Below are 144,179 nucleotides of genomic sequence, written 5' to 3'. Positions count from 1 at the left end.
CATTTGACACAGCATTAAGTCACTACTTGGGACACCCTCATCCCACATTGTAGGGCCTGGTTCTGTCTGCTTTTATCCAACTTTCTGCTGATGTGTGCCCTGAGTGGTAGTGCTGATAGTTCAAGTACTTAAGTCCCTGCCACCCATGTGGGCGACCTGAATTGAGTTTTGGGCTCCTCGCTTTGACCTCAATCAGACCTGGCTGTTAAAGCCATTTGGTAGTGAACCAGTGGGTGGAAGATTCTCTCTCTCTCTCTCTCTCTCTCTCTCTCTCTCTCTCTCTCTCATACAAATAAATTAAGCAAATAACACTTTCCAGAAACATAACATTTTCTCAGCCCCTTTTCTTTATGACCCTTAAGTATCTGATGTTGATGATAACCCTTCTCTTTGGGGATCCTCCTGGGGATTGGTTCCTCTTGCTTCCCAATCTCTTTACTTCAGCCTCCTTCCTACAACCTTCACAAATCAATCTCACCACATCTACCTCAGCCTTCTTGATTGAAATACTCTACTGGACTTGAAGCTCTCCCATTCCTATCTACATTGAGTATTATTAGATTAATTATCTCTGTTCAAAAATCTTCAAAGCTTCTTGGTGCTTATCTTAGTAAAAGCCTAGACTCCTTATCCTGGCATTCAAGGTCCTTCTTAATCTGTACCCTAATCTCTCCAGACATACTTCCCAAATTACTTGTCATCAGTCCCACTTAACTAACACCATAAGTGCCTTACACTTCCCTCTCTAACTTTTGTGTCATGTCAGTTGTCCTGCCCAGAATGCTTCCTCTTCGCTTCAATCTGTCCTCATATGGCTGTTGATATTCTGGTTAGATTACTGTTTCTTCATTAAGGCCCAGCCACTCACTGAATTATTTTTATTTTATTTTGATAGTTTCAAAATAGTTTTGTAAAATGTCCTCAAGTGTCCAAACTTCAAAGGGCACAAAAGTATACACAAAAAAATATTGTCTCCCTCCCAACCCTGTTCTTCAACCAGCTAGGTGTCCCCCTGGAAGTAGTCAATATTATCAGTTGCTTGTGTTTCTTTCCAGAGATATTGCATTAGAAACAAATAGAAGTTACCACCCTTTAATGTGATTCATATCTTGTACCAAACAAATATACATCCCTTTATCTTCTCTACAGAGATTTAACATCTTATGTACTTACATATTATGCTCCTACTTATGCAAACTGTGTGCCTTGGCTTCTTCATAGAATGTCTCTCACACCAATATCCCTTGGTTGTGCAATCTTTTTCAAATGCGAGATAGACTATTCAATGGTAAGACTGAATCTCCGCCACCTTTCTCCTCAATTAAGAAGGATAAAAAAGTAAGCAGCAGTCTTTTAAAAACACTTCCTCCCCATACACAGCCATTAAAGGGAAATTAAGGCATGACTAATCACATATGCAGATGTGCATTGTTTTACTGTGATAGTTTAATATGTTCCAGATTGGAGCACACATTACCATATTTCCTTTGGTTCTGATACAAATGCTGATACAAAGATTAACAAATCTACTGATTTGTAATGCATGATTGTTTCATTTTAGAAATCTCCAATTTCTGCAACATTCAAGTTCACTGAGGGTATGTTTGTACTGAAACTTTTTTTTCATAATTGCGTCCATCTCCATTTCACATTGGACATATTAAAAATGACATGACAGCCCACCCACCTTGTTACTGCTTCTTAACTACCTGACAGTTTCCTATGGTTTCTAACATATATACCAAACGGTGAAATGATAAAGTTTCAAAATGATTTTTAATATAAAGAATGAATACCTAAGAGTCAAGAGGTAGAAACAAGTAAGTTTCATTCATAGTTAAACATTGTTCCTAGCAAAACTTACTTAAGGATTACACAGTACATAATAAAATAGATGTTTGGAACCAAACATGATCAATAGAAACAAGGTAACTTAGAATGCTTCAAAATCCATTAGTTAAAAGAGACTTTAACTATCCCACTGGCTTGTTTTGGTGAATCATGCTAACTTTACTTCACACTATACAAAACAGAACTTTCCTGTATACTGCATATCTGTACTTTGAATTAGGATACTTCTATCTTATTAATCTTGTATTTAAATGAATGCCCAACATTTAAATATTAATGACAAAGATCAAATTTTTATTAGGAAAAAGTATCTTGAACCAATAAATTAAGTTCTACTTAAAAATTAATTTAGATCAATTGTATCTATACAACCATTTATAATTTTAGAAACTTAAAAATATTGTTTCTTCCAACCCTGAAAAATACTAGAATTTTAGACTTAAAATTTTAGTGGCTCATTAAATCGAATCATAATAAAGCTCCAGTTTATTATTTTACTTAATGATTATCTTCCCCAACTAAAATACATAACAATTTTGTATGAATTTACTCTTAGTTTTATGAGCCCTTCACCCAAAATAATCTCATAAATATAAAATTCATAAATTATTTGGGTATGAGAAAGGTTATGTGGTTTCTTTTTATTCTAATCATAAAGATTGGATTTATTTTTTATTCTTAATTTTGATATATTTTGTTTCTGATTTTATTTCAGACTTTGAAGATATACTGTTGCAAATGGTTTGAATATTTACCAACAAAGAAACTAAGTAATACATAATAGTTAAACATATTGCTCAAAAGAGACCCTGTGAAGGTAGGTTGGAAGCACTTAGCTTTGATAGGCATGATGTATAGCTAGGGAAGTAAGTGTACCCAAATAATTATGCAGTCTTTGAAAGAGGGGCTTATTTATAAGTAGAACAGCCAATGAGAGCAGGGCAGTACTTGTCAAATTTACAGGAAGTAATTAAGGAAGCAGAGATTCTCATCTTTTACTGGCTGTTTCTGGATTCCATACAGATTATGAAGAGCGACAAGAAAAATGACAAGGCAGCCTAAACAGTCCATCAAATTTTCAACTAAGAAAATTGTTTTTCTTCATAGGTAAACTTTCTAACAAAAATACTTATTGACTTATAATTTTTATCTTACACTCAATTGATAGTAAGTTTGAAAAAGTCTGATTTCAACATTTTAACAAAAATGTAGAGATGTTTATCCCCCAAAGGATTTGTTCCCTGTTTCACCAGGGTTCTATAATCCTCTCCATTCAATCCCTTTGGTTGGCTGCCATCTGGCATTTTGCCTTTGATTTTATGAATAAAGTCCCCAATTGTTTCTGCAGCTGTTATCAGTGCAGGCTGACCTGTTTCGAATGGGGATAACAGAGGAAAATATCTCCACAACATTCACAGCATTTCATTCCTGTGGCTCTCTTCCCAGACCTCAACCCAGATGTTGACATTACTAGACCTTGGTTCAAGGAAGACACAAAAGTGAACTATTTTCAGTAATCATTATTTATAAATATGTTTATGAATTAATGAATATGAGATTTATTAATTCTATACATATTAATGCACACATACATGATCTCATTAATGGTGCTAATAGTGACTCTAATTATATAATTTCTACCTCCAACTAGTTGTTTGTCATGTCTATAATGATGTCTGTAGCTTCCATCCTGACTTCATGCAAAACAGTCTTCAAACTGTAGTCCAAGGAGCCAGGGGGAAATAGTTTGTGAGGGTGATGGGCTCCTGAGAGTTAAATCCATTCCCCTCCTTTCACCTAGGGCAGTTCCTTTTTTTATGTTTATAGATTTGTTTTTATGTATTTGAAAGGCAGAGGGGTAGACAGAACAAGAGATAGAGATCTTCCATCTGCTGGTTCACTGTTTAGTTGCCTACAACAGCCAGGGTTGGGCTTCCATGCTGGAACTCCATCTGGGTCTCCTATGTGGGTAACAGGGGACTAAGAGTTTGCCCCATCATCTGCTGCCTCCGAGGATACATTAGCAGGAACCTGAATCCCCAGTGCAGTAGTGAGGACTTGTGGGTGCAGGACTTGTGGGGGGCTTAACCTGCTGTACCAAAATGCCAGCCCCAGAGCAGTTCTTCTTAATTACCTTCATGTATTAGATTTCCAAGTAAGATTCCATTTGAAGAAGGGATTTCATCACTAATTTAGGGGATAATTGAACCAACTTACTATTAAGGGGGCCGAGGGCCAGTACAAATTAAAAAGATATTTCTATAGCTAGAGGTGTCTTTATAAAAGCAAATGTCCCCCTAAAAATATCTTTTTTAACTAAAGCTCCCTAAAATTTCCACTGCTGCCGGCGCCGTGGCGTAACAGGCTAATCCTCCACCTTGCGGCGCTGGCACACCAGGTTCAAGTCCCGGTTGCAGCGCCGGATTCTATCCTGGTTGCCCCTCTTCCAGGCCAGCTCTCTGCTATGGCCTGGGAGTGCAGTGGAGGATGGCCCAGGTCTTTGGGCCCTGCACCCGCATGGGAGACCAGGAGAAGCACCTGGCTCCTGGCTTCGGATCAGCGAGATGCACCGGCCGCAGCGGCCATTGGAGGGTGAACCAACGGCAAAAAGATAGACCTTTCTCTCTGTCTCTCTCTCTCTCACTATCCACTCTGCCTGTCAAAAAAAAAAAAAAATTTCCACTGCTAGTGCCTTTCTTAAGACATTGAGAAGTGTAGGGAAGCTATAATGTGTTAGACCAGCAAACGCATAAACCATCCATTTGCATCGTGTAAGACAGTTATTCTTCTAGCTCTTGAGACTACCTACCTAGTAGAAAACCTAGAATGCTTTGGTGACTGTGAATAGAATAAAAAAATGTTTCTGAGGTCATTTACTCCCAAGAATTGTCAGCTACACTGGAGCTGAGGAGTGAGGTAAAGGTGTCAAAAAGAGAAAGAATGTCACTCTGAGCAGTAGAGAACAGTGATAAGAAACCTAGGCTGAGACTTGTGTGCCAGGAAGAGGACTGTGGCCTATTAAAGGGAAGGGGGGAGGACACTCCTCATCTCCCCTCCCCTTGGTTAAAAGAGATCTTACTTCAGAATCAACAGTTTTTTTTTCTTTCCTAATATGAGTAATTCATTCTTCTTGTCATGTCATCTCTTAAGTGTTTTTAACTGAATTTTACTCTAAAAGTTTATTGTCGTCAATACCTGTAATAAGTTCTTAACACATATTCATCCTGAATCTTCTGTCCTAAAACATCGCCATTATTTCCCAAATTCAGGTAGCAAGGTTCTCAAATCTCTACACAGAATTTTCAGACCCATGAAAGGTCCTCATAAGGTTCATGGAAAGTGTTTTCTATGAAAACCAGTGGGTGGATTTCAATTTTATTTCACCAAAATAAACTACCTTTACATTTCTTCTTTTTTTCTTTCTTTTTCTTTTTTTGTTTTTTAGCTTTCTTAACTCACCTTGTCTTTTTGCAAAGAAAGTTACTGATAAATCTGATAAATGATCACCTGGGTGCTAGGGTTAAGTGTAACAACATTATATCCCTAATTATATTCTTCCCAGAGCAAGATGTGGGTAGAATATTTAACTTCTTCCTCAAGTTGTTTAAATGGAGGGAGAAAAGCCTGCTGGGGCTAGTTTTTACATTATATTAGAGTGGAAGTAGGATTGAGTTATAGTCATGACTCACTACGTGCAAATTGTTATTCCACATCTCCAGGCCTGCACTGGACGAGATTCCCTGAAAGCATTCTTCTGTACACACAGGAATTCTGTGCTTCTGAATTGAGGGTGATCCCTAGTCAATTTCAAAGCCAAGTTTGTGGGCAGCTTAGTTTTACAAAGAAGAATAAAACAACAAGACTGTGTATTTTATAAGTGCAGCTTCAGTGAAGGCCAACTTCAGAGAAGAGGAGTACAGAAGAGATGACAGAGACCTTTCATGAAACAAAACCAGAACTCTACCTGGTACTGTCTTACCAATTGTCCCTGAATTTATATCTGAAAATTTTAGACGCGTATAGCAGGAATGCTGCACTTCAGCTCTGTCCCGTTGACCAAGTGCTTTCACGTGCATTTTCTCTTTTCTGCAGGTGGAGATCCCTGCACGCTCAAACCCACGGATACATACATCCAGGATGCCACTGAAGAATAGCGCTCCGGGTCCCCAACACTCCGCGCGCACAGCCTCGCCAGCGCCCGGCTAGTGCGTGAGTTTGCCTGCACGGTGTCTACCGCACGCAGCACGGTGAAGGCACGGAACAGCTGTACCTGCCTACAGGTAAGAGAGTTCCCTTCTGTCTTCCGCGTTCCGAGGAAGCCATAGCGAAATCCAAGGACCTTTCTGAAGTTCTGAGCGCTTCCTAGGATGCAGAAATAGTTGCCTCGCTGAATTATCCGTTCCTTTGATGATCAAATAAAATCAAGTCCGGCTCTCCGTTGTTTGATGTGTGGCTCCGTCCAGTTTCTCGTGGGCTGCGCAGGCCGGCGGCGCCCGCGATGACTCACTCAGTCCTGGCCTCCCAGTCTCGGCTCCAGAGAAGGTAGCGATGCTCCACGCAGCCCTTCCTCAGCGCTCCGTATTCCTTTTTTTTTTTTTAAGCTCTAGTTATTCAAATGTCTTTCTTCTTCCTTTCATTAAGCAGCCAGGATTTATTTTCTTTTCTGTCTGTATCAACGTTGCACACATTTAGTGCTGAATAACCAGTCAAGGTTTTGTGTTCTTATTTATTTTTATTTCTGATGAGGCAAGTGCAAATGAAAACGTAAGAGAAAATAATCAAACAGCTCCCTGAGGGCTCACGGCCTTTGTTTTTATTCGAGTTTTCTTTTGCAGATCGTTCTTTAAACTCTCTCTTATCAACTGGGTAATTAAGTTGATAGCTCTGAATTCAGCACCAGCCAAAGCAAAAGCCACTCAGGCCCGAAGGTTTCCTCCTTCTGGTGTTCACTGCACACTGGAGGAGGCTGGAGAGAGAGAGAGAGAGATAGAGAGAGAGAGAGAGAGAGAGAGAGAGAGAGATTGAAGAATGTTCCAGCAAAGTCAGTGACTAGACAAACCCAATCAGTCTGGCTACCATTGAGGAGTGGCCAGTGCTTCCCCAGGCAATTCTCTTTCGCCAGAGAGGAGCAGCAGAATGAGTTCCCAGGGAGCAAAAGACCCAAGCTCAGGGCTGATAGAGCGAGAAAATCTCCCCTCTCCATCAGGGACAGAACCTGCTTTTTGTGTCCAATGTAGCTTAGAGTCGCTGAAGATTCGCAGGGCCAGGAATCCTTTGAAGACACCAGAAAGACTGAGCTATTGAGTCCGTGGCTGTAGAATGAGGGACCTCAGCAGGCAGCGACACAGCGCACCCTCTACATAGCCCCAGGGATGAGGATGAAGAAAGGAGATGGGTAGAGGGGGTGTGATCTGCTACTGAGTGCATCAGCTACATCCTGGCAAGACTGGGGGTAGGCAAGGCACCATGATTTAAACTGCACAAAGAAAAGAAACCTCTAGGTGACAAGGAGAAACAACTTCCAACCAGGTGGCTGGTACTGTGCCTTACTCGTTTATTAAAAAAAATCACCTCCTCCCAGTGCCCAGCCCAAAGTGAATCTTCACCTCAACCTGACACCCTGAAGAATGAGAGGGCGTGAGTGTGTTTAACCGGCTACGCCCAATGCCTATGGTGATACTTTCACCTCCTCTAACGCCAGGGAAGGAAATCACCGGTAGAGGCGGGCCCTGGGTGCATTTTAACGAGGCTTCCCTAGGCTCTGGGCGAGAAGAAATCCTGGAAAAGGGGGCTCCGTTGGAAGGTGGCATAAACACCACCTTCCTAAAATTGTGTTTCACAAACGCCAAACATAAGCCTGAGACTACTGTAAAAGTAAGGGAGGTCTTCCCATTTAAAATGGCTGTTGGAAACGGCCCTCGTAGGAGATGCACCGGCTGGGACCTTCCAGGTTCTATCCCCGTCCTGCTTCGCATCCTGCGTCCTCACGCAAAGGGAAGGCCCACGGAGAGCAACCGCTTCCCTGGGTCGCTCCGGGCGGAGCCAGCGGACCCCCTCCGTCCTCTCCCGGGCCCCAGGCCCCGGCACCACACCCCTTCGCTTCAGCTACTGACAGAGGCCGTGTGCAGCTGCCATAATGTGCATAAAAGCGTGTCTCCCAGGCTTTGCGCTCTTCTGTTCTCGAAATACTTTTGGCAGATCCTCCGTGTCTCCTGGGAGTTTGAACACGCATTTTTCTTGATTTCAGACGGGAGTCTGAAGTGTTAACTGTGTGTTTCCCGCCCCCCAGCCCGCGGATTTTCTTTCCAGCGGCCGCCGCGGGGATGTCAGCCTTTTTTTTTGATCTTCCTCCAGCAGAACTGCGGGAGGAGCGCGCAGGAGTCTAACTGCCTCCGGGAGGGCCCTGCACCGGCTGCCCCGGGGCCCAGGCCTTCGGCCAGGAGGCGCCAGTTCCTCCCTGGGTGCGCCAACCTCGGCCGGCAGTCGAGGAAAGCGCTTGGGGCATTTGGTCCCCGCGGTCGGCGGAGAGGAGGGGCCGCGGCGGACTCGGGCGCGGGGGGAGGAACTGGAAAACGAGAACCGCCCCCCCCCACCGCCACCACCGAGTAGCAGAGCGGAGGACCCCGGAGTTGGCGCACTTGGGCGGCAGCAGGTTGGGCGGTCTCACGCCCCACCCCCGCCGCCGGCGCTGGTGGATGCTGGAGCTGGTTACGGGTGTTAAACTGGTACGCGGGTGGGGCAATTCATTAGGCAAGAAATGGATTAGTTGTTTATTATCTATAAACATTCCAACCGCAGCAACCTGTCATAAAACCGCGGAAGGGCCTATAAACTCGAGCAGCAGCGAAGCCTCCATGTGGGCAGCGGGGCTTAGCGACTGTGCCCGGGCGATCCGGGGTCCGTTAGAGCCGCCGAGGGGCGCGCGGCCAGCACACCAGTCGCCGGATCGCGCTTCCTACGCTGGGAATCGCGACCGCTCCGAGGCGGGCGCGGGAGGGAAAAGGTTGCTGGTGACAAGAGAAAGGATTGGAGGGCCGCGGTGGGATCCTTAGAGAGGCGGACGCCGGCAATAAAAGCTGTTGATTAAATAAGGAGAGCAATTTGGACCTTGCTTGCTTCGTGAAATACTTAGTCAGCAACCATGAAAGCGGCCTCGTAATATTTTATGGAGAGGGAAAAAAAAGACGTTTAAATCCTTCTGGTGGCAGAAATTCACTTTTGAATATGTCTTTTTACAATTCTTGTTTGGAATAAAATGCTTTCGAAGAGGAGTTAATTTCCAGCAACTGGCAATTTTTTTAAGTATAAATTTTTTAGCCAAATAGTTACTTGTTTCTTTGAGTACTGCTTAAAACAAGCTTTAAAATCTCATTGCATATTTGACATTTTACTATACAACAAACAGTATGCTGGTTTCCAAACAACCAATTCAAATATATTGTTTTCCATTTGATTTGGGACCTGTTATGCAGAAATCAAGCTATTTAATTTCTTAATACAGTTTAGCAAATATACTGGTTTGAAATTAACAGTTTTGGAAGATATGATCTACACACACATCACGGCTTTCCCATTTCTCCGATTTTAAAATGTCTTTATAACAGTTCAGAAACCGGGCACAAATCGTAACTGAAGAGCTTGATACATTATAAAAAATAAGACATCATACAGCTTCCTAGATGAAGTATTATCAGTAATCTAGGAGCTCCTCTCCTGCAGATTTAAAAAAAAAATTCATTTGTTAAGTTTTATTTGCGGAGGGATGTTGATATTTAAGTAATTGCTCAGGTGTTTGGATTTCTGTTCAGTACCGCTATGGTGCGTTTTCTCCCTAGGTAGTATTTTCTTAAATTGTAAATACAATGCTTTGAGCGTCTTGAAGAGGTAACAAATCAGCCTGCACGCCATGTTTTTCCCCTCCAGCAACAGCCACCCCTCGCCCCTGGCCCTGCTTGTTCCTTACTGGGAGACATAACAAACAAACGATTACATGTTAGAAAACACATCTGAAAACAGAAAGGTCACGTTACTACCGAGTCCTGGGCAACATTAATCTGGTGTTTTGAAAATAGTTGACAGTTGAAGGTTAAGGTTTTTCTCTGAGAGAGGGAGAGAGCGCATTTGAATGAGAATCAAAGGGAAAGAGTCTACTCTGGGGCTTTCTCACGTGAGAAATTAATGATTTGGGGCTGCCAACCTTCTATCTCACATTTAAACACACCGCACAACTGGGACTAACAGAATCTGAAATGGCTCCCGTTCACATCGACTGTGGGTCTGTGTGTGTCTGTGTGTGTGCGCGCTCGCATGCGCTCGTGTGTAACAGCGCGAACAGTAAGAAATACCCACGATAGCATCAAGCCCCGAACCCCCTGAGGGCGAGGCTGCCGGACAAAAGCCAGTCCCTTTCCTAACAGCTTAGGAGAAGGTGAAAGTTGATTGCCTGGCTACTTGCCTCGCTGCCACAGTTCTCTGAGCCGGCGCCCTAGTCTCTCCCCGCGCTGCGGTGGGCGCGCAAGTCCTCTCGCGGACTGGGTTAGGTGCAGGTATCCCACCGCCTAGCGGCTGGGAGTCTGAAACCCACGCATCCGCCTGTGCCGGCCTAAGACTCAGCTCATCTGACTTGGTGAGGCGGCATGAGAAACAGAATCTGAAATACATTCCTGGGACCGAGATCGAAAATGATTCTATTGAAAGCCGATAAACTGCAAAGGCAGCAAATAGTGAATCCTTTACAGGGATCCTCAGATCCTGGTATCTCCAAGCCTGAATGAATTTTCAGGCGTGATCCATGGGGAGAGCCAGATAGTGAGAGCGGGAATCGAGGTTCGCCAGGGTTCTGTGTGGCCTTGGCGTGTAGCTGTAGCCTGGACGGGCCCAGGTTTCTCCACGCACAGCGCGCTTGTGTTCTCCGGCTGCACAGCTCCCGAGGCCAGCAGAAGATGCGCTGGATTTCTGGAGCCTTCCCTCCCACCCCCCTTGGCGTTCCTGTTAAAGCTGTAAGCGAGTATCTGGAAGTGTGTGGGAGACTGTGGGGTAGATATTTTGGGCTGGGAAATTTCTCGCTGCGTTTGCTTCGGTTTATCTGCCCACGGTGGAAATGCTCAGGGCGAGCCGAGCCGGCGATTTCTGCGCCTATGCGTCTCCATTGGATTCGATTTCAAACACTGCGGTTAACTGGAAGCACAGCCACTTGTAGCCAAACCCCAAGCCCCTAGGGGCGCTTGCGTGAGTCTGGCGCGGTTCTCCGTGGCCTTGTGCGCAGCAGAGCCGCGAAGCCATGGCCTTGGCCCAGTCCCCGAGAGCAGAGGGTGGGGACGATACGTCCCAGAGTTCAATGTGGATTGCGCTGACAGTGAGAGGTTGGAAGGGGCGGGCTGTCTGGGCAAGGAATCCCTGATCATTTATTGCAAGACTCACCCGGAGTCCCGCAGCCCGAGCGCCAGCTAAGCGGCCAAACTGCCATCCCTAGGAAAGAGCCAGACTGGTTCCATCAGGTTACGAATGTGTGTGTGTGTGTGTACATACATACATACATACATACATACATTTAAGTGATCAGACTTCGAAGCGCTTCTCTCGCCATTCACAAATCTTGGCAGCCTGCCTCACGGAGCTCACGAGGGCATCACCAACTCTGCAAAGCAAACGCCTCCTCCCTCCGGGCAGACCTCCGGTGGGGGCCACTGCTGCCACTTGACTTCCTCCCGCGGGCCCTCAGAGGTGGTCGCTGGGAGCTGACTTGACTCTCCCAGATGCCTTCCGAGTTCATCTCTCAATCCAGCAGTTCAACAATTAAGGCACCGCTATCTCTATACAGAAACGCACGACTGAGAAAAATTCTACACAAACTGGCAGACAGCCAAGCCTTGGAAAGGTTTTCCCTGGAGACTAGGGGAAAAGGCTATCCCCAGTTATAATCCACCATATTGCTTCCCACGTTGTCATCGCGTACACTTCCCCCAGTGCGAATTCCTGGCCCACTTGGTTTCACAGCGCGCAGATGAGGCCATGGAACCGAGCGAGGCGGAACGCGCGGTCCCTCTCCCGCAGGCGTCTGGTCCTTTCCTCACCCCGCTTACGCCTCCACCCCATTCCGGAGCTGCTGAAGCAGAAATGCAGGAAAAGTCACCAAATCCTGGGCACCAGGTCGGGCAGTGGGAAGATGGTGAGGTAAAGGGTGAGACAGTAAGGCCTTAAGTGCTTCTTAAAGATAAGGCATTTTGGAGGAGTTTAGCCTGGCTTCCCTACTGCAGCCGCTGGCCTCCTTTTACAGCCCCTCAACCCCACCCAGGCCCACCGCTTACTCACCTGGTGGAAGAGCCCATGGATCAGGTGCTCTCAACTCCCCGCAGGCACTGCCTTCCAAAGTCACGGGACCTGCTTAGCTCTGGTAAAAGCCACAGGAGATGCTAAAGAGAAAATACAGCAATGGTCTGAGGAGACTAAGGAGTTGTTATTCTCTTTGGGACCTGGCACTGTGCTTCAGACTCCAAGAGGGATCAGGTAGGGTTCGTGCTAGTCACGCACCCTAACACTGTTAAAGTGAAATGAAAAGAAGGAACCAAGTGTTTCCAAAAGAACGCACAAAGCATTTAAGGTAACCACATCCAAAATACTCCCATAATTTTTATTAGGGCATTTACAACTAAGAAATTGCATTTCCATATCATAAAATTTAGTTCTTTCAGCCATTTATTCAATTTTTCTAAATTGATGACATTCGGTTATAAAATTTTACTTCGGAGGCAAATAGCATGTTTGTTCTCAACACACATAATTTTTTTTTGAAGCAAAATGTTAACGACCTGGCAGCATACACAAAACAGTTAAAAAAAGTTATATTTTAAAAATTATGACACATTCATCTTTGTGACATAATTCACCCCAATTAAACAGGAATGAACTTCTAACTCTTGCTTAGAAAACGTTTTCTTCTTAATTCCGAGATATGAATTAGAAAGTAATAGGTGTATATTTATCAGAAATTATCAAACATCAAGATAAAAATACTGTGTAATATTCCTCATAAACATAACATACATACATTTTATATCTGATCTGACTATACAAAACTGCCATTTATAAATACTGAACTTTTTGGAAATAAAATTCACTTAAACTATTTGTATTTTATAGCAAAATGGAAAAGTATAAGATCACTTACTTTGATATAATTTTCTTTTAAATGTCCTCCAAAAAGAGATAGCTCTTGTTTAAACAATAGATTATACTGATTTAAAATCTGAAGGTATTAGCTATTTAAAAGTCTTTTTGCAACTTCAGAGGTTATAATTGTTGAGTTACCCCTCTCTCGCTCTCTCTTCCATAGTTTGCATTTGTGAATATTTGAGTGGCTTCCACTATTTTTCCCTCCTAAGTCATGCATATTAGGCAAGAAAAATTAATTTGGGAACTCTTGTTTATTTTTAAAATGACCTAAGATATTGTGAGGTGAGGAAGTCAAATGTGGTTAATTTTTTTTAGTCACAGTGATTCAGCAAATAAATATGTCATTTGATATTGTTGGTGTTAAAAGGTAAAAACCTGTTAGCCTAAGAAAATCAACTATCTTTCTTCTTTTGATTTAAAAAAATGTGCATTGATCTCCTTGAGCAGGCTTTCTGTATGACGTATGTTCTTAATAGCTTTTATAGTATGATAAGGCTTCAAAAAACATGGGAAATTTGCGTTATCTTTTCCTTACATTTTTCTTGAAACTTTGAAAGTCACCTCAGAAATATTAACATTGAAAATACAGAGTTAGCTTCATTCCAATTAAATAGAGCTTCTGACTCATACAAAGAGTGAAGACATCTCCCCCACAGGTTTACACCCCAGTGTTTCCATCCCCAGTGCAGAAGCAGTAATCTGTTTATTCCATCAAAATGGCCATGAGCCTTATAATACTGAAGAAATGCTTTAATCGCTTACCCGAAAGTCTTGTCACTGTAACAGGAACTGAAATTATGACTGCTCCATGTTGCCTATTACAGTACAGAGTTCTGTACTGTATTGCCTTGTGAAGGCTGAAATAACAATGTCTGTCTAGGGCCTCCTGGGACCCTTATGAAGTTGAGATATATAGCTCATTTCAATAAATGCTGTAGATCTTGACTGGGTGATAGAATTGAGGAAAACAAAATATTTCATATATCTGAAAACATAATTAAAATGTTATCCTGAACTTTGATGTTTGGGTGTGTGTTATTTTGTATATGCATTTAACGTTATACTCAATCATGAGGATATACAACAAATGGTTACTTAAGCCTCTTAATTTCAGACATGAAAAAATTATAAAAAGCAAATGCCTCACAACTCTCATTTTCAAACTCTTTGAAGGTTGACTATTTTAATGAGTAATAAAACTTCCTCAGCCACAAAATCTTTTGGCTTCTTCATAGACGGGATTTTAAATTTTTCTGTTTTGTAGAACATGCATAGAAGATTGCATTTCCCGGCCGGCGCCATGGCTCAACAGGCTAATCCTCCGCCTTGCGGCACCGGCACACAGCGTACTAGTCCCGGTCGGGGCGCCAGATTCTATCCCGGTTGCCCCTCTTCCAGGCCAGCTCTCTGCTATGGCCCCAGAAGGCAGTGGAGGATGGCCCAAGTCTTTGGGCCCTGCACCTGCATGGGAGACCAGGAGAAGCAACTGGCTCCTGGCTTCAGATCAGCACGATGCGCCGGCTGCAGTGGCCATTGGAGGGTGAACCAACGGCAAAAAGGAATACCTTTCTCTCTGTCTCTCTCTCTCTCACTATCCACTCTGCCTGTCAAAAAAAAAAAAAAAAAAAAAAAAAAAAGATTGCATTTCCCATTGACTATGTCACCATATAAGAAATTTTATTTGGATTTAGTGTTTATTTATTTGTATGTATATTTGTTGAAAGCTATGCGCTCTGGGTCAAGTTTTAATTCTACACAACGTAAATGAGTTGTCTATAATGAATAGATGAAGCTTTAGCTAATAAAAGATTTACATCAAGGATATATTATTGTGTTAGAATATTGTCAATCTAAGATCAGCTTGATTTGAAAACAAAATGAATAAATTTTTTTAATGAACTATTGATTTCATAATGTAAAATTATTCTGAAAAAGCAATTTGAGGTGGATTACTGGTAAATTTTTTTCCAGCCTAAGTTTAAAGGTGCTAAAACATCATAATGTATTTTGTTCTTTAAAATATCATTTTCAAATGAAAATTTCAAAAACAAAAAAAGTTAGAGGAATACTCAATTTAAAACTTATGACCATTATTCTGCTTCATTATTGCCAACCTTTGTGACAGAAAACCCATTTTTAAAAGTTGTTAATACCTGGGGCCAGTGCTGTGGCATAGCAGGTAAAGCCATCGCCTACACTGCCAGCATCCCATTTGGGTGCTGATCCAAGTCCCAACTGCTCCACTTCTGATCCAGCGCTCTGCTATGGCCTGGGAAAGCAGTGGAAGATGGCCCAAGTCCTTGGGCCCCTGCACCCACATGGGAGACCTGGAAGAAGCCCTGGCTCCTGGCTTCGGATCAGCACAGCTCCGGTCGTTGCGGCCATCTTGGGAGTGAACCAGCGGATGGAAGACATCTCTCTCTCTCTCTCTCTGCCTCTCCTCTCTCTGTGTAACTCTGACTTTCAAATAAATAAATCTTTTAAAAAGTTATTAATACCTGGAGCAAGTGTTGTGTATCAGGTAAGGCCTCCTTCTGCAACATTTGCATCCCATACAGTTCGAGTCCCAGCTGCTCTATTTCCCATTCAGCTCCCTACTAGTGTGCCTGGGAAAGCAGTAGAGGATGGCCCAGGTGTTTGGAACCCTACACACATGTGGGAAACCTAGAAAAAGGCCCTGGCTCCTGGCTCTTGGATTCAATCTGGCACAGACCCAGCTGTTTCAGCAATTTGGGGAGTGAACCAGTGGTTGGAAGAACTCTCTGTCTCTTCCTCACTCTCTGTGTTTCAAATACATAAAATAAAATACATTTTTTAAAAAAGAATAAAAGTTATTAACATCTTAGGCTCATTGAAGAAGAAACATGGATGACATTTTGAAAAAAGGAAAAAAGACAAACACTTCCTACATAAGTATACATAAACTTTTTAAAAAGTGGATTGAAAGAATGTCATAATTTGGGGCAGCTAGCCAAGGCAAGAATAAAACTAGGAAAGGGGATGGGTTGTTGGCCAGCTGGTTAAGTAAGTGGATTAGATAGCAGTGTACTATATCCAAGTATTTGGGTTTGATACCCACCTCTACTCCTGACTCCAGCTTCCTGCTAATGCAGACTCTGAGGCAGCAGGTCCCTGCCACCCCATGTGAGAGATGTGGACTGAGTTTCTGACTTCAGACTTTTACCTGGCCCAGTACCATAACTACAGATACTAGGGTGAGTAAACCAGTGGATGAGAATTCTCTCTCCTTTTCTCCACTCCCCCTAAGTAAACAAACAAAATAGAATAGATAAAAATTAAAAAAGCTGGGGCCAGCGCTGTGGTATAGCAGATAAAGCCACAGCCTTCAGTGCCAGCATCCTGTATGGGCACCGGTTCAAGTCTTGTCTGCCCCACTTCTGATCCAACTCTCTGCTATGGCCTGGGAAATCAGTATAAGATGGCCCAAGTCCTTGGGCCCCTGCACCCATGTGGGAGACCTGGAAGAAGCTCCTGGCTCCTGGCTTCAGATCGGTGCAGCTCTGGCCATTGCAACCATTTGGGTAGTGAATCAGCAGATAGAAGATCTCTCTCTCTCTCTCTCTTCTCTGCCTCTTTGTAACTCTCCCCATTCAAATAAATAAGTAAATCTTTTGAAAAAATAAAAGCTAGTAATTTTTTAAAGATTCATTCATTTTTTGAAAGAGTTACAGAGAGAAGGGGGGAGAGAGAGAGAGAGATCTTCCATCAATTGGTTCACTGCCCAGTTGGATACAACAGCCAGGGCTGAGCCAGGTCAAAGCCAGGAGTCAGGAGCCAGAAGCTTCATCTGGGTCTCCCATGTGGGTGGCAGGGACGGGACCCATCTTCTACTGCTTTCCAGCCCATTATCAGCAAGATAGATCACAAGTGGAGCAGCCAGGATACAAACTGGTAGTCAAATGGGATGCTAGTGTCTCAGGCTGTAGCTTAACCAGCTTCACCACAGTGCTGGCCTCTGGGACTGGTTTTTAACAAAGGAGAAAGGACACTTTCTATGGAAGCTGTAATTTTATTTTGGGCAGTTGTGATGAGAGAGTCTCACTATCTAAGTAAAACTATTTGTATTATCTATCTACATGGAGCAACAATGACGTCTTTTTAATGAGCTGTGGATACATTTCTAACATGAGAGTAGACACCCCACCACTTACTTTGGAAGTAATTCAGAACTTTCCTTTGTCCCTTGTTTGATAAATGGTTTATACAGGTTGTAGAAAAACTTGTAGAGTTGTTTAATTGTAGTTTGAGGTTTTCCTGTGCTTATTTAGCATAAGAAATTAAGATCTTTCCAGATGAATGTTCTTTAATTCTAAAAGTGAGATGTTAGAGACAAATATTTCTGTATGTGAACATGCAATCTCTGGTGTCTGTTCTTTTTCTAAGGACATAATTTGTAGAACATTAACATTTCAATATATATATAGCTTAACCCTTTTTCCTTACACCATCATTTTGGCTATGGGGATTCTCAATACATTTGAAATCTAAGGTTTTGATAAATTGTGAGTATGCAAAGGAAAGAAAGATTATTTTATACATAAACTGGAAATGTTGATTAAGTTGCCTGGTGGATGTTAGTACTTTAGAATGATCAGAGTTCTATGGTAACTATTGTTCTGGGGAAAATGAAAATATTTATGTAAAATTCAATTTGTATTCAAGTACCAATCTATATCAATCTATATCTGCTCTGTTCTGCTCAGAATCCTACACACAGTTAAATAAATAACTTTGCTAAGTAATAAGTGGGATATATTTCTATAACACTTATACGCAGACTTTAATTTAATCAACCAGAGGGGGTGGTGTGATGACTTATGAAAAATCAATTCTTAATGTGATTTTAATTGTAAGAAGGGTTCACCTGTAGTTGGTCTGAACAAAAGAAAGGACAATTCCAGGATGTCCAAGTATATGAAGTGCGCCCAAACTGAAGATAGCAGCCATGTGATCCATTCCTACTGAGGGCAAAACCAGGAAAAGCATCAAGATTAGAGAGACCCAGGGACTATATGAGAGAAAAAAAAGCAAAAGAAAAAAAATAAGATTGTAAGTGATGGAATGGATAAGAATATGAGTTCATGGAATCTCCTTCTGTTGACATTTTTGCATTTGCTTTTGGGGATAATTTTTATTTGATCTTGAGCTTTTTTTTTTTTTTTTGACAGGCAGAGTGGACAGTGAGAAAGAGAGAGACAGAGAGAAAGGTCTTCCTTTTCCGTTGGTTCATCCCCCAATGGCCACTGCCGCCGGCGCACCGCGCTGATCCGAAGCCAGGAGCCAGGTGCCTTTCCTGGTCTCCCATGCGGGTGCAGGGCCCAAGGACTTTTGGCTTGCTTCACCCTAGAGTGCAACCTTATAGTTATGTTAATAGCAAGTTCAGGGCTACAGGATCATTATAATGTTGTTGATGCTGGTAAAATGTCATCAGAAGCTATGAATATGACTCAAAGGAAGAACAACTCATGAAGGAAACACTACAAAAATATCCCATTTTACAAATCACTCAATTATCACAGATAAAAAATGGCAGTTACTGTTACTAGCTATGGAACACTTTTGTTTTTTTAAAGATTTATTTATTTATTTGAAAGTCAGAGTTACATACACACAGAGAAGGAGAGGAAGAGAGAGAGAGAAGTCTTCTACCTGCTGCTTCACTCTCCAGATGGCTGCAACGGCCAGAGCTGCGCCCATCCAAAGTCAGAGAGAAAGTTACACAGAGAGAGGAGAGACAGAGAAGTCTTCCATCTGCTGGTTCACTCTCCAATTGGCCGTAAAGGCTGGAGTGGCTGGCGGAGGATTAGCCTAGTGAGCCGTGGCGCTGGTCAAACATTTTTCTTATCCACAGAAGAAAGCTAGATCGACATACATTTGATTTGGCATATTTAAAGTGATACATTTTCTTCATGAGTAGATATTTCAGTTAACTTTCTGCAGAATATAAGTAACCCAAAATTCATAGTGAAATACAGCAACATAATGAGTAAATGCAGTGTGAATGTGTTAACTGTAAAAGGGATCTATGAAGAATCGCCAAAATAATTTAATTATATTAAACATTATATAATAAAGTATTTAAATAGGTCTGTGACCAAGAATATCAAAATATTATATTAAATGTCATTTTACTTTTAAAAATGATTTGTTTATTTGAAAGAGTTGCAGAGAAAAAGAGAGGGAAAGACAGAAAGAGAAATATCTTCCATCCATTATTTTCTTGGCCCAGGCCGAAGCTAGGAGCCTGGAATTCCATCCAAGTCTTCCACATGTGGTTGGGGCCCAAGCACTTGAGGCATCCTCTGTTGCTTCCCCAGGCACATGAGCAGGGAGCTGGATTGGAAGTGGAGCAGCTGAGACTCAAGTTGGCACCCATATAGGATGTTAGCAGTGTCTTAAACCTGCTGCATCACAATGCTATGCCACAACGCTGGCCAGTTTATCTTTTTTTTTTTTTTTTTTTAAGACAGAGAAAGAATTTGTCCTTTTGATCTGTCTCTATTTTAAAAATTCTTTATTTTTATTTGTCTAAAAGTTTTCAAAAGTGACAAATTACTTTTTAAAATGGATTCAGGAACACACCTTGCTCTGATTCCATGATCATCAATCAACTTACCACAGCTTGGCAAAGAGAGAGAAGGTACTGATTGCATTTGGTAAGCAATCAATAACATTTCCTTCAGTTCTGGATTTAAAGTCAGGGTCATGAGAAATACACATGTATGGGGCAGACATTAAGGCACAGCAGGTTGAGCCTCCACTTGGGAGCCCTAGGCTACTCTATGTTTCACCCAGCAGCAGATAATGGCCCACGTACTTGGGTCCCTGCACCCATGTTGGAAGCCTACATGAGTTCCCCAGCTTTGGCCTGGGCATTTGGGGAGTGAACCAATGTCTGAAAGATCTGTGTGTCTCTTTCTCTTTCGTTCCACTTTTCAAATAAATATCTTTAAAAAACATATATACATGAGGTGCGTTGACAAAACCCAATTTCTGAGCCTGGGAACCAAAACCAGAATCAATACAAATTCATCATGGTGATAACAGCACCCTGTGAGGGCTTTGGGCTTCACTAAATCTAATACAAGTTTGATCTCAATCAAGAGATTTTACTTTTCTGGTTTAATGTTGACTGTGGCCACAATCTTTTCTCAGATGGAACTATGGGAAATAGTATTCATTTATCAGTTGCAAGATTAAAGAAAGGATAAAATTATATATAATAATATATAGTAAAAATCTCCAAAGGGAAATGAGTGTTTCTAAATTCCTTTGTAAACATGATTATCTACGTTAGATTTTGCAGTCCTATTTTTTTGGGGGGAAATATGTAACGCAGTACATAAACTGCAGTAACACTAAAATTCACACTTTGAAGATAGTTTATTGTATTTGTAAAATTCTCAAAAATTATATACCCTATCTGACACCTTTAGAGCTGGAAATACTTGCTTTAGAAGAAACTTACTTGATGGCAATATGATGGGTGACAATTGTGCTGGTATATACACATAACTACTTTATTTTGCTCCTGTTAATGTCTGCCAATAAGAACAGCAGCCTTAGTAAACATTTCTATGCTGCTTTTCTTGATGTTTTTCAGACTACCTACTGCAGGTAACTTAAGCATATATTCACTGGAAGTCTGGCCGTGAAGAGGGTCTTCTCAGGGAAAACAGCCATGCAGCTTAGAAGACACAACTACACTGAAATTGTTCAGCATGAAGGCATTCTGTTCATTTTGTGTGGATAAAAATTGTTAGTCACATGATTTGAAGTTTCTACAAAAGTAGTCTTAGGGTATCTATCATACACTCAAAACCTGCCCTGTGATAATTTAAGAAATCCCTTTTGCCTGAACTGCTTTGGAAAGATTTTAAAATAAGATGCCAAAAATAAAATAAATAAAATAAGATGCTAAACATTGGTATTGGTAATTTTTACAAATCCAAATAATGATATGTATAATTTTATGATAAGTTGGAATTGATACTATATTTGGTATTAGTTGGTACTCAGTAAGTAACTGGCATAAAAACTACATTTGTTTAACTCTCAGTTAATTACAGGTATCAAATACAATAAGTTCGTACAGCCAAATACCAATACTGAAGCAAAAATATACAAGAATAAGGCTTTTTACCACCTAATAACCAGGTACTTTCAGTAATTTGTTTTTAGCTAACTTTGAATAGGTTTTAAATTTGATTACAAAATTATGCCATGCTTTTATCTAAAGTTTTCAAAAGTAAAAAACTACTCTCTAAAAATACTTCATTTTAGTTCTTTAAAAAAAGAAAGAAGTAACCTGAGATCCTAAATTCCTTGTTTATTTTAATTTTTCAAACAAATTAGAGGAGGGAGGATCATTAGTAAAGATTTGTCTTCAAATAGTTTCCTTTGGAAAAGGTTAACAACTTCAATATTTTAAAAGTGATTAACTCCTTATAAAGAAACTGAAAACACTATCTTAGGGATGTGTCCCCAAACATTTATATTTCTGATTTGGATTTTTAAACTGTCAATGCTGAGACAATGCCACTAACGTGTACCTGGCTCTAGTCCTCCCAGTTAATTTTTTCCCTGGAGAGTGGATTTGGGCGACAGCGTGGCGTCCGGGCTTCCCAGGTTGTTGCACTGACAAACTGCAGTGGTGGTCAAGTCAAGGAGCCTGACAAAATCTCATTAATCATTTTAAATTAAATCCAACCTTCCTGGCCAACCATGCCAAGAAGAAAGCTTTTTCTTTTTTTCTTTCTAACAAATGAAAATTTCCTCACTAAAGGTTTGAGATCTTGTTGGTCTTTAATTCAGTTAGACAAAAATAAAATAAAACAATCTATTTTTCTAAGCTTGAAAACAAAACATCTGTCCAGATATAATTTAAGAGATCAACCAAGTGTCTTTTTAAAAATAGAACATATTTTGAATAAAAATACAAGGAAACATTCTGAGGGGAAATTACAAGGGAAATTAGGAACATTATTTACCTTTATTTTCTGAACAGTTTGATGCATTTATTTTGTTCTAAATTATATTATCCTTAATATTTTAAAGAGGAAATTAGACAAAATCACTGCACCATTTTGGTATGCCCTATTCCAGTTTCTTCTGTTTGTAGGTTTTTGCATTATTTTATATAGCAATATGCATGCATGTACAGTTGTCTTTTTAGTAGTTATCATGAGTATTTTCCTGTATGAATAAACAACATGGCTTCATGATAATACATCCTGAGGATATACTTTGGTCTTTTTGACTAGTGCCTACCACAGGGTCTGGGACATGTTACACACTCAGGTATTTGTTAGTTATTTGTTAAGACTGTCTTATGTTTTGGGCATTCCAAGTATTTCTATCCGCTTGTTCTTTAAAAACAGTGTGACTGAGGGTGTGCACAGCTGTCTTTCCCGTACTTTGGATTATTTCCTTAGACCGACTTCCTTGCAGAGGGCATTATAGTATGAATGCTTGAAAAGAAAATGCAGGCAGTTGTGTTATTAATAATGAAATTTAACAGAAAGTTCATTTTAGACCCAGGAAAACAGAAGCCAATTAGAATAGATTATTTTAAATATTAAGACTTTCATATAAGCTTTATCCTCACTGAGCACCATATTCATAATATTTTCAAAACTTTCAAAGATCAAATAAGAGAAGCAACAAGATCAATACTCTTGAAGCAGCAACATACATTCAGATATTTAAATGTAAAAGTCCCCAAAAGAAAAATGTACATGTAGGGTTTTTTTTTTTTTTTTTTTTTTTTTTTTTTTTTTTTTTTTTTTTTACAGGCAGAGTTAGACAGTGAGAGAGAGAAAGGTCTTCCTTTTTCTGTTGGTTCACTCCCCAAGTGGCCGCTACGGCTGGCGCGTTGCGGCCGGTGCTCTGCGCCAATCCGAAGCCAGGAGCCAGGTGCTTCCTCCTGGTCTCCCATATGGGTGCAGGGCCGAAGCACTTGGGCCATCCTCCACTGCACGCCTGGGCCACAGCAGAGAGCTGGACTGGAAGAGGAGCAACTGGGACAGAATCTGGCACCCCAACTGGGACTAGAACCTGGGGTGCCGGTGCCGCAGGCAGAGGATTAGTCTAGTGAGCCATGGCGCCGGCCAATGTAGGTTTAATATATAAGTTGAACTAGTATTAATATTTTTAAAAGGTTAATATATTCTGATTTGTAAGTTATGTACACCTGAAAATTCTGAATGTATTTAAAAAAGTACAGTTTCTCTTATGTGTCTAACAAGCATGAGACTATGATTCCTGTATGTTCTTTTTAAAAATGGAAATTGTAAATCCATTTTTCTATATGCTTTTATAGAATCTGAGCCAGAGCCAAAGTAACTCAATTGGATTTAACAAGAATCTGTTCTAGGCACTGTCTGGAAAAGGTACTGAATGAGATATAAGATGAACAACATTCCCACCTATAAGAATTAAGAAAGTTGTCCTGGAGGGGAAAGGCTGTCAGAAACTTCTGAAGGGCAGATAGCATTTCAATCAGCAAATATGGAGGAGGGATTAACAGTTTTGCAGAAGAGAAAAAAGAAAAATTAGTGTTGCTTTTAACAGAACACTCAAGTAAAATCCTGTTAGCTTTTAAGCATTTTTTTCCCATTCTTCTCCCTTTCTCTCCTCTCCTCCCCATCCCCTTGCTTCTTTGTTCTCTTCCTCCCTTTCTTTCGTGTTTTCTTTACTCTCCCTCTCTTTTGTATTACAACCTGTATGATAGAGAATATTTCTGGTACCTGTGACTAGTAAGGATTCACCAACAGTACCTACTTGGTATGTTATATTCTGGGCTCCAAACAGCACAGCTTTTATTGAGGAAGGAAGGTGTGGACAGGTCCAAGCTGCAGTGGACATAAGCACTCTTGTGGGTTTCAGCAGAGCTCAGATTACAACTTGAGTAAGGGAGTATTTGTCTAGTGACAATATAAAAGCCATTAACAGATTTGTGATTTTTTGGCCTCCAAGAACTCAGCCCCTTCCCTGCATATAAATTTTTAAAAAAAGTCTTATAGCATGAAAGAAATAATAAAGAAAAAAGACTCAGCTCCAAGTGTAAAAGATAGATTCAAAAAGGTTAAGTACAAAAGGGTCTTCAAAGAGTTTGTGTAAAATGTGTATTATAAAAAAAAAAAAACTCACAAAAACAAAAAAATGGAAAAAATATCCATGTATTTCAAACTTTTTTGCACTAAGACACTTATCTTTTAATTCCATTTTTCCATTAACTTTTTGAAGTCCTTTCATAGATGGTTAAAAAAAAAAAACTACTTGGGCTACAACAGAAGTAAACTTCAGCATCCTTTTGGATACTTTCCTTTCTCAGCTCTTTGGATTCTGGTCTTTGTAAAGTTTTCTTTTTTCTTTTTCCCTCTCCCAAACCCTGAAATGCTGTTTCCAAGTTTCTCTTTACTCCACGTATTTCCTAGGAGTTACCTTTCCCTATGCTTTACCTAGCATACTTTAAATACAAAGGGTCCAAAGCTATATATCTAGCTCTCATTCTTCAAAATTCTATTCTTTAGTTGAAGTGTATGAATGTTCTATTTTTTTAAAAAAGATTTTATTTATTTATTTGAGAGGTAGAGTTACAGACAGTGAGGGGGAGAGATAGAGAGAAAAGTCTTCCATCCACTGGTTCATCCCTAAATGGCTGCTATGGTTAGAGCTGGGCCATCTTGTACTGCCTTCCCAGGCAATAGCAGAGAGCTGGCTCAGAAGAGGAGCAGCCGGGACTAGATCTGGTGCCCATATGGGATGCTGGCGCTGCAGGCAGAGGATTAACCTACTGTACCACAGCGCAGGACCCTGAAAGTTCTATTATTAAAATTTTCAAGTTCAAATGGGAATGTGGTTTATTCAATTTCATACCACCAGTTGCTTTTCCTAGTAACTATCTTAGATAATAGGACAGCCAGACCCTAATATAAGGCATTGTTTTTAAAACAGCTAAATTCTATCAAATTCCGTGGTTTTAAACATTCTTCCTCTCTTAATCCTTTATATTTCCTTAATTCAGCCCTTAAAATAGAACCTGACAAGCTGAGAAAAAACTTCAACCATAATATATTTGAAGAAAAAGTTGAGCATGTAGAAAATTATGGTATGGGGCTGGCACTGTGGCATAGCATATTAAGCCACTGTCTGTAGAGTTGGCATTCTATATGGGCACCAGTTTGAGTCCTGGTTGCTCCACTTCAATCCAGCTCCCTGCGAATGCACCTGGAAAGCACTGGAGGATGGCCTAAGTGCTTGGACTCCTGCACCCACATGGGAAACCTGGAAGAAGCTTCTGGCTTCAGATTGGCCCAGATCCGGCTGTTGTGGCTATTTGCAGACTGAACCAGCAGATGGAAACTCTAACTCTGCCTTTCAAATAAATAAAAATAAATTTTAGAAAAATTGTGGTATAATAATTATCGATATATACAAAGTGCTACAGTATAGAGAAAAGCAGCAAGTAACACTAGTTGTATGCATAATAGAGACAGTCTTCAGAATTTTAATAAATTACATTTGAGATAAATCTTAGATGATGGGTAGAGGAATGTTAGAAATAGGGGAGAGAGGGCCAGTGCCATGGCTCACTTGGTTAATCCTCCACCTGCGGCACCGGCATCCCATATGGGTGCCGGGTTCTAGTCCTGGTTGCTCCTCTTCCATTCCAGCTCTCTGCTGTGGCCCAGGAGGGCAGTGGAAGATGACCCAAGTGTTTGGGCCCTGCACCCGCACTGGAGACCGGGAAGAAGCACCTGGCTCCTGGTGCTTCGGATCAGCGCAGCGCAGGCCGTAGCAGCCATCTGGGGAGTGAACCAATGGAAGGAAGACCTTTCTCTCTGTCTCTCTTTCTCACTATCTATAACTCTACCTGTCAAATAAATTAAAAAAAAAAAAGAAAGAAATAGGGGAGAGAAAAGGGTATCAGAAAAGAAAAAGCAAGCTTGGGAAACTCAGAGACAAGACAACTGGTGAAGATTGCTACTGATAAAGCTTTAAGGTTAACCTGAAGCCAACTGTGAAAGGTCTTACATGCCATCCTAAGGAGTCTATCTTTAATTTTGTAGGAAAAAGTGAAAAACTGGAAGCCTTTAGACAATAAGGTGTCATCAGATTTGTTTTTGGAAGATCAAACTATTAAATCTGAAAGATGTTACGGTTCTCAACTTTACAAGATTCGCTCCTTGAGGAGGGATTTGAAAGCTTGGGAACATAACTTGCATGTCACAATGACTGGGGATACTACTAGAATCCAACAGGTAAAATCTGGACATATTTATGACCTATACTGCATGGATCAGTTGCCCATAATGAAGAACATTCTTTGCCAAAGGCAGAAGGACCTCTACCTGCTGGCGCCGTGGCTCAGGTTAATCCTCCACCTGCGGCGCCGGCATCCCAAATGAGCACCAGTTCTAGTCCCAGCTGCTCCTCTTCTGATCCAGCGCTCTGCTATGGCCTGGGAAGGCAGTAGAAGATGGCCCAAGTCCTTGGGCCCCTGAATCCACATGGGAGATCCGGAAGAAGTTCCTGGCTCCTGGCTTCAGATCAGCGCAGCTCCGGCTGTTGAGGCTATCTGGGGAGTGAATCAGCGGTTGGAAGACCTTTCTCTCTGTCTCTTCCTCTCACTGTCTGTAACTCTACCTCTCAAATAAATAAATAAAATCTTTAAAAAAAAAAAAAAAAGGACCTCCACCAGACGAATGTTCATTATTAAGGTTTTTTTTTTTTTAAAAAGATTTATTTATTCATTTGAAAGGCAGAGTTAGACAGAGGCAGAGGCAGAGAAAGACAGAGAGAGATCTGCCATCTGTTGGTTCACTCCATAGATGGCTTCAACGGCCACAACAGTGTGAATCCAAGGCCAGGAGCCAGGAGCTTCTTCCAGGTCTCCCACATGGGTGCAGAGGCCCAAAGACTTGGCCTTCTTTTCTTTCCCAGGCCATAGCAGAGAGCTGGATTGGAAGTGGAGCACCCAGAACTCAAACAGGCACACATAGGGGATGCCAGCGCTGCAGGAAGCGGCTTTAGGGCTACACAACAGTGCCGGCCCCAATTATTAAGGTTTTTGATAGAACATGTTAAAATTTTAATCCTACAACAGATAAATGTGCAGAGTCTTGGCAAAATTCAAAAATCAGCTACTTGAAAGAGAGCAGCCAAAGGCAAGGTTGATCCTGGAGAGATAACACTTGGAAGCAGAGAATACTATTAGGTGAGTTTCCCCACTTATTTAGAGATAGGCTCTTAGCATGAGGGCTGGGTTGTTTGGATGGTGTACTTTTATTGTCTTGAAGAATCAAAGGACAGAATTTGGCAGCTTCTTAATAATGCCAAGGAAATCTTGGCAAAGAAAAGAACCAGAGTACCTTCAATTCTGTATGTGAATTCTGCCCCCAATTCTGGCTGATGTCTCAAGTATGTATGTATGCAATGAAGCCAGTTTAAAGAACTAAACTAAATTGAAATTGAGCTGCCACAAACCGCAGGGGAGCCAGAATGGGCAGCTGGGAGTTCAGCCAAATTAACTGACTGCTTTTTTTGAGGAAAAAAAATAATACAAACTTTGGAGAACCATCAGATTTCAGGGTTTCTGTAACATTTTATTCCCCATGCCCAGTACATAATCTAAATGACTTAATGTTTGAAAAAACAGAAAAATTTTACTCATCCTGAAAGAAGAAAAAAATTCACAGAAAATGGACACACCAAGCTGATCCAGAATACTAGAATGGGCAGACAAGCAGCTGAGCAGCTTTTATAACTGTATTCAAGGATGTAAGGGAAAATGTGCTTGTAATGATTGAAAAGAAAAAAAATTCGGTACAGAAATATAACTTGCAAAAACTAAAGGGATTCTCTAGAACTACAATAATTGAAAGCAAAAAAGTTCACTGAGTGGTATAAAACAAAGAATGATTACAGAAAAGTCAGCAAACTCAAATACAGATCAAGAGAAAAAAAACCCAGTCATAGAAAAAAAGGAGCAAAAGATAGGAAAAAAAAATCAATACAGCCTCAAGAATCTGTAAGGAAAACATAAAAAAAAAATCTAGTATGTAAATGGAGTTTCAGAAGAAAAGGAAAGAGAAAATGAGGCTAAAACAAAATGTTTGACTTGACTTGATGATCTGGAACTCATACAAGAGGAACAACAAATTGATAACTGACTTCTCATCAGAAACAAGACTGAGAGACACTGGGGTAACATCCTTAAAGCACCCAAAGGGGAAAAAGCCCTGTCAATCCAGAATTATATTCTCAGGGAAAATATTGTTCAAGAAGGAAAATAAGAAATATCCAGAAAAAATAAAACTATAGTAATTCATTAGTATCCATTAGGCCTGAAGTGCAATAAATGCTAACCAAAATTTTTCATCTTGAAAGGAATACTACAAGGAAACTTGAAGTTGAGGAAGGACTAAGAGTAACAAGAAATGTTAATCTGGTTAAATAGTAAAGATATTTTTCCTTATTGTGGATTTTACAACATATATGATATGCAATACACATGAAACCTGTAAGATAATGGATGGGAGGATGGGGAACTTTGGTCTGTGTAATTTTAAGGTTTTTATATTTTATGTAAACTGGTACAATATTAACTGTAAATATTTTTGTAGGGGTATAGTTTGCAGAGTGCATAGATTTTTTAAGACTGAGTGAAGTGGTTAGTAAATCCAAGATTATTTATGCACCGAGGCAAATTTTACCTCAAATAAAAAAATAAATGACCTTCAACTAATGATATGAAGTTTAAGTCTTTAGGATTGAAGTGTGCTGATGTCTGGAACTTATTTTTACCTGTATCAAGCCAGTAAGAGAGTTGACTGATAGAGGTACAGATAAATATGTGGTGAGTAAAGACAGCACAATTTTAATTGGGTAATGTAGGTATGTGTATAGGCATTCTCTGTAAAGTATTTCAGCTTTTCTGTATGTTTGACATTTTCTGCAAGAAAATGTTGGCAGAAAAATATTGTCAATCTACACTTACACCAAGTTCATATATACAATCAGGGTGGAAAAATAAATCAGGAAAAAGGAAATAAAATTGAGAAATGGAGGATGTGTGTGTGTGTGTGTGTGTGTGTGAGAGAGAGAGAGAGAGAGAGAGAGAGAGAGAGAGAGAGAGAGAATGAAAACAGAAGCAGAGAGAAATGGGTAGTAAGTATAGAAGGCCAGTCTTGTGGTCACAGGATTAAAGCCAGAATTTGCAATGCCAGTATCCCATATCCATGGTCTGGTTCAAGTCCTGACTACTCTACTTCCCATCCAGCTTTCCTGCTAATGCACCTGGGAAGGCAGTGGAGGATGGCCCAAGTATTTGGGCCCCTGCTACCCATGTGAGAGATGAGGATGGAGTTCCTGGCTTCTGGCTTCAGCTTGGCCCAGACCTGGTTGTTACGGCTATTTTTGGGGTGAGAACTAACAGATGGAAGATCTCTCTCTCAAATAAATAAATCTTAAAAATACACAAACAAACATGTATAGAAAAGATGTGATGAAGATAGCACTAGGTATCATTCACTGGAAAATGGGAACCTTACTAACATGTTTTCACTACTTTCCTTTTTTTTTAAGATTTATTTTCTTATTTGAAAGGCAGAGTTACAGATTGGCAGAGGCAGAGAGAGAGAGGTCTTCCATCCTCTGGTTTATTCCCATAATGGCTGTTAACGGCAGGAGCTGTGCTGATCTGAAGCCAGGAGCCAGGAGCTTCTTCCGGGTCTCCCATGCAGGTGCACGGGTCCAAGGATTTGAGCTACCATCTACTGCTTTCCCAGGCCATAGCAGAGAGCTGGATCAGAAGTGGAACATCCAGGACTCAAACTGGCGCCCACATGGGATGCTGGCACAGCAGGCGGTGGCTTTACCCACTATGCAACAGTGCTGGCCCCCACTTTTTGTTTTTTAAACTTAATAGTTTTAAAGTTAAAAATTAAAAATATTTTGTCACAGAATTCAGGGTTATACACATGAGAAAATAATTTAGATATTTGCTTCAGAATCTGAGAAGCTGTTTATTATCAATCTAAAAGTACTCTTGGTATTCAAGTTTGATTACCTATGCTTTGTCCTTGAAGAAAAATCTGTAGTATACTCTAGTTGTAAAATGACAACACTATTGGACTTAAGAGTTGGATCTGAAAAGAAGCCAGGATTCCATACCTCTAGTCAAGAGCTTCCACTTCACCAACTTACTGGTAAACCATCAGTTCCACCCATCATACATTGTGTATCATTCCAAAGCTTATGCTTTTTACTCGGCTAACTCTTAACTCACCACACAAAAACACTGTTCTATCACCCAATGCTGTGTATTTTAATTATTAAATAATTGTTAATTAAAATATACTTCATACATTTGTTTTCCATTAAGTAGTAGTTTTCTTCTGATTACTCATTCATGCACTAGTACCTAGCACAGTTCATAAGTGGAAATATCTTGATAAATATCTACTGAATGAATGAATGGAGTTTACTATCACTCACAATATTTCTTCATTAGTGGATTCTGAACAGAGGTTGGTATTAGAGAAATGGTCATTTTACTAATTAATTCATATATAAACAAGCAAAGATTTACCAAACTTCTGATAACATTTTATTCTGTTTTTCTAAAGTTAAATCATAAATTTTGACACTTTTTCTTATTTTAAATAGTTTAAAGGACTTAATAAAAATGGAAAAATCAGATGATAAATTTATATTATAAAAATAACTGCCAGTTTTGCAAATAATGTGGTAACAAATCAATATTCTGCTTTCAAAGTTCAGAGGAACAGAAAGTTAGTATTGGTTTTTATCTGAAGTCAAATCTAGCTTTTATGAAAGACAGAAATAATCTCAGATCAAACTCAAATAAATTTCAGAAGTCAGTTTGAGAGAAAAGGAAAAACTTTAGTCAAAATCTTTACAATAAAATAATTATGATTATAAATCTCTTTAGTTAAATATATACACATAACATTAATTTTAAAAAAGAAGGGAAATGAATAACGTTTTTCAGGCAAATCTAATACACAAAAACACCACCTTTCAGAATAATATATGTCAGTTCAACAATCTTTAACAGCTGTGTCAGACAATGGCTCTGCTTTGTGCAAAACATGATAAGCAAAATTAAAGAAAATTCAGCAAAATTATTTAGTTCCCCAAGAAAATTACTATAAAAGAAAATAGTGAAAAGAAAAAAAAATGTTGTACAATCAAGTTTGATTGTATAGAGTGGCTAGAATGACCAGCACTGATGTGATCCCCATATTGGCTAAATGAGTCATTGGTTAGCTTTAGTCTGAAGTAAAAAGTAGAAGTCCTAGCAATTGTGCTTTTATGCAGCCACATGGCCAATAAGGTAGATATTGTCATAAAGGTGCCCTACAAAATCCTCACTAATGTTTTGAGCAGCACGGCGGGTATTTCGAATAAATTCTCTTTTTGACATTTTATTCTTCACATGAGGGCTAGTGAGGTCAATGGAAAGTAGAATCAAAGAGTAGCAGAGTACATAGACAGCATCTGGAAAGAAAAAAAAACACTCTAAATTATTAACTAATTTTAAAAATTATTCCAAAGGCATAGGGCAAAAATATTCTTAATTCCAAGAGATCAAGATTACCATAGATAAATAAATGTGACCAATCATTCCAGTTTGCCTGGGCTTTTCCCAATTTAGCATTGAAAGTCCTGTGTCCTGGGAAACTGCTCAGTTCAGGACAACCTGCAACTATCAATACCTTAACTAATCACCAATTCAGTGAACATTTTAATTCGAAAGAACTTCACAATAGTTTAGGGGTTTATAGTTAAAAGTCATTCTAGATTTTAAAATGTGAGAATTGGCTTCATTTTCAAATTTGTTTCAAATTCAATATCCAAAAAGTAAATTTGTACAGTCAACATATTTGTCTCTCCATTCAAAAAGAAAAGAAACATATGTATTTACATTAAATGCTTTTTACGAAAACCTAGTTTAATTTGAAAGTATTTTTTTAAAAGATTTATTTATTTTACTTGAAAGAGTTACCAGAGAGAGGAGAGAGAAAGGGAGAAAGGAAAAAGGGAGAGAGGGAGAGAGGGAGAGAGAGAGAGAGAGAGAGAGAGGTCTTCCATCTGATGGTTCATTCCCCAACAGGCCTCAACGGCCAGAGCTGTGCCGCTCTGAAGCCAGGAGCCAGGAGCCTCCTCTGGGTCTCCCACGCAGGTGTAGGGGCCCAAAGACTTGGGCCATCTTCTACTGCTTTCCCAGGCCATAGAAAAGAGCTGGGCAGGAAGTGGAGCAGCCAGGTCTCGAACTGGTGCCCACATGGGATGCCAGTTCTTCAGGCCAGCGCGTTAACCCACTGTGCCACAGCGCCGGCCCCTGAAAGCATTTTTAATGACAAGAAAATGTGGTATCTTGGTACTAGAAAATAAAATATAAACACTCTAACATCATTAAATTAATATTGTCATATAACAGTTTAAAGGACTCTGAAATTTTACATATTAATTTCTTTTTCTTTATAAAGATTTATTTATCTGAAATTCAGAGTTACACAGAGAGAGAAGGAGAGGCAGAGAGAGAGAGAGACAGGACTTCCATCCACTGGTTCACTCTCCAATTGGCCGCAATGGCCACAGCTGCGCCATCTTGGGCTACCTTCCACTGCTTTCCCAGACCATAGCAGAGAGCTGGACCGGAAGTGGAGCAGCCAAGTCTTGAACCGGTGTCCATATGGGATGGCGGCACTGCAGGTGGCGACTTTACCCACTACGCCACAGCACTGGCCCCGAGAATACTGCAGTCTTAAGAAAGCTAAGTTAAGCATTACATCTTGTAAAAAATGTTCAACAAGCTTCATGATAGGTAAATATTTTGTAATATCTGCTTAATAAGATAAGCACAATAAAATTTTTCATATGAAGAATTGAGTATATTAAATAAAAACTATCTAGGAGACAGGCTATATCACACACATACATACTCAAGGGTACTTCTAAAATTTCATGGAAATAGAATTAAAAGAAAAGTATTTTGGTGTAAAATTTTGAAATCCATGCATAGCTTTAGTCATACTATTAACTTTTTGAACAACCCTTGTACAGTATGCATATACAAACAATGAAAACTAGTTATATTGGGGTCGGCGCTATGGTGCAGTGGGTTAACGCCCTGGCCTGAAGTGCCGGCATCCCATATGGGCGCCAGTTCGAGTCCCAGCTGCTCCTCTTCTGATCCAGCTCTCTTCTATGGCCTGGGAAAGCAGTGGAATATGGCCCAAGTCCTTGGGCCCCAGCACCTGTGTGGGAGACCCGGAGGAAGGTCCTGGCTCCTGGCTTCAAATCACCGCAGCTCTGACTGTTGAGGTCATCTGTAGAGTGAACCAGTGCATGGGAGACCTCTCTCTCTCTCTGCCTCTCCTTCTCTCTGTGTGTAACTCTTGACTTTCAAATAAATAAATAAATTAAAAAAAAAAGAAAACTAGTTATATAAAAAACATATTTTAGGGGCCAGTGTTGTGGCGTAGCAGGTAAAGCTGCTGCCTATGACACCAGCAGCCCACACTGGTTTGTATCCCGGCTGCTGTACTTTCAATTCAGTTCCCTGCTAATGGCCTAGGAAAAGCAGCCAAAGACGGCCCAAGTGTTTGAGTCTCTGCCAGCAATGCAGAAGACCTGGACGGAGCTCCTGCTTTCTGACTTTGACTAGGCCCAGTGCTGACCCTTGCCATCCGAGGAGTGAAGGAGTGCATGGAAGCTGGATCTCTCTGTGTCTCTCCATTTCTCTGTAACTCTGACTTTCAAATAAATAAATGGATTTTTTTAAAAACATATTTAGGGGCAGCCATTGGGGCAGGGGTTAAGATGTCCTTAGGACACCCACATTTCACATGAGAATGTCTAGGGTTGTGTCCCCACACAGCTTATAATCCTGGTTGTTTCAGGCTTTTAGGGAGTGAAATTAGTAGATGGAAGATCTGTCTCTACCTGCCTGTTTGTCTTTATGCCTTTCAAATAAATAAATAATAAAAAATTTTAAAAAGAAATAAAAGAGGGCTGGTGTTGTGGTGTAATGGGTAGAGCCACCACTTGCGACACTGGCATCCCACCTGGGCACTGGTTTGTGTCTTTGCTGCTACTTTTCTGATTTAGCTCCTTGATAATGGTCTGGGAAAGCAGCAGAACATGGCCCAAGTGCTTGGCCCCTGCCACTCATGTGGTAGACCCGGATGAAGCTTCTGGCTTCTGGCTTTGGCTTGGCCCAGCTCTAGTGATTATAGGCATTAGGGGAGTGAAACAGCGAATGGAAAGTCTATTTTTCTTTCCCTCTCTCTCTGTAACTCCAACTTTCAAAATAAATAGATAAAGAGAATCTAGATACAAACATATTCTAGTAGAAAATGGTGCTATCTATGCACTATGTGAATTATTAGAGCTTTTATAACATCCGAATTTTCAAGTTGACTAGTAAAAATATCCAATGCTCAAACATAAATAATCTTAAAGATTTTATGTAGCTAAGTCCAACTTTCTTTCTAACATAGTGAGTTTACTCATAGCAATGGCTATGACAAGCTAACATTTTAAAAATATTTCAAATACTTAAAATTAAAACATTTTTCCCTACATTTGAGAAAAATATCTTAAATATTACTGTTTTTACTTAGAGGTGGGTAGAGGATGAGGTGGACCAAGGATCATACTCTGTATATGTTCTTACCAGGACTAAGGCCAAGTTCTCGCATTAAATCAGGGTTACAAGCACAGAACCTATGTGAGAACTTTGTTATAAGAGTTTCAAGATACTCTCCACGCTCTTCAGGGGCATGGATATGACGAAAAAATTCTCTCAGTGCATTTGGCAAGAACTGATTTCTAAAATTATGCAGTGTTACAAGGTCGTCCAAGACATCTCTCCTGTAGAAATATAAAAAGATACAGCTTTAGTTAACTTTTCTCTGTTAAAAAAGGTAAAATCATAAATGGCCATTTTTTGGATAAAACACTATATTACTAATTACCATATAAACTAATCCTATAAAAGTATAGTTAATTACTTTTTTAACTTTTATTTAATAAATATAAATTTCCAAAGTACAGCTTTTGGATTACAGTGGCTTTCCCCCCCCATAACTTCCCTCCCACCCGCAACCCTCCCATCTCCTGCTCCGTCTCCCATTCCATTCACATCAAGATTCATTTTCAATAGTTAATTACTTTTTAAAAATCTTAATTATCATTACTTAAGAAGCTTAGCAATTTTAAAATTTTTCAAAAATAGGTTACAACAAAACAAAAAAAGATAAAAACAAGTAATTGTACTTATAAAAAAAAAGGAAAAAAGCACTTGCAGTTTTACAAGGGACAGTTTATTTTCAGGTATTTTCCTGGCTAAATCCAAATGACACTAAAATAATCATGAAAATAATGAGAATCTCTATCTAACACACCAATCCGCATCTCCAGAGGTAATAATTATTTATGTGAACTTTTAAAAGTATCTATATATACTACATACTGTTTTAAATTTGCTTTTTTCACATAGTATATTGTGAACAGCTTTCCATATTGTTTCTTTCTTTTTTTTTTTTTTTGACAGGCAGAGTGGACAGTGAGAGAGAGAGACAGAGAGAAAGGTCTTCCTTTGCCGTTGGTTCACCCTCCAATGGCCGCCGCGGCCGGCGTGCTGCGGCCAGCGCACCGCGCTGATCCGATGGCGGGAGCCAGGTGCTTCTCCTGGTCTCCCATGGGGGCAGGGCCCAAGCGCTTGGGCCATCCTCCACTGCACTCCCTGGCCACAGTAGAGAGCTGGCCTGGAAGAGGGGCAACCGGGACAGAATCTGGCGCCCCGACCGGGACTAGAACCCGGTGTGCTGGTGCCGCAAGGCAGAGGGTTAGCCTAGTGAGCCGTGGCGCCGGCCTCCATATTATTTCACACAGATGCACCTCATTCTTCTTAATGGCTTCATAGTATTGCATCTTATGGGTATAGCAAGTACATCGATATATATACATTTATATTACTTACAATCACATAAATATTTTTAAATGTAAGTTCGTGTCCGTATCATTTTAAAAATAGCATTCTACTCTATAATCACACTTTGATACAATAATCTTCAATTCTTATTGAATTCAATCACGATTAAATGATTATAATATTCATTGTCTACCAATTGCTTATGGTAGGACAAATTTGGCCTGCTGTCTTTTTTGAAATAGCCACACTAATTTGTTTACATTTAGTCTGTTTGCTTTCACAACACAGTGGTGGAGTTATGAGTAGCTGCAATGATTACAGAGCTGGCAAAGCCTAATAAAGAAAGATCTGGTTCTTTACAGAAAAAGGACAATTTCTGGGTAACCGGAATAAAGACAAAAACAGTTAATGATAACTTTATTATGTAAGAGATTTCTTCAATGGCCAGTTTGCTGGACTGTAAACTTCTCAAAGATAGAGATCATATCTTATTTATCTACATATCTCTCCTCTCTGGTAAAGTTTCTGGAAAAATATAATGAACATTTGCAGACTGTTGTTGAAAAATCCTGAGAAGTATCTATCAGAACAGCATATAGTCATCATCTCTATTTGTGTAACACACATTACCTATTGTCACATTTTTGAAATTCCTAAACTTGCATGTGACATTTCTGTATGGTATCTATCTGCAGATATATTCATATTTTATATCCCTAGGGTCTGTGGGACTTATAAGTACAATTTGTCTTACTAGGGCTGCCAAGTGTCTCAAAAATATTTTATTTTGGTTTGCTATTACAAAGATATTGGGTTACCATTTTGTATGCGCATGAGAACTTTTTTTTTTTTTTTAACTTTTACATTGGCATCTTCCTTTTCAGCAAGTTAAAGCTAACACACAAAGGTATAAGGGACAATAATCTTCTCTCTGCCTTTTAATCAATTTTGCAACTAAATGTTTGCTATGTAGTATAGCTTTTAAAGTAAAATTTCATTAATCAAAAGTATTACATAATTCATTATTGGTGAAAACTTAAAAAATCTTTTACCTTTCATCAAGATAGATTCTCAGCTTTTTCCAATTTAAAGTTCTTGTACAGAAGATAAACTTTGCTATTTCCTTTGGTGAATCATCTAGGATACCCTTTGACATAAAGTAGTTTACTCCCTAAGGCAGAAAGACAAGTCTACATAAATAAAATCAGTCTTTATTTATAAATTTTAACAATTAGGCAATAGCAGAGCAGCAGCTATAAATTCTTTCCAGCATTAATAGACTTTTTATAGCTTTATCATGCAAAATACAAGCTAGAACTTGAACTAAAAGTATTATTTGTAGTTGATAGTTTACATGCAATGAAAAATAGGAAATTCAAAGCCAAAACTCTTAAAGAAATCCTAATTTAATTTTCTGGCTCATGTCAGGTAAAACTAACTCTACAGAAATATGGCATAATTGGGATGGGAGGGAAGAAACTATAATATAGACTTTAAAATAAGCCTCATAACAAACTTTCCTCCTGCCTAATAAAAAATATGCTTTTTAAAGTTCAAATACATATTTAGCATGCTTTTAAATGAAATGGCTTCTTGGGGGAAAAATAACAAGTAACAGTTTTATTCTGGAAAGAAAATTATTTAACTTAAGGTAGGTCCAGTTCCAGGCCAGTTTATGGTTATATTACTTTGGCTTTAGCGATATTCTTTAAGAATCTAGTTACAATACAAATGAAGGCAAAACATAATAAGACAAAACAGTTTCAGTGTTTTTTTTTTTTTATAGGATTTTATCTTTGAATTTCCTTTTCTCTGCATGCAAAGATTTCCAGAGAAGCATTATTCACATTTGTACCTATTTAAATCAACAACAAAACATGAACAAAAAACCAAATGCTAAAACCAGTGTTTTCTCATGTCTAAGGAGGTCACATTCAAATAAATGTCTTAGGTGGATTTGAATGTGCAGTTATTGAAATAAAAGGCATGTGTGTTTATTTCAACCTGCAGCTATCCAGATACATGCATTTCCACAGACGCTTATGTCTGGATACTAGCACACTGTATGTAGTTAATTGGTAGAGAAAATGATATATTATATACACGCAACACAGTGTTTTCACACATAAATTCCTTCAGCATTTCTTCACTTTACAAACACTTACATAGTACTTAGAAATATTGTGCATATTAAGAATTTTAAAAGTTGGAAGAATTTCTATAAAAGGCTCTTAGAGATAAAAACTTTCTCATAAAATTTTTATATTAAAATATTTTAAAAGCAATTTGGTACCATGATGTAATGTTTTGGAAAGTTATAATTATGTGTAAATTATAATTCAAAGGTAAGGCTTTTTATGTAAAAGTACTTTTATGAGCCATCAGGATAGTACCCAATGTTGTTATAATTTCATGCAAATTTTAAAAGTATAAAAGTAATTCTAGGGCACAGGTTTTAAGAATGTACTTAAAAAGCAGAGTGTGTTAACATGAAACTTTCTTGTCAATTTTAAGTAATATCTTAGATCAAATTCTGGATACAAGGATTAGAACATATAATATAATCAAGACAGAAAGCTAAAAAAATTGGTTTGAAATGAGGCTCAATGAGGGAGAATCAGAAAAATATTAGTGCGTGTTCCATTCTTTCCTCCATTAGTTTGAATAATCGAGAGTTGACTGTATAATTAATATGCTTGGCAAAAGTGAAGTCAGGTTCAACTGTTTCTAAACTTCCTTAGTTTAAAAGAATAACAATATTCCAAAACAATTTCTAGTGTTTAATTTTAATTGAAACGATTTAAAGACAAAGGAATGTCAATTAAGTATTATTTAATAGTTTACTCATACTTAGATCAATAGTTGAGATATAAAATAGACCTTTAAAAATTATGTAAAATAAACAAACCCATTAATATGATCCATGTTGCTTAAATATAATTTGTTGCCTCTATAAAATGCAACCAGCATTTGCCTTATATAAGCATCATGAAATACACTGTTGGATATTTCCTTTTTATAGCACATTCATTTTGAGAATTTCATACCTAATTCAACCTGGGTTCTCCAAAATCAATGAAATATACAGAAAGATGCATATACATAAAGCGTTTTAATCTCATTCTACACTGCAAACACAGCTTGAAACAAGCCAACTTTGTTGGTTTATGAGGAAAGGAAGTCTTAGTATCAAACTTAAGATTACTTTGGAGAGGAAGATTACTTTAGAAGGACTATCAAAGTGAATGGTAAAGAGACAGCCAATAGAAGAAGGCATGGGGCTAGATTATAATTGTCTCAAATAATAAACTGGCAAGCATCTGAATTCCTATTTTTTAAATGTAATAATGATAATTAAAAATATTAAAGCATGAGATCTGTTGAATAAATGTACATTTATTTAAAATGTGGTATAAGTATTTTTTTAAACAGTTTTAGAAGAAGAATGGTACAGAGGAATCCTTAGATCTCATAGCTGTCACTAATCTGTCAGAACTAGAACTCTCAGTGGTGTATGTGTGTGTGTGTGCAAATATACATAGATGTATGTGTACATGCTTGTGCACCCAAAGACACACCCAAGGCTGTGAGGTGTTTCACTAGTAACATAAGTCATGTGCATTCATATTAGTCTATATTAATGTAGTTTCTGGAAAGAGGGTTTTAGCTTAGTTAAGTCTATATAATTTACTATAAAAGTAGCCAATTTTGGACATCCCATTTCATAAAGAATATTGAATTATCTGGATAAAGGAAATCAGGAGACGTTGAGATTGCTGAAGTGTGCAGAACTCATGGTGTATGAGTTGAGGAGTATATGAGTAATAGGCCAAAGGACATATATAGGAAAGATTTACTTTGTGTATAGTTCTCATGAAGATTTTAAGCTTTTTTTTTGGGATCTTGGATGCTTCTGAGTATGATGGAAGTTACAAAACTTCTTCCGAGAAAAATGTAGGCAGGCATTTTCAAAATGGAAATTGAATACCTGAAGTCAAAAGACTGGAGGTTAGGAATCCTTATTTCAGATGAGTGTAGGGATATAGTCACTGATGGTCAGTTATAGGCATTAGCATCACAGAAGAAAGGGCATGCTTGCATTGGCAAGTGAGTTGTTCAAAGGCCAAAAGTTTGTCATTTGCTTGATTTTTTTTTTTCTTTTCCATTTTGAAATAAGTTTAAGCTTCAAACATCACCATTTTGATTGATTAATCCATATGAGTTTCAATTCCCTTATGCAAACTCTACTTGGTTCGAATAAACTGTTGCAGTCATAGCATAGTTCTTTTTCCTCATGTGGTCAGAATTCCTAGACATTTTTGCCAAATAACTGAGATAAATCATAATGGCATCAGTCCTATAATTGGCTGGTTCTATAGCATACAGGTACATTTTTGCCAGCTGAAAGAAAACTATTGGCAAAGTGACTGAAAAATAGTTTTAAAGTGACTGAAGGGTAAATAAAATTTATATTGTGATACTAAATATTAGATCTAATGTCTTTGGAAAAAGTCAAACTGGTAAATAATGTTCATGCAAGAAATCTTAAATTTCTCAGCAATTTTACTGTTTTTAAAAAGCATTCATTTAGCTTACATTTAGTTATACAATGGGACTTTAAGAAGTTTGGGCAAAATAGAATTAAAAAGACACTTATTTGGGTATTTGTAATGTATGTAATGCATGTATTTTTTTTTTCATCCCTCCCATCACCCTCCATTTTTTTAAAGTTGTATTTATTTATTTGAAAGAGTTATATATAGAGAGATCTTCCACCCACTGGTTCATTTCCCAGATGGTCACAACAGCTGAGGCTGGGTCAGGCAGAAGCCAAGAGCCAGGAGCTTCTTCTGGGTTTCCCACATGGATGGCAGGGTTTGGGCCAAACACTTGGGCCATCTTCCATTGCTTTTCCCAGACCATTAGCAGGGAGCTGGATTGGAAGTAAGGCAGCCAGTACTTGATCCAGTACCCATATGGGATGTTGGCATCACAGGTGGTGACTGTCTGCTGAGACACAACGCTGGGCCCCCACTTAGTTCTTTCAATCTCTTTGATGACCTTAGCAAGGATAAATACTCCAATTTTTATATAAAAATATAACTGAACATGAAATTAACAAGTTATTTTGGCACAAGAAGTCTTGAAATCTATGTATCTGAGCAGTCTCCAAATGTTCATGTAAAATGTGTATAATGAGACAATTATGTATGCATTCCAAATTTTTTTGAACCAAAATATCTTTTAATTTCATTATTTCCTGGACTTTTTGGAGTACTCTAGCATTTAAAGTTCTCTAAATGATTAAACCAAACAAATACATTAAGGTGGTCTATATCTTCATTTAAAATATATTAAACATGCTCGTTCTCTCTCTCTCTCTCTTCCTCTCCATCTCCTAAACTCTGTCTCTCTCTCCTTCTCCATCTTTTCCTTCTTTGCCCCTTCCCTCCATTCTGTTGGGTTTTCCCCAATAAACTCTTATATATATGTGTATATATATATATATATATATACATATATATTAAACATACTAAAAAGGGCAGGTATCTGGTACATTGGTTAGGGCGCTGCTTTGGACCCTTTCATCCTATACTGGAGTGCCTAGGTTGAGTCTCAGCTCCATCTCCATTCCAGTTTCATGCTAATGGGCATCCTGGGAAGCAGTTAGCTGATGGCTCAAGTACTTGTCTCCTAGTCCCCTATGTGGGAGACCTGGATTGAGTTCCTAGATCCTGGCTTTGGCTTGTACCAGTTGTGGCAGTTGAGGGCATTTGAGAAGTGAACTAGCAGGTGGGAGAAGTCTAGTTGTCTTTCTGTCTCCTTGCCTTTCAAATGCAATGAAAAGAAAAAAAAAAAAAACAGAAACAAAACCAAACATGTATGTTAAACACCAGGTATAATACAAGGTATTCAGAGATAAAACATTGAGTAGAGTAAGGCCGAGTTTTGTCCTAAGAAAATTTAAGGTCTATCTGTGTATGTGCTGCCAAAGCAAGCACAAAGTCTATCTGTGGTGATGAGACAGGTATATAAATAACTAGAATACACATGTGACACATCACTAATATAAGGTAGTCAAGTTAAGGCTTAAATGAACGTCTGTACTTAATGAAAGGGAAAATCACCACAGGACAGGACATTTGGAAAGGTCTGAGGGAATGGTAGGGGTTTAGTTATCTTTGTGGGAAACACTAGGAAAGAATCTTTCAATTAATACTGCATTATATGAATAAAAGCAATATAAAAGAAAACCTCAGGCTATTTCCAGGAAAGGTGAAAATATCTTGGATTTGAGAATAAATCTAGAACTAGACTGTAGTAGAAACAGTACTGAATTTTAAGGCAAGACTTTTAAAGTATAGTTTGTATGCATATATAACTGGAAGCCTGTGAAGGCTTTTGAACATGATGTAACCATGGCCTGCATTGTGAATGACAGTATAGCAGCAGTCCCTCCTTAAATGTAGCTTTGTTTTCTGCAGTTTCAATCTATAGCAGTCAACTATGGCATGACCTTATTAAATGCTAAATTCCAGAAATGAACACCTCATAAGTTTAAAATTGTGTGCCATTCTGAGTAGCATGATGAAACCTCCCATTATGCTGTCGCTGATCTACATAGTTTATGATAGGGTCTATAAGTCACTTGGTAACCATCTCAGCTAACAGGTCAACTGTTGCAGTATCATAGTGCTTGTGTTCAAGTAATCCTTACATTACTTTAATATTGGTCCCAAAGTAATAGAGTGACCATGAAATTCAGATATGCCAAAGAGGAGCTGTGAAGTGCATCCTTTAAAGATGCTTTAAAGTGCACTACACTCCACATTAGAGTGCCTGACTGAGAGTCTAGGCTTAGCTTCCTATTTCAGCTTACTGCTAATGCATACCCTGGGAAGTAATGGGTGCTGGCTCAAGTACTTGGGTCCCTACAAACAATGTGGGAAATTCAGACTGAGTTGTTAACTCCTGGCTTTACCTTACTCCAGTCTTAGCTGGTGTGGGTATGGAGAATGAAATCAGCAGATGGAAGATCTCTTTCTCTTTCTGCTTTAAAAATAAATAACAATGAATAAATAAAAATAAAATAAATAAAAATGAAAAAAGAAACACGTTGTAAAGGTGAAATAAAAATATTTCCATGATAAAAAAGTGAGGGTTGAAGATCGATTGAGGATCTTGAGCAAGAAGAATCAGTAAGGGACTAGGTAGCAAAGAGAATGACAGGACAATATTCCAGAGGCCAAGAGTCTTTGAGACTTAAAAAGAAGACTACATTATCTAGTGTAGTTAAGAGTATGATATTCAGAGGAGGGATCAAACCATAGCTACGCCACTAGATGATATGAACGTAAATAATTTATTCAACCTTTAAGCCTCAAACTCTTAATCAGTAAAAACTGTAGTTAGATATTGTGAAGATAAAAAGAGTGGGTAGCAAAGGGAGCATGTCTAGTTTCCTTTTCCTTTTCAATGGCTCAAGGAGCCTGAAATAAGAAAAGAAGGCACTGGATTTGGTGACTGGCAGAAATTAAAGTTGTGACTTGAATTTCAAGAGTTCTCTTTTGGGGTTGGTGCTGTGTTGTAGTGGGTTAAACTTCCATCTGTGGTGCTGGCATTTCATATGAGTGCTGGTTCTAGTCCTGGCAACTCCTCTTCTAATCCAGCTCTCTGCTATAGCCTGGGAAAGCAGTGAAAGATGGCCCAAGGGCTTAAGCCCTTGTACCTACGTGGGAGACCCCTAAGAAGCTCCTGGCTCCTGCTTTTGGATCAGCTCAGCTCCAGTCATTGTGGCCATCTGGGGAGCAAACCAGCAGATGGAAGACTTTTCTCTGGCTCTGTCTATAACTCTACCTTTCAAATAAATAAATAATATCCTAAAAAATTTTATGAAAACAAACTGAAATATAAGTTCATTAAAAAAAAAGTTCTCTTTTGACAAGAACAATGGAGGCTCAAAATCAGACAGAAAGCGAAGGAATGAACTCATGGTAATGAAACTGAATAGATCCCAAACACTTGAAAAATTTATTAGTACAAAAGAGGGAAAAATAAATGGTAAAATTCAGGGGCAAAGAGAGAAAATGAAATTTTTCCAAGATAATTTTGAACTATGCATGTCAGAAGACAAGAAAAAGAGTTAATAGAAAGAGGAAAACACTGAAATGGAGGAGAAAGATTTCACTGTAGAAGTAGTAAAGCAGATAAAAAAGAAGCATGAAAGTACTACTGGATCAGAGACAGGTTTGTTAAGAAAGTGAAAAGTAGAAACCAATAAACATTTGGTTGTCTTCTTAGAGAAGACTCCATTTGGGGAGAGATGGAAAGGAGAGTGCTGATTTGGATCCTCAGGCAAAGTGATGAATTTTTATCAGCAATGGTACAGATATAACTGGTAGCCCACTAAGAATAAATTAAAGGAGTCAAAGTGGCAATGACAATACTAGCAGAGTTCATGTGCATTCACCCCATTTCATGTTAAAGTTCAGCAAAATCACATATATGTTCAGAACCAGTAAATACATATTTGGTAACAGAGAGGATTATAGAAAATTAAGCTTACAAAACCAAATGAAAAAGTATTGACGAAGAAGGTTGTGGCTCAGTGGGTTAAACTGCTGCCTGTAACACTGGCATCCCATTTGAGCACATGTTTGAGTCCTAGCTGCTCGACTTCAGATCCAGCTCCTCGCTAATGTGCCTGGAAAAGCAGCAAAAGATGGCCCAAATGCTTGGGTCCCTGAACCCATGTGGGAGACCTGGAAGGAGTTCCAAGCTTCTGGCTTTGGCTTGGGCTAGCCCTGGACATTACAGCCATTTGGGGGAGTGAACCAGTAAATACAAGATCTGTCTCCTTCTCTCCTTTGTAACTCTGACTTTCAAACAAAAAAAAATAAAGAGAAGGAGAGGCAGAGAGAGAAGTCTTCCATCCGCTGGTTCACTTCCCAGTTGGCCACAACTGTCGGAGCTATGCTGATTTGAAGCAAGGAGCCAGGAGCTTCCTCTGGGTCTCCCGTGCAGGTGCAGGGTCCTTGGGCCATCTTCCACTGCTTTCCCAGGCCATAAAAGAGAGCTGGATCAGAAGAAGAGCAGCCAGGACTTGAACCGGCGCCCATATGGGATGCCAGAACTGCAGGCGGCGGCTTTACCCACTGCGCCATGGTACCGGTCCCATAAAATAAATCTTAAAAAAGAAAAAAAAAAAAAAGCCGGCACTGTGGCTTAACAGGCTAATCCTCCGCCTTGTGGTGCTGGCACATCGGGTTCTAGTCCCGGTTGGGGCGCCGGATTCTATCCCGGTTGGCCCTCTTCCAGGCCAGCTCTCTGCTGTGGCCCGGGAAGGCAGTGGAGGATGGCCCAAGTCCTTGGGCCCTGCACCAGCATGGGAGACCAGGAGAAGCACCTGGCTCCTAGCTTCGGATCAGCGAGATGCGCTGGCCGCAGCGGCCATTGGAGGGTGAACCAACGGCAAAGGAAGACCTTTCTCTCTGTCTCTCTCTCTCTCACTATCCACTCTGCCTGTCAAAAAGAAAAAATAAATAAAAAGAAAAAAAGAAAGAACTGGTTATTGGCACAGACACCTGGCAGAAACACTACATAACAGCTCATCTCAGCTGATCTCATGGAAGAAATTTCATTTTTGTTTTAAAGATTAATGGTTGTAATGGCCAGGGCTGGGACTGGCTGAAGCCAGAAGCTAGAGCTTCTTCCAGGTCTCCCATGTGGGTACAGGGCCCCAAGCATTTTGGGCCATCTTCTACTTTCTCAGGCACATTAGCAGGGAACTGGATTGGAAGTGGTGCAGCGGGGAATCAAACTAGTGCCTATATGGAATGCTGGCAACACATGCCGTGGCTGAACCTGTTGTGCCATGACACCAGTACCCAAATTTCTTTTTCTAAAGAAACTTAAGGGAAAATTGATTTAGCTTTTTTTTTTTTTTCAAATTTGTTCTTATATACTATGTAAAGTCCAGTACTATAATATAAATCTATCTTTAGTGTATTATGTAATAGAAATCAAACCGGATACTATATTTATTATTGTTGCTGTTTTAAAATTAAGCTTTTATTTATTTAAAAGGCAGCAGGGGAGGGAGGAATTGATCTCCCATCTGCTGTTTCACTCCTCAAATGCCTGCAGAAGCTAGCACATAGGAACTGAATCCAAGTTCCCCTTGCAGGTGGTAGGGACTCAACTACTGGAGTCATCATCCACTATCCCAGGGCAAACACCAGGAGAAAGCTGGACTGGGGAGTAGAGCTGTGAGCAAACCCAGGCGTTCTAATAGGGGTGTGGGCACCCCATATGGTATCTCAACTGATACCTCAATTTTATTTTTTAAAGGACATTTGAGATTTTCAAAATTAACAATCCTTAAATTTTAGCAGTAAATATATATAAAACAAAGCAGTCCAATCTTAATTTCTTACTCTTCATTCAATATGGGAACTGATATTACTACCATGTATATATTTTAACTACAGTGGAATGAACCAATGAAATTTAATTTGAAAGGTAACATTTCACTTTAAAAGTAATGTAAAAATGAAGATACAATATGTTATGAAAACTTTACTTTTTAGATAATAAAAATAACTGCTACATCATAAGGCAGCCCTCTGCAGGCCAAATGGAAATATTCCCATTGTCTTATTTGAAAAATAGCAGCCGTGGTAAAGATGTGTGCTTTGATATTATTTCTTCTTTTCTACAGTGCTTTCAGACTGCTAAAGTAAATGGAAAAATCTATTAATTTTGTTCGGTCTAACAGTTCTCTCTCATTTAATCAGGACATGTACTCCATAGTTAAAGGAAAAAAAAAAACTCCACAGAATTTGAATAACTGAGCATAATATATCTAGGGTTACTTATTCTTAAATAAAAAACCAACGCCTTGTTTTTTAGTTGCAGGAAAATAAATGCATTATATTTACTAATGATAAAATATAAATCTATGTGTCTATGTTTTTATCTTGTTATTTTATTTCATTCTTCTAACTGCTGCAATGTTTTCTCATTTCTGGGCATATTCATGCCCCTCCTTTATGTTTAATGCTAACATTTATCACCTAATCCAGAAGTGATACACACTGCTTTTGAGAGAGATCAAAAAAGATAATCCCTGTAATTCCAGATTGCTATTCATAGGGGCTGCAGATGTAGAATGGCTCCAAAAAACCTGCCTTTTTGTAAAAAGAAATTTATGTCTCTATAAATTAGTAAACAGCAGATGCTGGCAGTAGCTTAGTTCTATCTGATATTCCCCATTTGCCTAGGAAAGATCTTTCTAGAGTAAGAAGAAACTGGGCCAGACAGATTATCACAGGTGGTCATATGATGATGGCTGCAAGAGAGACTTCATCTTCAAAATACAACCTTTGTTCAATGGATTTTCTTTCCCTCACCCTTCTGTAATTGGCAAAACCACATATCCCACAGCAGTCTCAAGTCCCCATTTCATTCTGTAGCTCAACGTGATATTTCAGTTTCAACCATCTGCTATTTTCTTCAGGTCTTATGTTTTGTGTATGGCTCCCATGTTTCTGCAGGTTAATATATTTGTATGCTTTTTTCTTTATTAATATGTCTATTGTTAGTTTATTTCACAGATGAAATTATAAAAAATTCAGAGGGAGAGACCTAAATACTTCCCTATACTTCTATTAATGATCAGTTAAGGTGTTTATACATATTATAACTGTTATTAATAATCTAGTTGCTGGATTCAAAGAATAAAGTAAGATCTGGTCTCAGGTTTTTAAAATTGATGTAGAAAGATTATTCTTTATAAGTAACTAGGTTTCCTCTTACTGACAAACCCATAACTAGGCTATCCAATGGAAGACTAGAGGAAAGAGGGTAATGAAAACTGGGAAATAAATGTAAAGACAATTTTGATTTCTGGTTCAACTGGAAATCTAAACTGCAGATTTCAGTCTACTTTCTTCCCTAGGAAAAACAGAGTAAAAAATTGTTCATTCTTATATGGAAGAAATCTGAACAGATAAGACAGTGTCAACATCCTGTAGCTAATGCTCTCTGATAGAGTTACTGAAATGAATCATAACAATATAACATTACATTTCATATGAAGCATGATGAAGAGTCACATTGTTTGGTTTAGAGTATTTGATATGGAAGCAAATCAGTTTATGGCTGTTGTTTCTATTGGCAAGGATTTCAGCTTCTCAGCAAAATTTATGGAGGACTTCCACAGATTAAAGTTCAAAATGCTGAGAAATTGTTAAGAACAGTTACATATACACCATAAACTATTTGCTGATAAAAGATATCAATAGGAAATCTTACACAAAGGAAGGACAGTTGAAGAAAAACTAAATGAAAATGGAAAACTCTATTCAATGGAGTCCAGGGAAAATGGAGGAGAGGTATGACAGATCTTTCTCCTTGTTTTTCAAGAATTAGTAAAGACACAAGACAAAATCACAATGGATCTCACTATTGAAAATTTTAAATAATAACAGCCTCTATTAATTAGTTCTAATAGCCTCAAACAGAAAAAAGAGCTGTATCAGGATAGGTTAAACTGCCACTTGGGAAGCCCACATTCAACGTCAGATATTCCTTTTTGAGTCCCAGCTACTCCACATGTATAATCCAGCTTCCTGCTAAAGTGCCTGGGAGGCAGCATATAATGACCCAAGTATTTGAGTTCCTGTCATCCATATAGTAGGCCTGTATGAAATTCCTGGTTCCTGACTTTAGCCTGGCCTCACCTTAGCTGTTGTGGGCATTTGGGGAGTGAACCAATGGATGGATGATCTCTCTCTGTCTTTCTCTCTCTTTCTTTTAAATAAATAAATAAACTTAAAAAAAAAAAAAGCGAAGCAAAAGGCTCACATCTCTGTATCTAGTATCTCCCAACAGATACACTGCGATAGGATGGATCAATAAGATGGTATGAAAATACTTCTTAAATGACAAATTACTACTTACAACTAAATATAGCATTAATTATTCTAATTATTATTGAAAAAGTTTCTGGTAGCTGTAGCAGGTTTCTTAGAAAATCCTTTTCTATTTCTAACCTGTTGTTAAAGAGCAGTGTCCTAATAAAAACATGGAAATAAAACTCCATTAGGTTAAGGTATGATTAATAACACTCAAAGTGATGAGAAAACAGATCTAAACATTGATGTTAGCTAATTTAGAATTCTTGCTTTACAAAAATCACACACAAATACTGTATTTGTCATATACATATAAACTATTTAAGTAACTAATAAATGAATGTTACAGTTTTATCACATTACTTAGATTCTAATAGGTACATTTATGAACAATTTTAATAGCTCTGAAATGATTTTAACATACATAACATTACAAAAAAGGCCTTAAAATAGACAAGAGAAGCAAGTTGGGATTTGCTGGCACATGTGTGTATTTATTTCTGTAATGAAAGATAGGTTTATCCTACTCCCATTTTAGCCAAGATACATATTCTAATTTAAATATGATTTTGGACTCCTAATTATTTTTAAGATGTATTAAAAAAAGATGAAACTAAGCATTACCATTGAAATATGGTGTTACTGTGTATGCAAAAGACTGCTTGGCACATGTTAGAAAACATACTTAGAGATAAAGGGTATCAACAAAGCTTGTAGATGTTGTGACTGGTATATATTTCATGAAGAACTATTACTCAGATGCCAAGTAATTATCTGTTGGAATCCGAAGTTCAAGGAGAAGAACCAAAGGGCCTAGAGTAGTCCCTGGCTCTGTGTATTTTAAGTCAGTATATAGCTACATTTCGATGAACATTTACAGGCATTAACATTGAACGTGTTTAATTTTCAAAAAAGTAGATACTATTATTGTTATTATATTATATATTATTGTTATTATATGCTATTATATGTCTAGATACTATTATTGTCCCAAAATTACAGATGGGAAAATTGAAGCATAGGGAGGCTAAATAATTTGCCTAAAGTCAGTCACATAACTGGTAATTGGCAGAGATACTTAATAAATATGTGGATGAATAGTTGAATCTATGTCTACAAAGCTTACAGCTGGCTTTTAAGACAAGTTGTAAATTTTTACAGATTATATAATTCAACTAGAAGGCAAAAGAGGAAAATAATGTAAAGTCACCCTCCTTCAAAAATCTGTAAACTGAACCAATATGAAGGTAGATAAAACCAGAATATACCTTGAAATGTCTCAAATTACACATTCCCAAAAGTTGAAGTCACCAACCCAAACCATCAAAAGCAGCGTATCACTCTGATGCCATTTTCAACTGCTAATGGCCAAAAGTGGTCACAAAAATGTTAACAATTGGATTATAATGATGCTTTTATTTTGAAAAAGCTTATAATATGAAAGAGTGAATGGTTATTTAATCTTATGGATAAATGTACATGATAGGTAGTTTCAAAATGTAGTGTTTCCTTCACATTCCCATATTTCAGTAGCTGCAATTAAGTTGATGGGTGCCTTACAACTGGTGGAATCCAAGAATTAAGGAAATATTGTTTCTCAAATTTCTGATAAAGCCCTCATATTTTGGAATGACTTCTATTGTCATTGGTAAAACTGCTAAATTCAGGGAAGACATGTAGAAGAGACATTAGAGCTGGGACCTTAAATCTATAAAGTGACACCAAGTTTCCTGGAAACTGTGGTCATATCAGACACAGGAAAAAAATTTGGAAGTATCAAGGTGGTCACATAGGACATAACAATTTAATAAAAGGAAAACAGATTTTCTTTGAAATGTACTAAAAATACTCAGTGCAACATTATAAAATCTCAAGGTACATTTATTTAATTGACAAAAAACTAAAATTCAAATAAAAATACCTTGTTCATTTTAGCATTTCAAATTTATAATTTGCAATTTAAAAATACTTAGGAAAACAAGATCAAAATGTATTAAGTGGTGTGACTGATGAATATGCTATGGAATACTGCCGGGTCTAAATCTCGTTTTCTCAATTAGATAATGATTAGAAAATGGTCTAGGAAATATATTTCATTCTGAAGTTCCCAAGAGTTTTACTCTGATTGTACAAACTCCTTCTGTGGACTGATTCAACATCTGGTGTCTGAATGAGTCCTGGAGACAAGGGAGGAGGTGGACTGCCATAATGGAAGACTGTTAGGGAAAGGTGCAAAGTAAAATTTACCTAACAGATACAGGATACAGTTGCCTTCTTAACCACATAATCACCTGATAGATCAGAATAAAAAGAGATATGATACACACATATCTATATACAAATCCACACATTCCATAGTGCCTTAGAAAAGTGAACGGTTTAGCATGACTTGTCTAGTAGGAACTAGTTGGTTGATAGTATTGATTTGTTTAGACAGAAGATGGTACAAATTTGCACTTTGACTCTAATGCTGATCAAGGGAAAGGGCTTTGCCAAAGAACTTGAACATTTTAGCCCCACTGGGCAAATAATTCTCATACAGAGAGAAGTTAGTTAAGCTGCATTCAATTATTCTCCACTGGCTCCTTCTACTCTGATTAAATTCTCATCAGCAAATCTGAAGATGAACTAATTGATTTGCTAATAAGGATTAACAATATTTATTTAAAATATTTTGCATTCAGGATTAAATATCAAGCTCCAATGCGTTTGAGTTGTAATAATGATAATAAGATGACATCAATATGGCTTTGATTGTAAACAAAAGAAACCCCAATTCAAAACAAGGAGATTAATTCACTTTAAAAAATTATCTTGTATAACGAGTTCCAAATTAATATAGCTCCAGGATGGTTAGTCTTATGAATGTTATTGCAGACCCAGTATTCCAGTATTTTCTTTCCAATCTACTATTCTCAATATGCTGCTAAACCTCTCAGAGCTGTAAAATGACAGCTGGTAATCCTGTACCTGGTTTATGGAGGGGTGAAGTGGGTATTCCAAGCAGCAGCCCCCAAAATGTGGAACTGACTGAGTGCAACAGAATAGTAAAGAGCACTGAGAACTCAATTATTCCTAATAGATTTAGTTTCTATCATAGCCAAAAAATAAGAATTTGAGTCTATCTTCTTTATGCTATCAGGCATTGTTCTAAGAATGTATCTGTCAACCTTGGTCACATTCTACTGCCCATACATAGAGACTGATCCACTTTCAGTAGAAAGATAAAGTTAAATTTTTAGACCTATAGAACTATGGATAAAACCTCAAAAGACAGTTTATTTTCCAAAATAAAAAGCATCTTAGTGGCCTGTCATCCTTCACTGGGAATGCTCGCATAGTGCAAGAGACACTAAGAGTTAACAGTGTGCAAAATGAGATACTAAAGATAATGATACGAGTTCTATTAGGTCCAAATTTTTTGGCATAGATAGGCCAATATCTACAGATATTTGAATTCAGTATTGTTTTCACTTTCACTGTCCTATTCTTATTTTTAAGAGAACATTTTTCTTAACAAATTAAATGGCAGTCAAAATACAGAACATGGAAAATTCTCTTCAGTCTGTGCAGACTGAATTCAACTCTCTGGCTTTTTTTTTTTTTTTTTTGTAACAAGTGCTAACAGACCAAAGAGAAGAAAACAAAGTAATTACATACCTACAGACTTTCAGAAGAGAGGCTGTATCAGAAATTTGCAAATGAAAAGCAGAGCATTCTAATCACTCTAACATACCTGTTTATAAACAGTAAGATTATAACCTACACTACTATATCTCTAAAATGTGGTATCTGTAATGGTCCTTTACGAAAAAAAGAGGTGGGAGGGGGACACACACAGTGTCAAATACATTTGAGTTATACTGTATACAACATCCTTTGTTAGAAATTGGCAACTTGCATCAATGAACTAACAAAAGTTTTTTTAATAAAAAATCTTATTTCTCTTATTTCTTTTTTTCAGATTTTACTTATTTGAAAGTCCAAGAGAGATCTTCCATCCACTGGTTCACTCCCCAAATGACCCCAATGGACAGGGCTGGGCCAGGCTAAAGCCAGAATCCAGGAGCTTTATCCAGGTCTCCCATGTGGGTGCAGAGGCCCAAGCACTTGGACCAATTTCTGTTGCTTTTCCCAGGTCATTAACAGGTAGCTGGATGGGAAGTGCAACAGCTGGGACTTGAACTGGCACTTATATGGGATGCTGGAGTCTCAGTGGTTTAACCCATTATGATAATACCGGCCCAAAATTAATAAAAGTTTTTCAAAAATTATATTATAAATGCTTTGAAAAATTATACTATAAATAAGCATATAAGATAATCAATACTGTTATGCTGTGTAGTACCAGTAATGAACATTTTGTTGCTGTATACTAAAGTAAAAAAATCAGTAAAAATCAATACTTGAGATACTATTAATAAAAAAAGTGAACATAAACTCCTGAGATGCTTTCTATAGTGCCTAATTGCTAGAAATTTCTTGTTTACACTAAAGCTGGTCCAAAATCATGCACTTTCATCTAATACATTGTGTGTAGGGGTGAGCATCTGGTGCTGGTTAAGATAACCCATGTGCCAAGACAGAGACCCAGGGTTTGATACCCAGCTCTAGTTCCTGACTCCAGTCTGCTAACGCAGGCCCAGGGAGGAAGTGATGGCTTAAGTAGTTGGGTCCCTGACATCCTTCTGGGAGACCTGTATTGAGTTCCCAGTTTGGCCTGGTTCAGTTCTAGCCATGATAGGCAACTGGAGAGTGAACCAGAGGATGGGAGTGCTCTTTTCTCTAACAATTTGTCATTATCTCTTTCTTCCTCCTATTTTCCCTCCTCCTCTCTCAAATAAACAAGCAGTTTGTATAGGTCAAATTCAAAATATTTTGCATAATCAATTTCTACCCAAGATCAATCTAGCAAAACATATTGGGGTGTTTCTGTATGAAAAGAAGAAAAATTATGCCTACATAGTTAAAAAAATCCCAATTGTTTTTTATCTGACCCCAATGAAGATACTAAAAAAATAACACCTGCTTAAAAGCACATTTATACAATCAAAAATAAGCCCATAATATATTGAAATTAAACCATGTTCACTACCAATTTTTGGAACTCTAAATTTAATTATTATATCAAGAAAATGGTTTAATTCAAAACAGAGATAAGGAATATAGCTTACTCATTGGTAAGTAAAATTACTTTATTGTATTATCGCTAGTAGCATAAAATTGACACAAACAAATTGTACATGCAGGGGAAATACAACTTAATGTAAACAGATGATTTTCAGCACATTCCTTTACTACACTGTAGTCACCTTCCACAAAATACACAAGCTCATGCACAAGGTCAAGACGTTACATACAGCTGAAATCACAATGTCATGCATATAACAATAGCGTGCTGGTAATCGTACCACAAACTGTGCAGATGTTCTCCCCCACCCCATAAGCCACTGCCAGCAGTTGCTGTGAAGTTTGGTTACCCATATCCGTGACATGAACGGTGTCCTTTGGAGAATCTTGTTCCCTGTGGCTGTAAGTATTCTTATTTTTATAATATTTTAATGATGTTTGCTATTAAAATGTTAAGTACAAAACTAGAAATTATGGGAAAGTACACTTTTTATAATACTGAGCAATTATATACATCTTAGGCATCTGTAACAAACACCACTTACATTTAAACATTTCACCAAAACTATTTTACTGCTTGAAGTTAAATGAACCCAAAATAATGTTTGATGTGCTCCAGTGAGTGGGGGGAAAAATCAACTTCTAAAAAAGTACTCCCTGATTTCTAGTACTCAAAAAACTTGGAAAGAGTCATTCTAATGACCTGGCTAAAGTATGACTCATACAGATAATTTTTATGGAAGACCATCTACTAGAACTCTTTCACTAACATGATTTCAATATAAGAATTGACTTGGTAAGCAAACCAAATTGATATTATTTACGTTAGTCAATAAAAGAAAGTATATAGTCATAAAAATTATTCCAAAACTGTTACATGTATTTCAGAGTCCTTTTTTTTTTTTTTTCGGGGAGGGGGGGAGCCTATTTATATTCTAAGTGCATTCTGGTAAAGACAAAATTCTATTTTGCTATTAGGTAATACTTGCCAAGCTACTGATATTTATGAAAGCATAGAATCAGAATTCTAGAACCACAAAACACTTTGTGTGGTTCAGCTCTATGCCTCTTGGCAGTGCTATCTGGCCCTTTCAGAATGGTGAAACAATACTCCTAGGATGCTCCAGAACATGTTTAAATAAGGCCAGTGAGCAAAGAAAAATACAGCCAACTCTCAATAACAATGGAAGGTAGGATGGATAAGTAAAATCTGAAGATCTAAAAATCTCACTTCTGTTAATAACTCCAATCCCCTCTCTTAACAAGCATTTGACTTAAGAATTGAATTTTCTTAGTGATATCAGGAAAAAGACTTGAATTATACTTCTTTTTCTCTGCCACTGTCTCCCAAACACTCTAGACGTTCAAGCAAGAAGTCTATAGTCTAATATATGTAGCTATAAAGATGAAACATTTTTATATCTAGTTTCTCTAATTTATGTATTTAAAACTATCTATATCATATTCTAGGATATAAGGACCTATATCTACATGTGTTTATTTCTTTGGATAAGAAAAGTGATTTTATAATTGGTTTTAAAAACTGGTACTTTAACAAGACTACTTACCATAACCAACATCTGCAGTTAACTAATTTTTCTGATTTTGTAAAGGCATTAAAAGTTTATGTATTAGGTTTTATAATACTTATTCTCATATTCGTAGGGATAATACCTTGTAAAGGGATAATACTTAACTGTTAAGAAGTGTGTATATCAGCAATATTTTGCAATGATATTTCATTTTTATTTATGTAAAATAAGTGAACAGAAATTTTAAAAATATATCATTGGTATTAATGCATTTTATAAAATCAACATTTCTGCTTAAGATGCAAATACTCTAATTGGAGAGACATTTCCTGAATTATAACAAAAGATAAGATAATTAAAAATAATTTAGCTACATGATATAAAAATTCCTTAATACATCTATAAAAAATAAAAAGGATTAGTTTCTAAAAATTAATTAAAATTATCCTGCCGTTGAAATTTTATCACAGAAAATAATACACTAAGAAAGAGTACCTTTGAGTGTTGTATGATTTGCACTTAGGTATCTAAGAATAATGCTAATAGATATTTAAACATTTCTGAAAATCTTAACTTTTCCAGGATATATTAAAATGAAAATAGAAAAAAGTCCATTTTGATCATTTTCCCATATTATGTTAAGAATCAAATAACACACAATTATTCAATTTTACAACAGAATTTAAAACTAGTTTCCATGTCCACATGGAATTTACATTGTTAAGGGCATTATTAAAAGATAATATTTTGATGTGTCAGAAGGTACAGTGATAGTCTTTGTGATAATCTCTGACAAATAAATATCACTGCTGAACAGAAACAATAAATAGTAAGAAAGTACTGCAGAAAAAATTTAATGAACATATTCTGGGTTTCCATCAAAATTTTATGTTCTCCACCCATGATGGTTTTGTATAAATCTCAATCAGGTCAGTAGACAACTGCATTTATGTCATGGAAGCTGCTATACAAATTGAGAAGGTGAAAAGATTAGACTATGCCATAGTAAGGTTGAGAAACATGGCTTCGTCATACTAGCAATAATTTAAAATATATTGGGCTTTTCAGCAATTGAAAAGGTATTTTCAATGGTTTGGCATTTTTACCTGTAAGTTTATTATGCTGGAACTCTGCAGTAAGATAGTAATAACATCTACATGATAAGAAAAATTTAAATTCTTCACTTACCTCATCTGGGTTGGCATTAAAGGTGAGACTACCTTCATCCAGCTGCATATATAGTTTTCTAAAAGAAAATCCTAGAGGTGGGTTCTTATTGTATATGGAACAGTGACCCCAAGTGGATTTGCACAACCTGTAAAAATGAAAAACAATGAGATAGGAAAACATTACTAGCTTTCATTTTCTAAATTCAATATTCATACACATGATAAAACAGTAATATGAAATGACGTAAAAGTGGATTTTATAGCTCTAAAGTTTAAAATTTTTATTCTGTACTTGTTTTTTGCACTGGAGTGTTATAGATGCCTTAAATCTAGCAATTTTGATAGCGTCTAATTAATGGTTACAAAGATTAAACATGATGACATATTTATTATGTGTTCCCATCAAAATTTTGCACTCTTCACTTATATAATGTAACTAATACCTGTCTCAATCAGGTCAGCAGAGGACTGCATATATATATCATGGATGCTGCCATATAAAGTTAGTAGCAATAGGAATAAAAACTAACAGTTACTAGATTATAGGTATCATTTTAACTATTTTAATTGCATTAATCTGCTTCATCTTCAGTAATTCTCTGATGTTGGTGCTACAGCTAAGAAACACAGAGACAACAAAGTTGCCTGATAGAGGCAGGATTTGAATACAATGAATGACTCTTACTCCAGAGCTAACAATTTTTATCAAGAAGCTAAATGGCATCTATTAAGTATTGTGAAATAAAACTAAATTGTGGAAAAAAAGATTTTCTGGGTGGGTGGGGTCAATGTTTTTCACAGTACATATATTAACAACACAAAATTAGAATAAATCTTTTAAAAAAAACAACAGAATCAGAAATTGTAATGCCATGACTACAATACATACATCAAAAGCTATGATATTAAGGAAAGCTATTTTTAAGATTCTACTTCACGGGCAGGCACACATCAGAGGATTCAGGTTTAATACCCCACTCTGGCTCCTGATTCCAGCTTCCTGCTAATGTAGACCTTGGGAGGCAACAATGATGGTCCAGTGATGGTCCAATGATATGTTCCTGCTACCCTGTGGGAGATCTAGATTCAGTTCCTGGCTCCCAGCCTCCATCCTAGCCACTGCTGGCATATGGGCAATGAACCAGTGGATAGGCACTCTCTCTGGTTTTACTCTGCCGGCCTTTAGCAAGAGCATGCACACACACAGAGCACAGGAAAAAAGAACAGTCTACCACATCAAAATGTGTGAGGAGAGGTAGCTGAAATATCTAATTTTAATGAGACTACCCTTTCAATAGTTAATTTATACATCTGAATTTTTTTATCAACCAAATGAATAATTGATTCTAAAGTGGAAACTGTAATGAATTTTCTAGGAAATTAGTATTTCAGAAGCCTTCAGTTACATCACTAAGCTATAGCTGTGAAAGCCATAATCTCCCAATATCAGTAAGTATTCAACACACTTAAAATTATTAAATAAAAATCCAGCCAGCATTTAACTTCAAGTATAAGCAATTTAACATTAAGAAAAAATCCTAAGTATCATAAAAATGGGCATAACTATGCAAACAATAAAGGAAGCATTTCTTTCAGAGATAATCTAGATTTAAGCCTCAAGTGAGAATACATTCTGAATGAGTACAGAGAAGTTTAGATATAAATATTTTTTCAAATATATTAAGACAAATTAAGCTGGTGGGGCCTATCAAAATGTAGAGAAAGATCACTGTCCACTCTGCTGTCAAAAAAAAAAAATGTAGAGAAAGAGACTATAAAGAAATCAGTCAGATTTAAAGTACTTTCATTTCTTCTTATGCTCCTATGATAAAAAAACTTATTTTATACACTAATTAATACCATTTCTTCTCACAGTATCTTCACTATAATAAGTAGCTGAAGAATAACAAAATGATACTAATAATTGTTATGTTTAGCCATTGAGAAGAGATCAATCTAATTTATACTATAATTCTGTGATATTACCCAATGATTCCTTTAGGCTTGGTAACATTTTCATGACTCAAAAAGAAAAAGAAGTCACATACTCATAATTTTATATAGGTATATGATACTATTTAAGAACTAATAATTTATGCTCAATAAAACATTCTATTTACCTAAATCTGTATATATGAAATGCATGCAATTTGTATATCTTAAATAAAATTTAAAAACAAAACAAACAAAAAAAACATTCTATTCAACCACATTTTCTTATATTGGTAGTTTTAATTTAATCTGGTGTAATAGCTGCTAAAATTTCTAAATAATCTAGTTTAAGTTGAAAATGTAGATTATTTATCTCCTTTCTTATTATTTACATATGTCACTGATGAAATGATGGGTAGGAGAAACAAAAAGTTGGTAAAATTTTCATGTTAGAATTTATGTTGACAGGCACCTTTGATAAAATATATAGATAAGTAAAAATATATATATATAAAAGAAATAAGTACATAAACAAATAAGTAAAAACACTCAATTTGCTACCAATGAAGAAAACAGCATTTGAAGACTACATGCTGATTTTTAAGTTACACTGATTCTTCAGATGGGATACCAATGGGAGGCACAAACTATACCAAGGGTGTGAAGAATCCACGTTTTGGACTGTGACTTCTTACTTCACAACTTTGTCTTATTTTAAGAATAAGTTGACAATTTCTCATTTATAATAAAACAACACATAACTATTTGTAACCTCTCATCTAATTGTAAAGCGATTACTGTATTTTTTTTCCTAGTATCAAATTTGACTATACAAGTCAAATCACACTTTCAGTTTTCTAGGTTCTAGCAACATAAAGCACAAGCCCAAGTTAAACATATTTCATAATACTTATATTACAAAAAGCATAATTATGCTTAGAGATATCTGAATCAAACATTGGTGGGTTTAACTTACCCTTGCCAGAGAAGCTCATCATTAGCAAGATCCTGCCAAACACATGAAGCTAAGCAGAGATCAGTTGCGTTCAGGTAGGATAAGATGGTAAAGCTTAGTTCAGGAGGCAACATTTCCAAATTAATGAATCCTTCCTGTTCTTTCGATTTCCTCGCTTTCAAAAGATGATATATATCTATGCCTCCTTGGACTTGTTTACGATGACTGGTGTTAGAAATGTTGCTTGCAGCCATTCTTCTGCTCTGCTCTCTGGTGAGGTAGCCTTGCTCACTATAGCCTTCCTGTTGTAGCTGCTGGTTTCTGGCCACTCTCCACAGCCCCTGACCCATCTGCAAGCCTGTGAAAAAGCCAGAATGTAATAAGGGTGACATTAAAAAAGTAACCCACCTTTCCCAGTGGTATAACAAACTTGACATGAAGCATTCATTTATCAGAATTAAAATTCCTTATTAAAGCCTATTAAAACCAGTAATATAACACTAAAATAGAACACTGTGAATACAAAATTAGGGTAGCTTTAGAAACATTTGGCTTGATTATCTCCTTTATTCCAGCTTGCTTACTACTTCTAAAGTCCACAGGTGACATAATCATTTTTCACATGGTAAGATTTAAAAGTTACTGATATCCTAAAGTCTCTTACAAATTATAACTATGTGGACTTACGGGCCTGTATTAAATACAGCTCTGATCAGAGCACAGAAGTTCAGTTAAAAGGCCTCCAGACCCTGCTTTTTATCACAATTCAGGCTAACCTAAGCTAGCCCCTTTTAACCAAACTCCCAGATGCATAACAGCTGTGAAACAGGCTTTTAGTTTAATTCTTGCCAGTCTACACTTATGTTGTAGACTGTAATAAAATGTAACATAGGCCCTGAAGTCTAATTCAGAAACCTTATAAATTAGACACCTTCAACTCCATGATAAATAGCTCAGTAATAGCTGACTATTTGGTTTTGTGGATGCTTTAAATTAAACATCATAATTTAGACTAATTTTCCAGTTCTTGTCTACACAGCCAATTGGGTCCTCAGAGGTGACTGGAAAAAGAGGCACAAGAAGAAGGTGTGCTCCTGTCTTTCCCACTTCCATGTGACATCCAACATAAGCAGCTCTATATTTACATACTACACATACTGAAAGTTTCCATACATACTGGAAGTCTCCAGAAACAGATATTTAGAAAATAACTGGCCTAGACTTCTTATTTGGTTTTGGCTTTAGAATAAGTAGTTTTTCCTGAAGAAATAAATTCATTGAGAAAAAGTAAACCAGGAAGTTTTAAAATAACACAAATACATGCACTTCCATGATCTTTTTTTTTTTTCTTTTTTAAAGATATTTACTTGAAAGGCAGAGCTAGAGAGAGGTAGAGGCAGATAGGTCTTCCATCCACTGGTTCACTCCCCAGATGGCCACAACGGCTGAAGCTGTGCCAGTCTGAAGCCAGGAGCAAGGAGCTTCCTCTGGGTATCCCATGCAGGTGCAGGGGCCCAAGGACTTGGGCCATCCTTCACTGCTTTCTGAGGCTATAGCAGAGAGCTGGATTGGAAGTGGAGCAGCTGGGACTTGAATCAGTGCCCATATGGGATGCCAGCATTGCAGACCAGGGCTTTAACCCACTGCGCCACAGGCCAGCCCCTCCATGATCTCTTTTAAAAATGTACCATTTTATTAACTCAAGTTGATTACTAACACTTGTTGTATTTAAAAAAAAATTAGAAAAAATACTGATTCTTCACAGAAAGTTATGAAAATAGTCAAAATTTGTAGCATAATAGGAACTTTAAATGTCTGTCTTAATTAACTGCTTACAATATAATAAACAAAAATGAAAGTGAAAAAAACCAGAAAGAGAAAAAAAAAAGTGCTGACCAGAAATTTTGAAAAGTACTGGAAATAAAATTGAGCAAAACTTCAAAGAATGTCACACTTTTTTTTCCCTAAGATTGATTTATTTATTTTGAAAGTCGAAATTACAGAGAGAGGGAGAGAGACAGAGATCTACCAGCTGGTTCACACCTCGAAAGGCCACAAAGGTAAGGCCTGGGCCAGGCAGAAGCCAGAAGCCAAGAGCTTCATCTGGATCATGTGGGTGGCAGGACCCCAAACACTTGGGCCACCATCTGCTGCTTTTCCCAAGTCATTAGCAGGGAGCTGGAATGGAAGTGGAACAGCTGGGACAGGAACCAGTGCCCATGTGATGCCGGAATTGCAGGTGGCAGTTCTCACTATGCCACAACGTTGGTCCCATCACACACTTTAAAAAAAAAAAATATTTAAAAAGGAGTGATCCACATGCACATTTACTGAATTGTTGTCTGTACAATGGCTACTATATTAAGTCAATTGTTGGTAAAAATAGAAACAAAGCCCAAGATAATTTTTTTTTATTATTTTTTTTGACAGGCAGAGTGGACAGTGAGAGAGAGAGACAGAGAGAAAGGTCTTCCTTTGCCATTGGTTCACCCTCCAATGGCCGCCGCAGCTGGCACGCTGCGGCCCGCGCACCGCGCTGATCCGATGGCAGGAGCCAGGTGCTTCTCCTGGTCTCCCATGGGGTGCAGGGCCCAAGCACTTGGGCCATCCTCCACTGCACTCCCTGGCCACAGCAGAGAGCTGGCCTGGAAGAGGGGCAACCGGGACAGAATCCGGTGCCCCGACCGGGACTAGAACCCGGTGTGCTGGCGCCACAGGCGGAGGATTAGCCTAGTGAGCCGCAGCGCCAGCAGCCCAAGATAATTTATAACTCCTCTTTACGTTAAGCTGCTTGGTATTGAAGCAGCTTATGCAATGAAAGCAATGGGGTAGGGTAGAGTGTGGCAAGAAGAGAGGAGGTAATACAATGAGAAGGGGTATTTCAATGATTTTTAAATGTGGGAAAAAATTGCTTTTGTAAGGAAGACAAAAAAGATAACCCTTCCCTGCTTACTACACACACCACAACGAGATCAATTCCTTAACTGGAGGTTGAGGATTAAAAATAAATTATTAAAAATATAGAATATTAAAAAAATGAAAAGACATGCCATAGAATAGAAGGAAATCTTTTCAAAACATATATATGATGAATAACTGCTATCCGAATCACACAAAGAACTCTCAAATCTCAACAATAAGAAAAAAATGAAACATGTATAAAATGGGCAAAAGATAGAATAGACACCTCATGGAAGAAGATATACAGATAGCAAATGAACGTAAGAAAAAATGCTAACCATCTTAAGCCATTAAGGAATTATGAATAAGAACAAAGAGGTACCAGTACATACTTATTGGAAAGGTATTCCACAAACACGATACCAAATATTGACGAGAATGAAGGAATTCAAAATGAGTCACTTACTAGTTTATCAGTTTCTTACAAAATTAAGCATACTTTTACCATATGAATCAGAATTTGTATTCCTTGGTATTTATTTAAGTAAGTTGAAAATGTAGGTTCACAAAAAATACAGATGAATATTTCATAGTAGTTTAGTTATAACTCCCAAAAATTGTGGGCAACGAAGATATACTTCATTAGGTGAATATATCATGCACTGTGGTATATCCATACAATGGAATATTACACTAAAAAGAAATGAGCTATTAAGCTATGAGAGGACATGGGGGGAAACTCCAGTGCATATTATTAAGTGAAAGAAGCCAATCTGAAAGACTCCATATTAATGTGATTACAATTATGTAACATTCTGGAAAGGCAAAACTATGGAAATAGTAAAAATACTTAACAGAAAAAAAGGAGAATGTCAACAAAAATCTGAGGAATTTTAAAATTGCTTAATGCTGTACTACATAATGGAACATTATAAAACAAGTATGACTCAATTTTGACATAAAAATCATTATGGATATTTGTTTGACTTTGCAAGAAAATGCCTAGTAATCACACTAACTGCTGAACTAATCTAGTCCTTCCAAGTACTTAAATTCTTATTTTTATCTGTATCACTAAAGATAATTAATCAAATCTGGTAAATATGATATTTGAATGCACAAGATATAAGGTGTTTAATAACAATTTTTGTGGATCTCCCTATAGCATTTTTTTCTGGCAGCATATAGTTAAACAGCTGTTGTTACTCTCAGGGCTGTTGCTAGGAAACAAAAATTCTGGGTGATTTCCCTAGGTTCTGGACTTTAATGAGGATCACTTAAATTAAGCCCTGGATAATGTGATTCAGAAAGCATCCAGCAGGTAGAAAGAGGTAAAGCCAGCAACTGGTTCTTAAAAAAAAAAAAGCTGGGGATGGTGGAAAGTTGAGGCTTATGTATACATACTTCAGACAAAGAAAACTAAGATTATATCTAATTTTCTATTCTCCTAATGCTAAATCAGACTGCAAATTGCCCCTTTGGGACTTACCTTTCCCTTTTAAGCAGTTTGTGATGCTTTAAAGAGAAAGCAGGATAAATCACTCTCAGAAGACGAATATTATAAGCTCAGCATTTGGAAAAAGGAAGGGCCGTCTATAACGTTCTATCCACACTCCCAATATTTCTTAGAGTAACAGAAACGTGGAATATGGTGTAACTGTCAGATAAGTAATAAAACTTCAAAAAGACATGACATCCATTTTGTTAAGTTATGATGCGAGGCATGGAAGGAACACAGTATTGTGGACTTTGAGGTTGGACAGATTTGAGTTTGAATCCTGAATATGTTAGTGATTACATGAAGGAGAATTACTCATCTATGCTAAACTTCAGTTTCTTCATTTATAATATGGAAAAAGAGTCTCTATGGCTTAAAATCTTGTTTTATTAGATAATGCATGTGAAGTTAACTTCATGGGTAATAACAAATACATGTTAGATATTACCTTGTTTTGACAAAAATCACATTTTCATAAAATGAAAATGACAGCACTTTCATAAAACTTATTTAATGATACATGACTATCCTGAGGTCCTGCCTGATAAATAAACTTATTTGTTCATGTTCATACTTGTACGGTTTTGTAGGGTTTGTACACAACTTTTTACCTACTTTAGTCCTCAGGTTTTGTGCATGTTTATATTTTTCCTTGTAAATTTTTATGTCAATGACCAAATCAAAAATAAATAAGTAATCCTAAAAATAAAAATATCATGGTCCACAAAAATTTCAGATCTCAACATACCCAACAATAGTTCTAATAACTATGTCATGAAATGAGTCCTTGTGTTACCTTTAGTAGCTCTCAACATCTGGCTCTAAAATAAATGTAAAATATGATACAGTTTCACATTGGGTTCCTGCATAATTTCAATTCTTGAAAACACATGTTCTGATAAAATCAATCAAAACTTGACTTCAACATATAGTCTTCAAATTTGTCTTAAATAATAGTAATTATTTGATAAAAAAATCAGTTGCACAGTGACTATTTAAACTGAATATGCAAAGATTTTCCAATTAAAACACGAAGTACATTTTTGCATCTGAAATCACTAGTTTTGGTGTAAACATGGATTTCAAGATGAAACTATTGCTGAATTAATCACTCCAAAGAGACTGAGGAAAGTAGAGAATTCTTTCTAAAATCAATTACTTTTACAAGAGTGTAGTTAGTCCTTTTCATGTATATAGTTGATTCTTTTTATATAGTTTATATATTCTATAAAGTTGCTATAAACACTAATTATTTAATACTGAATCACAGGAATACAGGGTTAAGTTTTTATAAGCACCTGGTTACAATGTTTTTGACAACCAATTAATACATAACCTTGTTTTATGTGCATTTCTGTTTGAAGACACTTCATTTAATATGTATTATTAACTCACTAACATTGAACTCATGGCCAACAGCACTCATGGTAATACATGAAGGAAGATTATTTCACAAATCTATGTTCTCTGTAAGGCACACCACTTGTCACTTTGGGGCCTTCTTAAATTTCAGAATCACCAACAAAAAGCACAAAAATGTGAAAAATGTGGCACTCAAGAGGCCATGAAAAGGACATTTGTATACAAGAGTTAAAATAAAAAGGCAAAGTCTACCAGTATTCATGTGTACCTTGAACAGCTCAGTTTTTTTGCAGCTTAGTGTATGCCACTAACAGCTAGGAAAGTGGCAGGGGTATTTTTTTTTTTTTTTTTTTTTTTTTTTTTTTTTTTACAGGGAGAATGGACAGTGAGAGAGAGAGAAACACAGAGAACTGTCTTCCTTTTCCGTCTTTTCCGTTGGTTCACCCTCCAATGGTCGCTGCGGCAGGCCCCCCGCCCTGATCCGAAGCCAGGAGCCAGGTGCTTCTCCTGGTCTCCCATGCGGGTGCAGGGCCCAAGCACTTGGGCCATCCTCCACTGCACGCCTTGGCCACAGCAGAGAGCTGGCCTGGAAGAGAAGCAACCGGGACAGAATCCGGCGTCCTGACCGGAACTAGAACCCGGTGTGCTGGCGCCACAGGCGGAGGATTAGCCTATTGAGCCGCGGCGCCAGCCGTGGCAGGGGTATTGATTGGATCATTGAAGTAAGCAGACAAGCTCATAAATCTAAAATATAAAAATAATGAGATTCAACTGTAAATGTATGCTATTGAAATATCCAGTCTTTTCTTCTAAATTCAATTTATTATATTTAAAGCTTTTGAGAAAATAAATTGAGGGAAAAAATGAAAGCAATTAGAAATCGTATTTTTTTCCTTGTTTGTCAAAATGGTTGTAAAATTAATACATTTTTCTTAAAGATTTATTTATTTGAAAGGCACAGTTAGAGAGAGAGAGACAGAGAGAGAGAGAGAGAGTCTTCCATCAGCTAGTTCACTCCCCAGAAGGTCACAATTGCCTGAGTTGTGCCAATCTGAAGGCAGGAGCCAGGAGCATCCTCTGGGTCTCCCATGCAGGTGCAGGGGCCCAAGGACTTGGGCCATCTTCTACTGCTTTCCCAGGCTATAACAGAGAGCTGAATTGGAAGGAAGTGGAGCAGCTAGCTGGTGCACATATAGGATGGCGGTACTGCAGGCAGCGGTGGCTTTACTCGCTACGTCACAGCGCCGGCCCCTAAAATCAATACTTGTAACCAAAGATTTGGATACAATTTACTAAATTTAAATGTACACTTTACTGAGAATGATCAGTACAAAATAAAACAGGTCTTAGAGTGTCTTTTTAAATAGGATGAAGTTCCACTGAACAATGGCCAAATAGGTGAAAAAACAGGGTTCAAGAATTTTTATTTTCCTGGATCCATGACCATTAATTTGACCATTTTAATACAGTATTCAAGTAACACTCCTGGTGTCTCAGAGTTACTACATTTTTATTTAGTTTAAATACACTCTGCACTGCCTGCAAATACACTCATGTAAGCACAACTGTGGATTCCAAAGCCTAATATTAATGGCAATTGAATGAGGATTGGCAACAAAATTGAGTGACCTTGAATATTCAGTGGTACTGTGTATGAATGTGTCAATATCAGCTGAGTAACACCTGTTTTATGAATTTAAGCTCATAATAAGAATTTCATATTTTGGTTTATTATTATATTTTACATTTCAAATTTAACTTATCTGCTCCTAAGGCTGAATGTTGCCATGGCACAATAGCTGGGATGAAATAAGTGGAAAATAACATGATTTTAGGAAAAATACAGACTTATTTGAAAGTAATATCATTGTAAAATATCTACCTATGAGATTGAAAAAAGTTTGATTTAGCTAAAGATGTTTTTATCCAGCAAAGAGCAATAATCACCAACAAATGATCTGTTGTACTCTTACACAACAATATTTTAATTATGTTACAGTTAACGTGCCTGTATGGTACTTTTCCTTCTAAAAAAACTCCTTTGGTATTACATAGCTTAATTTTTTTTAAAGATTTATTTATTTATTTCAAAGTCTGAGTTACACAGAGAAGGAGAGGCAGAGAGAGAGAGACAGAGAGAGAGAGAGAGAGAGAGGTCTCCCATCCATCAACAGTTCCAGATTCCAAGAGATCAAAATATAAAACATGACATCTAAATGCAATATGTGGACAGGATCTGTGCTGGAAAAGTCGCTATATAAGAGGATAAATTAGGATAATTGAGAAACTAGATATTTGGGCTGAAGACTGGGTAAGCATATCACCAACAATGTTACATTTCCTATATTTGGTAATTATACAATGATTTAAATAAGAGTACATTCTTGTTCTTAGGAACTACACATTGAAGTGTTAAGGCATGATGTTAGCAACCTATGCTAAAATAGTTCAGAAAAGGCTATAACATTTATGTTTATTTATTTTTTTTTAAAGATTTATTTGTTTATTTGAAAGGCAGAGTTACAGACAGGCAGAGGTGGAGAGACAGAGGTCTTCCACCTGCTGATTCAGTCACCAAATGGCCACAATGGCCAGAGGTGAGCTGATCTGAAGCCAGGACCCAGTAGCTTCTTCTGGGTCTCCCACTTGGGTGCAGAGGCCCAAGGTCTTGGGCCATCTTCTGTTGCTTTCCTAGGCCACAGCAGAGAGCTGGATTGGAAGTGGAACAGCTGGGACTTGAACCAGCAACCATACAGGATGCAGGCCGCAACTTTACCTACTATGTCATAGCGCCTGACCCAACATTTATGTTTCTTTTTTTTTTTTTTCTTTAGATCTTATTTATTTATTTGAGAGGCAAAGTTACAGACACTGAGAGGGAGAGACAGAGGGAAACCCAGATGGCTGCAATGCTGCACCGATCTAAAACCAGGAGTCCCGGTGATTCTTCCTGGTCTCCCATGTGGGTGCAGGGGTCCAAGCACTTGGGCCATCTTCTACTGCTTTCCCAGGCCATAGCAGAGAGCTGGATTGGAAGAGAGGCAGCTGGGACTAGAAGTGGCGCCCAAATGGGATGCCGGCACTGCAGGCGGAGGATTAACCTACTGCACCACAGAGCTGGACCCCCAACATTTATGTTTCTTCAGACAGAAGCAATACAGCAAAATGTTAAAAATTGGTGAATCTGGGTGAAGGCTATGCAACATTTTTTATTAATTGTACAACCTTTCTGTAATCAGAGGTCTACTGGTTGTGGAATTCAGATATGTAAATTTAAAAAAGCTCTGGTTTGAGTCTGGGCACTCAGCATTAAGAATTACTGCCCTAGGCCTCATATAACACAGATTAAGAAGATAAAAATAACATTATTGTCTAAGAGTAGTAGGAAATCATTCAAAATGTCAAAGTATTCAAAGAATCATTTTTGCCATTTTTCATAAGGATTTTTAATTTTAAAGGACAGAGAATTTCCTTTTCAATAGAGTAGAAAAAAACACCCCTTGAACACTTTTTGTTGTGTGTGGAGATTTAATCCCTGGAATTCCTGGCTGAGTTCCTCCCTTTTGCACATAATATTTAACATATAATATTTATACAGTATCTCTTTTTAATCCACACAACAACCCTAATAGGTAATGTGTTATTATCTTAATCTTTTGGCTGAGAAAAGAGTGGTCCAGAGAAGTTAAGCAAATTTGACTGAGATCACATATCCAGCTAATAGAAGATTTAGGATTCAAACTCAGATCTAACTGAGTTCAAAGCTTTTATTCTTCACCACCAAATGACATGCCCAGAACTGTCAGAGTTCATGAACAGAATCAACAATCATTTGTTTCTTCATCACCGGGTCTCTCAACTTTTTTACCTCTGTCACCTCTTATACCTCTGTTGTGGCTTCCAGCCACAGCTGCTCTTTCAGGCACTGTTCTCGTGGAAAGCACACAGACTTTGATGTGAAGTAAGATCTGGATCTAGTTCATTAGTTAAGTAACAAATAATGCTTATTCTTTGAAGGGCTAACAGAGAATCTAACCCAAAGTAAGTAGTTTACAATAAGATAGTTTTTCTTCCTCTACTCCCTTTAAATGCTAACTCTTTATTTTGGTTCTTCTATTTCAGGGTACACCTGATTATTGTGGATTTAATTATCTGAGTAGTCACAATCCTGGTCCCAAATTTCATTTATTTAGGACCTGCAAATTTTCAGGTATGCCATTTATTTTTGCCAGTAGACAAAAATAACAATGAGTAATCATATAATGTAAGCTGAAGCTAACTTGGCTTATATAGCTATACTATAAATATAAGACACAGATTGGGAGTCTGCAGCTGTGGCATAGAGGTAAAGTTGCCACATGCAGTGCCAGCATCCCATATGGGTGCTGGGTTCAGTCCCGGATGCTCCATTTCTCATCCAGCTCCTTGCTATGGCCTAGGAAAGAAGTAGATGATGGCTCAAGTCCTTGGGACCCTGCACCCATGTGGGAGACTCAGAAGCTGCAGGCACCTGGCTTCGGATCAGCCCAGATCCAGCGTTGCAGCCATTTGGGGAGAGAACCAGCAGATGGTTCTCTCTCTCTTTTTCTCTCTCTCTCTCTCTTTCACTCTCTCTCTGCTTCTGCCTATCAAATAATAAATAAATAAATCTTAAGAAAATAATCCAAGCAGACAGATTTAAAAAAAAAGCACAGACTGTCTAATAAGGTCAAGTATTTAGTCAACAGCCTGTGATAATAGATATAACCTTTTGGCAGTTAAGTAATATCACTGTATTATAATATTTAATCATTACTGACATGTTTCTAGAAGTAACTCCAAAAGTTCATGGGAAGATTCAACAAGTCAAAGGTCCTTTTGGGAGTTATCATAAAACATACTTGTCAATTAATAAGAGGGGCCTTCAATGTGGCTTAATGGGAAAAGCCATTATCTGCAGTGCCGGCATCCCAAATGCACGTTGGTTCGAGTCCTGACTGCTCCACTTTTGATCCAGCTCTCTGTTAATGTGCCTGGGAAAGCAGTGGAATATGGCCCAAGTCCTTGGACCCCTCAACCCATGTGGGAGACCCAGAAGAAGATCCAGGCTCCTGGCTTCAGATCAGCCCAGCTCAGGCCATTTGAGGAATGAACCAGCAGATGGAAGACCTCTCTTTCTCTCTGCCTCTGTCTCTCTGTAACTCTGCCTTTCAAATAACAAATAAATCTTAAAAGAAATTTCTATTGAGATTTTTGTCATAAGCTTACATCCCCAGTAATTTGATTTAAAGTATTTTGTGGAAAGCACGTCAACTTCTTTGGCTTTTGAAATCAATGCATCAATTGCTAAGATCAGTATGTTTAAGCATCTCTTAGTTACAGCATAATATTTACCCAATTATTAAGCTAATAATGATAATTTTGGATCTTATCAACTCCATTAACTGTAAGATGAGGAACTGATCACAATCAATAGGCTATATGAATAAATCTTATATTGAACACAGTGCCTTGAAGATATAAATTGCTCTGTAAATATCTGTTGACTCAATAGATGGATAAATGGTAAACACTGATAAAACATTAAATTAAGTGAAACTTGATCAAAATCTGACAACTTTTACAAAAATTAAGTCATAAATTTAAATTTAAAATATAAAATTAGAGAACTTTTAGAAGTATACATAAAAGGAACTCTGGGATCTAAGGCTAGGCAAGGAATTCAGAAGCAATATATATATAAACATAAAAAAATTATAAAGCAGACTTCATCAAAATGAAAAATTTAGTTGATGAAAGTATACACAATCAACTGAGAGAAAATAACCCACAAATCACTTATCTTGCAAAGGACTGGTATCTAGAACATATAAGCAACTCTTAAAATGTTAACAGGAAAGCAAACAATCCAATTAAAAAACAGGAAGAAAAGAAATTTCAGGGGAGAAGATGTGCAAAGGACAAATATGCATATGATTAGATAGTCAACATCAGCCAGGACAGAGGTAAGTGAAGTTATAAAAGGGCAGCAGGAGGGATTCCTGTGGTATTAAAACTGAGCACTGAGGAGTTGGATATAAGAACCTGCATAGAACTTCATACACATATACATGCATATTATGCAACAAATAAAATCTGACAAATCTAGATGAGATAGGTGTATTGCACCAACATCTATATTCTGGCTGTGACAACACTATAGTTTTGGAAAATACCATCAGGGAAATAGGCAAACTATACAAGGGATCGCTCTGTAAATTTCTTGCAATACCATGTATATCTACAATCATCTAAGAAAATGAGAAATGAACATTTAAAATAGGTGCATTTTATGGTATAAAAATATCTCAATAAAGAATTAGAAGAGGAATTCTAATGAATGTTTTCAAGAGGATGACTAAGGACAAAGCAAGTCTAGTGTCATTGACTAGTAGCCATTTTAGATTTTAGGAATTCAAATAATTGTTAAAAATCTGCAATCTAGGGGCAGGCGCAGTGGCGCAGTAGGTTAATCCTCCACTTGCTACGCAGGCATCCCATGTGGGCACTGGTTCTAGTCCTGGCTGCTCCTCTTCCAATCCAGCTCTTTGCTAAGCCTGGGAAAGCAGTGAAAGATGGTAGGATCTCAATCCTTAATTTCTTGTACTATGCAAATTAATGGTAAAACTGCTACTCAAACAGTATGTTATACTTTGTGTATATGTGTGGGTGCAAACTGTTAAAATCTTAGTATATACCAAGTTGACCTTCCGAATATAAATATAATTGAAAATGAATCTTGATGAAGAATGGGATGGTTGTAGGTGGGAGAGAGATTATGGGGGGAAAAGCAGCTATAATCCAAAAGTTGTACTTTCAAAATTTATATTTATTAAATAAAATTAAAAAAAAAAAAAGATGGCCCAAGTCCTTGGGCCCCTGCACCCATGTGGGAGACCCAGAAGAAGCTCCTGGCTCCTGGTTTCAGATCGGTGAAGCTCTGACTATTGTGGCCATTTGGGGAATGAACCAACAGAAGGAAGACCTTTTTCTCTCTGTCTCTCCCTCTCACTCTCTGTAACTCTACCGCTCAAATAAATGAATAAAAATTTAAAAAAATAAAAAACCACTACCACCTATTTAAATCATCTTTATCTTCATGGAATTTATCATATAGATCAAAAGAAGATACAATAAAGGAACAAATCCTTCATGATAGAAATCCTGTAATGATGTTTTGACTATAAAGGATGTACTGTTGATTGGATTAAGGTATAAATGCAAAAAATATTTCTATTTGTGTGCTAATGAAAAAGACAACATAAACACAAAGTACATTAATTAGTGAATTAATATAATTATTCATTAAAAAACAAAGACATAAGTTAATGTGAATAAATTTGGATTGCTTCAAATATTATACTTCTAATATGCAGATCAACAATTTATTTAATAACAATATTTTCAAAATCAGGATGCTTTACTTAATTTCCAAAAATTAATACATATACTTATTTCTATTAAAATAACAGCAATACTATTTTATTGTATCACTGACCAAACCCTTAATGGAAGATTCAATTTTTTAAAAAATCTAAATGTAACTATTGAGTTATTTTTGATTCTCTAAAAATTAATTTCTAATTTTATTGTGCTGAAAAATTCCCTATTTTCTTAGAGAATGTGTGCTATAAAGTCTGTTTTAGAAAAAATACTTAGGTTTTCTTGGAACTGCCATTGTGGAGAGTGACTTTAAAACTCTCATTATGCCATGACTTGCTTTGTGATATTAGGTGTTTCAAACAGAATTCTGAGGTTCTGTTTCCTATAAAAAGGAGGAAATCACTCCTATTTCATAGTGCTGAAAGAAGAAACATAGACAAAAATATGTTTTAACTGATAAAGCAGTATATAAGTCCTGATTCAATTTCTCCTTTTTTAACTATAAAAATCTGAGAACCAGCTATACTATTTTGGTATGATTTTAGATGCCATTTTTACATTAAAAATATAGTTTTTGGTCTAAACAAATCTGATGTAACATAGTACAAACAGATTTACATACAGAAAACACTATAAAGATTAATCACCAATAATACCAGTTACTAATTTATTAAAGTTTATGATAATAGTCTTTTGTACTATATACTTGCAGCAGAGGACTATGTTTTGACGAGATGGCATTTTTTACTGTATCTGTAATATTTTCCCCTTATTTCAAAAGGATACAATATTTCCTCAAAAGAATAAGCCAGAAGTTATTTTATTGATAGTTACTGGTATATCAAATATAAAGTCTATTTGTAAAATATTAAGCAGCTTAATCAAAGCACCCATACGTAACTAGTTAAATAGCAAAGTATTTGTAGAAGAAAAGAGTAATTTTACTAAAACTTGGTAATTTCACAGCACTGAACACTCAAACAGCATGAACTCTGGAGACAACTACATGAGGGCACTACAAAACATTCATGGAAAACGGAATTAAAACACACATTTATTTTGGAAAATGCATATTGTGAAAAAATTATGCATGAATTTCAAAATTTTTCTGCAGCAAAATAAACTTATCTTTTAATCGCATTTTTCTACAAACTTTTTGAAGTGCTGTCATGTACTCATATAATGAGCAATGATCTCCATACCATTAAGGTATATAAAATCTATACAGGGGAAAATAGGAAGAGAAAGGAGTCTGGAGGTCTTAAAAAACACTCTGCTTTAAATACTTTTGCTTGAAACAAACCAATTCCATAAAGTTCTTGTGAGCATACAGTGTTAAATCAATGATATGTGATAGACATATAAATGGCCTTATTTAAATACTCATTATAAATGGTTTTCTTCAATATTTTTCATGCTTAAATTCCAAAAAGTAGAATTTAGAAGTAAATGTTCTATCTCTGATAAAAGCCTAAAACATGTACAAAAGAGATACTCCTAAAATACAAATTCCATTGATACTTAAAAATATTCATTTATTTTTATATTTTTAGAAATGTTCAATGTTTTTCAAGTAGAAAGCAACAACTAGGTTTTTGGTTATTTTAGTAAAAGGTGCAAGATTTATATGATCTGAAGAGAAACCAGAGTATTAGTTATTTTAGATATTAAAAACCTTTAAGTAGTATTTTTGTTATATTATTCAATTCTGTAAGAAAGTGGAAGGGTCTGTGAGAAAATGTATTCTGTAAGACATTTAGAATCAAAGTGGCAGGGCAGCATTTATTTCTCTACTTCCAAAAGAACAGACCACCAAAGTAGTTTAGAACAGACTGGATAAAGAAATTTTAAGAACAAAAGAAAAAAAATCTGATAACCAATCACACTCCTAAAATTTAAAGGCAACAACCGTAGGAAAATGAAAAGGCTAAGTCCACAAGGAGGTCTTTCTAAGGAGAAAAGGGAAATAGCTAAGTACTAAGAGGTCACAAGGTACACTTAAACATATAAAAAAGCACCTACTCATTAAATTTAAAGATCTGGTCCTGCAAGAGCAGTTTTTGTTACTAAAAGGCATACCCTTTATAGGTGTTTTCTTTTTTTTTTTTTTAAATTCAAAAAGACATACACTATTACTTTGTTTTCTGAAGATTTATTCCCCATTCTTCAATTTCATTTTATAATGAGTGCTACCAAAATACCATCTCAACAAATACAAAAAATATTATTTAAATATAGCAAAAAATTTTACAATTTCAGGTTCATTAAATCTCTGATTGTTTTGCAAGATATGTGGCCTGTTTTAACTTGCAAATAAAATATAGTTAACATATTTATCTCCAGCATTATTTCTAATTACACTGGTGCTTACTTAACTGCACTACTAGTTACTCAGCATGATTGTAAATAGCAGCAGCCATGGTAGCATATGGCAACTAATCTCCTCTCACACTTTCATGTCCACTAAACAAGATGGCCATTCCCATGAGCACTGCAGAAGTAAAAATAAAATAAAACAAAATATAACTCTCATTGTATTGCTTTTATACAAATAAGAGCATTAAGATAAATACTGAGGACAGCCTGAAACAGATGGACAATCAGAAGTGAGATGACACATCTTCTATTCAAAAGAGACAACGGAGAAAAGAAATTTATTCTACAGGCATACCACCCTGAACATGCCTGATCCTGTCTGATCTTGAAAGCTAAGCAAGGTCCACCCTGGTTAATACTTGGATGGGAGAAAATAGAAATTTGATTAAGACTCCACTAGCTAGTTATGAGCACTGGATTTCCTGACCTATGAGACAAGGGTTTTGACTTTCAAGATCTCTTTTTGTTATAAAATGCAATGGTTCTAGGAGGGAGGAGTCAAGACAAAGAAATAGAAGACATCCAACTTAGAAAGAAATAAAATGATCTCTGTTCACAGATCTTAAGATCTTACATAGAGAAAATTCTAAGGATTCCACTAAAAAAGCCCTTAGAACTAATAAATGAATTCATCAAAGTAGCAAGTTACAAAAGTCAACAGAATCATCTGAAATTATGAAAATAACTCCACTTATAATAGCATTCCGAAAACAAAATACTTATGCATTAACCAAGGATGTGAAAGACTTCTATAATGAAAGGTAAAAAGCATTACTAAAAGAAATGAAAAAAGAACAAATAAAATACATCACATGTTCACGAACTGGAAAATTCACTATTAAGATGTCAATATATAGAAAGCAGTCTGCAGATTCAATTCAATCTCTATCAAAATCTCAATCCTACTTTACATTACCACCAACTGTTCATGAATGAAGAATGGATGAGAATAAGATGGTACATATACAGAATGGAATGCTACGAAGCCTTAAAAAGGAAGAAAATTTTCACATATGCTAGAACTTGGATGAACCCTGAGGGCATTACATGTGAAATAAGCAGTCACAACACAATAAATAATATATGATTCCATCTAAATCAGATACTGAAGTAATATAAATCATGGAGACTGAAAGCAGAATGGTGATTGCCAGGGACTATGGATGGAGGTGGAGATGGGATATGGGGTGTTAGTGTTTAACAGGCATAGGATTTCAGTTTTATGAGTTATAAGAATAGGGACCAGGGATGTGGCACTGTGGGGTAAGCTGTGGCCTGGGGTGTCAAGCATCCCTTGTGAGCCTACCCCTTGTGGGACCCTCCTGCCCCACTCTACTTCTCATCCAGTCCAACTCCATGTTAATATGCCTCAAAAAGAAGCAGCAAAAGCCGTAAGTGCTTGGGATCCTGCCACCCATGAAGGAAACCTGGATAGAGTTCCAGGTTCCTGGCTTCAGGCCATCGCGGTCATTTGGGGAGTGAACCAGATGGAAGATCTCTGTTTCTCTCTCTCTCTCTCTCTCTGTAATTAATTCTGTATTTCAAATAAATAAAATCTTTTTTTTAAAAGTTATAGGGATGGTGACAGCAGCACATGAATACATTTAACAGCACTGAATTATATACTTAATGATGGTTATGATGATAGATTTTGTTATATGTACTTTGCAACAATAAAAAATTGGAGAAACAATTTTATGATTCCTTAAAATCTGGGGGGTAGGGCTAAACTCTAAAATCCAACATAATCTATTAGTGACTAATATACACACTACTCATTACAAAAAGAGTTAAACTCCATAAAACCACTTTCTAAACTTGAAGCCACAAAATATTACTATCTCTATTATCACGAAAGTACTTTCCTGAAATATGATATAAACTTACTCAAGTCAGCAAAGGATGTTTTAGTTTCTTATAGAATCAACATCTAGAAATTTGTCAGAAAAACAAAATGACAGAGAAAAAGAAAAAAATCAGTCAGAGAAGATCCGTTTCCAGAAACATATTTTTCATTAGAATGAATAAAAATAATACTTGAGGGGCCAGCACTGTGGCATAGAAGGTAAAGCCACCACCAGCAGTGGGCGCCGGTTCGAGTCCCAGCTTCTCCACTTCCGATCCAGCTCTCTGCTCTGGCCCGGGGAAAGCAGCAGAAGATTGCCACGTAGGAGACCCAGAGGAAGCTCCTGGCTCCTGGCTTCGGATCGGCACAGCTCCGGCCATTGCAGCCAATTGGGGAGTGAACCAGTGGATGGAAGACCTCCCTCTCTGCCTCTCCTTCTCTCTGTGAAACTGACTTTCAAATAAATAAATACATCTTTTAAAAAAATAATATTTGAGTAAACTAATTCAATGTAAAAACAACATGAGTTACATGCATACTTCTTAGGTTTTAGTATTAATGATTTTGATGCATTATCATATGACATTTAATGAGATAGTCCCATTTCCAAATATGAATCAAGATGTAAAAAAAAAAAACATAGCTGTACATTTGAATGACAAATTTCAATGCAGTGTGATATTGTGGAATGAAGGAGCTGAAGGTATCTTTTAACCCAGCACAAACATTATAAACAAAAAATATTCCCTGTTAAGCTTAAATTAAATGATTAATATTTTTGCTAAATCTATGTTATTACCATAAACCATTTTGTAGATGCAAGCAGTTCAACTGTGTTACTTTCTCAAGCATCTATTTGAACTTTTGTATATATCTAAGGGCCAAAAGTTACTTTAGTGAGTTGGCTGTAACCTACTATAAATGAGGTATGTTAACCTCATGGGGAGTCCCAATACAAAAGCTGAATTTACAATTTTAGAATTACCAAATGCAGACTGGTGTTATGCACTTGAGGTACAAGAGGTAAACCTGAATTACATTTTACTGATGATAAGGATTTACAACATCTTTCTCACCTGGAAGAAGCATAGGCAATTTTATATTGAGTCATAGCAAAAATTGTTTCCCAACAAATCTGAAGTACCTTTTATTTCCATTAGGTTATATGCTTTATTGACAAAAGCTGTCCTGGTGATGTGAAGCTTGGTAATACAGAAATAATGGTTAAAAGACAGCCTGGATACATTTTCAAGACATACCTCTCCCATTTCTATTTAATCACATCAACATAAAGGCCATAACTGATTTGCATAGATATACTTATCTCCAGCCATTTGTTAACTTTCCTCTTTTAAAAGTACTTTACCCAATAAAACCTTATCACTTCGCAAAAAAAAAAAAGTACTTTACACTTATTTATTTTTTACCAGCTTCAAACACAAAATGGCAGCGGGTAAGAAACACACATCTCCAGTTGTGACATGCTCTGTTCATGTATACCCCAAAGACAAAAACATTTCTCTCAATATATCATCTTCCAGGCAGTTTCACATGAGAGATAAAAAATAACCTCTCTTAATTAGCAGGGAAAAGATAATTTATAAGAAAAAAGGATAAAACAACTTTTTTCTAAAAGAGATAATGTTAGTACAAGTTTATTTCTTTATAATCTGACATGTTTCCTTGTGTGACTACATTTTTTATGGGCATATTTTTTGTTCAGTTAATCCCAGCTATTATCTCCTAAAAGTTATCAGCAAGGTTATTTGTTCAGGTAGCCTTAAAAAAAAAAAAAAAAAGACCCAGTGATCACTTCCCCCTAGCATTCATGTAGTTGAGTAATCCCCACTACTTCCTCTCAGTTTTGGGTTGGCTCATTTCTAACAAATCCAATAAGGCAGTAGTAATGGGATATCACTTACAAGATTAGGTTACAAGAACCTGTATCATCTAAGATTGGTAGTCCCAGGGAAGTCAGTCAACATACTGTGAGGTTGTCCTACCGAGAAACTCCTGTAATTGGGAACCCGGGCCTGCCAAGAACTACAGCAAAGCGACTGCCGACAAAAGCAACGTTTTCTATGTGAGAGTGCTTGGAAGCAGATCCTCCTTGCCCCTTCGTGGAGCAGTCAGAAGAGGTCACAGGCCCCAATGACAGCCTGGCTGCAACTTCGAGAAAGAACCTGGGTCAGAGGCTCTCTGATAAATTTCATTCCAACTCCCAATATACAGAAATGGAGATGATAAATATTTGTGTGCTTTAAGCGGGGGTAAATTGGGGTAATTTATTATTCAGCAATAGATAACCAAACAGCTTTCCTGGTTAACAATGAAACTTTGACTCAACCTGAAAAATATATTCTTCATTCTGAGACCTGCTTTATTTTGTAAACCATTTGCATGGGGGGAGAGAGGAGCTCCTATCTTAGAAATAGTTGCCCAGTGAATAATATTCATTGAGTATCTACTGTGTAAGACTGGAGACATCACAGAAACAAGCCAAACGAAGGCATTACCAAATTTTATACCAAAGCTTACCACAGCAACTGGCAATCTGTAATGATTCTAACTTTGTTACATTCACATTACTGCCAAGTAGTAAAGAACCAAAAACTCTGCCTAGGCACCAAAATAACCCTATCCTTGAAAAGCAACACTTGGCCTTGGGTAACATTTGCCGCTTCTCCGCTTTATTTCAAGATGACGCCGGGTCACAACCTAGGGTCCTAAACCGACTTACACCCCAATGGCCTAGAAAAAGAAGAAACACAACCATTCCCGCCTCCTGATACTGACTCTTCATTTTCATAAGTCACTACTGCTGTCACTCAATATGCTTTGCAGCGTCATTGGTGCCAAACTCTGGCTGCTCGGCCAGATTCTGCCAACTGGCAGGCACAGGCTCTTTTTTCCAAGAAATGTGAGAGCATACAAGGAAGACAGGTAAGAGATCTGGAAGACCTAGGCTAACGCTTGTACCTGAGCGACCTGCGATCTCCACCGCCGCCGCGACGAATCGGCCTCTGCGTGGGGGCTTCTCGCCAAAAAGAAAATGGCTCAGCCGGGAACTGGTGCCCAGGCCATAGAGAAGCCTGATCAAACTTTACTGGCTCACGCCGGTGGAGCTGCTAGCAGAATGAGCAGCAGAGTCCTCCGAACTTCAGAGCACCTCCAGCTGTAGAGGCCAGAGTCGCCGACTCTCCCAGTTTTGACGTTTCCTATTGTTGCCGGAAGTGACGTTCCTGCTCTAGCCCTTAAAGAGGAAGCATTTTTGTCTCCGGTATGTTCGATTCGCTACTGATTGTTCCTTTTTATCTTCGCCGCCCGAGATATTCTGACAATCAGAATTACAGAAATTTCTACATTGGAATTTATAATCTGATTGGGCACTGGGAAGTCTCTCTCATAAATCTCATTTTCCTCAGAATTCCGGACGGACGTCGTGTGGAATCTGCAGCGAGGCAACCAAGAGCGCTCCCGAGCCTGCCGCTTGGAAGGTCTCGCCGCGGTGCGTGGCGGGCCTGAACCCACGGTTCCAAATACAAACGGTCGGCGCGAGAAGCTTGCCTGGGAGCCGGCACTGGGCGGTAGGGACGACTTGCTGCAGCCGGGGTCCCAGTGACTGTCTGCCTTTTCTCCTTCCTCCTCACTTTGTTGTGCCAGGCCACAGGCCTTCGGTGCCGGTTTCTTTGCTCTTTATCGAGGGCTGCTGGGTGAGCCCGAGGGAGATGGTGAGGCTGCACCCCATGTTGGGCAGAGGTCGTTCTATCGGCTGCCTTTCTTGAGTCCCGTAGCAGGTGCGAATGAGAAGGTCTGTCTTGTTAGCCTTTTTCAGTCAAGTGGCGGGGGATAGGGGGGGCGTTGAAAGTGGCTTGCCTCTATACACAGCTGGTATAGGGTTTTAATAACGGTAAGAAGAATCGAAGCATGTTATCCCCAGAATTAGTGTGATTTAGGGTTGGGAAATTTCAGGTTTCCTATGATAGATTCCTATTGGATCCTCTGAGGCGAGGATCCATACAGCTGTCCAAATGCTGACCAGAAGGAATAGGTGAAAGCAGTTCATGTAGTCCTTGCTTGCATTTCCGTGATGTTTCACATTCCCTCCAACCTTCTTCAAGGACTGCAGATTTTGTTCTGACTGTAAAAATTCTGAAATTATGGCTGTAGTAGATTATTGTTCCAAAATTGTCTTCAAACGGTCTTATACGTGGACACAGCAGTCCCACTGAGCTCCGTACTTGCTTTTATTCTCCCTCTTTCCCTAATTATTTTAATTTCTGAAAGTACTGTTAAAATGTGCATGAGTAATAGATTGGCTTTTTAATACTTAATTTTATATTTCAATAAATTTATTACAAAATTTATTAAGGTCTTTAATGAAAACGTAGAGCAATAGTCAAAATTTTTTCCAATACTTATATTTTTAGAAATTCATTTTTTCTATACTCTCTTGTAACTTATTTCTATCACCTACAGACCCAAGATGTTTACTCTCCTTCAAAATATATTCTGGTGGTACTGAAGAAGATATGTTCCTGGAACATATTTGATAGAAATTTCATTATCAGGGTAGAAATAATGTAAGAGACATTGAAATGTATTTCAAGACACGAGAAAAAGATTCCACGAAGTACTGCATTAGACGAAAGCACCTGTACTGGGGAGATGGATTATATATCTGGAAGGACTAAAGGAAGTCTCTTGGAAGAGTTAAGATTTATATTAAAGTTGTAGAATGTTAATGAGGAGGAGACATCCCAAAGAAGAATTTGTTTTGTCTGGGACCTAAAATAAACTCAGACCTCAATACTGGCTATTGGCAAAACACAAGAATAGATATTTGCAGTTACAGCCAGATTCTCAGTCTTTCCTGCCTATGGGAGGAATGTCCAGAGAAACTTGCCGGCGTAGGGTCATTTATGCACATTTCTGGGAGGAGCAGAATGACAGGAAGCAGTCAATCAGAGGACTGGGACAAAACCCACCAGAGGTCCTGAATTGCAATCCTGTCTAGTCTGCTGGGTGATAAAAACCCATCAGAATGATGGGATTGGTAATTTCTTCTTGGCTATTCTCATAAGTAGAAACTCATCAGAGTATTTGGAGCTATAATTTTGTCAAAGGCAACTTTTGGGGAGAAGAAAGCATTTTGTCCACTACAGGGCTTCTGCACCTTTTCTCATTCCAAGAGATTCCTGACCTAACTGTATATTAGGCCATCTCATTCCTCACAACCTGGGAGTTTTATGACACTTCCATAAAATTCCATGTGGAGCTTAATATGCATATTTATGTTGTGACTTTCCCCCAGGTCCTGGATGAAAAGGGGTTTTCTGATTGACAAGTAAGATAGAATTACGTGGGCAAGGGCTTGTGGTTTGTGAACTCAGCTCAGCCAGCTCGCTTATCCCATGTCAGATCTACAGTAAATCTAGAAATAAATTTGTGAAGGGTGTGATGTAAGGATTGCAATTTATTTATTTTATATATTCAACTAACACATGAGTGTTACTATGTATTGAAAAAGGTCATCATTTCTCCACAGCTACTCCACTTTGTCTTTGTCATAAATGTGTCAATATATGTTCCGTTGTTTCTGAACTGTCTGTTTCTATATTTTTTTATAAATAGATAGAATTATATCTTTTTTGAAAAAAGATTGATTTGTTTATTTGAAAGGCAGAGTTATAGAAAGGCAGGCAGAGAGAGAGAGAGAGAGAGTTTGAGTCAGTCTTCCCATCTACTGGTTCACTCCCCAGATGGCTGTAATGGCTGGAGCTGGGCCAATCTGATGCCAGGAGCCAGGAGCTTCTTCTGGGTTTCCCGTTTGAGTGCAGGGGCCCAAGCACTAGGGCCATCTTCCACTGTTTCCCAGGCCATAAACAAGAGCTGGGTTGGAAGAGGAGCAGCAAGTATTCAAATCAGTGCCACAGGGTGAGGCCTAGCCTACTATGCCACAGCGCTGGCCCCCAGCTATTAATTCTTTGAATATTCTTTTTTCTTTCTCTTTACCTTCTCGCATTCCTTTAATGTGCATGTTGGTTCACTTGGTACTGCACCGTTAATTTTGTAGACTTTCTTCACTGTTGTTCATTTGTTCATCTATGTTTTTTCTTTAACTGGATAATTTCTGACGTGGCTTTCAGGTTGCTGATTCTTTTTTATTTGGACAAGTCTGTTGTTAAAGCTCTTTATTGAGTTTTTTTATTCAGTCATTTTGTTTCTCAGCTCCAGGATTTCTATTTGGTTCTTTTTTATGCTTCTTTTAGTTTATTGAATCTCTCTGTTCAGATATTGTTTATCTGACTTCAGGTAGTCTGTGTTCTTTTCCAGCTCAGAGAGATAACTTTAGTATAATTATTCTGAATGATTTGTCAGATCTCAGTTTCTTTAAGGTCAAATAATTTGGCTTTATTAGTTTTATTTGGGGATGACATTTTTTGTTTGATTCTTTTTGATACTTTGAGCCTGGAAGTATCTGAGGTCTTTAAGGAGCAGTAAACTGTTCTGTTCTTTAAAGACTGATTTCAAGATAAAGGACTATTCCTGTTGGGTCCTTGTACAGATGGGGACTACCTTCAGAAGACATTGAAACATGTAGATCCAGGTTAGGAGCTATTTCTATGTCTCTAGTCAGGTCTGTAATTGTCTGGCCTGTTCCAAAGAACATAAGCAGATTTAAGTTCCTGCTGGTTCCTATCCTGGCTGCTCCGCGTTCAATCCAGCTCCCTGCTAATGATCTGGGAAAGCAGCAGAAGATGGCTCAAGTACTTGGGCCCCTGCCACCTATGTGGGAGACCCCAAAGAAGCTCCTGGTTTCAGCTTGTCTCAGCCCTGGCCGTTGTGGTCATTAGGGGAGTGAACCAGCAGATGGACGATCTTGCTCTGTCACTCCCGGTCTGTGTAATTCTGGCTTTCAAATAAATAAATGAACCATTAATAAAAGAAAAAAAAAAAACCCAAAGCAAGAAAATACATGGACTTAATCAGTGTTTCATGTATTTTTATTTTTAGGTGAAAAGCTAGATTATTTCAAAGTTGGAGTTGAAGCTGATGTTAAATAATGGCAACAGGTGACTTAAAAAGAAGCTTACGGAACCTAGAACAAGTGCTTCGCATGATAAATTATCCTGAAGAGGTGGATTCTGCAGGGTAAGTTTTAGTATCAAGCTTATTTGTAGTCTTTTTTTCTAATGACTTGAAATATCATTTGACATGGGAGAAGTATCTAAAGAAAAATACAAATTTTTGTTTAGGTCCTACTTAAGTTTACTTTGAAATGATTAAACTATTTGAGAAAGTAGGGAATTTTAGGAGTTTGTTTCCAAGTATGATTTAATGAAAAGTTCCAACCCAAGAGATTTTAAATATTTTCATAAGCACAGTTATATGTTGATAATATAAACTACTACCCTTTCATATTCAGTTGGGTGGTTATTTTTAAACATATCAAGAATGAACAGAGATTGATGCCATTTTTTATCCATCTATTTCTTTGTTTATTCCTTTTATAGAATAGATTTTATACATTTAACCATGTGTTCTTTGTGATAATAAAAATTCTTATTAAATTTTTTATGACAGCCTACACCATGCTTGAAGATTGTTATTAAACTCTTCCATTTAGCACAATCCATTTTCCAACAATGAACTAGTTATTGTTGTAAAATATAGTAATAAAACCTTCTCTTATATTTATGTAATCTACTGTGTTATGTACTTCTGTTATTATTTACTTCTGTTATTATGTACTTCTGTTGTTCTTGTAATACTTAGGTTTCATCACAGCATTTATTCACACCTGTTTTCACTGGTTCATTGATTGATTAAATATTTCCCCTATCAGAAGAATATAAGCTAAAGTCTCGGACTTTTTTTTCTTCACTGCAGTATCCCCACACCTGGAATTGTGCCTGGCACATATTAAGAGCTGACTAAACGTTTATTAAATGAATGGGTGTTAAGGGACAAGCCTAGGTTAAGTATATGTTCAAGTAGTAGAGTAGAACTGTTAAGCTAACTACCAAGTAGATTCCTCAAGTAATGGGCTTTACATGTAAGAATGAATTATTCTGGCTGGCGCTGTGGCTTAACAGGCTAATCCTCCGCCTTGCGGCACCGGCACACCGGGTTCTAGTCCTGGTTGGGGCGCCGGATTCTATCCCGGTTGCCCCTCTTCCAGGCCAGCTCTCTGCTGTGGCCCGGGAAGGCAGTGGAGGATGGCCCAAGTCCTTGGGCCCTGCAGCCGCATGGGAGACCAGGAGAAGCACCTGGCTCCTGGCTTAGGATCAGCGTGATGCGCCGGCCACAGCGGCCATTGGAGGGTGAACCAATGGCAAAAAGGAAGACCTTTCTCTTTCTCTTTCACTATCCACTCTGTCAAAAAAAAAAAAAAAAAAAAAAAAAAAGAATGAATTATTCTAATAATACTCTAGGGAGAGCTAACCTCAAGAGAATACTACAAATGAAAGGATAATTAGGAAAATAAGGAGAACGTTTAGCTCTAATTACTGTTATTACAGGCAGTATATGTGAGAAGCAGAAGGAATGAAACAAATGCAGTCTATGATATGGACTTGATTTCTAAAAACATGAATATCTTGATTATGTAGAACTTGAAGAGACTTAGCTAGTTTGGGCAGTCAAGTTTTCTCCTTATGACTTTAAGCACATTTTAAAAGGTGTTTTAGATAGGAATAGTCTACATTAAACAAATATTCTCCTGTTTTCCGAGTACAGTGTTTAAACATATAATTTTCTTATTGGTCCTAGAATATCATTAAGAACAGTATTTTTCAGGTTATTTTATAACATAGTATTATCTTCTGGATCTATTGAGAAAATGTTACTTGCTTCTTCCACAAAGACTCAGATTATCCACTTCCTGTCACATACATATAAGTGTATACACAGTGCCCCCAATCTAGCTCCAATTTTTGATTCTTTCTCCTTTTTCACATCTTAAAATTTTTCTTGTCATTTGCTCTTTTTCTTACTGTTTCTAGTGAACTAAGTCCTTAGAAACTACACAACAAAGGTTTTTAAGGTTGTTTCACATAAGGAATGTTAACAGTAGGCCTGGCTGTCATCTGTTCTTTTCTTTTCTTTTTTTTTTTTAAAAGGATTTATTTATTTATTTGAAAGGCAGAGTTACAGAGAGGCAGAGGCGGCGGGTGGGGGGGGGGGAGGTCCTCCCAACCACTGGTTCACTCTCCACTTGGCTGCAATGGCCAGAGCTGTGGGATCTGAAGCCATGAGCAAGGAGTTTCTTCTGGGTCTCCAACATGGGTGCAGGGGCCATAGGACTTGGGCCATTTTCCACTGCTGTCCCAGGCCATGGCAGAGAGCTGGACTGGAAGTGGAGCAGCTGGAACTGGAACCAGAACCCATATGGGATGCTGGTACTGTAGGTGGTGGCTTTACCCACTACGCCACAGCACCAGCCTTCATCTATTATTATGCATAAAATACAGATTTTGCTGTTTGAAAGCATTTTTTAAAAATTTCTATTTGGGGCCTATATTTCAAATAGCTGAGGTTGCGAGGGCAGTTTTCTCGTTAGGCAAAATACTGTGCCTATAAAGAAACGGAAAGAGGAAGCAACTTAAATTTGTCATAAAAAATACAGTGTTGTAATCATACATTTTTGTCTGTCTTATTAAAAATTTGGGAAGGATGGATTTATGTACATGTCTTGAGTTTTATAGAAAGCGTATTTACGTATGTTTTATGTAAGTACAGTATTACTTCAGTTGAACAAATATAAGTGGCTAATTGCAGAAATGCCTCCTGTGCTTTGAGGAGGGACAACTAGTGAATGTATTTCACACTGAGAAAATAAATAGACACAAAACATTGTAAGACAGATATGGAGTTTCCTGGGAGTCATTCTCTGGGAGATAAATATGGATTAGAATCATCATGAGGGCCTAATAGAGGGCTTAAGATTTGACAGATGCTTAATAAAGAATAAGTAGTGGTTCAGCAAAAAATAAATAGACATCTTTCTAAATGGGAGAAATTAGTATAGCCAAGAAGGTACAAATTTTAAATGATCAGTAGGTGGAAGATACTTGGGGTAAATTGCTTAGTCTCATGATGATACATGCTTTTTTCCAGCCTGCCTGTCTTCATGTGTAACTTGAATTTGTAATATTTACCTTTGCAAGTTTGTGCTAGAAAGCAAATGAGATATTATAACAAGTTTTTGCAAAACCATGAAGTGTACTTGAGTGCTTTAAGTTAGAACATTTATTCTATTAATAGGAGAAAATGGAGTAAATTGTGTTAGATTAAATTTTAGGTAATCAATAAGTATTCTGGTAAATAGACTACTGATATTAGAGAACTATAATAAGTTTAAGAACAGAGAAGCAGTAGTGTTTCATAATTTGGCTAGGCTGGCTTAGAGTGGGTGATGGAATCTAGAGGGTCATGCATTACCTAATTATTATGGCTGTAATGTTAACTTAAAAATTTACTGACATACTTCCTTGATTTTCCAACTTTGTGGAATTATACTCATTCAAAGTCTTCTTCTTTTCCCCTAACAGTTTGATAAAAGGAGAAACAGCAGCATCTCTGCCTATCATCAGCTATTCCCTTACCTCATATTCACCTTATGTAGCGGAACTCCTGATGGAATCTAATACTGAGCTCGTAGCAAAGAATGACTTGCGCTTTATAGATACTGTCTATAAGGTATTTTGAGTTTATGACACAATAAATATTTTAGAAGTTATTGAGTGATTTTTAAAAATCAGTGTTTTAGTAATATCTCTTTAAATACAGGCATGCATTGCTTAACAATAGGGATACAATTTTGAGTAATGTGTCATTGGGCAATTTTCACATTGAGCATGATGTAGTACACTTTTATAAACCTAGAAGGTGTAAACTACTGCACACCTGGGCTGAATAGTATAATCTATTGCTTCTAGGCTACAAACCTGTATAGTATGCACTGTAGTGAGTACTGTAGACACTTGTAAAGCAATATATTTGTGTGTTTAAGCATAGAAAAGGTACAGCAAAAATACGAGACAGTAGGACTTTTCTGCTTCATGACTGTCTTATAGGGCCACCTTCATATATGTGGTCCATCATATTTATGGTCTTAACCCGTATAGCATTATGCAGTGCATGACTGTATATGCAGCATGTAGTTGACAGAATATTTTCATGTGCATTTATCTCATTTTAGTGTAGTTCCTACTGAAGTCAAGATGCAGTTCAACTTTACTCAGTGAATGTTTCTTACTCTAAAAATACAGCAACTGGTAAACATTTGTCACTGGCTGTCATTTGTTCCTTTTCTATCAAATTTTAGTAAATTATGTATAGTGGCATGAGTTAGGAAGAAATGTGGTTATATTTAGTGAAAATTGTAGTTCATTGAATTATGAGTTAACTACATTTTAAGAAGGAACAGAAACCTTGAGATACTGTGTTCTTTGAGGTCTCAGACCATAACATTTATTTACCCTTGTAAGCCCTGTGTATTATAGATACTGAATGTAATTTCATATTTGCATTTTTTAAAAAATCTATGTTAATCATAGGAACTATAGTTTTTGCATAAATTTTTTTTTTAATTTTAAAATTTAGAAATTTTCAACGTTTTGGCACATTAAGATGCATGTATATATAAACTGAATTTTTTTGAAAACAGGGATTTTTATATCACAAAATACGGGATTCATGGCAATGATCATAATGTAGGGACAGAAGGGTACTTGTGTTGTATATGGTATTATTCAGGGGACTATTTTCTTTTTTTTTTTTAATGATAAAGACTCCTTATCTAATCTAAATGCATTTGATGAAATGAGAGCTGTTATATGTAGAGTATCTAGTAAATCTTCCTGTACTTTATTTCTGGTCCTAGAAGGCTTCTGTGGGAGCCAAACAGGCACTACTAAGAAACCCTAGGTTTCCAAACAATAAATTTTTGAGACTAGTAGAAGCTAGTATTTCTGTTTACAAATGAGAACGTGAGACTAAAGAGCTTGCTGACTCATCTAAAACTTATGTAATGGAATAATTATAAACAAAATTATGATTTTCTGACATGTGGTATCATATTCTATTGAGCAAATGAGTTTTTATAGTAACTATGAGGATCTTTCATTTTTTGATGATTGACTGTTATGTTTCCATCTCTCTGGACAGCCATCTCTTCTCTGGAACATCCTTAGCTACCTGTTTTCCACCTGGATACCTCTCCTATCTGGTTAAGTCTCAAACCAGCATTATAAATCTCTTAGTAACCTTTAGTTAATGACTTGATACTCCTCTCCTCTTAAAGGTAGCCATTACTCACTTGACCAGTTGACTATTTATTGCTTTGGACTTTAGAAACAAAAGGCTCCTAATTATTACATCTGTTTCTTTCCTGTTTACAGCTTCTTCGTGATCAATTCAATTATAAACCAATTCTGACAAAAAAGCAATTTACCCAATGTGGATTTGCAGAATGGAAAATCCAAATTATTTGTGATATTTTGAATTTTGTTATGAAAAAGCACAAGGAATTGAGTGGTCTGGAGAAGGTAATTTTATAAATAGTTTTTTTTTTCTTTCTTTTTTTTTTTTTAAGATTTATTTTATTTATTTGAAAGACAGAGTTACAGAGAGAGGCAGAGCCAGAGAGAGATTCGTTGGTTTACTTCCATTCGCTGGTTCACTGCCCAAATGGTCACAACGGCCTGAGCTGAGCTGCTCGGAAGCCAGGAGCCAGGAGTTTCTTCCAGGTCTCCCACATGGGTACAGATGCCCAAGGACTTAGGCTGTCCCCCACTGCTTTCCTAGGCTATTGCAGAGAGCTAGCTCAGAAGTAGAGCAGCCGGGACTGAAACTGGTGCCAATATGGGATGCTGGTACTGCAGGCCAGGGCTTTAACCTGCTGTACCACAGCTCTGGCCCTGATGAATACGTTTGAATGCTAACTTATGCTAAGTGGCTACTGTATTAGTATATAAAATTAATATCCTAGGTACAAAATTATTATATAGTACAATTACTGCATTATTCAGATTTAGGTAACCTTATAAAAATTGTTAGTGTTTTAGTCATCTGTTTTTACATATCTATGACTTGGAAGTGCTAGTCCTAAACTAACAGTTCAAACATAATGCATTTTTCCAAAATGATTTATTTATTTATTTATTTGAAAGGTGGAGTTACAGAGAGGGAGAAGCAGAGAGAAGAGAATGAGATCTTTCATCTGCTGGTTCACTCCTCAAATGGCAGCAATGACTGGAGCTATACCAGTCCAAAGCCAGGAGCCAGGAGCTTCTTCTGGGACTCCCATGTGGGTGCAGGGGCCCAAGGTCTTGGGCTATCTTCCACTGCTTTCCCGGGTGCATTAGCAGGGAGCTGGATTGGAAATAGAGCACCAGTCTTGAACAGGAGCCTCTATGGGATACCAGCATTGCAGGCAGCAGCTTTAGCCACTACACCACAGTATTAACCCCAAAATAATACATTCTCATCATTTCTTAATTTTTTAAAAAGATTTATTTGTTTATTTGAAAGAGTTACAGAGAAGCAAAGGAAGAGAGAGAGACAGAGAGAGAGAGGTCTTCCATCTGCTGCTTCACTCCCCAGTTGGCTGCAGTGGCCGGAGCTGCGCTGATCTGAAGCCAGGATCCAGGAGCCAGGAGCTAGGAGCTAGGAGCTTCGTACTGGACTCCCACACAGGCAGGGGCCCAAGGACTTGGGCCATCTTCTACTGCTTTCTCAGGCCATAGCAGAGAGCTGGACTGGAAGTGGAGCAGCCGGGACTCGAACTGATGCCCATATGAATTGCTGGCACTGCAGGTGGTGGCCTTACCCGCTATGCCACAGCGCCAGCCCCATTTCTTAATTTTTAAAAGATACATAGTTTGGAGGACATTTGGCATGGTGGTTAAGATGCCACTGGGGACTCCTGCATCCCATATCACAATTCCTGGGGTAAAGTCTTGGCTCAGCTTCTGATTTCAGCTTCCTGCTAATGCACACTCTGTGAAGCAGCAGGTGATGGCTCAAGTACTTGGGTCCTTGCAACCTACATGGGAGACTTGGATTGAGTTCTGAGCTCTTGGCTTTGGTCTGCCCAACCATGGTTATAACAGGTTTTTGGGTAGTGAACCAGCACATGGGAGATCTCTGTCAGTCTGTTGCTGTCTCTTTCTCTCTCTTTGAATAAAAAATCAATAAAAATATGTTTTTTAAAATATAAGTAGTTTTATTACTTGTCAGTTATATTTCATAAAAAAGAATTTAAATGATAGTCAAATTTAAATATATATAATACTTTTACACAAAATTTGTTATTATGTCTAATAACTTTGTTTTTTAAGACTCCATCACAACAAAGAAAGAAAATTGGTTATATTAAGTCAGAACCTTCTTCAAGCACTGAGAAAACATCTGAAGAACCTGTTGGCGTTGACATTACTGGCAGGTTTCTGACTGCAGGAAAGGTATGAAAATACAAAGAAAATGTGTTTTATGTATTTTTTTTTTTGACAGGCAGAGTGGATAGTAAGAGAGAGAGAGAGAGAGAAAGGTCTTCCTTTTTGCAGTTGGTTCACCCTCCAATGGCCTCTGCGGCCGGCGCATCACGCTGATCTGAAGCAAGGAGCCAGGTGCTTCTCCTGGTCTCCCATGCGGGTGCAGGGCCCAAGCACTTGGGCCATCCTCCACTGCCTTCTGGGGCCATAGCAGAGAGCTGGCCTGGAAGAGGGGCAACCGGGATAGAATCCAGCGCCCCGACCGGGACTAGAACCTGGTGTGCCGGCGCTGCTAGGCGGAGGATTAGCCTGTTGAGCCACGGTGCCGGCCCAGTTTTATGAATTTTTAAAAGTTATCTATGTTGTTAATCCAATATATAATTATCACTTCTCTAGAATATATTGAAACTTTCTAGTCAGTCATTAGCATGTTAGGATTTCTTTTTTTTAAAGATTTATTTATTTGAAAGGCAGAGTTACAGAGAGGCAGAAGCAGAGAGAGAGAGAGGTCTTCCATCCACCAGTTCACTCCCCAGATGGCTGCAATGGCCAGAACTGGACCAATCCGAAGCCAAGAACCAGGAGCCAGGAGCTTCTTCTGGGACTCCCACGCAGGTGTAGGGGCCCAAGCTCTTGGGCCATCTTCTACTGCTTTCCCAGGCCATAACAGAGAGCCAGATTGGAAGTGGAACATCTGAGACTCAAACTGGCACCTGTGTGGGATGCCAGCACTGCAGGCAGTGACCCTACCTACTATGCCACAACACTGGCCTGTCATTATGGATTTTACAAATGCAAATAAAATAATTATGTTAATTAAGAAAATAGAGAAAAGCAAAAGGAAGAGTCAAAGAACTCATCCCAGGAAGGTTGGAATTTTTAGATGATTATGAAGAAATAAGAAAAATAAAGAAAACACTGTTAAAGGTGAAACTAAGAGGGAAGACAAAAAGATTCATACCAGGAGGATGGAAATCTTTTTTTTTTTTTTGACAGGCAGAGTGGACAGTGAGAGAGAGACAGAGAGAAAGGTCTTCCTTTTGCCAGTGGTTCACCCTCCAATGGCCGCTGCGGTAGCGCGCTGCGGCCGGCGCACCGCGCTGTTCCGATGGCAGGAGCCAGGTGCTTCTCCTGGTCTCCCATGGGGTGCAGGGCCCAAGCACTTGGGCCATCCTCCATTGCACTCCCTGGCCACAGCAGAGAGCTGGCCTGGAAGAGGGGCAACCAGGACAGGATCGGTGCCCCGACCGGGACTAGAACCCGGTGTGCCGGCGCCGCAAGGCGGAGGATTGGCCTGTTGAGCCACGGTGCCAGCCCGAGGATGGAAATCTTTAGGTGGTTATTATGAAATGTGGTAAGCAAGATGGACACTGATTGAATTAAAATGAAAGCTTTTTAAAGCTTGCTTTTATTTATTTATTTGAAAAGCAGAGTTACAGAGAGAGAGAAGGAGAGATAGAATGAGAGGTCTTCCATTTGCTGGTTCACCACCAAATGGCTCCAATGGCCAGGGCTGGGCTAGACTGAAGCTAGGGGCCAGGAACTTCATCTGGGTCTCCCCTGTGGGTGCAGGGGACCAAGCACTTGGATCATCTTCTATTGCTTTCCCAGGTGCATTAGCAGGGAGCTGGATTGGAAGTGGAGCAGCCAGGTCTCCAACCAGCACCTACATAGGATGCTGGCATCGCAGGCGTTTGCTTAACCCACTATACCATGCTGCAATACTGGCCCTGAAAATCAAGGTTTTACTACAGCACTATTGGGCCAGCACTGTGACATAGCAGGTAAAGCTGCCACCTACCATGCTGGCATTCCATATGGGTGTCTATTTGAGTCCGAGCTGCTCTGCTTTTTTTTTTTTTTAATTAATTTATTTTTTCCTCAAAGAAACTTTTTATTTAAGGAACACAAACTTCATGTATTTCATAAGTACAACTTTAGGAATATTGTGATTCTTCCCACCACACCCACCCTCCTACCTGCACTTCCACCCCTCTTGTCCCTTTCTCTCCCATTCCCAGTCCCATTTTCCACTGGTATCCATTTTCAATTAACTTTATATACAGAAGACCAACTCTATACTAAGTAAAGTACAACAATTTGCATGAAAAAAGAAACAAAAACGATCCCTCAGAAGTCGAGACAAGGGCTGTTCATAGATAGTACATCTCGAAGTTAATTTCACTTCTTTTTTTTTTTTTTTTTTTTTGAGAAACTTAATTAACTTTAATGAAGCACCTAAGAATGATACATCTTTTGCGAGTATTTAGACATAACTATAACTTATGGGATGTATGAATATTCTCCATTTAATACATTAAATAAAATAAATCCTTGAGAGCAAGTTTTATCATTAATTAAGGAGGCACTCAAGAAAACAAACAATGGAGTGGATCTTTAGGCATAACTAAAACTTAAGAAACATAAGAATGTCTTCCACTTAATACACTAAAATTAAATAAATCTTAGAGAATAAGCTTTTCTGTTAATTCTCATAATACAACTCTTTGAAGACAGAGGTCCTACATGGGAAGTTAGTGCACAGTGATTCCTATTGTTAAGTTAATAATTAACTTATTGTGTATGATGTCAGTGATCACTTATGAATCTTAAATGAGCTGGCTAGGCTATGAATGTCTTTTGAGTTCACAAACTCTGTCAGTATTTAGACAATGCCATTAGTAAAGTGGAAGTTCTCTCCTCCCTTCAGAAAAAAGTATATCCTTGTTTGACAACCACTTCTTTCCACTGTGGTCTCATTCATGGAGATCCTCATATAGGACATTTTTTGCCACAGTGTCTTGGATTTTCATGCATGAAATGCTCTCATGGGCTTTTCAGCCAGAACAGAATGCCTTAAGGGCTGATGCTGAGGTCAGAATGCTACTTAAAGCAGTTGTCATTCTGTTAGTCTGCTCTATGGACTGCTTCCCATGTTGGAACAGTCACTCCTTTTTAATTCTGTCTATTATTATTACCAGGTACTTATTCCTATTTATATGATCACTTTAACACTCAAAAATGCTATTTTTATCATCTAGCGTAAGGGGATTTGGGGTCTCATGTCAAGTTTTTAAACTGTGCCCTTAGATTACTGACGCCATGAACAGGAGTGTCAAATTGTTAAGTCAGCAACAAGAGTCACTGTGTACTTACATCCCATGTGGGATCTGTCCTTAATGTGTTGTCTAATGTGCAGTAATGCTATAACTAGTACTGAAACAGTATTTTTACACTTTGTGTTTCTGCGTGGGTACAAACTGATGAGATCTTTACTAATTATATACTGAATCGATCTTCTGTATATAAAGATAATTGGAAATGAAAAAAAAAAAAGAAACCTGATGTTAAATTGGAAATGGCATAGAAAATTAATTAATTTTAAAAAATATTATGTAGGATCTCTGTCTTTAATGTGCTGTACACTGTTATTTAATGCTATAACTAGTACTTCAACAGTATTTTTTTTTCACTTTGTGTTGCTATATGGGGGCAAACTGTTGAAATCTTTACTTAATATATACTAAACTGATCTGTATATAAAGAGAATTGAAAATGAATCTTGATGTGATTGGAAGGGGAGAGGGAGCGGGAAAGGGGAGGGTTGCGGGTGGGAGGGATGTTATGGGAGGGGAGAAGCCATTGTAATCCATAAGCTGTACTTTGGAAATTTATATTCATTAAATAAAATTTAAAAAAAAAGAAGTAAGTCCATTGGAATGTTTACAGAATGAAACAGCTTTACAGTTAGAAACTTCATACACCTCCTAATTGCAACTTTAGGAACATGTGATTCTTCCTACCATCCCCACCCTCCCACCCATACTCCTACCCTTCTTCCCCCTCCCTCTTTATTTTCACTCTTATTTTTGACTAAACCCTATTTCCAATTAACCTTATACACATATGACTAACTCTATGTTAAGTAAAAGGATCAATGAATAGAATGGGAAAAAAAAAAGACTGTTCCTCAACAGAGAAGGCAAGGGCTGTTCAAAGTGTCAATTTAAGTTCTACAGATTGCCTTCTAGGTGCTCTATTAGTTATCACAGGTCATGGAGAACATACGATATTTGTCCCTTTGGAACTGGCTTATTTCACTAAGCATGATGTTTTCCAGATTCATCCATGTTGTTGCAAATGACTAGATTTTTTTTTTAATTGCTGTGTAGTATTCCTTGGTGTACATATCCCATAATTTCTTTAGTCTTCAGTTGACGGGCATTTGGGTTGAATCTATTTCTTAGCTATTGTGTATTGAGCTGCAATAAACATGGAGGTACAGATAACTCTTTCTTATGCTGATTTCATTTCCCTTGGGTAAATTCCCAGGAGTGGGATGGCTGGCTCATATGGTAGGTCTGTCTTCAGATTTCTGAGGTATTTCCACACTGTCTTCCATAGTGGCTTTACCAGTTTACATTACCATCAAAAGTGGATTAGGGTACCTTTTACCCCAAATCCTCGCCAGCATTTTTTATTTGTGGATTTCTGTATGAAAGCCATTCTAACTGGGGTGAGGTGAAACCTCATTGTGGTTTTAATTTGCATTTCCCTGACAGCTAGTGATTCTGAGCATTTTTTCATGTGTCTGTTGGCCATTTGGATTTCCTCTTTTGAAAAATGTCTAAGTCCTTTGCCCATTTCTTCACTTGGTTGATTATTTTGTTGTTGTTGAGTTTTTTGATCCCTTTATATATTCTGTTTATTAATCCTTTATCAGTTGTATCCTTTGAAGATATTTTCTCCCATTCTGTCGGTTCTTTTTACCTTGCTGATTGTTTCTTTTGCAGTACAGAAGCTTCTCAATTTAATGTAATCCCATATGTTAATTTTGGCTTAGAGTGCCTGTGTCTGTGGGGTCTTTTCCAGGAACTCTTTGCCTATACCAGAGACTTGTAGGGTTTACCCAATGTTCTCTAATAATTTGATGGTGTCAAGTCACAGATTTAGGTCTTTAATGCATTTTGAGTGGATTTTTGTGAAAGGTAGGGGTCTTGCTTCATACTTCTACATGTGGAAATCATTTTCCCGGCACCATTTGTTGAAGAGACTGTTCTGCTATAAGGGTTGATTTTAGGTCCTTCATCAAAGATAAGTTTGTTTTTGATGCTTAGATTGATTTCTGGCGTTTCTATTCCATTCCATTTGTCTATCCATCTGTTTTTGTACCAGTAACTGGCTGTTTTGATTATAATTGCCTTGTAGTTTGTTTTGAAATCTGGTATTAAGATGTCTCTGGCTTTGTTTTTGTTTTATAAGATTGCTTTAGCTATTTGGGGTCTCCTGTTTTTCCATGTGAATTTCAACATCATTTTTTCCTTATCTGAGAAGAATATATTTGGCATTTTGATTGGTATTGTATTGAATCTTTAAATTGCTTTCAGTAGTGTGGACATTTTGATAATATTGATTCTTCCAATGCATGAACATGGAAGATTTTTCCATTTTTTTGGATCTTATTCTATTTATTTCTTTAATGTTTTGTAATGTTCATTGTAGAGATCTTTGATATTCTTGGTTAAACTTATTCCAAGGCATTTTTTTTTGGTAGCTCTTGTAAATGTGATTAATCTTAGAAGTTCTTTCTCAGCTGTGGCATTGTCTGTATACACACAGGCTGTTGATTTTTATGTGTTGATTTTATATCCTGATACTTTACCAAACTCTTCTGTGAGTTCCAATTGTCTGTTAGTGTCGAGTCTTTTGGATCCCCTAAGTATAAAATCATGCCATCTGCAAATAGGGGTAGTTTGACTTCTTCCTTCCTGATTTGTACCCCTTTGATTTGTTTTTATTGCTAATGGCTCTGGCTAGAACTTCCAGGACTATATTGAATCGCAGTGGTAAGAGTGAACACCCTTGCCTGGTTGTGGATTCAGTGGGAATACTTCCAACTTTTTCCCATTCAATAAGTGGCCATGGGTTTGTCATAAATTCCCTTAATTGTGTTGAGCAATGTTCCTCCTATACCCTGTTTGCTTAGAGTTTTCATCATGAAAGGGTATTGTATTTTATCAAATATTTCTCTGTATCTATTGAGATAATCATATGGTTTTTGTTCTTCAGTTTGTTAATGTGATGTATCACATTGATTGATTTGTGAATATTGAACCATCCCTGCATACCAGGAATAAATCCCACTTGGTCCCAGTGGATAATCTTTCTGATGTATTCTTGGATTAAATTTTCTAGTATTTTGTTGAGGATTTTTGTGTCTATATTCATCAGAGAGATTGATCTGCTGTTCTCTTTTTCTGTTGTATCTTTTTCAGGTCCTTGAGATGCATTGATAACTTATTTGGTGCCTTTCCAATTTCTTGATGTAGGCACCAATTGCTATAAACTTTTCTCTTAAATACTGCTTTTGCTGTATCCCATAAGTTTTAATATGTTGGTATGATAGCTTGTGGTCAATCCTATAGAAAGTTCTGTGCACTGTTGAGAAGAATGTGTAGGGTGGAAAGCTCTGTAGTTACCTGTTAGGTCTATTTGGTCTGTAGTGTCAATTAAGTTTTTTGTCTCCTTGCTGATATTCTGTCTGGTTGATCTATCCATTGCTGAAAGTGGGGTGTTGAAATCCTCCATTACTATTGTATTTTAATGTATGTCTCCCTTTAGATCACTGAATATTTCTTTTCAATAGCCAGGTGCTCTGTAATGAGGTGCATATACATTTATAATAATCACATCTTCCTGTTGAATTGATCCCTTAATCATTATGTAGTGGCCTTCTTTGTCTTTTTAATAGTTTTTGTGTTAAAGTATATTTTGTCTGATATTAGGATGGCCACACCAGCTCTTTTTTGTTTTCTGTTGGCATGGATTATCTTTTTCCATCCTTTCACTTCCAGTCTGTGTGCATCTTTCTTGATGAGATGTGTTTCTTGTAGACAATAAATAGTTGGGTTTTCTTTTTTAATCCATTCAGCCAGTCTATGTTTTTCACCTGGAGTGTTCAGGACATTTATATTCAAGGTGACTATTATTAAGTGATGACTTTGCCCTGCCATATTTCTGTTAATAGTCCCATTTTTTATTTTGAGTTTCCTTTGTGCTTTTACTGGGCGTTTTTCTGTCTTCACCTTCTTTCATAGTGATGTTCCTGTGTTTCTGTGTGTAGCACATTGTTGAACATCTTTTATAGGGCTGTGCAGGTACATACAAATTCTTTCAATTTCTGTTTCTTATGGAAGGTTTTTATTTCACCTTTGTTCATAAATGAGAGTTGAGTCAATACTAAAACAAATTGTTTCCTTTCCTAGTACCTCATGTACAATGCTGTTCATAATTTCTGTGTCACATGTTACTGTTTCTTTTTTTTTAGATTTATTTGTTTTGAAAGGCAGCATTACAGAGAGAGACAGAGGTGGAGACAGAGAGCTCTTCTATCCTCTGGTTCACTCCCTCAAATGGCTGCAACGACCTGGTCCGGCTGCAAATGGTGTGGCCTGGCTGTGCTGAAGCTGGAAGCCAGGAGTTTCTTCTGGGTCTCGACCTGCGTGGGTAGCAGGGCCCAATACTTGTGACATCTTCAGCTGCTTTCCCAGGCACATTAGCAGGGAGCAGGATCAGAAGTGGAGCAGCCACAACTCCAATGGTGCCCATGTGGGTTGCTGTCATCACAAGTGGTGGCTTAACCTGCTGCCCCTGGTTTTGTTAAGGTTTGACCCAAACTGCTTATTTATTAAGTTAGTTTTATTTGAAGAGGAGATACAGATACAGAGATCAAGAGTTCTTATCTGCTGGTCTGGTTCCTAAATGACTGCAGCAGCCAAGGCTGGGTCAGGCTAAAGTCCTGAAGTGGGGACTTTGAATGCAATTCAGATGAGCCCTCAGCTGCTGCCCTAGGGTGTACATTAACAGGGAGATGGAATTAAAAGTAGATATGAACTTGAACTCAGGCATGCCAGCATCTTAACCACTAAATCAAATACCTGCAACTGGTTAAGTCTATAAAGTGCATGTACATGCTGTTTGTAGAAAAGTCCTGTTTAACTGCATAGTTTGATCAGTTCTTTTTTGCAATGACTTTCCTTTTGTCTTTATTTAGATTGTTACTTGAAGGTCTAATATGTTGTTCAATAAAAAAAAAAAATTGTCATGAGTGCTACTCATAGAGATAGTTCTTGATGATTTGTATGTGAATTATGTCCCAACCTTTTTAAAAATAACCTTTGATTATGGAATATTTCAATCATTTAAAAAAAGTGACATTCATATTCAACAATTTATCAGCTCTGCTAATCTGGTTTCATCTTCATTGCAACCATTTTCCCCAACATTCATCCCCCCACTAACTGAATATTTTGAAACAAGTCTCAGACATCATTAAACAAACATGACAGTATTTTTCTAAAATATCACAATGTTTTCAAAGGTAAAAATCACAAGTTTGTTATCATGCGTAAGGGTTTTACTGTTAATAGTGGGGTCAGCATAGTGGGTTAAACTGATGCCTGCAACGCTGGAATCCCATGTGGGCGCCGGTTTGAGTCTTGGCTGCTCCACTTCCAATCCAGCTCCCTGCTAATGTGCCTGGGAAAAGCAGCAGAAGATGGCCCAAGTCCTTGGGTACCTGCATCCACGTGGGAGACAAGGATAAAGCATGCACCTGGCTCCTGGCTTTAGCCTGGCCCGGTCCCAGTTGTTGCAGCCATTTGGAAAGTGAATCAGTGGATGAAGATCTCTCTTTCTCTCCCTCTCTCTCTGTAACGCTGCTTTTCAAATAAATAAACTAAATCTTTTAAAAAATAGTTTATAACATTTTGATATGTACATTATATGTGAATTATGTCTTTAAAGGAAGTTTGGAGTACTCCTTTGCAAAATTATGTTGTATGTTTAAAATAATTGTGGAAATAAAACATGGAAGCATTCTGTATGTATTTTTATGCAGAAGAAAGCTGTGGTGATCCGTCATCTGTATGATGAAGATAATGTTCAAATTCCTGAAGATACAACAACTACAGTAACAGATGTTAATGAAGCATTCGATTTGAGTGACTTAAAGACTACTGAAATAAGTATTCCTGAAGTAAAGATCCCTGAAATCAAGCCTGAGCAACAGGTAAGAATTTTGGACTTCTTAAACAGATGCTAGTATTTGATATACATGATTATTTATTTTATCCTAGAGACTTTGGAATATTTTTAGCCTTTTGAGTTTTTAACCATGACATATTACCTAAATTACCATTACTAAAGAATCAGTGAGTCTTACTGAATATAATTCAACAGATACTATTTACTGCTTCTGTTTAGGGCACTGGGATAAGTTAAGAAATTTAAAATGTAGTACTCTATAGCTTTGCTGCTTTGCACAGTGAAGGTTCTCCCCTATCTATTTCTTGTATTGACAGTGAAAAGAATTGGTACTTCATAGCTTTTCATGTTCTTTTCTGAGTCCTTGTTGTCCTTTCCTATGTTTTAGAATACTACTTCTCCTATTCTTTATTACCAGAGACCCTGTAATACTTGTATGCCATTACCATTGTTTCTGCTAAACCTTCTTTTCCTATCCTCTCTGTCTTATGACTCCTATGCATACCAGTGTACAATTGGCATTTATAAAAATCCCAGGTAGCTACTGGTCTTATTTGCTGTTAAAAGGCACACTGAACAATCTCCATGTACTAAGTATCATTTTGGTCTTAGCTTTGTGCTGTTACTACAAGAAGCTAGTTAGTGACAGTTTTATTGTATTACCTAGTGCTATTTAAAAGTATTATATAAATTACCCCTTATAAAACCGTATGAAATAAGTGCTTCTGTTATCACTTGTCGTGGTTTTGTTTTGATGAGGAAATAGAGATGTGGAGCCTATTCACAGATAGCACTCTTGACTAATGCTGTACAGCCTCTCCTGGTTAGAAATAACACAGTTTAAGCAAGAACACATTAGTTTTAAGGGAATTTCAGTTTATGTAACGTTATTTTTAATCTCTCTAATAATTATAGGATATAAATGTTAATCCCGACATTATTGCACTACGGACTATGCTTGCTGAATGCCAAGAAAAACTTACGAAACTTACTCTCTTAGAGAAAAGGTTAGACAGTTTGGAAGAAAAAATGAAAGGAAAAGTAATGGTAAATGAAAAAACCTGGACTAATCTTCTGAGTCGTGTTACTCTTCTTGAAACAGAAATGCTCTTATCAAAAAAGGTATTTTCTTTCCTTTACATTTATAGAATATCTCACACACAATAAAGTATTTCCTTTAATTATGTGTGTATTCTTTTGGAAATGCCAACTATGAGACTATTTAGGTAATAAGAAAATACTTTATTAGAATGAGATCCTGTGGAAGTTTAGACTATATTGTTGTGACTTATTTTTCTCTTCATCAGATAAGATAGTATGAAAAGGTATTGCCTATCTTTCCTTAGAGAGTAAGGTTGGTAGATTCAAGCAACTTACTATCTGCTCCCACATTTAAAAGATTATTTCTTTCTTTCTTTTTTTTTTGACAGGCAGAGTGGATAGTGAGAGAGGGAGACAGAGAGAAAGGTCTTCCTTTTGCCGTTGGTTCACCCTCCAATGGCCGCTGTGGCCGGCGCATCATGCTGATCCGAAGCCAGGAGCCAAGTTCTTTTCCTGGTCTCCCATGTGGGTGCAGGGCCCAAGGACTTGGGCCATCCTCCACTGCCTTCCCGGGCCACAGCAGAGAGCTGGCCTGGAAGAGGGGCAACCGGGATAGAATCCGGCACCCCAACTGGGACTAGAACCTGGTGTGCCGGCGCCGCAAGGCAGAGGATTAGCCTGTTAAGCTACGGCGCCGGCCAAGATTATCTCTTATATATAGGAATATTAATGTATTGCTATTGAGTTTTTAGAGCTGTTAATTCTTGGAAGTACTTTAATGAAATAATAATATGTTTGACTTTATGAAAATCTTAAATATTTTTTATCTTTTAAAAAGTATATATTTGAGAGGCAAAGACATACACACAAACCTTACCACCACCACCGCCATCACTACCATCCCACCCTACCCCACCCCAATACTAACTCCATCTGCTAGATCACTCTCTAAATGTCCTAAAGAGCCAGTACCTGATAGAATGAAGCTTGGAGCTGGGAATTCATTCCAGGTCTCCCATGTATCTGGCAGAAACCTAATTACTTAGGCCATCATCTGCTGCCTCCCAAGGTCTGCATTAGCAAGAAGCTAGAGGCAGGAACAGAGCTGAATATCAAACCCAGGTACTCTGATATGGATACAAATGTCTTCCCTAGTGTTCAGTGCTAGACTAAACACCTGCCCCTATTTTATATCTTTTAAAAGTACAAATGGCCTGTTTTCACAAGGTGAAGAAATTGAAAAGTTGTAGGAGGGAAAACAATTAAAATTATAACCCTTACTTTCTTTTTTTACTCATTTATTTTAATCTTATTATGAATTCTAAAAATAATCAACAAATTTTCCATTGTTTTATGAAGTCTGAGAAATCTATTTCACTTATTCTGAATTTCTATTTCTGGTCTATCTTTCCTTATTAGAGTGAAGTTGGTAGATTCAAGGAGCTTATTATCTGCTTCTACATTGAAAAGCTTATTTCTTATACATAACAATATTTATGTATTATTTCATAAACAACATGATTAAAACATTTAAATATTTATTTTATGCCTGGAGATAAGCATGTAAAATGAGAAGTTTTTTTTAATATCATTCTAAATATTTATATTATTACAGAATGATGACTATGTAGCATTTAATGAAGTGAGTGAGGACTGTGCTTCTACCAGTGACATGGAGTTTCTGAATCCTGGTAAGTTCTTAGTGGCACTAGTATTGGTCAAAAACACAGTTATTAAAAAAAATTCTTAAGGGTAGTTAGTCATTTTAATATTCTCAAGACTAACTTTTTTAGAAACTGCAAAAATCCTAGAACAAAGCAGATATTGAACCTACAGAATGTTACAGCCAAGGATTGGTAAATAAATGAGCTTACATATTTTACTTTTGGTAAAATATGTATTTAAAATTACAAACTTTTGGGGCTGGTGCTGTGATGCAGCAGATGAAACTGTTGCCTCCTGCAGCACTGGCATCTCATATGGGCATCAGTTCAAGTCCCAGCTGCTTCATGGCGATTCAGCTCCTTGCTCATATGCCTAGGAAAGCAGCAAAGGGTGGCCCAAGTCCCTGGCTCCTGTCATCCATATGGGAGACCTGAAAGAAGCTCCTGCCTCCTGGCTGGCTTTGACCTCACCCAGCCCTGGCAGTTGTGGCCATCTTGGGAGTGAACCAGTGCATGGAATATATACTCTGCCTCTCTAACTCTGCCTTTCAAATAAATAAATAAAATCTTTAAAAAAATAAAAATAAAAAATAAAATTGGAAACTTTTAAAATATATTTTACTCTTTTAGTCATTCTAGAAAAATAAAGTGCTCTAAAATAGAAGTAGGTCTTTAGAGTTCCTAATTTAAGCCGAAGAAGTAGCTTTCTTATCAGAATATGATACATGTAAGAGAAGAAAATGCATTTGTCAGTAACCTATAAAGTATTGAAAACCTCTTGAATTTGATCAGTTTACTGGTATTGATAAAAATGAGAAAAATTTAGAATTAGGATAGAACATTTCCATGTTGCCTAACTTATGTAGGCTACTAATATCTTCATTGTGACTGAACAACAAGGATAAAATTTTTGTTCTTCATTTAGCAATAGCTCTTATTCTTTTGATTCTAAAAGAATTTTAGATTTTTTTCTAAAAGAAAAGGTCTATATTTTAGCCCATGTGTATGAAATCATATTTGTAGAAGAGATAATGTCCAATTGAGAATTCACCATGAAGTTAAATTTTAAGATCTATAGACATTTAACATCATTAAATCTTTCAGCTACTGAATATTTAACAATGATAATAACAAGAAGAACACAGTATAGTGCTCACTATATGTCTGACACTGTTCTAACTCATTTAATTCTGAAAGCAAACATGGATGACAGGTACTACTGTTACCCTTATTTTATAGATGAGGAAACTGGTACCCTGAGATGAAGTAATGATATCAGGGTCACTCATTTATCAAATAATGCAGTAGAGGCAGAGTAACAAAAAGAGACAGAGAGAGATCTTCCATCTGCTTGTTTATCTCATAAATGGCCGAGGTGGCTTGGGCTTGGGCAAGTTCAAAGCCAGGAGCCTGGAACTCCATCCAGGTCTTCCACTGGCAGGGGCCCAAGCATTTGGGCCATCTCCCACTGCTTTCCCAGGTGCTTTGGCAAGGACCTGGATCAGAAGTGGAGCATGTGGGACAGAGACTGACACTCCAAAATGGGATGCTGGTGTTGCCACAGTAGATTTGAATCCAGGAAACTGGCTCTGACGTTTTCTCTTAGTACACATGACAATTCTTTTGTACATTGAACATTTTTCAGTTTTTAGTTTATTATAATTATTTGAGGGACTGCTTCATGTATAAATTTATTATAGACTGCAAATTTAAGATTTGGTACAATGATGGCTTTTTTCCATGTGCCATTAATGCATTTATTCAACAAATATCAAAGTTCAACCCTACGATCCTTGAGAGTACAAACTTTATCTTGTAATCAGTCTAGCAGACAGAAAGTATGTCTCTACTTCCATATCCAGTGTCCACTGTCTGCATATAGTACAGCTCCGATATTTACACTTTAAAAATACTGAATGCCTGCTATTTGCAAAATATTGTCTTTTAAAATTTTGTCTTGAATGTTCAGGCTTATTTTCTAAAATAACATTATTATTAATATACCTTTAACCTGTTTAGAAAATACAGGCAAGTTTAGGCAGCACTGTGTTAGGACTTAGAGTAGATAGACCACTCTCTGAAATGGATTATAGATTTAGACCATTTTTTTTGCTATAACAAAATTTCTGAGGCTGAGTTATAAAGTTTTCTCTATACAGAAAAAAGTTTTTTTAGGTCAGTTTTGGAGGCCAAATCTAAGATCAGGCAGCCTCATCTGTTTGGCCTCTTGTGAGGACACCATGGCAGATGGCATCATAGCCCAAGAGTGATCACATTACAAGACAGGAAGCCAGAAACTCAGAGGCCAAGCTTGCTCTTTTTATAGTAATTCACACATGTAGGAACTAACTTGAGTTCCAGAAGAGCAGCAGTAACCCCTTCCAACAGCTATGACTTCAGGAACCTAACTACCTTTCACTAGGCCCTACCTCTTTAAAAGTTCCACTCCCTCAGCACTACCACACGGGGATCCAAGCTTCCAGTACATGTACCTTTGGGAAGCCACACTCAAACCATATCCAAACCTTAGCAGTTATGAGTAAGAGGAATGCCTGGCCTCATGGAGTTGATATTCTGACCTAGATAAAGTATCAGATTTATAAAGCCTTGTATATCACACTTTGCATATACATGCTCCTTGGAAGCAGAGAAGTGGATTTCATTTGGGTTCAGAGAACTAATGCAACACTGTGGTCTTCGGATTGTAGTAAATCAGGGATGGTGGTGTGAGGTTGCAAATTTGTTTTCCCTATATGGTACCAAAAAGAAAATGTTCCATGGGGGAACTGTAAGGCATCTCAGTGACCTGTTAAGAGTGAGTTTAGAAGCTTTTAAGGATTGGACTTGTATTAGATTTTTTTTGAGAGGGTTTAAGGAAGTGAGAACCATTCTGATTTGTGTTCTGTCAGGAAACAGAAACAATTTGATAATTATGAATGAAATGGGGAACAGTATTGTGGTGGGTTGAGCCACCACTTGGTGGTGCTGGTATTCCATATTGGAGTGCTGGCTTGTGTCCCAGCTATTCCACTTGTATTCCAGCTCCCTACTAATGCACTTGGGAAAGCAGCAGAAGATAGCCCAAGTTCTTGAACCCTGCCCCCTATGTGGGAGACCTGGATAGAGTTCTAAACTCCTGTCTTTAGCCTGGACCAGACCTGGCTTTGAGGCCATTTAAGAAATGAACCACTGGACGGAGGATCTCTCTCTCTCTCTCTCTCTCTCTCTCTCTGTCATTCTGCCTTTCAAATATGTAACTAAATCTTCTTTTAAAAAAAGTGAAGTAGGCTTAAATTTTCAATGAAAAAGGAAGATTAATGGAAAGTGGGCTATATCTGGGTATTTAGTATCTATTTCTGTCTTGTCTATGTTCAGAGGTGACAGTGTTATTTTGATTTTTTTTTCGTTTCATGACCTCATGTAACATTTTCTGTGAAATTATGTATGTTCAGTAAGAGATACAATAATTTAGGTGTTAATTACCAGATGGACCAACTGTCAGGGTTATTTGTGTTCTTCACTTGGTTTGCTTTGTTTTGTTTCTTTTTCCTCTCAGAAGAGCTAACACTCTCAATATGTCTTTTAGAAAGTTCATCAGAAAAGTAGAATAGTATTTATTAGAGGAAAGTAAATAAGGACAATAATTTGAAAAATATTTTAAAAATAATTTGAAGGATATTTCAGTAATGATTTTTCAGATTACTAATGAGGATCTCTGTCAAGGCAATGATAGTGAAAAAAAGAGCTAGTAGTTTATTTGGGAGACATTTATATGTTAAAATTGATAAACATTGATTCTGACCTAAGTAGAAGGGGTGAAGGACAGTGATACAGTCAAGACTGACTATTATGTTTAGCTCACATAGTTGAATAGATAGTTGTCTAGACACAGGAGAAGTTTTGGGATAGACAGTTCAGGAGAAGGTTTTAGAAAAATAATTAGTTCATTTTCAATTGTATTAAATTGTATATGATTAAGACAAAATATTCAGAAATTGGTTGAATAAAACACATTAGCCCTTGATTTGAAAGTACTGGCTTAGAAATTATTAAACTTTGCAGAACCGATTGGCTCTCTGAATGGAACAAAGTGATAATCCTCTAGAGTTCGCAGTGAAAGATTAGTGTTCATGAGGCAAGAATTGCCTAGAAGATCTGGTGTTCTGGTCTTTAGAAGATCCTTTTTATTCATAGAGATCTCTTAGCAACCACTGTTGAAACTCTGTAATGAATGGTGTTAGGGACATGGCATCAGAAATCATCATATTCTATTTTTCTTTCTTACCTGAACTCAATTACCAACTGTTTTCTCAATCCCCCCATAGCACCACTAGGAAACTATTATGTTTATACAAGTAAGACTTTGCTAACGGCTCAAGAAAGCAGTAAGAAAAATTGTCACAGGAAATAATTGGCACTTAACTGATTAGACTGTTAAATATTGCTGGTGTTCTGTATATGATGCAGTTTTGTAACCTCTGGATTTCCCTATATGATGTCTCTCTGAATAGCTTCCCAGTCTGCCTAATACCAGCCAGCTTTCTCCCACTATGAAGCACATCCCTGAGTAAGGCTGGATACCTCAAAGTCTAGTGGTCCAAATGAGCCATTCTTTCACCCTCTATTCTTTCTTCCCTTCCCTGGTTCCTGGTCCTAGGACCTCCTCCTCTGTTTGGAATGACACAAGAAACATTCAGTCCTTCAGAGAATACCTTTCTCTACCCCCTAGAAAGTAATCCAAGATTTATTGTATAGTAGATATAGTTCTTGCCTTGTTTCAAATTATTGTCCCAGCTCCTCCTAGAAGATCTGGAACTGGCTACTTTTCAGAGATGCACCATGATCTTGACCCTGGGCCCAGCTAATTAGATTGAGTAGACATGGAATCCTGGGAATAACAGTCCAAAGGTTATGGGTGTTGAGGGTGTTGAGCCAAATTAGATTTTCTTTCTTAGAATTTGGAATTAGGGCATAAACAGTAAGTCACTCAAATGATATTGAGCCTGAGATCGGCTAACCAGTTAGTTTAAGTTCATGCTGATGATTAACCAAAGAAAGCCATTCTACATAGAAAAGCAGGCATGGAGCAAGTGGTAGGAAAAGTAGGCAAAAGAGACTGTTGGCTCCATGACAGATAAGTCTCCTAGTTGTTTAGTCAATATGTGTTAATATGAAGGGGTGTTCAAAAGTTCATGAAAATCAGATTATGAGAAAACTATGCATGGATTTCAAAAGTTTTTTACATACATATTAATTCTATTTTTTTTTTTCATGAACTTTTTGAAATACCCTTTTACTTTGTTCCCTGAGATTGTCTGGTCTGGGTAAGCTTATAGTAAAACTATTATATAAACCCGTATAAGTGATTGTCATTGTTTTTTCTTTGCCATTTTTTTTCCTGCCAAATGTATTCTAACAAAAACATAGGGCTTAAAAAATTAGTTTGACAGAAACATGTCTTATCTGTGATGCTCTGCAATTAATAGGAAAGATTGGCTATCATTTTGTCAAATTAATAATATCAAGATATCTGAAATTTTTTTTTAATTATTTAGATAAATTTGTGGATCTTGAATTTTGTTATTTTTTTTCTGTATGTGACAACTTCAAAAGGGATGTTTATTGATTTTTGAAAAGGCATATATAGTTAGTTTTAGTAAGAGCTTCCACTTGCCATAGAACAATACTAAAAATATTGTGAAATGCTTAAGACAATGCTGATGGCCGGTGCCGCAGCTCTCTAGGCTAATCCTCCGCCTTCCGGCGCCGGCACACCGGGTTCTAGTCCCGGTTGCCCCTCTTCCAGGCCAGCTCTCTGCTGTGGCCCGCGAGTGCAGTGGAGGATGGTCCAAGTGCTTGGGCCCTGCACCCCATGGGAGACCAGGAGAAGCACCTGGCTCCTGCCATTGGATCAGCGCGGTGCGCCGGCCGCAGCGTGCCAGCCGTGGTGGCCATTGCCATTGGAGGGTGAACCAACGGCAAAAAGGAAGACCTTTCTCTCTGTCTCTCTCTCTCACTGTCCACTCTGCCTGTCAAAAAAAAAAAAAAAAGACAATGCTGAATAAAAATATCAATGACAAATTTCATTGACGTTCATTATTTCAGTTGATCGACCTTTGCAAGAAAATATACATCAGTAGAAACATAAAAATAAATTATTAACTTTCTTTTTTATTCATGATAAAAATAATATGGATTTTTGTAATATTTTGGGGTCCATTTTTGACTTGTAGATCTCTAAATGTTGGTTATTCTCTTATAAAGAATATCAAAACCTCATCTTTTTATCTATACCAGTGGGTATATTGTATTAAAATAGTACATTTTCTTCCATTTGTAAATAAAATTTTTAGAGATTTGTCACTGCTGTGAAAGGGGAAGATAACCTAAAAATTTCTTCACAGAAAGAAAAAGCAAAATGGAGGGACAAGCAAATATTCCTCTGTCCTCTGGTTATAGTACAGCATCATCAGATTCAACTCCCAGAGCCTCGACTGTTAATTACTGTGGTTTGAAAGAGTTTTCAGAGGTAAGAAATATGGCAATTGCTTAGATAATTTCCTCTCTGAGATCAGAATAAGCAAGCCTTGGTTTTAATTGTATATACATGGGTAAGAAAAATAGAGCAACCATATAAATCTTAATCTCTCCAAAATTCTTTGTGATAAGTAAGCAGTACTTAATGGAATGTTTCAGACTATGTTTTGTATGTTCATGGTCCATCTTTGATGATGGTTTACTTTGAGAAATCACCTAAATTTGTTGCTTTTTAAATTAAAGGAAACAACAATCCAGAAAATGGAAAGGATGAAAAAAATGTAAGTAAAAGAAAGGGGCAACAGAAATTCATTTCTCTGTAGGGAATTGTATTGGATTGCAGTATATTTAGAATGTGCATGTGTGTTTCAAACCTTAAAGGTCTCTCAATCAGGTGTGGAATTTCCTTCAGGACTCCAGTGGATAATAAATCCACCTACAGTTATATGTTTGTAAGATGAGTCATTGTTTTGGTTTCCAACAAGTGATGTAAAACATTGTTAATGGAATTAATTGTGGATTAAAAAGTGCAAAGATATGTTTGGTTGGTAGTTAATCGAGACTATTGTCTATTTTCATAACTGGTTTGTCAAAATATTAAATAATGTAGATGGGTGATTTAAAGAAATTTTCAGTCTTGTTAAAACATTGCTAGTCTTTTCACTGAGTTATTGATAAGATAATACTAAAAGTGGTATTTTTATCTAGGAAATATAGCATTGTAACTGACATTTAAAAGAGAAACTCAGAGAAAATACAAAATAAAATTGTTGATTACTATTTCACAGCATATAACTTTAAAAAGCTATAATATTATTTTGAATTTGAAAAGTATCAGCATGCCTTGAGCTCCAAGAATTAAAAGCTCATATTTGACTTTAGTTGTTTTTCTTCCTCCCTGGCCATAGTGTGCTTATGTTTATTAATTGTAATTTTACCTATAAATAAAATATATAAATGTATTTTAGGCACAAAAATATAATTTCAACAACAGATCTCATGATTCATTATGAATTATTTGTTTACTTAATGTATTATTTGTTTATTATATTTCAGGTTTGAAGAGACTGCAGAGTTACTGAAATGCTCAAATCACTAATTGTAGAATTTTCTGCATGAACTTCTAGGATTTTGGCTACTGTACATGTTGTACATTTTAAGAATTCTCTCTAATTTTAATATACTATGTTATTTTTATTAAGAATTTGAATTCTTTTTGGTATTTAAGTTTTTTCATTGCTTATTGAATAAATAGTTTCATATTTTTGAGCTATGATTATACTGGTATACTCTCACTTTTCTTAGGAAAAACTTATGCTCTAGTACTTTTCTTTTACAGAGTGAAGTCATTACAGCACTGTATTTTTATGTTGACATTTGTTGGCAGTGTGCTAAGTAATATGTTTTTTAAAGTGCAGGCTTGAGGACCATGGTTTACATCCTGTTGGAAACACTCCAACTAGGACTTGCATATTGTACCCAGGAGGCTCTCGTGCATACCGTCTTGCCATCTGTACTGATGAATAAGTTGTAATGAAAAGCTAAAAATGCTCATTGAAAATTAAATAATACAAAAATACAGCATTTCATGCTAGGCAAAAAGCTGTAATATTTTTTCAGTTAACACTGAGAAAGAAAGGGTGTAATTTTCCTTTTGTATTTCAACATAGGTCGGAAGGGTTCACTGTGAATTATATTGAGTATTTTAGTGCTGTATTCTGTAACACATTTTAAGATCAGCAGTACAGACACAAATGGTGGCCATCCAGTATTAAAAGATACACAGTAAGCTTTATTTTTAATAATGGCAAATTTTTAAATGATTTATTATTTATTCAAGAGGAGAGTTACAGAGAGAGAGGGAGAGGTAGAGAAGAGAGGTCTTCCATCCACTGGGTCCCTCCTCAGATGACCACAATGGGTGGAGCTGGGCCCATCTGAATCCAGGAACCAGTAGCTTCTTCTGGATCTCCCACATGTTTGTAGGGACCCAAGCACTTGGGCTATCTTCATTTGCTTTCCCAGGCCATTAGCAGGGTGCTGGATTGAAAGTGGAGCTGCTGGGACGCGAACTGGCCCCCATATGGGATGACAGGCTGAACCTACTATGCCACAATGTCAGCCTCTATATTCTGCATTTTAAATTTATACAGTAAGTTTTTTTTTTTTTTTAATAATGGGAAAATTTTTTTAACAAAAAAATTTGAGAGCAGAGTTACAGACAAAGCGGGAGAGGCAGAGAGAGGTCTTCCATCTGCTGGTTCACTCTCCAGATGACCACTACAGTTGGAGCTGGGCCAATCTGAAGCCAGGAGACAGGAACTTCTAGGTCTCCCACCAGGGTGCAGGGCCCAAGTGTTTGGGCCATCCTTCCCTGATTTCCCAGGCTATTAGCAGAAAACTGAATCAGAAGAGGAGCAGCTGGCCCACAAACCAGCGCCCATATGGGATGCCAGCACCAGAGGTGGAGGCTTAACCTACTAAGCCACAGTGCCAGCCCCAATAATGGGAAATTATAAAATTGTCTCAAGAGAGAGAGAAAAAAATCTTGCATAAAGTTAAACTATGAGAAAAAATTCATTTTTAAAATCATACGTAAATCATCCTCTTTAATCTTTATAAATAAAATATAATAGTAATATTGAATAATTCTCATGAAAATTGACTCCATTATTGCCAGGGAAGTATTTTTTTCTTTTTCATCATATAGATCATCTGATTAAATTTTATTTATCCTTTAGTTTATATTATATATTGTGTGTATATTATATGTAACTTTTCATTGTCTGATAATTATGAGTGGTATTAACATTTAAGAAAACATTTTTAGTATTTGAATAAATGTTTAGTAATATAAATGTAATTAGTAATTTACAGTTATGAGCCATTTTGTTGGCATACAGAATCCTATTATCTTGAATTTAATAGATTTTCAGTAAATATTTCTAAAATTAATGAATCCTATTAGCTTTATTTTTTAATTGCCAGAGAAATACATTTATAAAAATGAAGAGATGACAGTAGTAGACGAACCTACCAAAGTGTTTCAGTCAGCTTCAGGGCCAGCATGATAGCACCACCTTGTGGTTCATATGCCAGTTTTTCTTTTTTAAAACAAGTGATTTCCCATGAAATCAGGTTGACCATATTTTACTTTTCTAAGTCTGTTTCAATTTTGAAAAGAAAACATTTTTGAAATTTTCGTATAGAAAACAAAAAAAGGTAAGTCTTTTTCTATTTTTTTTTAAGCAGGCAGAGTGGACAGCCAGAGAGACAGACAGACAGACAGACAGAAAGGTCTTCCTTTTTCCGTTGGTTCACCCCCTAATGGGTGCTGCGGCCGGCACACCATGCTTATCTGTAGCCAGGAGCCAGGTGTTTCTCCTGGTCTCCCTTGCGGGTGCAGGGTCCAAGCACTTGGGCCATCCTCCACTGCACTCCTGGGCCATAGCAGAGAGCTGGTCAGGAAGAAGAGAAACCGGGATAGAATCCAGCGCCCCAACTGGGACTAGAACCCGCTGTGCCGGCGCTGCAGGTGGAGGATTAGCCTATTGAGCCACGGCGCCAGCCATATCCTTTCTTTATATAGTGTAAATATATACAAAATCATTCTATACTATCTTGACAACGTAATCTTTGGAAAAATAAAGAAAATTTGGCTTCATTGAAGTTATTTATGGGATGGCCAAATTATTGATTATTCTTTTAGAAATAGCAGAAAATTTTTCTTTCAAATAATTTCATAACTTGTAACAATCAGCTGTTTTTTTCCTAAGATTTATTTATTTATTATTTTAGAGGCAGAGAAAGAGAGAGAGGGAGAGACAGAGAAAGAGGTCCTCCATCCACTGGTTCACTTCCCAGATGGTTGCAACTGCCCGAGCTAGGCCCATCCAAAACCAGGAGACAGGAACCAGGAGCTTTTTTCTGGGTCTCCCACGTGGGTTGCTAGGGCCCAAGCACTTCCCAGGCCATCAGCAGAGATCTGGATCAGAAGTGGAGCATCTGGGACACAAACTAGTGCCAATTTGGGATGTTGGCATCGCAGGCAGAGGCTTAGCCTACTGCTCTACAGAGCCAGCCCCAATCTTTCTTATTAATTTGAAAATCTTGAAAAGGTGAGGCAGGGAGGTCAGAGAGAGATTATCTGCATCTATACAATTAACTCTTAGTTAACTGGGATTTTCATTAACTGTATACCCCTAATTCTCACTTAAAATGTTTTATACTACCAAAAAGAGGTTGGCTTTTTTGTATTATGTTCTGAATAAGTCCGGATAGAGATCATACAGGAATATTGTAAAAAGTGCATGAGGGAAAAGACTAGGATTTGGAAGGTGTACTATGAACTATGAAAATTCTAGGCAAAGCTGAGGACTGTTGGAACAAGTGGTTCATCATTTTTTTCATTTTACCATTTTGAATGTGATGATTTTTTTAAATGCAATATATTCCTTAAAAATAAAACTGGAAAGGCTTTGGAACTGTGTTTTATGGTATTTATTACTCACAGCTTTATATAATTGATAGGCACTTGGGAAACATTAAAAACTAAAGAACTTTGTCAGTTTCACAGACTACAACCTTTTTTGAGTTCAGAGAACTTTGTAGCTTTAATCTTTTTTTTTTTTTTTTTAACAGTCCTCAGGTTTGTCTGTCTCTTTGAAGCTGACAGATGTAGAGGGTGAAGTGGTGGAGGTAGAATGAAATGTTAAGGCCAGCGCCGTGGCTCACTAGGCTAATCCTCCGCCTTGCGGCGCCGGCACACTGGGTTCTAGTCCCGGTCGGGGCACCGATCCTGTCCCGGTTGCCCCTCTTCCAGGCCAGCTCTCTGCTGTGGCCAGGGAGTGCAGTGGAGGATGGTCCAAGTGCTTGGGCCCTGCACCCCATGGGAGACCAGGAGAAGCACCTGGCTCCTGCCATTGGATCAGCGCGGTGCGCCGGCCGCAGCGCGCCTACCGCGGCGGCCATTAGAGGGTGAACCAACGGCAAAAGAAAGACCTTTCTCTCTATCTCTCTCTCTCACTGTCCACTCTGCCTGTCAAAAAAAAAAAAAAAAGAATGAAATGTTAAAAAATTTACAAAATCAAAACCTTAATTTTTCTATCACCTGAGCTTTAACATGTAGTGAAAATGGCAGATTTCTTATACTACTCAAAGAAGGAAACAATCTGGAAAATCATTATAGTACTGACAGTAGTAGTAACACTGAGCACATGCAGTTATTTTTATTAGGAATTTAAAAAAAAATTCCATATTAAACTTTATCACGATTTCTGTTTATTTCTAACATTTATAGAAATGGAGACTATATAAATATATATATGTCTTTTTCCTTTCAAAGTCCATTCAATCACTAATAAATTAATTTGATTTTGCTTTTTAATTTTTAAGTGTAAAATGCTAAACTCAGTATTTTAAAATTCAGAACAGAGCAATTACTCAGTGAGTATAAATTTCATATTATTGGATAGGTGTTAAGAAGAAAAGGAGAGAATCACAGTATGATTCTGCCAGGAAAGTTGGAAAGCCTGGGAATTAGAGTGATGAGAAGGCTGAATGTTTTGAAACGGTCCTGATTTGCAGGTTCATTCCTTCAGTTTAGTTATTTTGTACTGGAAGTGCAGTTAATTATTGAGTCATTTGATATAGCTGTTCAACACTCATGAGGTGTTAAAATCCTGAGAGACACTTTTGGGAATGTACCAGAATTCTCTTCTGCTTGTTCTTTGTCTCTGGATTGTACCATGCAATCTCTCATTTATACTTTTAAAAAAAATTATTATTTATTTATTTGAAAGGCAGAGTTACAGAGAAGGGGAGAAACACAGATCTTCCTTCCAGTGTTTCATTCCCCTGATAGCTGCAATGGCCAGGGCTGGGCCAGGCTGAAGCCAGGAGCCTGGAAGTACATCTAAATCTCTCACATTGGTGACAGGGACCCAAGCACTTGAGCCACCTTCTGCTGCTTTCCCACGCACAGTGGTTTAGGGAGCTGGAAGGGAAGTAGAACAGCTGGTTCATATGGGATGCCAGTATCATAGGAGACAGCTTAACCCACAACACTGCCACAACACTGATGCCACTCAACTTACTTTTTACTTCTGTAGTTTACCAGTGAATTTTACTCCTAGTACATCCCTTCTTTCTGGCATCTCAGTGTACAAGGGGCTTCAGAAAGTTCTGGAAATGCGCATTATGAGAAAACTATGCATGGACTTAAAAGTCTGCATCAAAATAAACTATGAAATTTTTAAAATTATCTTTGTACAGTGTTTGTATTTTTGTTATCTTTTGGCATCTCTACTAGGATATTTATTGAAGAAATTTTCAGATAAGCTGTGTGATAGGTACTAGTAATTATAATTGTAAGACTTTTCATTTGAATTGCTGTGGAGTTGGAATTTGTCATTTTTAGATCTGTTACTTGCTTGCCTTTTCATTTTTCCCATCCCTACCTTGATGAGGAAGGATTATCTTCTATAAGTCCTAATTTAAGTGGTTTGGATTATGGTTTTTGTTTTGTTTTGTTTTGTTTTGTTTTGTTTTGTTTTGTTTTGACAGAGTGGACAGTGAGAGAGAGAGAGAGAGACAGAGAGACAGAGAGAAAGGTCTTCCTGTGCCGTTGGTTCACCCTCCAATGGCCGCTGCGGCTATCCTCCACTGCACTCCCGGGCCACAGCAGAGAGCTGGCCTGGCAGAGGGGCAACCAGGACAGAATCCGGCACCCCGACCGGGACTAGAACCCTGTGTGCTGGCGCCGCAAGGCGGAGTATTAGCCTATTGAGCCTCGGCACCGGCCTGGATTATGTTTTAGTGCACTTTACTATTGTAGGCAAAGTGTTACCGTCTATCTCAGGGTCTTTGATTGGGCCTAAGAATTGAATTAGCTTAAGGTAGATCAACAGGAGAAACATACAGATTTTTACATGTACATGGGAACCCTGTAGGAAAATGAAGCTCCAAGGAAAAGGCAAAACCTAGATGTGTATATTTCAGGTGGGTATTATGGCAAAGCAATTTAACTGCCAGCTAGTACGCCCACATCACATATTGGAATGCCAATTCGCACCCTGCCTGCTCCACTTCTGATCTACCTTTCTGATAATGTATCTGGAAAGTAGCAGAAGATGGCTCAAGTATTTGAGCTCTTGCCACCCATTTGGGAGATCCAGATGAAGTTCCTGGCTTCTGGCTTTAACCTGGCCCATCCCTAGCTGTTGCAGGCATTTGGGGAGTGAACCAGTGGTTGGGAGATCTTCGTCACTCTGCCTTTCAAATAAATCTTAAAAAAAAAAAAGGTTATATAGTGGTTGAACAAAGAGTGGAAAATGTGGGAAATAATTTAAATGTAGGAGGAGGCTAAGGAAGACATGGATTGTTTCAACATGGACGCCACAGATTTTTGTCAGCCAGAACTACTCTGGTAACAAAAATGTTTTTTCTCTCCTTGTTCATGGAGGACTTCTCCCCCTTCTTCCTCTGCTTCTTCCCCTTCTCCTTACTCTCCTCTCCCTCCTCTTCCTTCCTTCTTATTTAAAATTTATTTATTTGGGAAGCAGAGTTACAGAGAGAGGAAGAGGGACAGAAAGAGAGATCTGTCTGCTGGTTTACTCCACATGACTACATCAGCTGGGTCTGGCCAGGATGAAGCCAGGAATTCATTCCAGTCTCCTATACAGATGCAGAGCCCCAAGGACTTGAGCCATTTCCACTGCTTTTCCAGGTGCACTAGCAAGGAGCTGGATCAAAAGTGGAGCAGCTGGTGCTTGAATTGGCGTGCATATGGGATGCTGGTGCTGCAGTCAGCAGTTCAACCTGTGCTACAGAGCCATAGCACAGGCCCCATGGAAGGCATATTTCTTAAGGAAAATTTCTCTCTGCTGATAGGAATATTTCTTTTCTGGTACAGGGGTGTACTTGGGGAAGAGTGTCCCTTTCATGTCCTCTGTTTTTCAAGTACCTTTAGTTCAAAATAATCCTTATGCCAAAAGGGCATATTTCCTAGTAGCACATTTCTGTTTCCCTATCTCAGCTGAAGGTAACTGCTGATACTAATCTCTCCCTACCTCAGTACTATTACACGGTACTATCTTGTTTCCTTTAAACTATTTCATCCATTTATCTCCTTTCCCATTGCCACTATATTCCTTCACATTTTTTTCTCATTCTTTCCTTGTGCATTTCAGTGATCTACCTACTTACATCATGCTTCCTTGAGGGTATACAGAGTACTACCAAAGGGTGTTTCTTAAAAAATATTCCTTTGATACTGCCATGTTACTGCTATAAATGGTTTTTTGAGTTTCTTATTCCTACCGAGACTACTTACACTGAACAGCAAAGACTTTTTTTTTTTTTTTAAGATTTATTTATTTGAAAGAGTTACAGAGAGGCAGAGGCGCAGAGAGACCTTCCGTCCATCCCAAATGTCCGCAGTGGCTGGAGCTGGGCCGATCCAAAGCCAGAAGCCAGGAGCTTCCTCTAGGTCTCCCACATGTGCAGGAGCCCAAGCACTTGGGCCATCCTCTACTGCTTTCCCAGGCCACAGCAGAAAGCTGGATTGCAAGTGGAGCAGACGGGACTTGAACCAGTGCCCATATGGGATGCCAGCACTGCAGACTGGGGCTTTAACCCACTGCGCCACAGTGTTGGCCCCCAGCAAAGAGGTTTGTTGAAGTCTGTACCTTTCCAGATCATCTCCAACAGTTGTATGGGGAGTCTATTTATATAATAATGGGACATAAGAAAGAGTGTCCCCCAATTTAAGAACAATCTTCAATTTACTCTGTTGAAACATGAGAGGAGGATATGGCACAAATGTTTGTTGTTTTGTCTAATTGGTCCTAGACTGGATGATTCTTATAAGAATGTAAAATGTAGACCCACACTCCAGATTCTGCAAGGTCCCAAGAACCCGAAGTAATTCATAGGTACCTTGGGTTTAATAAACTCTGGTTTATATAAGTACTTTTATATCTCTTGCTTATTAGCATAGTTAACATTTGAGTCTAAGCCTTCAAGTTCAGATTCCTCTGAATTCCTTTCCTCTAAATAAGTGCAGCTTTTTATAATCCATGTTTAGTATTTTGAACTTTTTAGCATCATTCAATGGATAGAGTTTTAGGGTTTTAAATACATTTCAGCAAGCAATTTTCTTAAATTATATGTAGTTGAAAGTTAAAACATCCTTTCTTCAAAATTAACTGATAATTTTGTACATAAAAATGTTAGGACCTCCTCAGTAATGATCCTTTCCAAGAGGATCTAGATCATAACAGTATCGTTTATTCTTGAAATACTTGCATTTATACTGAGAAATTTGCTAGTTTTTTGCCTTTAATTCTGTTGCCTAAAGTGTACTAGGCAAGCTTCTGCATACATACTAGCTTTTCAGTATTATTTCACAGAGTGACCTTTTCAGAGGCATAAAAAGTGATTATTAGAAATCCACATTTCACATTTAATTTAAAATTCAGTGATATATTGTCTTACTAACTTTTTCTAAAAACCATTTTTCAAGTATAACCCAATTTGAAAGGTGTTAAAATGAAGAGGAAAAAATGTCTTAGATTTAAGAAATTATGACATTTAGGAAGCAGTATCAATAGATGAATTAGGTGTGAGAACAGTGACAGGGGAGGGAAACAGAAACCACTAAGAGGCCATAAACTACCCAATCAATACGTCTTTCCTCAACTTTACCATCTTTGTTGAAGCCTTGATTTATTAATTACAATATTATTTCTGTTTTCAATTTTTGGTTATTATTGTTTGTTGACATTGAAACTAAACAATAATACCACAGCTGAAGACACTATTGAGCATCAAAAACAAACATTATAAATGTTTAAAATTTGGAAGCATATCCATATCCCAATTATGCTTTTCTTCATTTTGTATAACTTTTTGAATCACTGTGTTCTCTTCTGCTTTTCTCTCTTAATATATGTACTTTTTCAGGTTTTTATATGCCCACTTTATAAATCCTGTTCCATCTGTCTGCATCTTTCCTTATTTTCCACTGCTTGTTTCCTATCTTTATCACATTGTCTGGCTAACTTCTATTCATCCATAGGGATTTCACCACTTGGGACTCCTGCAACCCTATTGGAGTGCCTGTATTTGAATCCTTGTTCTGGTTCCAGCTTCCTCCTAGTGTGCAGTGGGAAGCAGCAGATGAGAACTCTTGCCAGTCACATAGGAGATGTGGGCTGAGTTTCCAGTTTCTGAGCATGTGGGGAGTAAACCAGCAGATGGGAGATTTCTGTCTCTGTCAGTCACTCTACATCTACCACTCATAAAAGAGACAGAATACAAGATTTTTGACAGGGGCCAGTAGGAGGGTGATGTAGAAAAAAACAAAAGAAAGTACAAATTTTCAAAATTAATAGAATTTGGCAAAGTTTTTGAATACGAGCTCAATCTATATAGGAATTAATTTTCTTTCTATTTAGGAGACTTACTATATGTGAACAGATAATTAGCAATACCTAGAAACAGTTATAATAAAAGATGTGTGTGAACTTCATGTAGAAAAGTATAAAACTTAAGTAAAATAAAAACATAAATAATTGGAGTGACAAACTGTTTTCGTGTTAAGACTCAATAAAGATTGTTAATTCTCATGGGGCCAGTGCTGTGGCGCTGCAGGTTAAAGCCCTGGCCTGAAGTGCCAGCATCCCATATGGGCTACGGTTCTAGTCCTGGCTGTTCTTCTAATGATCCAGCTCTCTGCTGTGGCCTAGGAAAGCAGTAGAGGATGGCCCAAGTCCTTGGGCCCTGCACACGTGGTAGACCCAGAAGAAGCTCCTGGTTCCTGGCTTCGATCCGCACAGCTCCGGCCATTGCAGCCATCTAGGGAGTGAACCAGCGGGTGGATGACCTCTCTCTCTGTCTCTACCTCTCTCTGTAACTCTGTCTTCCAAATAAATAAAATAAATCTTTAAAAAAAGAAGATTGTTAATTTTTACCCAATTTATAATTTCAAAGAATTGTTTCAATCAGTCTTGATCACCCACCCCCCCCCGCCCAAAAAAAAAAAAGTTTAGGTTTATACAGATTAAATCAGAGAAAGATAAAAAAAATAGCTAACACAATTCTGAGAAAGAAAAATAGGGAATAGAAGATTTGTCCTGTAAGATATTTAAAATTACCATAAAGCCATGATGATTATAACAGTAGTTAAAACTGTAGTGGTTACAGGGCTGACAAATAGGCTAGTTGAGGAATAGAGAGCTCCAAAGCTGATGCTGGTTGGGAGGCCTACATCTCATGTTGGATTGTTTGTGTTCAAGTCTCGGTTCTACTTCTGGCTCCAGCTTCCTGCCAATATGCACCCTGAAAGGAAACAGGTAATGGCTCAGGTGGTTGAGTCCCTGCCATTCACATGGGACACCCTTCTGGATTCCTGGTTCCAGCCTGGCTCATTTCTGCCTTTTGGGGGCATTTAAGAAATAACCAGAAAATGAAAATCTCTCTCGGCTCACTTGGCTAATCCTCCACCTTGCAGTGCTGGCATCTCATATGGGTGCCAGGTTCTAGCCCCGGTTGCTCCTCTTCCAGTCCAGCTCTTTGCTGTGGCCCGAGAGGGCAGTGGATGGTGGCCCAAGTGCTTGGGTGCCTGCACCCGCATGGGAGACCAGGAGGAAGCACCTGGATCCTGGCTTTGGATTGGTGCAGTGCCAGCCATAGCGGCCATTTGGGGAGTGAACCAATGGAAGGAAGATGTTTCTCTCTTTCTCTCTCACTGTCTATAACTCTACCTGTCAAATAAATTAAAAAAAAAAAGTTATGGGAGGGGGAAGCCATTGTAATCCATAAGCTGTACATTGGAAATTTGTATTCATTAAATAAAAGTTAAAAAAAAAAAAAGATATAGGTCGGCGCTGTGGCTTAACAGGCTAATCCTCCGCCTTGCGGCGCCGGCACACCGGGTTCTAGTCCCGGTTGGGGCGCTGGATTCTATCCTGGTTGCCCCTCTTCCAGGCCAGCTCTTTGCTATAGCCTGGGAGTGCAGTGGAGGATGGCCCAAGTCTTTGGGCCCTGCTCCCGCATGGGAGACCGGGAGAAGCACCTGGCTCCTGGCTTCGGATCAGCACAATGCACTGGGCGCAGCGGCCATTGGAGGGTGAACCAATAGCAAAAAGGAAGACCTTTCTCTCTGTCTCTCTCTCACTATCCACTCTGCCTGTCAAAAAAAAAAAAAAAGACATTGAATTTAAAAAAAAAGAAAATCTCTCTCTCTCTCTGCATTTCAAATAGACAAATATGTAAAAAAATTTAAAAGAATATGATACATGATAAATACTGCATTACATATTAGTAGAAAAAATATGGATTATTCAGGAAATAGTTATAGGAATACCTAACTGTTCGTGTGGTGCAAATGATTTTAGAGTCTTGTTTTACACTATTCACAGTTTCAGGTTGATTAAAGACCTAAATGTGAAAATAGAAATGAATGTGCAATATCAAAGCACCTGCAAACTAAGTTTGTATTTCAAAACGTTTTAGATGACTATTTGAACATTGAAGTTGGAGAACCACTGGTTAAAAAAAAAAAGATTATAACATTGAGATGGGTAAGTGGTTTTTAGAATGCATAAGCCATAAAAATTTTTATATTAAAATCAAATGCTTTTATTACTGGCTAAAATGAGAGAAATTTCTTTTTTAAAGTTTATTTATTTGAAAGGCAGAGTTACAGAGAGGCAGAGGCAGAGAGAGAAGGCTTCTATCCACTGGTTCACTCCCCAGATGACTGCAACAGTCAGAGTTGCTTTCTGAAGCCAGGAGCCAAGAGCTGCTTCTGGGTCTCCCATGCAGGTGCAGGGGCCGAAGGACTTGGACCATCTTCTGTTGCTTTCTCAGGCCATAACAGAGAGATGCATAGGAAGTGGAGCAGCTGGAACTCGAACTGGCGCCATGGGATGCTGGCACTGCAGGCAGCAGCTTTACCTGCTATGCCACAGCACTGGCCCCGAGAGCAATTTCAAGGACTGGTTTTTCACATAGACATAGTTCTGCAAATATGTTTGGCTGACAGGTACTTTAAAATCTTTAACATCCTGCATCTATTGCCAAATAGGTGACAGAAACCTTAAACAAACTTAAACATAAAAGGGAATTTATTAGTTCATTGATCTGATGAGGAATGGGAACCATAGACATGGCAGAACCCAGAAATCCCACCAAGAAGGAAGAGAAGGAAAAAAAAAAAAACCAGCTGAGTTGTGGCTGTGGAGTATTTCAACACTGAAGGGTATTATGATTAGGCACTGGGGCTAACTATTATCAGAAGCCATGGTACAAGTGAAGAAGAGGCAGCTCAAGCTCATGACTGCCTTACTCCAGCCTTGCCATTCTCCTGGACATCTACCCACAGTGTATGCTGAGGAATAACTGCCCGAACCTGGGAAAATGGCAACAAGGTTAGATTTAACACCTCCGAAACTATGGACAAAGCACCAGATCAATGAGAACTGTGTTAGTGCCCGTGGTTATGACCTGGGTTTCAGGCCTGATCTCTAGGGTCAGAGATCTGTTCGGCTCCTTTACTTGTAGTGGAGATAATCTTCTCTTCCACTTTCAGTCTGGAAAGCCTTTTCAGCCTCAACTGACAAGAGCAAACTGCCAGTCATGAAGAATGGCAAGATCTTCCCTGTCCATGTATTTTTCCACATTGCTCTTTGCTATACTTTGCCTACTTGACCAGACCTAGTTCTTTGCAGTTAGAATAGATGAAAACAAATGGTTCCAGTGTTGTATTTCTTTCTTTCTTTTTTTTTTTGTCACTATCTACAATGGAATAAATGAGACAAGGTAAGCTGGCAGTCTCGGTGCTCCTGGCACAAGCAAAGGTCTGAAGTGACTGACCAGAGCCCTCAATTTGCACGACTCCACTCCATGGCCAAACTCTGGAATGACCTCGCTGGAGGAGGAGGACAAAGCCTCCAATATTGAGGGTACCAACTGTGCCACTCATGCCATTCCAGTGTATTTCCACATCCTTCATTTTCTTATGGCTGTGGTAGAGATTAGGGCTCTATCAGAGTTCCTGGGGCAAGTAACTTAACCTTCCTGAACCCTGGTTTCTTTCCCTTTGCAGGCAAGTTTGACTCTGTGCCTTGGAAACATGGGAGGTTCCAGAAGTTACTGGAGAACTCTTGTAAAAATACAGAAGTTTAAGAAGAACCCTAAGAGTGCTAAGCATTCATCCCCCATGATTCCCACTTCACACCTCATTCTCTACTTACAGATTTTGCTTTTGTGATTCACCCATGTGATTTCATCAATGAAATGAGCATTTGAGAAAATCTTTAAAAAAATTGTCAAAATGGGAGATAATAAACCAAAGATGAAGTGTTTGCAATATGAATAACCAACAAAATGTTAGTATTCAGAATTTACAAAGAGCATCTATAAGTGAAAACAATCCAATAGAAAAGAGTACAAAAGACAATAGGAATTATGCAGAAAAAGTATCTTGAGTGAGCAATATACACATGAAGAGATACTCATCAGATTTATAAAATTTTAAAATATAAAGTTTTGCTGATTCTATAGTCAAGGGGAGTTTTAAGTTCTCTTGGAAGTGCAATCAAGGCAACCACTTTGCAAAATAATTAGCGAAGTCTAATAAAGTGAAGATGTACATATGATTACAACCAGCAGCAGCAACTGTGATGTATACCTTAGATAAATTCTCTCACAAATACTTTAAGAATATACAATATTCATAGCAGCATTGCATGAAATTGCTACTTTGTAATTACCATTAGTGAGAAATGAAACTGAAGATGAAGAGTCTTGCTTATTATTATTAGGCGCTTTGCCTTGTGAGACAGTGAGATGCTTTGGTGTAGAGAATCTTGCTTTACAAAGGTTGCTCTTCGGAGAATTATAAAAGGATGAGTTGGGGGCCAACATTGTGGCAGAATGCTGTGACACCAGCATCCCATATGAGTGCCAGTTCAAGTCCCAGCTTCTCCACTTCAGATTCAACTCCCTGCTAATGTGCCTGGAAAAGAAGTGCAAGGTGGCCCAAGCAGTTCTAGATTCCTGGCTTTGGTCAGATCCAGCCCCAACCATTGTGGCCACTTTGGGAGTGAACCAGCAAATGATTTTCTTCCTCTCCATCTCTGTAACTCTGCCTTTCAAATAAATAAACGAAAAGAACAGAGGTAGAAGCAGGAGGGCTGGTTAGGGAAACATTACAGTGTCCCAGAGATAAAGGAGGACTCAAGGTAAATAGCAGTGGAGATAAAAGGACACCAAAAAGAGATACACAAATAGATGGAATCAAGGAATTATCTATTGACTAAGTGGGAAAGGGAAGTGAGAGGAAGGAGGGGAAATAAGAGGAGAGGAAGGAAGAGAAACTTGTGTTTTGGATAAATGATAGTTACCAAGAGAATGTTGACAGTGATCCCATGGAAAGTCATTTTTGAAGAGCACTATTTTCTAATGCATGCACTAGAATTGTCTTCAATCTTTAATTCTAGGAAATTAAATAAACACATTAATTTGTTGGATAGGCTTGTTTATACGTGACTGAGTTTGGTACAAACAATGCTTTAGTTTCAGTATAGTTGAAAATAACTTTTGGGGGCAGGCATTGTGATGCATGAGGATCTGCTGCCATTTGAAATACTCAGGTACGATATTGGAGTACCTAGGTTCAAGTCCCACCTCAGCTTCCAATCCAACTTCTTGCAGTTGCACACTTGGAAGGCAGCAGATGAATAGCTCAAATATTTGAGTCCCTGTCTCTCATGTAAGATATCCAGATTGAGTTGTTAACTCTTGGCTTCTGTTTGGCCTAGCCCTGGCTATTGTGGATATTTGGGTTGTGAATCAGTGGATGGAATGTCTTTCTGTCTCTATTCTCTTTCTAGATATGCCTTTCAAATAAATATAAACAAATAAATAAACTTAAAATATTTTTGGTAGTAATTTCACAAGCTTCTGAGAGACTCAAATACAATCTTTTTTCTTAATACTACCTACCATGGCCTCTGATATGTCATGGGACCATCTCTGTCATTCCTCTTCAATTTTGGACTCATTTCATTTCACATTGTTCATTTTAGTCAGAGAATTGAAGGCCATAATTTTAAGATTTATTTATTTGAAAGGGAGATGGGGAGAGAGAGAGAGATCTTCCACCTACTGGTTCACTCCCCAAATGACTGTTAGAGCCACAGCGAAGCCAAGCCAAAGCCAGAAACCATCAAGAACTCCTGAGCTGTCCTCCACTGCCTTCTCAGGTGCATCAGCATACTGCTGGATCTGACAGCAGCCAGGACTCAAACCAGCATTCTGATAGGAAAATGCCAGTGTTGCAAGCGGCAGCTTAACCTGCTGTGCCATACACTTACCCGAGAATTGTCTTTTTACTTTGTTTTCCCTACCTATATGTCTACAAAGATGGCATCAATTGCTCTTTTCCACTCCCAAACCGTGATTTAACAATATAAACTGAAACAATTTTTAATCCAAAATTACATAGAAAATGTTATAATAAACAACTGATATCTAAGTTTAGGATGTGCAGAGTTATGACCAATATACTTTCCAATTTTATTAGGAAGATAAATCAGAATGAGTTGAGAAAATACTACAGGATAGCAATTTTCTCAAACACATGCACATAAAAAAATTCACACATTTCACCAAGAGTTAGTAAGTATTTTCAGAAAAGTTGTTAGCCTTTCCCCTCTTAGTACAGTTTTAGTTGTAAAAGCTGAAGAAGACATATGTTTTAAAACTTTTTGATATATCTTCAAAGTTATAAAAGTTATAAAGTAGTCAATGCTAAAATATATTTGGTAGTTTAGCAATAATGTTTTGCCTCCAGAACAATGTTCTCACACTGTATAGCTTTAAGAATGTAGTTTACTCATGAGAACTAAAAATGTTATGTTTTGAGAAACCAAAGGGAAAAAGTTCAAAAGGTAGTCCATGACTTTTTTTTTTAGGTTTATAAAAAGGATAAGACTGTTTGGATTATGTTCTCTGATTTAGTAAAAAAAAAATGCTAATGAATATATGTTAACCTTCAGGTTATCATCATTCTTACTTAAGATAGATTTATATTAAAAATAGACTACTGAACTATCTTGTTAAATTTTTAAAGATGAGTTTGGATGACTTACAAATAACATCCTCTACCCTTAGGTCAAAAAGAAAATGTAAACCCACATTTTTAAGATAAGAATACTTACTATAGTTTCAACTTTGGTAGTTTCTATTAAAATGACTATATAAGAATATACAACATTTTAAATATTTTTACTATGAATATGTTCTGAATTTATAACATTCATTTTTCAATATGTTCAGTGTTGCTCATTTATTTTTATTTAATAAAATTTTTAAAGTATGAAGAGCAAGTTGCCCCCAGAAATAATCTTTATTAGTATTTTGGTGTATCTTATTTTTAACTTTTCTTTCTATTTATGTGGCTTTATGTGAATTGTAAGGTTATTTTAAGTATATATTATAGTATAGATGTAATTTTATTTTCTTTTAAGGAAAGCATGACCATTTTCCACATCCTTAAATGTGCTTTTAGGTGCAACATCTGGATTTTAATAGCTACAAAATATTATCTCCTAGAAGTTCAACATACATTTAATTTTTTTCAATGTGCCAGGCATAACACCATAATCTTTTGAGTCATTTCTCTATGTGTGTTTTGCTGGTCATAAAATTCCTTAATATAAAAATTGCCACAGTAAACATTTCTATACATAAATCTGTGATGATAAATCTATACATAAACATATCTGATGATATGTCTTTAGGGTATACAATGGTGAAGTTACTTGTTTTCTGTTGGTAGTTTTACATCCATAAAAGTCATACTCTTCTATGAGAGTTTTTGTTTCAATGTACATGGACCACAATTGAATATTTTCTTTTTAAGTCTCTGTTCACCAGTACATAAATTGTGCTGCTTCATTGTTATATTTATTACTTTTTTATTAAAATAAGACTGTTACATAGATGTCTTATCCTCATAGTTCCTCACCACAGAGGAAAAATATTGAACATTTTAGCTATTTGTTGTAGTATCCACATACAAATGTATTTCACAAAGTTATGGAAAATGCATATTATGAAAAAATGCAAAGAGTGCACAGTTTTTTCACTAAGATAAACTTTTCTTTTAGTTCTATTTTTCCACAAATGTTTTGAAGTACTCTGGTATTTCTAAATAAGATGGTTATAGAATGTTTTGTTTCTTTGATTTACACTAGGCATTATGTTTGGACTACCTATTACAGAAGAAGGGAAAATAGCACTCTGATACTGCTCTAATTCCTATTTTCTATCCTGCAAATATGTTTGCATTATATTTTAACCTAAGAATAATCTTCTCACATGATTACTCTATCTTCTTATTCAATCTGGGCTGCTCTCTCAGTCTACTACATTCCTTTAATCATTGAGTTTTCCCCAGCCTCTCTCCTGTGTTTAAATCTCTGTTTCTTGTATCCCATGGCTTCCTACTCTTGCTGTATTCTGATGTTTTAGTGGAGCTCATTCACTTAGTCCAGAAGCTCACTATTTTCTGTCTGGAAATCTAATTCCTCTTCAGCTCTGCTCCTGCATTGGATACAGGCTAATCTGGCTTTTTTTCTTCCTGCTATACAGATAACTCTTGCCCATTTAATTTTCATTTTCCATAACTCTCTTAAAACATCTGCTAATAGCTTACACCCATATTATTCATGTGGATTTAAAGTTTTTATATTCCTTTATTTAAAAAAAAAGTTTATTCATTTGAAACAGAGTTAATCTTCTACTGCTCTCCCAAGTGCACTAGCAGGGAGCTGGATAGGAAGTGGAGCAGCTGAAACACTAACAAGCTCCCATATGGAATGCTGGCATTGCCAGTAGAGGCTTAACCTGCCATGCCACAATACCAGCCCCAATATAGCTTTTGTGTTTCTTTATTGTCATCATAAATGAGGGCTATGGAGATAGTGGGGGAAACAGGTTTTCCTGAAATAGAAGTTCTGCTTTATTTGCTTAAATATTTTTATCAGCTTTAGAAAAATTTGTAAGCTTAGTACAATATCATAGAAAAATTCATTACAGAAGTACCAGTCCATGCATATGTTAAATTTTATAATTCAGAATGGTGAAAAAGACAAACATTTACTGAGAGATTTAGGAATTAAGTTCAACAATGAAACCAGCAGGGAAAAACCTGCACAGGGGAAATAAGGAAGTGTTCTGTTGGGTTGTTAGGTACAGAGTTCCATGCAAACTGGGGCAACACAAAGAAATAAGTAAGTTCCTTGTGCTCAAGATCTCTATTCCTGGGGCCGGTGCTGTGGCATAGCAGGTAAAGCCATTGCCTGCAGTGCTGGCATCCCATATGGGAGCTGGTTCGAGTCCGGGCTGCTCCACTTCCTGTCCAGTTCTCTGCTACGGCCTGGGAAATCACTAGAAGATGGCCTGAGTCCTTGGGCTCCTGCACCCATGTGGGAAACCCAGAAGAATCTCCTGGCTCCTGGCTTCACATCAGCACAGCTCTGGCCATTGCAGCCATCTGAGGAGTGAACCAAAGGATGGAAGACCTCTCTCTCTTCCTCTCCTCTCTCTGTCTCTGATTTCCAAATAAATAAATAAATATTTTTTAGAAAAAGATTCCTATTCCTGTGGTGACTACATGTTCTAGGTTAAAGTATGTCATTCATGTAAGTGGAGTAGGGGGAAGCAGTGGCAATGGGAGGAAGGGAAAAGAATAGGGATAAAATTTGCTCATTCTTTGAACACTGACAAAATGCTAGACTCATTCTGTTAATTGTATCAACCACATCTCGTAAAGCACATTTCCATAGGCCATATGTAATAGGTGTTGGCTCCATTCATTGCATCTATTAATTTCTCAAATTGTTAACATATAATTTTTTCATATAGTTTTCGTCAAAATTTTTCATATTTTTATCAAAATTCATTTTAATTTTTATGACCATGTTTAAAGCGGAAAATATCTTCTTAAATGGTCTGTATCTCAAGCAGCAGATGTTTAATATGCTTCACATTTGAACTGTTAAATATATCATGCAAAGTAAGCTTTAATCATGACTGGTTACTCTTCTGGTTCGAATATTTGTTCCCGTACATACAGCTAGAATCACATTGTGCCTTAGGGGAAAGAGAAATTATTCAGTTTGTGCATATCCATAAACTCTGGATTAAGCAATCTATTCTTGGAATATAAACCCAATTTCATTCCTAGTTGGAAGGATGTAATGTTGAGAATTGAACATGATACCTTCCTAGAACTGGGCTCTAGAACACATGGAAACAGTCCTTTCTAACTAACCCATTTGCTAATATAACTGTCCACTAGGATGTTGAGTCAGCATTTCCTGTGGAGGGCAGAGTTCTTCCGAACTTACTGAAAACAGAAAGCTAATTGGGCACAGGGGACATTTATATGTGTAGAAACTCTTAAGACAATACTTTTAAAAGCAAGAAAAGAAATCACTCTTAGGGGGTATTTTCTGAAAAAATGTAGCCTATTGTTTAAATAAGCATAAAAAAGATTGTCAGAAATTAGGTGGTTAATTGGAGGATTTTAATATAAAAACGAGTCACTCTTATATTGGTAGAATTTTTTCTGTATTATATAGAGTTCAGTTTTGTGGTCTGGCAAAGGCTCAATAGTCATTTATCTGGTATGCATACCTTTCCACAGCTGGATTTTCAAATATGATTATAAAGTTCATATGACAGAACTATCCAGAAAATAAATATGTCAGCAGGCTTTGCTTTATTTTACGCATTTATTCTGAATGTAACATAACTTGGTACAAACACAGAGTACAATTTAGGACGTTTTGCCAGAGCTATTCAAGGATAGCATTGTTTGAGATTGTGGAAGGTGATTTAGAAACACCTGGGTCGAATATTTATATCCATGCCTTAAATCTAAAAGCCTTGCAGCTTTATAGTCCTTTCGGGGAAAGACGGGAACTGCATTAACGCATGTCAGTATAACAGTTAATGCACTGCTGAGAAAAACTTGCAAAAAAGTTGAAAATAATGCAAAAGAAAAGAAGGGGAGACTAACAAAGTGTTTTGATCAGCATTTTTAAGTTTTGGAGTATTTTTTTTAGAATATAACTTTCAGAAATTTTTTTTATATGTTGGGGTTTGGGAACTTGGAGATACAATTTATTAGAAAATATTCTAAATCTTATATTTCATTGAGCATCATTGTTTGTAGTACTATTTAATGGAATGCAGCAAAGAGTCCCAACTAATGGGGAAGCAATTATCAAGAAGACATTTTTCCCAAGCTTGCTGTATATGGTCCCCTTGGTACCTCTATCTTCTACATGATATTATTTCCATGCTCACCTTCCTTACATCTGTTTGGCTCAACTTATTGCCATATAAGACAAAAAATTTGCTTGTTAGAGTATGCAAATTGAGATCAGTAGGGGTAAGAATTCTAAGGGCTCTTCCTTGATTCATTATCAATGTATTTGAATTTCAAAGCACTCATCAGGATGAGCATCCCCACTTTCCCTGTCAGGCTGATTTTCGAGGACCAGCCCTGTGGCGTGGTGGGCTAAGCCTCCACTTATGGTGCCAGCATCCCATATGGGCACCTGTTCTAGTCCCAGCTGCTCCTCGTCAGATCCGGCTCTCTGCTATGGCCTCGGAAAGCTATAGATGATGACCCAAGTGCTTGGGTCCCTGTACCCATGAGAGAGACTGAGAAAAAGCTCTTGGCTCCTGGTTTTGGATCGGCCCAGTTCTGGCTGTTGTGGCCATTTGGGGTGTGAACCAGTGAACCTTTCCCTCTGTCTCTCCCTTTCTTTGTCTGTAACTCTATCTCTCAAATAAATAAAAAATAGTAAAAAAAAAAAAAGACTAATTTTCAGATCTTGTACTAGGAGTGCAGCAGTGTAGCTCATAATATCAATATTTTCTCAGAGTCAGTGTTTTGTAGTCTTATCACATAGCATGATAGCCACATGATGTGCCATCCTTCCGAAAAAGTCCCTCCACAAGATAATCTTTATCAATTACAACAACAATAATAATCCCTGCTAACATATTTGAACACTTATTTTAGACAGGAACAGAATTATTTCCAAACATTATCTCATTTAAATCTCCCAACAATCCTATTAGATACCTTTGTAATCTCATTTTACTGATGAGATATATCTTTCATTAGCTTTTGTGATTAACACACTACTGTGTGATTAGTGGCTAATATTAACCCTTAATTTAACTAACTTAATTTAACTGTGAATTTGTGATTTGGGTAGAGCTCAAGTGATCTCATTGAGTTATGTGAACTTATGATTAACTGTTGAGTAAGCCGGGGTCTAATTAGTCTATAAAGGCCTTAGCTGGGTTTCTCTGCAGTTTTTCACTCTGTAGCCTACTAACCCAGGCTTGTTTATGTGGAATTTGCAGTTCCTAAAGCTCTTCAATGGAAATGCAGGACATCTTGAATCATAAGTTTGGAACTAGCATCACCTCATTTCTAATGCATTCTATTGGTCAAAGCAAGGCCCACATCTGTCTACCAGGCTTAAAATCTGGAGAAATAGACTCTACTTCTTCAGAGGAGCATCATTATTACTGTTTTCGCATTCTACCATTGTTTCAAAGTCTAACAGAAATGTCACAACTTGTCAAAGACTATACAGTCAAGAGACAAAGGAATCAAATTCAAATCCAGGGGCTGGTGTTGTGGCGCAGCAGGTTGATGCCTGGGCCTGAAGTGCTGGCATCCCATATGGATGCCGGTTTGAGTCCTGGCTGCTCCACTTCCAATCCAGCTCTCCGCTGTGGCCTGGGAAAGCAGTAGAAGATGGCCCAAGTCCATGGGCCCCTGCACCCGCGTGGGAGACCCAGAAGAAGCCCCTGGCTCCTGGCTTCAGATCGGTGCAGCTCCAGCCATTGTGGCCAATTGGGGAGTGAATCAATAGACGGAAGACCTTTCTCTCCCTCTCTCTGCCTCTCCTATCTATGTGCAACTCTGACTTTCAAAAAAATAAATAAATCTTTTAAAAAAATTCCAATCCAGGGAATTTGAAGGCACTATACTGCACAATGAAAAATAGTGTTCCAAATGTCAAGGACAACTCCTGACTTCATCCTCCCTTTAATGTTATAGATCTATACCAGGTGTTTTGATCTTTTTCTCAAAAATGATGCTACTTGCTTTTAATGTGCAAACCAGAAATTGTTAAATGATCCCAATGAAGTGTAGTAAAATGTTGTAGACTCTCCCTGAATCTCAAACATTCATTAGGTCTCTTGCACAAGCATTAAAAAGGAAGGGTGTTAAATCTGAGATCCAATTAATGACTTATTAACTCAGAGGACTTTTCACCTTTTCATAGTGATATCTAGGATAGGAAGCTAAAGGTGGTGATTGAGAATGCCTTTTGTGAAATGAGGCAGGATTTTTGGTCAAGCCATGGAAACCAAATAAAAAAATGAGTTATCAAATACCATTTCCTACTTCCCATCCCTTGCCCTTCATTTTGACCAATTTTGAGTCTATTTTAGTCCAGGTGAAGTTTTTTTTTTTTTTTTTTTTTTAACGAATAACAATTGTTCTGGAATCATCAGGTCTCCTTTATGGTCATTGGTCTTGGGTTCCATTGCTTACTTTTTTTTACTTGCATTATTTAATCCTGGATTGAATTAAGGTCTAATTCAAACTCAACAAAACCTCCATGTCCCCTAAATCTGAATTTAGACCATTCAAATAAAATATTTCCAGTACAAATTCTTTTCAAATTGGAAATATAGTTAACTTCTCTTATCTCAAGTTTGCTGCCCCTGTATCTTGGCTTTCGGGCACATTATTTATTTATTTATTTTTTTTCCATTTTAGACTTCAACTTTTCCATTTGATCAAGGAGAAGAGAATTAAGCTGAAATAGTTTTCTCTCTTTTTGTTTTATCCATTGACATTTCCCTCTAGTTGTTCCTGTACTATGTATTCCTGTATTATACACTAAAAGCTATAGAAGAGCAAGCTCAGGATTTAGTGTCAAATTAAATGTGATGATAAAACTACCTAATGCAGTAGATATTCTACACCAACTTGTCCACCTACTTTTACTGTTGAGTCTCTACTTCCTGATGTTAACAATATCAATAAAAATAGTCAGCTTATTTCTGGAACCATGTGGTAAAATGAAGGAGTGGTTGCAGATTGGATATTTCAATTCATCATCCCTTTTTACATATCTTATGTTCTTTATATTTGTCTAACAAATGTCTTTTTCTTTACATTTTCACAAACAGAGGTAATATTTCTTATTTATTGCTTAGTGTATATCTAATATATCTCTAACAACACTAATATGTTACTTATTAAGGGACAATCATCATTCTAAGTTTTTTTAATTTTTTTTTTACCAATATTACCTTATTTAATCCTTATGTTAACCATGTCTGGTAGGTACTATAATAAGATAATTTCAAATATTTATACATTCTGTGAAGAAATTCTATGAAGAAAATTGATAGGGTAATGTGATAGGGAGTTACTAGCATAGGCTTCTGTGTCTTGTTTGGCCAAAGATGGTCTTCTAAAAATATTAAACTTGAGCTGACAGCTAAATGATGCTTATTTCTTGTTTCTACAGAGAAATTTGATTAGATTTAAGAGAGAGTGTTAATTTGGAGCATGGGTTACTAAAAGATCATGAGAGATTCCCCCACTGAGGTTGCATAGGGAAACACTAAAGCCCTGGATTTCTGCAAAGACATTAGGAAGAAGCATAGAGTTGTGGGAAAGGAGGTAAAAATATGTCAAAGAGAAATAATACACATTGAGAAACGTTTCTTAGATACAGAAAATGAACATAACGTGCTCCTGTTTGCATTGTAGGCTTAAAATTTTCATACCATTAAAATCTGGGACCCAGCATAAGAAATTTTCTGATAAAAAGAAATAATTGGATATGCCAAGATTTGCATTGCAGACTTATTGATAGTAGAAAAATAAGAAAAAATTTTCTATGCAGCAACAACGGAAGTGTAGCCATTCCAGACATGTTTATTAAGACTTCACAAAATATAGAATTGCTATAAAGCCTATAAATGCATGCCAACAGTGACTCTGGGATGTGAGAATCTATATTTTAATTCATATTTTTCAGTTTTCTAAAATTCAGTTTCATAATCCTCTTTAAAATATTTCACTGATTAAAAATCTGATATTCGTTGAAGTATCAAATATTATATTAGCAATAATGATAAAATAGTGTATTAAAAAGATAAGATCATTGTAACATTTGATACAGAAAAAATAAGGTGCATAAAACAATCATCCGAAAGTTCACTACTAAGAGGCAAACAATATTATCATTTTCTTTTATTCCATCATATCCACTTTTCTATGTATCATTAAATGTATACACATGCACACCTGTGTGCACACACACATACCCATATATACTCATTTTTACACAGTATATATTTCTAGTTTTCACCCTAATATTACCCCATATCATGAAAAATTCTTCATAGCTTTTTAAGTGCTATCAAACATTTCATGGTACAAATATGGCATAATTTATAGACCTTCAGGTTGTTTCTGACTTTTTGTTATTATAAATAATGCTGAAATTAATTGTATTTGGGGGTAACTTTTAAAAAATATTTATTTATTCATTTATTTATTTATTTTTGAAAGGCAAAGTTACAGAGAGGGAGAGAGAGATGCAGAGAGAGAGAGAGAGAGAGAGAGAGGTCCTCCATTCACTGGTTCACTCCCCAAGTGACTAGAATGGCCAGAGCTAAGCTGATCTGAAACCAGCAGCTAGAAGCTTCTTCTGGGTCTCCCACCTGGGGCCAAGCACTTTGGCCATCTTCCATTGCTTTCTCAGGCACATAAGCAAGGAGCTGGCTAGAAAGTGGAGCAGCCGGGCCTCGAACCAATGCCCATATAGGATGCTGGTGCTGCAGGAAGAAGCTTTACCTGCTATGCCACAGCACCAGCTTCAGGGATAACTTTTTGTCTGCTCTTAAAAAAATATTTCCTAAGAAAATGACTGATGACTTTGTAATTACCAAACCCACTTATTACTCGTCAATTTTCATCCTTTTGTCATCTGATCTGTGTCACTGAGGCTTGTGCTCTCTTTCTACCTGCAGCCGGTCCTCTTACCCCATTCTTCTGATTTTTCCACTGGTCTCACATCTTTCCCAGTTTTTTAATGATTCTTCCCCCTTTTGTTTTCTTAAGTGGACACTCCAAATATTTGTACTTACATCTCTTTTTAAATTCTTCTTTGATATATCATTCAATTGTGATTTTTTTTACTTGAATGAGGATTGATGCTAAATATTTCCCTTGAATTCTGAACTCTTCCATTCTCTGGACTCATGTTTCTCTTTGTATGCTGAAGACATTCATCTCCAACTCAAAACAAATTTTGAACATTTTATGCAATTTGTTTTTAAAAACTTTGAAGTTTTAAAATTTTGTAATACTTAAATATTTTATGAAGCAATATTTTAATACATATATAGAGTGTAAACCAATCAATCTCAAATGAAAATATTTATGATGGAAAGCAAATTTTCCACCAAGAAAATTAAGTCTTTTCCTTTCCCTGCCCCCACCTCTTATTTATATACATAGCACTACAGTTCTTTCAGTCAATAGGACTTGAACTTTGAGTCTTTTTAAAAATGAATTTATTTAAAGTATAAGCTTGATTGGTTTTGGATCCATCACCACAATCAAGGTAATTATCAATTTTGTCATCCCCTATATATCTTCATGATCCTTTTAAAGTAATTTCTTCCGCTACCCTGGGCAGCCTATGATCTGCTTCCTGTCACTGTAATTAGTTTTCATTTTCTAGAATTGTGTATGAATGAAACCATGTAATGTATACTCAGCACGATGAAATTTATATATATTGATGCATGGATCAATGCTGTTGCTTTCTCTTGTTTGCCAAGTTGTTTCCCAAAGTGATAATATGATTCCTTTTAGTAGCATCTGAGAGTCTAGTTGCTTTATATCTTTAGTGTTTTGGTCTGTTCTTGCTGCTACAACAAATACCAAAAATTGGGCAAATTGTAAATAATATAGATTTCTCTTTCACCATTCTGGAGCCTGGAAAGTCCAATATCAAGGTTTCAGCAGACTCAGTGTCTCATGAGGGTTACTCTCTGCTTCAAAGATGGTGCATTGTTGCCATGTCCTCAGATGGTAGAATGCAGAAAAGCAAAAGGGACAAATACTGTGTCCTCACATGGCTAAAGAGAGAGAAGGGATAGAAGGGATCAATATGAAGCCTCTTTCACAAGGGCGTTCATCCCACTCACAGCAGTCAAGCCCTCATGACCTAATCAATTCCTACAGCTCTCACTTCTTAATATTTCACTGACAATTGAGTTTCAACACATGAAATTTCTGGGGGGACACATTCAGACTGTAGCATGATATCTTTGGTCCCCACCCCAAACACATGTCCTGCTCACATGCCAAATATATTAGTTTCATTCTCATGGCCTCGCAAGTCTTAACTTCTTCCAGCACCAACTCAAAAGTCTGAAGCCCAGAATCTCACCTCAGTCAATTAGGCTCCAGGTGTGAATCTGTGAAATTAAACAAGTTATGGACTTCCAAAATACAAGAGTAGAGCAGGCTTATGATAGATACTCCACTGCAAAATGGAGAAATAGGAAAGAGTCCATAGATTCCAAATAAGTCCAGACCCAAAGGCAAACAACATTAAATTTTTTTTTAAATTTTTGACAGGCAGAGTGGACAGTGAGAAAGAGAGAGACAGAGAGAAAGGTCTTCCTTTGCCATTGGTTCACCCTCCAATGGCCTCCATGGCCAGCGCACTGTGGCCGGTGCACCGTGCTGATTTGAAGGCAGGAGCCAGGTGCTTCTCCTGGTCTCCCATGGGGTGCAGGGCCCAAGCACTTGGGCCATCCTCCACTGCACTCCCTGGCCACAGCAGAGAGCTGGCCTGGAAGAGGGGCAACCGGGTGCCCTGACCGGGACTAGAACCTGGTGTGCCGGCGCCACTAGGTGGAGGATTAGCCTGTTGAGCCACGGCACCGGCCACAAGATTAAATCTTGAGGCTTGACAATAATCTTTAACTCCACATCCTGCCTTCTGTATACACTGAGGCTGGCATTGGGCCCTGACTGGGGTTGGAGTCAGATACCTGAGGCTCTTTGAGGCTAACATTGCACGCTGATGGTTCTACCAGTACAGGGACTCTGTGGTCATCCTGCTCTCGTGGCTCTGCAAAACATTATTTTATTTGGGATTCTCAATGGAGGCCCGACCCTTCAGACAGTTCTCTGCCTGGGGGTCAGAACATCCTTTTAAATCTAGATGAAGATAATCATGCCCTTGCAGTGTGTGCATTTTGCATGCCTGAAGACGGCACCACGTGGACACCAAAAAGCCTTACCACCAGTGCCCTCTGCAGTGGTGGCCATTGTAGATTGTGTTTACACCTAGCCCACTGGAACCATACCAGGAATGTTGGAGGAACACCGTGACATAATAAAGGAAACAGAAACTTGAAGTGATATTGGGCAATGAGCCCCACAATCCTGCATGCACCCATGGCCCATTCTGTAAAACTGTTCTGCCCACAGGCCCTGGGACTCTGGGCCTGTGATAGGTGTGACAGCCTTAAAGATCTTCAAGATGCCTTTGGAAATCATCTTTTATTGTGTTGATAAGTAGCATCTGGCTTCCTTCTATCCATATCAATCTCTGTATCAAACATTCTCTTGACTACATCCTTGGTGTTCTCTCCGGAACATGCCTTTGCATCTGGAAAAGCTGACAGTTTTCTCTCTACTCTGATTCCTCCTTTGATTATAAATTCTATTTTCAACTCAGTTTTCTCTTCTTGGATTTTAAATTAAGTTGTATGTAATTTAAGGAGCAGATGCATACCCACATACAGAGAAATAGAGGTGGGGGGAGAGAGAGAGAGAGAGAGAGAGATCTCGTTCACTTCTCAGATGCGTGCAAAGGCCAAGAACTCAATCCGATGATCTCTCATGTCAGTGGCAAGGACCCAAACACTTGAGACATCACTATTATCTCCTGGTATCTACATTAGCAGGAAGCTGGGGTCAGGAGCTGGAGCCATTGCCAAGTACAGAGTCCAGGCACTCTCATCCCAACCATTAGACCAAACGCGTATCCCATTTTTTGTATAATTTTACTGTAAGTAGTCAAGAGAAGCTATGGCACACCCTCAAAGCTGCTAGGTATTTCTCCCACCAAATATCCTGGCTTATCATTCTCAAATTCTGCCTACCACAAAGCATTGAACACAGATATTCATCTAAGTTCTTTGCCACTTTTGTCATAGAGATAGCCTTTCCTCCAATGCCTGATACCTCATTCTTCATTTCTGTGTAAGGCCTCATCAGAATTCCCTTTTCTATCCATATTTCTGCTAACATTCTAGCCACTTAGATAACCTATAAGAAGATTTAGGATCTCTCTACAGCTGTTTTTGTCTATGCTCTTGCCAGAATTGCCATTAGCGTTCCATTCACAGTAATACAGGCTTTCTCTGGCATGAGCCTCAAACTCTTTCAGGCTCTACCCATTACCAAGTTCCCTAGTCATTTCCACATTTTTAGATATTAGCTATAATAGCACCCTGCTTCTCAGTGCCAATTTCTGTCTTAGTCTGTTCTGGTTGATATTTCAAAATATCACAGACTGGATTTTTTATAAACAATATAAATTTATTTTTTACAGTTCTGGAGCCTGGAAAGTCCAATGTCAAATACACAAAATTTGTGTCTGGTGAAGGCTTACACTCTGCTTCATGTATGGTGCAGCTGGTTGTTTCCTCACATGGCACAAGAGACAGAAGGACTAAAGGGACTAGGGTACTCCCTTCAACTTATTTTAGAAAGTCAGTAATCCCTTTCATGAGAGTGGAGCCCTCATAACCTAGTCATCTCTTAAGGAATCTAACCTAACATTATCACATTGGTGATTAAACTCAACATATCAATTTTTTAATTTTTTTTAACTTTTATTTAATGAATATAAATTTCCAGTGTACAGCTTATGGATTACAATGGCTTCCCCTTCCCATAATTTCCCTCCCACCCGCAACCCTCCCCTCTCCCGCTCCCTCTCCCCTTCCATTCGCATCAAGATTAATTTTCAATTCTCTTTATATACAGAAGATCAATTTAGTATAAAGATTTCAACAGTTTGCACCCACATAGAAACACAAAGTGAAACATACTGTTTGAGTACTAGTTATAGCATTAAATCAAAATGTACAGTACATTAAGGACAGAGATCCCACATCAGGAGCAAGCGCACAGTGGCTCCTGTTGTTGACCCAACAAATTGACACTCTAGTTTATGGTGCCAGTAACCACCCTAGGCTGTCGTCATGAGTTGCCAAGGCTATGGAAGCCTTCCAAGTTCGCTGACTCTGATCATATTTAGACAAGGTCATAAAAGACAGGGTGAGGATAGTAACCAATGATCCTAAGAGTGGCCTTAACCAGGTCTGAACAATTATACAGCATTAAGTGGGGAAGAGGACCATCAGTACACACAGGTTGGGAGTAGAGCCATTGGTGGTAGAGTAGAGGTTATGATTACAAAGGAACATATCAATTTTGGGGAGACAGATTCAGATAATAATATTCATCATTATTTGATATGGTTCATCTTTTTAATTTTAATCACTTACTGACACTGTGGTATTATTTCATTGTAGTCTTAATTTGTATTTCGCTGATGTCTAATGATATTGAGCATATGTTCCTCCTATATCAATGCTAAATTTTTATCAGTCTGTCTATATTCATTTGTGAAGAATTTATCATGGGCAGGTGTTGTGGAATAGCCGGCAAAGCTACAGCCCGCAACGTCAGCATCTCATGTGGGTTCTGGTTCATGTCTCAGCTGCTATATTTGCAATCCAACTCCCTGCTAATGACCTGGGAAAGTAGTGGAAAATGGGCCAAGTATTTTGATCCCGGCACCCGCATGGGAGACCAGGATGAAACTTCTGGCTCCTGGTTTCAGACTTGCCCAGCCCTGTCCATTGTAACCATCTGCGGAGTGAACCAGCTGATGGAAGGTATCTCTCTCTCTCACTTGCTTTTTTTTTTTTTTTTTTTTAAAGATTTATTTATTTATTTGAAAGTCAGAATTACACAGAGAAAGGAGAGGCAGAGACCTAGAGAGAGGTCTTCCATCCAATGGTTCACTCACCAGATGGGCGCAATGGCCGGGGCTGTGCCGATCCGAAGCCAGGAGCCAGGAGCTTCTTCCGGGTCTCCCATGCAGGTGCAGGGGCCCAAGGACTTGGACAATCTTCTACTGCTTTCCCGGGCCATAGCAGAGAGCTGGACAGGAAGTGGAACAACTGGGTCTCGAATCAGCTCCCATATGGGATGCTGGCGCTTCAGGCCAGGGCGTTAACCCACTGGGCCACAGCACCGGCCCCTATCTCTGTCACTTGTTTCATCTTTCCCTCTCTCTGTAACTCTGCTTTTTATATAATTAAATAACTTTTTTTTTAAAGAAAAGAGAGTCTATCAGATTGTTCACCACATTTTAATTGGCTTGTTTTATTATTAAATTGTAAGAGGTCTTTATATATTCTTGGTACAAGTCTTTTGTCTGACAAGTATTGTAAATATTTTCTCGCAGTTTTTGGGTTGCTTCTTAATGTCATTTTTGAAAGAGCAAAAGCATTTTATCTTCATAAAGTACAATTTACCAATATTTTAATTTTCATGTGTTTTTCCTCTGGTGTTCCAGTTTAGAATGAATGAGCAAATGAAAAGGAGATGAAAAGAGTCAGAGTGAGACCCTAAACTCTTAAGGATGTGTAGCCTAAAGTGGTCCAAGTGTTTTGTTTTAAAAATTCATGTGCATTTTGCATTCTATTTAATAAAATAACTTTATTTGCTTTAACATAATAGTAATGCTTTACATATGAGTGGGTTTATCCAATGCTCCAGGATAAAGCCTCATTTTTATTCCATGGTATAGTACTGACACCTTTAGAACACAAGAGCTCTGGTTGAGAATTGAATAATCATTTGCATTATTATTCATAAGTTCCAGCACAAAGGGAAAAGGCTGCAATTGGTAGGGGAATTGCTATTGTATTATATATAAATATAAATATACATACATACATATATACTTTATATATATAAGGAATTCTGATTTAATCTTGTCTAACCATTGAATATATTATTAACTTTTAGTGTGGATTCAACAATTCAAATGCTTAAATATGTCAAGCTACTAATAAACCTTCTTGAATGAATAACAGATGAACAACTGAATATAAATGGAAACAGATGGTCTTAAAGAAGAGGATCCAGAATTGTCATCAACCCTTCATGATCACTACATGTTTTCTCAACAAGCTCATGGGTCCACAGCACATTGCCAATGTTTATTGACTTCTTCCAAACTTTTTGCATTAAATTATGCTTATGATCTCATAGAGTCCAGGATTGCTGAGTAGAGCATGTCTTCCCAGGATGTTCCTTCAAAGGAGCTGGTACCCCCAGGAGTGCTGGGGGAGGGAGAAATGCAGATGCATTTTAGGACGTTACCAGCCTAAACCCTGTTGCATGATCTCAGAATCTTCCAAAACTCTACTCCTTCTGTTTCTGAGAATCCAGTCACTCCTTGATCTGGAGACACAAGACAAACCAAATATGGTATTTAGATATAAAACGCCAGCTCTCTATTTGGCATCCAAATTCTTATGCCCTTAAGATATACGCTTATTAATTTGAGCTATGGAGCTATGAATATTGCTGTGCATATATACACATAATTCCATAATGAATATATTGATGATATATATGGAAAGAGTTACAGAGTATAATTCTTATAAAACACAATGGTTTCTTTCTTTGAGGTATTTGCTATTGACTTAATGTGTAGATTTGAAAAAACTGAATGTGGCGGCTAGAACTAAGGAATATTATTTAGATTTTTCCTTATTGGATAAATTCTGTAATAAGTTAGAGCATTCATCTCACACTTTCTGTGCACACTTCATAGTGATTTAACTACTTAAATAAACTCATGATTCTATAGTTCTGATATATGTGTGTGTGTGTATTGTTTTATTCCCCCAACATCATTTCCGACAATATCTATTGATACATAAAGACACAAAGGCAGTTTAGAAGAGAAAGAAGATATGCTTAGATAGTAAGCAAAGACCTGGCAGAACACCAATGAGCATGTAGTGAAGGAGAAAGGGGGTGTGGGAAACATTAGGTTTTTTTTGCATATAAGCAGATATATATGTGTTAAAATATATGCCTATTATAACAACTACTAAAATTATCATCCATTTTGACAGAGAATTTTCTTCCAAAAATCTAATTTAAGGCAATTGTTCACTAATTCACTAAGCAGAATCATATGAACTATCTTATTTATGCCTCTTACTAAGTGCTTACTAGTCACTCTATGTAATATATTACAGTATATGGCTTTCATAAAGGCAAGTAATTAGACATTCATACCAAACATTATTTGAAAACTTATAGTATTCATTTCTTCCTTTATATTGATATTTGGCTTCATCTTATTTATACCCTTGTTCTGAAGTAGCTCAACAGACTTCGTTATCTATGTTTATGCATTAAGTGAGAATATTTTCATTATATAAAATCTGTAAACACAAAATTTCTTAAAAATCATCAATAAATTTAAAAACATAAGTTTTAAAATTATGTGTCTTTAGGAGTATCCTTAATTCTGGAGTAATGTGCAGTACTAACATAAACTGTTCACTTTTTATTTTTTTGATTGAGAGAAAGAGAGAGAGAGACCAAAAAAACATGCTGTCATCTGTTGGTTCACTCCCTCAGATACCCACAGTGGCCAGGGATGGGCGAGAGCTGAAGTTCAGAGACAGAAACTCAATCCAGGTCTTACCCATGGATGGCAAAAACAGTTACTTGGGGCTGGTGCTGTGGTGTAGTAGGTAAAGCTACTGCCTACAGTGCCAGCATCCCATATGGGCACTGGTTTAAGACCCGGCTACTCCACTTCCCATCCAGTTTTCTGCTACGGCCTGGGAAAGCAGAAGCAGATGGCCCAAGTCTTTGGGCCCCTGCACTGGCAAGGGAGACCTGGAAAAATCTGGCTCCTAACTTCGGATTGGTCCAGCTCCGGCTTTTGTGGACCTTTGGGGAAGTGAACCAGCGGATGGACAATCTCTCTCTCTCTCTCTCTCTTTTCTCTCTCTCTCTCTCTCTGCCTCTGCTCTCTGTAACTCTGCCTTTCAAATAAATAAATAAATCCTTAAAAAAAA

At 37.7% G+C, this 144,179-nt stretch overlaps 2 protein-coding genes across 10 annotated transcripts; one reads left to right on the top strand and one right to left on the bottom strand.

The window, feature by feature from the left end:
- Positions 1 to 30,645: 30,645 nt before the first annotated feature.
- On the bottom strand, positions 30,646 to 80,227 carry FBXO8 (F-box protein 8). Its single transcript, XM_062212844.1, has 6 exons — positions 80,015 to 80,227; positions 59,673 to 60,009; positions 56,784 to 56,910; positions 37,069 to 37,187; positions 34,757 to 34,953; positions 30,646 to 31,572 (listed from the first exon to the last, which is right to left on the bottom strand). The coding sequence occupies exons 2-6, from the start codon at positions 59,999 to 60,001 to the stop codon at positions 31,385 to 31,387; spliced, it is 960 nt and encodes a 319-aa protein (XP_062068828.1). The 5' UTR covers positions 60,002 to 60,009; positions 80,015 to 80,227; the 3' UTR covers positions 30,646 to 31,384.
- An 18-nt stretch (positions 80,228 to 80,245) lies between these two features.
- CEP44 (centrosomal protein 44) lies at positions 80,246 to 126,778 on the top strand. Of its 9 annotated transcripts, none has more exons than XM_062212840.1 (12): positions 80,246 to 80,315; positions 80,461 to 80,622; positions 84,053 to 84,190; positions 87,592 to 87,739; positions 89,443 to 89,589; positions 91,384 to 91,506; positions 100,436 to 100,606; positions 101,497 to 101,703; positions 103,238 to 103,313; positions 109,691 to 109,815; positions 110,067 to 110,104; positions 123,934 to 126,778. In XM_062212840.1, exons 3-12 carry the CDS (start codon positions 84,102 to 84,104, stop codon positions 123,941 to 123,943), a joined length of 1,134 nt encoding a protein of 377 aa, XP_062068824.1. In that variant the 5' UTR covers positions 80,246 to 80,315; positions 80,461 to 80,622; positions 84,053 to 84,101; the 3' UTR covers positions 123,944 to 126,778. The 9 variants fall into 9 exon arrangements, 7 of the variants coding, with proteins under 7 accessions (XP_062068824.1, XP_062068821.1, XP_062068826.1 ...); XM_062212837.1 differs by lacking the exon at positions 123,934 to 126,778 and adding an exon at positions 110,880 to 112,490; XR_009868182.1 differs by lacking the exon at positions 103,238 to 103,313.
- Positions 126,779 to 144,179: the final 17,401 nt, after the last annotated feature.

The sequence above is a fragment of the Lepus europaeus genome, chromosome 16 (genome assembly GCF_033115175.1).
Source record: "Lepus europaeus isolate LE1 chromosome 16, mLepTim1.pri, whole genome shotgun sequence".
NCBI lineage: Eukaryota > Metazoa > Chordata > Mammalia > Lagomorpha > Leporidae > Lepus > Lepus europaeus.
Note: the sequence above shows the minus strand (reverse complement) of the source record. Positions and strands in the feature narration are given on the sequence as shown.

What these genes read in the sequence shown, in the direction of transcription:
- CEP44 (XM_062212837.1), top strand. Translation starts at nt 84,102, where the DNA reads ATGGCAACAGGTGACTTAAAAAGAAGCTTACGGAACCTAGAACAAGTG. An exon ending in AATTGAGTGGTCTGGAGAAG is followed by an intron (nt 89,590 to 91,383) that starts GTAATTTTATAA and finishes TTGTTTTTTAAG; the next exon opens with ACTCCATCACAACAAAGAAA. An exon ending in ATGGAAAGGATGAAAAAAAT is followed by an intron (nt 110,105 to 110,879) that starts GTAAGTAAAAGA and finishes ATTATATTTCAG; the next exon opens with GTTTGAAGAGACTGCAGAGT.
- FBXO8 (XM_062212844.1), bottom strand. Translation starts at nt 60,001, where the DNA reads ATGGGTCAGGGGCTGTGGAGAGTGGCCAGAAACCAGCAGCTACAACAG. An exon ending in GATGAGCTTCTCTGGCAAGG is followed by an intron (nt 56,911 to 59,672) that starts GTAAGTTAAACC and finishes TCATTTTTACAG; the next exon opens with GTTGTGCAAATCCACTTGGG. An exon ending in AGAATCTATCTTGATGAAAG is followed by an intron (nt 34,954 to 37,068) that starts GTAAAAGATTTT and finishes ATATTTCTACAG; the next exon opens with GAGAGATGTCTTGGACGACC.